Source organism: Trachemys scripta, chromosome 8 (genome assembly GCF_013100865.1).
Source record: "Trachemys scripta elegans isolate TJP31775 chromosome 8, CAS_Tse_1.0, whole genome shotgun sequence".
Classification (NCBI taxonomy): Eukaryota; Metazoa; Chordata; order Testudines; family Emydidae; genus Trachemys; species Trachemys scripta.
In genome coordinates this window covers 3,078,895-3,223,073 of record NC_048305.1, presented here as the reverse complement: position 1 = coordinate 3,223,073, position 144,179 = coordinate 3,078,895, and the positions used below count along the sequence as shown (strand labels likewise).

General features: G+C 44.3%; 3 protein-coding genes across 3 annotated transcripts; all 3 read right to left on the bottom strand.

Annotated features, from left to right (window-relative positions):
• Window positions 1–61,569: 61,569 nt before the first annotated feature.
• Window positions 61,570–85,655, bottom strand: LOC117882134 (T-cell immunoglobulin and mucin domain-containing protein 4-like). Its single transcript, XM_034780129.1, has 10 exons — window positions 85,363–85,655; window positions 80,235–80,579; window positions 76,997–77,224; window positions 75,712–75,792; window positions 72,628–72,708; window positions 72,170–72,289; window positions 67,073–67,128; window positions 64,971–65,061; window positions 63,614–63,653; window positions 61,570–62,115 (listed from the first exon to the last, which is right to left on the bottom strand). The coding sequence occupies exons 1-10, from the start codon at window positions 85,409–85,411 to the stop codon at window positions 61,983–61,985; spliced, it is 1,224 nt and encodes a 407-aa protein (XP_034636020.1). The 5' UTR covers window positions 85,412–85,655; the 3' UTR covers window positions 61,570–61,982.
• An 8,195-nt stretch (window positions 85,656–93,850) lies between these two features.
• Window positions 93,851–122,222, bottom strand: LOC117881509 (hepatitis A virus cellular receptor 1 homolog). Its single transcript, XM_034778859.1, has 12 exons — window positions 122,128–122,222; window positions 116,948–117,292; window positions 111,869–111,948; window positions 111,125–111,248; window positions 110,107–110,115; window positions 103,678–103,734; window positions 100,437–100,781; window positions 97,662–97,712; window positions 96,379–96,467; window positions 95,637–95,763; window positions 94,673–94,712; window positions 93,851–94,179 (listed from the first exon to the last, which is right to left on the bottom strand). The coding sequence occupies exons 1-12, from the start codon at window positions 122,174–122,176 to the stop codon at window positions 94,086–94,088; spliced, it is 1,410 nt and encodes a 469-aa protein (XP_034634750.1). The 5' UTR covers window positions 122,177–122,222; the 3' UTR covers window positions 93,851–94,085.
• A 3,506-nt stretch (window positions 122,223–125,728) lies between these two features.
• On the bottom strand, window positions 125,729–128,843 carry MED7 (mediator complex subunit 7). Its single transcript, XM_034779808.1, has one exon. The coding sequence runs from the start codon at window positions 128,800–128,802 to the stop codon at window positions 128,110–128,112; it is 693 nt and encodes a 230-aa protein (XP_034635699.1). The 5' UTR covers window positions 128,803–128,843; the 3' UTR covers window positions 125,729–128,109.
• Window positions 128,844–144,179: the final 15,336 nt, after the last annotated feature.

Here is a 144,179-nt window from a genome sequence, read left to right as displayed (position 1 = left end):
CAGATTACTAACCAGCTGTATTAAGAGTCCGCAGTGTTCCACAGTGCTGCGGGCGCTAAGTGCGGATAGCGGCAAATCACATCAGTGCAGCCAAGCCTGCATGAGGCAGAGTGGAACAGCAGGTCGCCTGTTCCCCCCTCCCCCACCACACACACTTTGCGCAGAGGTTTGGAGACGTTCCGGCTGAGTGTGTTATTTGCTCATTTAGGAAGCCTCACTGCTGGGAAACCATAAAAATTGTGTAATGAACCGATGAGCAGCCAAGCGCAGCGTGGGTTCCACAAACTTGCTGCCGCTGACACTGTCCTTACTGTTCCTGTTCCAGAGAGCACACTCGCGTCCCGCCAGAGCAGGGAGAGCCCGCTCAAGGTTAAATACGGTGCCTGCGAATGTACTTACGCACATGCCTAACTTCAAGTCCTTGAAGGCTCCGAGGAACCCATGCAATGCAGGCAATGGAGCTATTCATAGTGGGCTTCTCCTAAGGACTTGGCAGAATTGAGGGTGTAAAAGCCCATGCCCAATGAACTTGCATGGAGTGCAAATCACTATGTAAAGTAAAACTGCCCTCGCAGTCTGGACCAATACACAGTTCGTGGGGCAGAAATGCAGGCTGATCAGGAATAATTCTGCAAAACACCCAGAAAAGGCAGCTTTGAGAATCATAAACAATAAATTCAACAGAATGAAACAGCTGTAAAACAAAGCTACACAGTGCACTGGTAGCATGCAGGTTTACTATTGCCATTTGTGGTTAGATGTTTGGCTTAGTGTGTGTGTTCCCCCTGTGTGCTGCCCCAGCTCTGTGCAGACAGCCGGCACAGCAGACCTCAAGCGAACCGCCCAATGATCACAGGATCCGTTAAAGTACGAAGGCACCAGGCCAGGTTTATTGTCGACAAAGCATGGTAATAGCCCCTGGCAGACTCTGCGAGGAAACTAAGGCATGTATGCCCGTGACAATGGATGCAGCTCAGTGAATGGCGGGACTTTCCTTTCCCCCCTTGGCTGGACCAAGATGCGCTCTCAGAGATACCTCTTTATACCCTGATACAAACAAGTTACGTACTGCTCCTCTGATAGAGTTAGTCACTGCCCCCTGACGTGGCTAGTTATTACCCATTTTCTTATACATGTTGGTTCGATCAAAATATCTCTATTCATTACACTGTCATCCTGACCTTATCTTTCAGGAGGGGTCAGTGTGTTCCGGTTATCCTTGGGGAACGTTTTTGTACCATCCTTGATATCGGGATGTTCTGGTACCACTCTTCAGGAGTGAGTGAGTGTGTAGGTGTACGCTCTGTGCCTAGCACTTCTTAGGAATGTGTGCTTCTGCAATATTGGCCCTGGTCTTGTGAACTTGCAAGCAGGCAGAGCCTGAGGTTTGCTCACAGCCCGACTTTTGCTAACTTTGCTTTATATCAGCAAAGCTTGCCCACGGCTTTAGCTCAGGCTCTCTTCCTACTGCACCATTCACTTCCACTGCTTGGTCATTTCACTCCAGCATTGATTCCCCTGTCCTTTGAGCCAGATTGCCCCTCCCCTGCGACACAACGTATAAACTCGCAAGGAGCCCTGAGAAAGATTAATCATCCCTAATAATAACTAATTAAAAGATGCAATCAAAATGATCTATTTGAGGCAAATAAATGCCAATTTCTGCCCTAGGTAGCACCCATTCCAACCTATTGAAGACAGCAACAATTTAACTGAATTTTGCCCTAAAATAGGTATTAAGGAGCTCCCCCAAACTCCTCTAAAAGAAAAATAAGGAGAGTCAATTTGGCCTGAGATTTGGGGGTGGCTCAGAATAGTTCTGGTTTTCTCGAAGCTGGTTTACTTCTCCTTAGTTTTGAGGCCACAATTGAAGTGAGGTGAGCTACAAGCTTATTAATAAGATACCAAACATGCTGAACAGCCCGAGTCATGATGCTTTCAATCCTCTGTCACCTGCACGTGTTTGCTTAGTAAGTATCCGAGGGGAGCCGTGTTAGTCTGGATCTGTAAAAGCAGCAAAGAGTCCTGTGGCACCTTATAGACTAACAGACGTATAGGAGCATGAGCTTTCGTGGGTGAATACCCACTTCGTCAGATGCATGTAGTGGAAATTTCCAGAGGCAAATCACCCGATGCCCTGAGGCATTTGAACAGGTATCCGGGAACAGGCTTCATTTCAGCTGGCAAAGAAACGTGATGGGATACCAGGCTCCAAGTTGTTCACCACTCTTCCCCTCTCCCCCAACTGGCAGCAGGCGAGACATGTCAACGTGGCTTCCCCAGCTATACCTCCATGGTGAATACAGCGGACATCCGGGCAGATTCCTAGTGTACGTGGGCATACCGCTGCAGCAGCCTATTGCATGGTAGAGGCAAGAGGGCGTCATGGATTTCATTCTGGTGACAACTCACTAGTGCTTTCTTTTCTGTCTGTACAGAACACAGCTCCTGCAGTGCAGCGGCGAGGGGACTCCCGCACTCAGCCAGGCTACCCTTCCCTGCGTGGATCGGCAAAGCCCCTGCTAAACTCAAGGACTGATTAATTGTCTGCTTATTCAGTTTCCTTGACAGTGCACTCCGTTTCCATTAATTATCAGTTAATAATGTACAGAAAATTATTATGCCCTTGCTAATGACTCTCTCATTTTCATCTCTGCGCCTGCCAGAGAGGTTCCAATATTCCACACTTAGTAAAAAAAGCTTTTAGACGTCTCCAAATTGTAGACTTGAAAATATTGTTTCAAATAGTTCTTTGTTCAGCAGTACGCAGACACGGATCTTAGTACGTCCCCAATCCAACAAAGACTGAGGCAAATACTTAGCAAATGAGTCGTCCCCTCCGATGGGGCTAGTCGCATGCTTTCAAATGAGCAGGTACATAAGTGTGTTGCTAGACCACAGATCCAGAGAGCTTAAGGCCAGAAGGGATCATTGGATCATCTAGTCTGATGTCTTGTATGCCGCAAGCCATTCAATTTCACCCAGTTGCCTCTGTACTGAGGCCAATCACCTCTGTTTTGGGCCATGCATACCTTCCAGAAAGGCATTCAGTCCTGGCTTGAAGAATGGAAAATGTACTACCCGCCTCAGCAGTTTGTGCTAATTGGTAATCACCTTCCCTGTGAAAAACATGTTCCTTCTAATACGAATTAGTTTGGTTTCAGCCTCCAGCCATTGATTCTTGTTCTGCGTTCGTCCACTGGAGTAAAGAGTCCTTTAACACTCTCATAAATTTTCTCCCCCCAAAAGATACCGTATACACCGTAGGCAAGTCACCTTTGAATCTGCTTTTTGATCATCTAAACAGATTCACCTCTTTAAGGTCTCACTGTAAGGCTTTTTCTCCAGTCCTCCAACCATTTTGTGGGTCCTTTCTGCATCCTTCTCCAATGTTACAACATCTTTTTAAAAATGCAGACACTGGAACTGCCCACAGTATTCCAGTATCTGTCTCAAAGCTGTGCAAAGAGGCAAAAATCACCTCCCTGCTCCTACTCTTTTTTTTTTTTTTTTTTTTTTAATATGGAGATATACCTATCTCATAGAACTGGAAGGTCATTGAGTTGAGTCCAGTCCCCTGCCTTCACAGCAGGACCAAGGACTGTCCCTGACACGTTTTTGTCCTAGATCCCCTCAAGGATTGAGCTCACAACCCTGGGTTTAACAGACCAATGCTCAAACCACTGAGCCATCCCTCCCCTTGTTTATACCGCCAATGATTATATTAGCCTTTTTGGCTAGAGCATCTCACAGGGAGCTCATGTTGAATTGCTCATCCGCTATGCCCCCTAAATCAGAGCCTAAATTTCTAACAGAGTCTAGATTAGAACTGGGTGAAAACAGGTTTCCCAATCTGTGAAAGTTTGAGAGTGCAAAAAAGTTTTCCCATCCCAAATCAGGACACGAAATCAAAAATCACGTTTCATGAGCCAAAAACTGTTTTGTTTGGATCAGTTGCAATATTTCATTTTGAAATGTTCTTTTTAACTATTACAGATTAAATTTTGAAATGTGAAGTTTCAAACTGGAAAAAACTGGAAACTTCTGTTGAAAAGTATCAAAATGAAACATTTAGACAATTTAGAAACTCTTCAAAAAAGTTTTAAGTTAAAAAAATTTCTCAAAACCAAAATATTTTGTAGGAAAGATTGATGTGGGCCAATTTTTCTCCACCCAGCTCTAGTTTGGGACTCATCTACCCAGGGACACCCAGGAAAATTAATCCAAAATTAACTAAAGGGGTGAATTTGAAGTGGATTAGTCAAACCCCTGAGTGAACACCCTCATTCAGAATTAAAATGGCCTTGCCATAGAATCATAGGACTGGAAGGGACACCAAGAGATCATCTAGTCCAGTCCCCTGGAATTCAGTTTAGTTTAATTTACTTCCAAAGTGAAGTGAACCCCACTTTAATTCTGAACAGCATCATCAATGCAGGGATTTAATGCGGTTTACCTAGTCCACTTCAAATTCACACCTTTAGTTCATTTGCATTATCTTTCCTGGATGTCCCCGTATGGACAAGCCTCCAGATACAATCCTTTCTTAGGGGGAAAGGGACTAGCTAAAAAGAATGTAAACAACCCTCTAAGGTTTAGTAAAGCAACTCCACCACTTCAGGAACTGTACTTTCACAAGACTCATGCAGGTGTCTGATACAGCCCTGCTACTCACCACATGCCTATGCAGTATAATCTCTTTACTTCCACAACAGACATTGATCATTTCAGATTTCCAAAGAGTCAAAAAAAGAAGTAAGGAAGAAGAGGAAGTAATAGAGCCCGATAGGGCAGAGACAATTAGTTCTGGCTTCTTTCAAAAGGATAATGTCATCAATTGTAAGTTCTTGATGAAAATCGATATACCCCGAATCAATCCTGAAGTCCCTTCCAAGGATAAAGGCACTGCCCACCATTTACTGCCCCCTTTGAATTGAGATCCTGAATACAATTTCTGATTGGAACCTTAGCCTCCCTTGTTCAATCTGGTAACTGCAACTTGAGGACATAGGTGATTTATAGCCTGTAGAGGAACCAGGTGTGCATGGGAGGAATGATCTAACGACATTAAAATGTCAGCTTCTCTAACTGTGGGAGTGCTAGCAGAACACCCTCTTTTAGCTGCCAAGCGATGACCTTATCCTTTAAAATGGATTGTGGTGTTAATAATCCTTTTATAAGTCTACAATTCTACTTCAAAAAAATATTCATGCATGCCGCTATTGTATCAATAGTCTCATTTTGTTGCCGAACATCACCGTATCTTTGCACTGAAAGGAGCATTGATAGAATATATGGCTAAATGAAATCAAAGCATCTCAGTGCTGGGTCCTCTGGAGGTTTCCAGATTAACGTAGTGGCTTAAGATCATTATAATTCAATGCACTTTCCTGCTTCAATGCAAATGATATGTTAATACTACAGCTGAGACTACAGGCAAGTGTAAACAAATTCATGCTCTCAGGCATCAGTTTTCTAGGCACTGCTTTTAAACTAATCTATGGGAGTTAAATCTGCAAATCCTTGCAAGTGGGTAAGTAGATGCCAGTACATAACGTATATGATATTTAATCAGCAAGACAAGAGATTGTAAGATCCTCAGGACTGTGTCTTTTAGATGTCTGTATAACACCATCCATCCCTGTGGGACTCCAAAACTTATTAACAATGGTCCAGATATTCAAATATGCACTGTGCAATTGCATATGTAAAAATACATGTACGTAACTTGGGTTTGCAGCTGCTGCTGTCATACCTGCAGTCAGGTACCCGGATGTACAAACTACCATGACTGCAGGTACAACTGCAGCTGTTGAACATCCAAATTATGTGATGTACTAAGAAAATACCTTTCTCGCTGTAGCCCGATGAATTTCTTGGGAGATGCACCAAGAGTGTCATCCTTCTTTAGGAAGCATTGAGCTTCTTAATTATTCCTTTTCTTTTGCTTAAGGAAGGCCCAATCCAGTTCCCATTGGTGTAAATGGGAGTTGGATCAGGCTATCAGTACTCTATTCCCCTAGATTTTGGCAGATGCTCTAGGGCAGGGATCGGCAACCTTTGGCACGCGGCTTGCCAGGGTAAGCCCCCTGGCAGGCCGGGCCGGTTTCTTTACCTGCCGCATCCAGAGGTTCGGCCAATTACAGTTCCCACTGGCCAGTAGGGATATGGGCTCCAAGCCAATGGGGACTGCGGGAAGTGGCACGGGGTGAGGGATGTGCTAGCCGCTCTTCCCGCAGTCCCCATTAGCCTGGAGCGGCGAACCACAGCCAGTGGGAGCTGCGATCGGGAGATGCGGCAGGTAAACAAGGGCTTACCCTGGCGAGCTGTGTGCCAAAGGTTGCCAATCCCTGCTCTAGGTGATGCTTTTAATGAGGCATAAATCAGTTCAGTTTTTGTTTGAGAATGCCAGACTACCTAGATCTGAGGCACAGGAACTCACCTGCTGGAGATTGTGTGCGCAGTTCATTTGAATTAACAGAAAAAAAAATCCGTAGCAACTGTGGCCCATTAGAGAACAGTGAATTTAATCAGTCATTTTAAACTCCCAGAAAGCTGCTTCCAAATGGCACTCTGTTATACACAAAGAAGGGGGAGGGGGACACCACAACACAAGCAGAGTTTTGTTAATCCTATTTCAGTTTCAGCTGTTAGCTGGAGAAAAATATAAAAGGTAATTTTGAAGGAGAAGACCGAATATGTTTTTTATAGTGACAGTGTCTGGGGAACAGATCTTCAGCAAACATTCCCGGCAGTGAGCCACATACACACATGCTAGTTAGCTTTACCTACAGAGTTTTTATCCAGGCTTCAAATCCTGGCAACCAGGTGCCATTAATTGAATTTTCAAATTCATTTCCTACCTTACACATCTTAAAGGCATTACATTAAAAAAATATTCTTCAGGTTGATATAGCGGCTATGGTGTTTTCAAATGATGGACTGGATACATTCGAGGTTTTTTGTAATAAGTGAGATAGAATAAATGAGACCACAACTGATAATTGCAAAGCTCCCATTGACTTCAGCGAAAACAGGATTTTTCAGCAAAACTGAAATTCGTCAAACAATAAAAACAGCTAGATAAAGATTATTTGTTTGAGTGTCTAATCTGGAAAAGAGCCACAGGTGATAATCTCCTCAGAAGGTTTAAAATGCACTTATTTGAGCCAATCCCTGTCCTTTGTGTATCTATCCAGGTTCCTATATTGTACCTCATCACCATGGTATCCGAGCTCCTTCTGCCATAAAGGTGCAATTCCAATTAGTTTGGTAGGGTTGCAGACATGTAACCGAGAGCAGACCGCAAGCCACTGAGCTAGAAAATAATGCTCCAATTAGTTGTTCACTCTCTCTCGTCTAACAATGTATAAAGTCACATTGCGAGGGATTATTTTCAGGAATTTGCTGTCCGCAGTTGTCACTCTATCCTCTTCTTTTATTCTCCCCACTAGAATATTGACATCATGACTTGGCAGCCTCTCATCTGCATCATGCATTGGCACTTAAGCCATTTATGATACTCAGTAAAAATCAAGCTCTGCTTATGTGCATTATGCATCACAAAATTGAATTTCTGTGCATCTGTTGTGCTGACCCAAAGTGAGGGAGGGGCACAGGCTGTAATTTTCCTATACATGGCTGTTTAAAACGGAGTATCCATCAGCTCAAACTTCTTGTGGCATGTTCTGCGAGCATAGAGGCCATTGTGAGTTAACAAGTTGCCATGTTGTCGTGAGCTGCAAACAGATGTTTTTCCCCACTTGGTGCATGCAGTATAAACAAACGCAACTAGATTTCTTTACGGCTGACAAGGTGGCTGAGGATCAGAAAGATTGAGGCAACTTTGAAGATAATTCCCATCCTTAGAAAGTCCCTTTATTTTGACAGTCAACAAAAATCGGACGTTCCTGATGAAGAATGCCACACTCAACAGTTCAATTCTTTTTCCATTTGGTCCCTCCTATTCCATTAGCGTCATTATAATTATTGGTTAGGTTTAAGAACCTTCTTCCAAACAATACTCAGTACTTTTACTTCTATCTTGCAGACCCATAAACCAAAAAATGAGAAAGACGGGGCAGGGGAGGGAACTAATGTCTCTAGCAATACCTTAAACAACTACTACTCTACAAATTAATCTGAGAAGATAAATGAATGTTATGGATAGAGGTAAACACCACTCCCTTTCTTAACGTGCTCAAACATAAGCCAAGATTTTTCAGAAGAAACTAGTGATTTTGGATGCCTCAAATTTTGGGATGCGTAACTTGAGATGCCTTAAAAGGTCCCGATTTTCAAAGAGTTCAGCACCTTCTTAAAAAAAAAAAAAAAAAATCAGACCCCTTGAATAGCCCTCAACTTAAGCACTCCAAAACTGAAGGACACAAAATCCTAGTCATTTTTCAAAATCTAGAACACAAGGCATGGAATTTTGTATCTCCTGTTGTCATGTGATGCAATTACAAAGAGGCATTAATGCTAGACTCTTCTGGCATTTTTAGCCATGTACAAATCAGTACTCTAGATCTGTCAAAACACAAGAGTCATTGGGATATTTCCAGCCTCAGGGGAATGGAGTACATGGTCCTCAAAGCAGACAAAAAAATGTTTAAGGAGTTATGGCCCAATTCAGTGACCATTGAAGTCAGGGAGTCTCTTTTCATCTCCCTCAGTGTGGTCTCTACAAAGCATCAAAAAGAGAGCTGGTTTGATACCAGAGAAAATCTAAGGGAATAAGTTCTTCTAAAAATGTTACCATTACTTGTTAGTTGAATATTACAGGAGCAGAAGCATAGACACTTGAGGGAACAGGTTTGAAATCTCATCTATGGTTTACTGATTTCTAGTAATGGTTCAACATACATTCAGTACCTTGATTTGTTGAGGCAAGGATTCATTTCCCACCAAAAAAGTTTCTCAGACAAAGTTATCCCCTTGACCTGATGGCACGCCCATGAAGAACACAGTATGGACTCAGATCCCAAATGAACTCCATAAAATAAAACACACAACCGTACACAGTTTAATTGGTGGGGTCAGTTTCTCTGGCATAAATAATGTGGTCATGATTAATTTTTTAAAAATATTATATGAAAGTAGTGCCTAGAAACACCTAGGTTGTGTCCCCATTGTGCTCAATGCTGTACAAATGGATAGCAATAGGCAGTCTCAGTCTGAAAGAGCTTACAATAGAAATAGACAAGAAAAGGGAGGTCTACAGTCACATTGCAGAACCAAAAATAGAACCCTGGTGTGCCAACTCCCCATCCAGTGCCCTTTCCACTAGGCCACGCTACCTATCTTGTTAGTCTGCTTCAGCATTTCTGAAGTCGACAGTTTCAAGAATGAAATTGAGCTGCCCAATACATTTGTTACATAAAGCCAAATTTGGGACTAAAATGAGGGACGTGTCATCTCAAGCAACCCTGTACATATAAATTTATCAGCGTCCATATAATTATTGATAATTATTCACCATATGCGAAAGAAAGCATAGAATCAAATGAAGTAAAAATCTTAAATGAACCAAACTGTCCCATAGAATCTGCATGGATAGTAATTCTATGCTCGAATAATAAGAATATAACAGTATGGCTATATTACCAACCACCTGACCAGGATAGTGATAGTGACTGTGAAATGCTCAGGGAGATTAGAGAGGCTAGTAAAATTAAAAACTCAGTAATAATGGGGGACCTCAACTATCCCCATGTTGACTGGGTACATGTCACCTCATGACGGGATGCAAAGATAAAGTTAATTGACACCTTAAATGACTGCTTCTTGGAGCAGCTGGTCCTGGAACCCACAAGAGGAGAGGCAATTCCTGATTTAATCCTAACCGGAGCACAGAATCAGGTCCAAAAGGTGAATATAGCTAGACCACTTGGTGATAGTGACCATAATATAATTAAATTTAACATCCCTGTGGCGGGAAAAATACCACAGCGGCCCAACACAGGAGCATTTAATTTCAGAAAGGGGAACTACACAAAAATGAGGTTAGTGAAACAGAAATTAAAAGGTACAGCACCAAAAATCCCTGCAAGCTGCGTGGAAACTTTTTAAAGACATCATAACAGAGGCTCCACTTAAATGTATGCCCCAAATTAAAAAACATAGTAAAAGAACTGAAAAAGAGCCACTGTGGCTAAACAACAAAGTAAGAGAAGCAGTGAGAGGCAAAAAGGCATCCTTTAAAAAGTGGAAGTTAAATCCTAGTGAGGAAAATAGAAAGGAGCATAAACTCTGGCAAATGAAGTGTAAAATACAATTAGGAAGACCAAAAAAGAATTTGAAGAACAGCTAGACTCAAGACTCAAAAAGTAATAGCAAAAAAAAATTTAAGTAAATCAGAAGCAAGAAGCCTGCTAAACAACCGGTGGGGCCACTGGACAATCGAGATGCTAAAGGAGCAGTCAAGGACAATAAGGCCATTGCGGAGAAACTAAATGAATTCTTTGCATCTGTCTTCATGGTTGAGGAGGTGAGGAAGATTCCCAAACCTGAGCCATTCTTTTTAGGCAACAAATCTGAAGAACTGTCCCAGATTGAGGTGTCAGAGGAAGTTTTGGAACACATTGATAAATTAAACAGCAATACGTCATCAGGACCAGATGGGATTCACCCAAGAGTTCTGAAGGAATTCAAATGTGAAATTGCAGGACTACTAACTGTAGTCTGTAACCTATCATTTAAATCAGCTTCTGTATGAGATGACTGGAGGATAGCTAATGTGACACCAATTTTTAAAAAGGGATCCAGAGGTGATCCCGGCAATTACAGGCCGGTAAACCTGACTTCAGTACTGGGCAAACTGGTTGAAACTATAGTAAAGAACAAAATTGTCAGACACGTAGATGAACATAATTTGTGAGGGAAGAGTCCACGTGGTTTTTGTAAAGGGAAATTATGCCTCACCAATCTACTAGAATTCTTTGAGGGGTCAACAAGCATGTGGACAGGGGGTATCCAGTGGATATAGTGTATTTAGATTTTCAGAAAGCCTTTGACAAGGTTCCTCACCGAAAGCTCTTAAGCAAAGTAAGCTGTCATGGGATAAGAGGGAAGGTCCTCTCATGGAGGATAGGAAAACAAAAGATAGGAAACAAAGGGGGTTAGGAATAAATGGTCAGTTTTCAGAATGGAGGGAGGTAAATAGTGGTGTCCCCCCAGGGGTCTGTACTTGGCCCAGTCCTATTCAACATATTCATAAATAATCTGGAAAAAAGGGTAAACAGTGAGGTGGCAAAATTTGCAGATGATACAAAACTGCGCAAGATAGTTAAGTCCCAGGCAGACTGCGAAGAGCTACAAAAGGATCTCTCAAAACTGGGTGACTGAGCAACAAAATGGCAGATGAAAGTCAGTGTTGATAAATGCAAAATAATGCACATTGGAAAACAATCACAACAATATATTATATATATACACATACACACACACACACACACACACTAAAAAAGATGGGGTCTAAATTAGCTGGTACCACTCAAGAAAGATCTTGGAGTCACTGTGGATAGTTCTCTGAAAACATCCACTCAATGCGCAATGGCAGTCAAAAAAGCAAACAGAATGTTGAGAATCATTAAGAAAGGGATAGATAAGAAGATAGAAAATACCATATTGCCTCTAAATAAATCCATGGTACGCCCACATCTTGAATACTGTGTGCAGATGTGGTTGCTCCATCTGAAAAGAGATCTATTGGAATTGGAAAAGGTTCAGAAAAGGGTAAGAAAAATGATTCGTTGTATGGAATGGCTGCCATATGAGAAGAGATTAGTAAGACTGGGACTTTTCAGCTTGGAAAAAAAGATGACTAAGAGGGGATATGATAGAACAAAATCATGACTGGTGTGGAGAAAGAAATAAAGCAGTGTCATTTACTCCTTTTCATAACACAAGAACTAGGGGTCGCCAAATGAAATTAATAGGCAGCAGGTTTAAAACAACCAAAAGTTAATGTTTAAAATTAAATAGACACAAGTTAAGAGGGAAGGTACTGTACCTCTGGGGTCAGGCTTGAGTTATGAGGGATTACAGGTATCAGTTACAAAGATCACGCGGTACATACATATCACAACCAGCATGGACCCAGATTGGGGTGTGGGAGTTTTTAAAGCGTCAGTGGATAAGTGGGCTCAGGTGCGCCACCCATGGATGTATTAAGAGTCCAAGTCAGTATCGGTGCAGCGAATAAGTCCATGGGTGGGGTGCGTCCCTCGGTTCGTCAGGGAAGGAAGTGGGTTATTTCCCTGGTCATGGTCTCGATTACTCAACCTGCACCCTTGCTCTGTTCAAATCCTGCTCCAGACCCACTTTTTAAAATGAGAGAGTCGGATCCTTGAACACAGACGCTGCCTGTGGCAAACTCTGCTGCTGACCGGCGCTCCCCAGATGCACATGGCTCTGAGGAGCACCCCGTAAATCCAAATAACCTTTTACTCTGCTCCGAGAGGTGACCCTTATCCACCAGTGTCAGTGTACAAAAAAAAAAAAAAAATCAACAGGATGCGGAGTTACAAGCAAGATTATAGTGAAGAAGCTGCGTCTCCAAAAAGCACAAAGGACAGCTCAATGGAAAGCCCTTGGATTTCCTGAAAAGAGATTAAGGCAGCGGCTCTCAAACTTTTGTACTGGTGACCCCTTTCACATAGCAAGTCCCTGAGTGCAACCCCCCTGATAAATTAAAAACACTTTAAAATATATTGAACGCTATTATAAATGCTAGAGGCAAAGCAGGGTTTGGGGTAGGGGCTGACAGCTCGCGACCCCCCATGTAATAACCTCGTGACCCCCTGAGGGGTCCCAACCCCCAGTTTGAGAACCCTTGGATTAAGGACCATGGATTTTTAAATTGGTTCAAAAAAGTGAACTAACAAAGGGCCCATATTGTGCAAATCCCTACTCGCATGAACAGCCCACGAAAGCTTATGCCCAAGTAAATTTGTTAGTCTCTAAGGTGCCACAAGGACTCCTCGTTGCTTTTGCGGATACAGACTAACACGGCTACCACTCTGAATCCAACAGCACTGTGAGGGCGAGTCACATGGGAAAGGACTACTCACGTCCAGCACTGGAAAGACACATTCTTCAATTCAATAATTTCATGAAAAACGGCAAAATCAATTGACTAGTGAATCTGATGAATGGTATTTTGCCAGCTCTGTTCCCAAAAACAAAGGCTTCTCGGGTGAGGCCCACACCATCAACATTGATTGTAAATTCTCCCTCATTTAAAATTCAAAAGCCGTTTAGGGTCAGATTTTCAAAGATGCTTTGGGAATTGGACACCCAGCGCCCTCAGGTAGTTCTGAAAGTCTCAGCCTTCATCTCAATCAGAGGGGCAGACATCAACACTGGTATTCTTTAGATTCAGCTATAATTGCCTTCTGTTTCAATGAATGTATCCAAACACTTCACAAATCCAAGGGGGAAACCAACCAGTAGAGGAACGGCCGTGAGCTGAAGACAACACAGCAGAAGGCCACAATCATTTTCCATCTGCAGCAGTGAAGGCCGGTGCTACTTTACTTTGACATTTTCAGAGTTAGGCATCACATGGCTGGAACTCGGCTTATTAGCTGTAATGGCAGTCACATGGCGAACGCTTCACGCAGGGCTTTGGAGCGGTAATGGTTTGACTGAAGTGCTACAAAGTGGGAATGTTTGGTTTGAGAAAGAAATTTATAAACAATCTGAGTGATTGTCAAAATGACATCTCAGTGCTCCGTATTTATTCTCCATCTACCTCCTTCCTTGCTCAGTTCGCCTGGTTTACAATTTCACAGAAAAACTGTGTCTTGCTGCCCACAGCACAGCCAGCGCAGTTTAATACAGTAGCTGAAAATTAAGCTGTATCCTTTCAGCTTTGTGCAGCAAAACCACCAGCAGCAATCAGGATTAGCTGGTAATTGGTTGGTGTGAAGTAGGAGACAGGCTAGAATACAGCTTTTACACGTCAGCAACTAGCCTGCCTCTTTGGGACCAACAATAATACAAATGTTTTTCAACAGACTAAGCAGACACTATTTGGAATGCAGCAGGGCTGAAGTCCGTAGTAAAGCTCCCATTGATTTCAATCAGACCAGGATTTGATGCGCAAGGAACAGATCAGTGAGATGCCGTGATGGTGCTATTTTACTCATCAGTCAATATCACCCCGCTCTTTGTTTCTGGGGGAATCCTAACCCTTTGCTGAGAACAGTAAGAGGAGGGGATATACAATCCCATAACATACAAGACCCCTAGGATATTTAAAAGTTAGATTGCACATAAAGGTCGTAGTTTTCTCTGGGTGCCATTCATAGAGAAAAGGCAAGCTAAACAGTCTGTCAAAATTATTCATAATACTGATCACATGGAAGAATATATTTTCTGTATAGCTGTGAGATGTCTCATTAAACTCTATTGCCCATATTGTATTGCATATAAAGTATCGGAGGGGGCGGGGGGAAGGGAGAGGGAAGAGAGTTTGGACTTCCAGAACCATGTTAGTTTTGATAAAATGTCATTAACCTCTCAAGCCTGTTAAGGAAATTGCATATTTCCTGGGACCATGGGCTGTGGTTATTATATTATACACACACACACACACACACACACACACACGTCAAGACAAATGCTCAGTTTATTGATGGCAGATAGTTCGTCCCTTTAAAAGGAGTCGCTACCTGAATAACTTTTACATGTAGAAGACATATGTGCCAGAGGAAGCCTTTTTTAAAATGACCACATGACATGACGGATCTCCATAATTCCTCAAAAGAATAATGTACATGATAAAATGAGACTAAACGTCTGATTTCCACTGAGAATCCTTAACACAGAAATAAAGAATCCGGAGTGACTCCATTTAAGTCAATGGAATTAGATCAGCGTTATCCAGTGCAACAGAAATGACAATCAGAATTAATGGACAAGCCAGTCATGTTATTAAAAAAGCATCGGGGTCCAGTTTTTGCACTCAGGTTCACTAGTCACGCTTTCGGAAACCTTGGCCCGCAGGCCTGGCATAACACACCTCTTCCTTCTGTACCACAGAAAGAGAATTGCTGATTGGTGAAAGTCAGCTTGGCCACCACACCCTAACGGGTGAGCAAAGCAACAGCATCTAAAGGGGAGGACACCTTGGATGAAATCAGCAAAAGAATGAAGAGGTCAATATTAGAGTCCATCCCTGGCCATGTGCTTCTAAGAAGCACAAGACCTTGGCAGTTGGGCTAAACTAGGGAACGGGGCTAGCAACGGGGTTTGCTACCCTGGATATCTAGCAAATGGACAGGCTCACCACATCTCCCACAAGAACCAGGAATGTCCCAGTTTCCAGAGTCTGTCCCAAGCTCTGTCGATTTTACATAAGCCTGGTGTTTTGTCACCGTTTTTGCTATTACTGCTTCAGGGGCTGGCTAGCTGCAGGGTAGATTGAGCTCAGGCTGTATCTCCATGCAATGGAGCGAGAATCCTCCGTTACAGACTACCCAGACCATAGGTGCAGGTGCACAGGGGTAGGCAGGGCTACTTGTCGGTTTACTTCCTCCTTCAAGCAGGTGGACAGTGGGAAGGGCGGTAATAGCATGGAGACTTGGCTCCCCACTCACTGGCCAGGGTAGATGATGCAGCACAAGGCTGAGAGCCATAATAATTTGCAGCTGGTATAAGCTAGTGGTAAATTACCAACTCCCCACCCCCGCCCACTCTTGAAAGACTCAGAGGGTGTCTCAAATTAGATTGCCCCCTGAGATGGATCCATAACATTCCCTTGCCTAAAGTCACATAGAGAATACACAAATTGAGCAGTAATGTCTATTACTTGCAAAGCTTTTCATGTCACCACTGACATACACAACCCGAAACAGGAAAGAGAACTAGACACACTTCTATTACGAACCGTTCCTTCCCCTTCACTGGGCTCAACCTTGTCCGATTTGGCTGGGCTGAAACGTCCCAATCTTCTTACTCTTTATTAGCCTTTCCCCCAGTCTCATCCTATATGGTAGTACCACAGATAAAAAAGGGTCAAGCCGGTGAGTGGTGAAGGTTATTCACTGTTGACCCCTGGCCTTAACGTTGTACGTGCTTCACCTCTACTCAGGTTTGATCATTACCTGGGAGACGACAAAAATCAGACATTTCAGCCTGAAAAACGTTGAGTGTCGCCAATGAGGGCTCTGAAGTAGGACACTGTCAGACAAAGGGAAAAACGTGTTTAGCACCACAGCGTCTCATTGACGTCCAGGTCACATCGGATTTTCTCTGTCCACTTAGCCGGGGCTTCCCAGCTAGTCTAGTGCCTTATTCCTCCAGGAGGGACAGCGGACACTGATTGTGGCTGATTGACAGCAGCCCTGGGCCTTAGTCAGTTGATAATAGCGCTGACTACAGCAAGGTTTACACTCTAACATCTCAGCCATACCCCTTAGCAACTGGAGCAGTGGCTCTCCACCTTATCAGACTCCTGAAAGGGGCAAGGTCGTCTGGATTGTCTCACACACCCCCAAGTTTCACCTCACTTAACAACTACTTGCTTACAAAATCAGACAACTGCAAAAGTGTCACAGCCTCACTAGTACTGAAAAATGGCTTATGGTCTCATTTCTAGCATGTAATTATAAAATAAATCAGTTGGAATATAAAAATTGTACTTGCATTTCAGTGTATAAGATAGAACAGTATAAACAAGTCATTGTATGAAATTTTAGTTTGTACTGACTTTGCTAGTACTTTTTTTTTTTTTATGTAGACTGTTGTAAAACTAAACAACTCATCTAGATATTTTGATGTATGCCCTGGAAGACCTTTGCTTACCCCCAAGGGCACACGTACCCCTGGTTGAGAACCACTGAACGAAGGGACTTAATTCCTGAATTTTTGCATTCTCTTCTATGGGGCACACTGTGTGACATAAGGCATCCCTAACCACCAATCACATTCACTGATCAACAGAAGTGTTAAACATCATAGTCAGGAGGGAAACAAGGGAGCGAATATGCTGCTAACCCCTGTACCTTGGTTGGGTTATGGCTGTTTTCCTTTAGCTTTCATGCTTGGCATATTTGCAGTGCTTTATGTTGATAAAAATCCAAATATTTTTGCATAATTACATGGTTATTAACACTCCCAGTGCCTCTGGCATCAGGTCTAATTTAATAAAGTGAATTTGTTTTTATTCCTAATAATTCTTCAGCGGGTTGTGCCAAGGCAAATGGCTATGCCATAGTATCCTGGCTGTTCCGATATGTGAACATTAGCAATTCTAATTGTGAAACTCCTTAAAGTGTTACTCTACTGGAAAAAAAACCCACAACGCTCGCTCTCTCTCTTTTTTTTTTAATAATTAGGCAAATGCCCATGTTCTAAATCTCCAGACACAGCCCAGCTGTTCACTTACAAGTTTACAATGGGAAAAAAATAACACTCTCAAGTTATCCAGAAAGTGTCGTGATATCACTTGAAGTGTTTGAAACAAGCATTTCATTTAGAATTAATAAGATGGCAATTGTTGAATAAATGTACTCCATTTATTGTTACAACATGCTGTGGCTGCTGTTTTACTACTTCTGTTTGTATTGGATACTCCATGACAGGTCTTTCTGAATGCAGAATCCTTGGGGAAAATCCAATTTCTCCCTCACACCAAGGGTAATTTGGGAATAGTGACTGAAAGCATGCAACCGGAGTGTTCTGCTTAGGATGTTTCTAAATTAGGGGGAAGGTTCATGGACTGGGCACTGTTTGATCTCAATAAAGCTGCCACCTTTTCCTCCTTCATGTGCCTCCTCAAAACACATGTCTGGTGTTATGCTTACAGAAAACTGCCATAATGGCTAGACAGGTAGTGTGAGTTGTGATCAGGGCTCCCTGGTTGGTTAAACAATGCACACAACCTTTATTTTTGTTACCTTCTCCCCCGCTTCCCGCCCCATTTGTTTGCCTCCTCTATTGAGTAGGAAAGGTTCAATTTATCAAGTGGAACTCCTTGCCTGAGGAGGTTGTGAAGGCTAGGACTAGAACAGGGTTTAAAAGAGAACTGGATAAATTGGTCTGACCCAGTACGACCATTCTTATGTTATCTAGTCGCCATTTTGGATTGATAAAAGGACAACCTGTCCTTCATCTTGGCACTCCTTCTCCTTCAACTCTTTGGCGCTCTTTTTCAAGTTTGGTGCCAAAAGCCAGGAAAAGGCGGGAAAGGTGGTATCTTGTGGCAGTAGAATCTGCCTAGCAACAGAGAACACATATAAGAGAGTGTCACCCTTGGAGGGGCGCTCTGTGTCTCAGGATGCTGTGGTAGTAGATCATCCCATTATTAAGTATTTGTTCTTCATTTTGGATATTTTCAGACTGTCACCCCTTAATCTTTTCTTCGTTAAGGAGCTTAATCTATTTATCCTGAGTCTCTCGCTCTAAGGCATGTTTTCTAATCCTTCTCATGGCTCTTCTCTGAACCCTCCCCAATTTATCAACATGCTTCCTGAATTGTGGGAACCAGAACTGAATACAGGATTCCAGCAGCGGCTGCACCAGGGCCAACTAAAGAGGCAAAATAACCTCTAATCCTACTTGAGATCCCCCTGTTTATGCATCCCAGGATCACATAAGGCAGCTCTTTTGGCCACAGCATCACATTTGGAGCTCAAATTCAGCATAACGGCTCTTGTGTTTCTCCTGTCTTCTGAGCTGGATAATCCACATCTGCTACGCAGAGTTATGTTCTCCCGAACCAGATATTTTAAATGAAATCCCAGCCTTCTGGCAGCTAATCTGAATCATATTTGCTACCTCATGGTGCTAGATACACTTGCACCTTCACTAATACAGTTAAAATTCCCCATCATCATCATGTTTGTCAGTGCTCATTGAAAAAGGCATTTCTTTTGAATGCCACTGTTACGAGGGTACATTGCTGAGAGATCCTTGAATAAAAGCACCGGTGACGTAAGAGTAAATGTACAGCATGTGGAAAGTATTACCAGAATTACATTAAAGTGTTCTGGGCCTGCCTTCTTCATGGAGATTTTTAAAGTAAACGCAGGGGGAAGGGTCTGGTTTTGATCCATTTGATCCCAATGCAGATCCACAGTTGAGGTCCATAATAACGTCTAGAAATATACAGTGAGGCTCAGGGCATCACCAGTTTGTACGTCACAAAATAAAGTTATGTTGCTTATTGAAAAGCTGCTAAATGTTACAAAATACAACTGTCTGAATGTAAACCCCTCTCAGGCCAATGGTGGGATTTGAAGCATGGAACCTACTGAGCTAAAGGCATGAGCTTGTACGGCTTGGGCTAAATCAGGGTTTCCTAGGACCCAAAATTGAGTCACTAAACTATTTCAAAGGGTCGCGTGGCAGCTCCTGTCCCATATGGCTGGCTGGGGTCGCCTCCCTGCTCCAGACACTGCAACCTCTGGGGTCCCAGCACCACTCAGGTGTGGCCCAGCCGTCATGACAGCGGGAGCCCGGCGAGGCCACATTTGAGCGAGTGGCACTGTAACCCCATGAGCCAAGTCACAAATTTGGTCCAGTCAGTGGGGCAGGGCCAAACCTGAGCAGCACTGCAACCCTGGAGGTTGCAATGCCTGGAGCGGAGAACCAAATACAGCCAGCCCCACACCACAAGAGCTGCAGGAGCCACTACTGTGGGGTGGTTGCCAGGCAGGACTCCTTCCCCAGGGGACAAGATCTGACTGAAACCACCCTAGGGTCGCCACCTCAGACTATTTCCTGGGTTGGGCCAGGCCATAAACATAAACAAATCGCTCCTGAGCCCAAAAAGGTTGAGAACCACTGGGCTAACCCACCAACCCATCAGCTGGAAGCAGCAGTAGACTCAAATCAGTTTCGGTGGGTTGCACAGCATGCCAGGAACGCAATAAAAGACCCAATATTTCATTCTTTGCATGACACAGCCACCCACTGGCTTTGATGGGAGAGTTTCTGGAACACAGGATTGGGTCCAAAATATAAGGGCCCTGTCCTGTAATATGCGGAGCACTCGCAACTCCCATTTTGAAGGCACTCAGCACCTTGCGGAGTGGGCCTGTGGTGATGGCAAAGGGCATATTTAGGCCCCATTACAGTCAGTGGGAGTTTTGCCATTGACTTCAAGAAGGCCAGGATCTTTCACCCTAATACGGTATTTGATGGAAACACCCTGTTCCTTACAAAGTGGAGGGAGACCAGCAAACCAGTTTGTTGAGCAACCTCAAGAGGGTGGAAGCATTTACTCATTACCAACTTAGGCTCCACTTGAACCAGCTGCTGAGAGTCTCTGTAGCCCATTGTCTATCCCACTAAGCTGTCTGGTACCTCAACATTTGTGAGCAGGCAAACTGTTTTTACATGGTGCTAGTGGGGGGGATGTGCTCAAGGAAAGAAGACATAAGAGTCATAAGTGTTCAACACATGTACATTTGCCCTAGTTAGATTTCCCCCTACGTACGGCATGTCCTTTGTTGTCTCTTGGTATGACACCTCCAATTTGGAAGCAATCACAGAGGAGTAGGTTGGCATCCTTACAATATTATGACAACCAGTGACTGTAAAAATGCGCAGACACTGATAAAATTCCCTGGAGTCAGAAAGACATGGAAGAAAATAGCCATCTAGTCTGAGTGAATTGCAACTGCAGCAGACCTTGGATAGATGGTATCTGCAAAACATTTGTTAATTTTCTGCTGTAAAACATAAGGAAGTAAAGCAAAGTCCTGAGAAACGGCCATTCGGAGAAGGAGAACCTATAGCTGCTTAAGCAGTATTTGTTGGTGCTTAAATGAAATTCATTCAAGACCCCCTGATGGTTGCTGAGGGAGAAGAGCAAAGACCCACTCATCAGAATTTATCCTTGATGGGAGAGTTGGTCCCATTCTTAATGAGGTTTCATTGTATTATGCAGCTAAACCAATTCTAAATAAATAACACCAGCAGACAAGAGTCCTTAGGAAGCCTGGATGAGCATTAGTTTCCAGAGCTGAGTGCAGCCTGAGCACACGAGATTTACTCTGCATTGCTGCACAACTGACAAAACTAGCAATTAAACAGTGCTGGCAAGTTCCAGGAGGGGCAGAGATTCAGTTCAGTGGCTTTTCTGAACATGGAGCAGGTTCGCCTGTCCTTCCCTCCATCTCATTGCCTTACCCAACCCATCCTCTCACTCCCACCTCCCCCCACGCCTCTTCCCCTCACATTTCCCCAATAGGATTCCCAGGCTTCCTCCGGGCTGCCCTGCTCTGGATGAAGATATTTGCCGGGTTCAGCAAGTTTTCCAACTGCTGCTGCACTGAGGTGCCCTGGTCAGAGATGCACAATAAACTGAGAAATGCTCCTAGCCAGGGAGGCCACAGAGCTCACATTGCCAGGATTGTGGAAGTCTGTGAGAGCCCCAAAAGTTAGGGGAAACTCAGGGGCAGGGTGTTCTGGTGGAGGTGGTGCACCCGGGGAATCATAGTGGTCACCGAAGAAGGCACATTGTGAAGAATATGAGAGAGGAAGGACAGGCTGCCCTGGTGGAGATTCAGACAGCACAGGGGCCCCTTGCTGAGAGGATACCCAGACAGGGCAGTATCAGGGAGCAAGTTCACAGCCGCCTCACCTGGGAAGCTAATTGAGGACCCCATGAGGGAGGAAGACAAGAGTAGCTAGAATGGATAGTCTATTCCATGGAGGACTGGGAAGAAAAACCTCTCCTGGTGTTCAGAAGGGGTCCTTCTTTGGGGGAACCATCCTTCTGGTTGATCTGGGCCCCACTTACTAGCCCTGGAGGTGAAGAACCATTTGGATGCTGAAATGATGGAGTGGGAAGCTGGGAACTCTCTAGAGAAAGAAGAGGGGCCTGCCTGAGGATAGGACCATCATTTCTAAAGGAGCCTTCTAAACAGCACTCACAAACAGTGTCTCTGCCAGCGAACTGTGTGCACAGACAGGACACCACCATCGAGATGGAACACCAATACCAAACCCTCCGCCTTCTGAAGGAACTTCGGATTCATATCTCACCCAGCTCCAGGCCGTCTGACTCAGGCATCATGGGCCAAACCAGACCAGCAAATCCAAGCAACTCCAAAATCCATGGCTCAGATACATCTCTCTTAACCGCATCCCAACCCCTGCTCACAAACTCTGATGACCCCGGTTGTTGCAATTCTTTACCTGCTCCAACAGCAGCTTGAAGCTCTGTCGCAAGCAATTCTAAAATCCAGGGGAAAGAGGCCTAGAAAACAGGTTTTGGCAGATCGGAGTTTACTGCACAGAGCGTATTGACCCCCATGAAGATCTTATTGGCTAAAGAGTACACTGAAAACATCGTGCTAGCAAAGGCAGCTTTATTCATATGCTAGGGAAGTGCTCTCAGGTCATTCCTTTCTGAAGGGAAGGTATAATTCAGACCAACCTAGCCCTGCAGTGAGATTTCTAATATAACTTGAAGTCAGCAATACTTGATGTTATCAGTCAAAAGGAGGGTTTTTTTGTTTTGTTTTGTTTATACATAACCATAAAGAGAAATGGGTTTTTCAGGGCTGTATTGGCAAAAAGAGAAAAGAGCTCAGCATCTCCACTTGGGAAATGCAGCCACCCCATTCTCTGGGCTGGGGGTGGTGGGGTGTGTGTGGGGCCAGCACAGGACCGCAGAGGATGGCCCAGATGCCTTCATATCACCTTTACATTCCTGTGCCTCTGAGGCCACACTGAAACTGGTTGGTGCAACTTAGAGCAGCCCTGAGGCTGCCCCCACAGGCCATTCCAGCAATGGGGAATTGTCAGCTCACACTAGCATCCTGGCCACACTGCCTTTTTTCAGCCCTTGCACCTGATATCCGGGACCGAGGGGAGTGTTGTGTAGAGCCATTACACCAGCTCCTCACCATTGGTGATCCCCCCGACACTAGAGGAATACCTGAGGAACTGGTTAAAACATTTTTACAGTCCCTTTGTAGAGCAACAGGAAAGGGTAAAGATTTTTTCCTTGTATATTTTTTAAGCAAATCTGACAGCGGTCACTGAGAAGTCCGTGTATGGAGCACAGGGGGTGGCGACATTAAGTCATTCAGGATGAAGTAATCCAATGCCCTGTGTTTAAAAAGCATTTATTTTTTACCTACAGTGATGCTGGATACTTACTGTTTCCATGGATACGGTTGGTCACGGCAGCTTTACAGCTTACTTCTCTCCTATACAATATGGATGGTTTCCACCACCCAAGGCTGTGTTGTCTAGTGGATGGAGCACTAGATTAGCACTCAGGAGATCTGGGATCTTTGCCACTGACCTGCTATGTGACCTTAGGCAAGTCACTTCTTTCTGTGCCTCAGTTTCCCCATCATGAAACGAGGATAATCTCTGATCTTTTGTAAAGTGCTTTGAGAGCAACTCATGAAAAATGCGATACAAGATACAGGCACGATTATTTTTATTACTCATACCTGCAGCCCAATGATCTGGGTAGCTCCTATCACAGCCAATGGGAGCTTCTTGTATCCTGCTACTGGATAATTGAGTTACCGTGGTTTTGTTCCTAGGTTTTATGGTAAGTGATGCACATGACTTTGATGTTATGCTTTCTAATGTGATGTCCGGCCCAGCTGTTTGGTCTGAGTATTTAGATACTTGCGATTCATGCGTGGGTATGATAAATAAGCGTTTTAGATACATTAATAGTTGTTTCATATCCAGCTCTTTTATAGTCAAAAAATTAACAAGAATGGGAAGATTTACCATCTTATGATGGGAAGAACAATCCGTCTGCTTTCCATCACTTGCGCTTCAATCTAAACTAAAAACTTCCATCAGCTCAGGCCACATACTGCATGCAACCCCAGTACGCTGCAGGGGGATTGTTCATGGAAAACTGGCCTTGCACACGTGTTACAGGAATACAGTGCTCTGTACACTAGTAGGAGGCATGTCCATTGTATTGACAGCCAGCTGTTAGATCAGCTAGTTATCCAGATACTACTGAGGAGAGTCTTATTTCCTTCCAGTGATATTCTCCAAATAAAAAACAGGAAGCCAGCTCTGGATATATAGGCTACTCTAGATCCTTCGCTATACATCTTTCATTGTTTATATTGCAGTAGTGCCTACGGGCTGCAATCAGGACCCCCTTGTGCAAGGCGCTGTACAGGCATGCCAGAAAGAGACAGCCCAGACCCATAGAAGCTCACGCTGGGTTAGGTAGTGGCCTCAAGGTGCAAAGCAAACTGGGCACAAGGCTGCACGAAGAAAGTCAGAGAGCCAGGGCAGGACGATGAGAAGGTTAAAGAATTCTGGAAGATCCTGCCTTCTGCAATAGGCCACTCACGGTCTCAGAGCTGCACCAACTCCCAGAGGAGGTTATTCAGCAGTGCAATAGCAGGCCAGGAGCGGTGATCTCGCCTCTCCTACTGCACCACATAACACACATTTTCCCCTGCTTAGCCATCCAAAGATAGCATTCATTCCTTCGGCTACCAATTGGGTTTTTCCGGGACCTTTGCTTAAATAAAGGAAAAACTTCAACTAGATATAGTTACATTTTTAAAAATTTGTGTGAACGTCGTCCAACTTGGGTGCCTAAAGTTAGACTGGGGCAATCTGGCCTTAGGAGCTCATCCAGTATACAAGTGATCTTCTAGCAGGCACAGGGGCTCTGATGCCATGCACCTTCCAGCTGCCAGCACAGCAGAGGAGCAGGGGCATAGCTGGAGAAAAGGCAGCAGCGCTGGGATGACCTTCTGCCATACTCATCATCAGCTGCCTTTTCATCAGTCTTGCCCAGCATGAGTTGGCGCAAATCTCAGGCTTCTCAAATGTATTGGGGGGTGGAGAGGGGGCACGCATGACCTTGCAGAGAGCAGGATCAGTGGGCTATAAGGAGGAGCTTCAAACCACCTTTGCAAACACCTGTGTCTTGTGGTCTGTACAACTCAGGTACCCGCCAAGATCTGGCCCCAAATACGGAAGTATGTGCCAACGAGCAGTGTCACAGATGCTAGAGCAGTGTCACATGTCAAATGCACACACAGCATATTTGTACAGATAATCTGGGATTCACTTTCTTTTCCAGACGAGGCTCACAATCTCGGCCTCTGAGACTTTGATTCCCCTCCACATCTACCCCACATCCATTACTTGCCAGTAGGCCACTCACCGCTTGTTCAAAGTCCCTTTTGTGCCCTTCTGTTTAGTTAAATTTGGTCAGACTTTTCTGCTGCCCTTTGGACCACGACAAACCACTCGTGAGATCAGTCTTGGTGTGGTTTAGAGAAAAGGAACTGCAGTGCCATCTCCAGACCAAAAACAATAACGCACATTATCCCCTTCGTCTGTCTTTATATCTGCATGTTGTACCTTGTGTGGATGTCTAGACCTGGCATGCATTCGGGCACAGCTTGCATGAGAAGAGATGGTCCCCGGCAGAGAAGCCCCTGCTTCAGTTTCCCCTCATCCAGGGTATAAATTAATCCTATAAAGGTCTGCTTGGACTTAAGTGTGCCCTCTTCAGAGGGTCTCATTTATTTAACAGAAAAGGACATTATGAAGCAACCTCAGGCTGAATTCCCTGCCTGGAACTCAGACCGCTGCTGGGCATTTAGCCACTCTTCCCATGACTGCGCATCGTTCTCTGCTGAGCCAGTACCTAGTAACCCCCAGGAAGTTTGACCCAGTTTGGTCTCCTGGGCCTCTCTGGTCCCTTGCCTGGGAGGGTTCTCTCTCTGGACCCTTCTCTCCAGGAGACACCCCTGGGAGCGGCTTCCTAACCAGCTCCCCTGTGGAGTCTCTCTCCTCCAGAGTTTCCTCTGCTCTACTGCTTCCTGACTGAGCCCTCATAAGCCTGTATTAGGCCCAGGTGCTCCTTATTTAATTAACTGCTGCTCAGCTCCTTAGGCCATTAACAGGCTGGTTCATCCTCGGAGCCTGTCATAGATAACCTGGTTGCCTGGTCCCTTCAGGGGCCTGCTATCCTGTGTCACCTGGGTAGTCAGCTATTTCAACTCAGCTGATACACATGCTGTTCTTCTGCCCACAACCTGGCTGCACATAAGCACCATATCTACTGTCACCCAAGTCATAGGAAAATTCCTGTCCTTTGAAATATATTGGTTCATTTTCTACAGCACCCACTAGGATATTCAGTGGCTTTGTGTGAGCTAAACACAGATAAGCGATAAGATGGCAGTGACGACATGCTAGCTTCCAGGGTTCACTTGAGCCCCTTTTAGGGCCTGGGCCTGCCAAATCCTGGGCTCCCTCTTGCCCGCGAGCTCAAGGAGTCAAGAGCACAAAGAACCGTATCGGATCCAAGCTCCTGCTTCCTTGTTTCTATATAAAGCCCCCTTACCTTGTATTCACTGCCCAAAACAGGCAGGACACAAGTTCCATCTGAATCCTGCCAGTGCTGATTTGGTGGTTATTTATTTTGAGATATTGCAGCCAATAAGAGCCCCCAGCCACAGCTCCAGCCAGGTACCCTGGATATCCTGTTTCAGACGTACAGTTATACGAGTCAACAGCCTCCTGGATCACTCCCCGACTCACCACAGCTCAGCAATAAACAACGGCATGAAGGGTTACACCCCCTCTGCCCTCTCCCATCCCCAATCACCAGAGAGAAGAGATGGGGTTTGCAGCCTGCCCTGAAGGTTCACCAGATTTAATTGATTTCAGCCTGGGACGGGAAATGAACCTGGTTTTGGCTGGGGGTTCAGCTAGACAGCAGCATGAGATGCTCCATTCCTCCTCCCACGAGGTCTCTGAGCTCCATGCTCTTCCCTGTCCATCTGGAGAGAGACTAAGCTCAAAACACCCAACTCTGATCCTGCCACTACAGCCACATCTTCTCTTGCCTCAAACGCAAGGCACTGTCTCTGTAGCATAAGCTCAGAGGAACAATCAAGGGTTAAATTTAGATTTCATAAAGGCATTTACTGCTGTATGTTAAATACCAATTTACTAATGTAGCCATTATTCATTACAATTTAACAGCTATACAATAGATATATAAATTACATTGTTAAAACATAAGCTCAGGATTAACTATCAACTGGCATTTAATGTACAACAGCCTTAATAAATCTAAAGCAATGGATAACCGCACAATACAGAATGGGCCTGATACAAAGCCCATTGCAGTCAATGGAAAGACTCCCGTTGACTTCAATGGGCTTTGGATGAGGCCTAAGATGGCCATGTGCTACATAGACATACAAATACTATCCAGATGTCTTTGTTCCAGTTTTTCAATGGTGCAGAGCATTTCTAAACTACAGTAGAACCTCACAGTTATGAACTGACTGGTCAAACACACACTTCATTTGGAACCGGAAGTATGTGACCGGGCAGCAACAGACACAAAGAAAAGCAAATACAGGACAGTACTGTGTTAAACGTAAACTGCTAAAGAATAAAGGGAAAGCTTGAAAAAGATTTGACAAGGTCAGGAAACTGTTTCTGTGCTTGTTTCGTTTACATTAAGATGGTTAAAAGCAGCATTTTTCTTCTGCATAGCAAAGTGTGAAAGCTGTATTAAGTCAATGTTCAGTTGTAAACTTTTGAAAGAACAACCATAATGTTTTGTTCATAGTTATGAACATTTCAGGAGTTACGAACAACTTCCATTCCCGAGGTGTTTGTAACTCTGATGTTCTACTGTACCATGTGCTCCAACTATCTCCATGTTTTGGAGCAATGCTTCTGTGGGCTGGGCTGGCTCCAGGAACCAGCCTGGCAAGCAGGTGCTTGGGGCGGCCACTCCGGAGAGGGGCGGCACGTCCAGCTATTCGGCGGCAATTCCGCGGATGGTCCCTCACTCCGGCTCGGAGCGAAGGACCTCCCGCTGAAGTGCTGCCGCAGATCGCGATCGCGGCTTTTTTTTTTTTTTTTTTTTTGGGCTGCTTGGGGCGGCCAAAACCCTGGAGCCGGCCCTGTCTGTGGGCGCTCTTCAGCTAGATCTGGGTAGTGTCACAGAACCCGTCTATACCACTCCATGCATATTCCATAAGAAAATGACTCCTGGAATTCCCCTCCTGGTCCTAACATCTGAACTTGGAACCTGCTCTCGGCCAGGCCTCTGTTAACATTTATGTTCATGTAGGCCCGGATTACACTAGAGATACAAATGCACAGTTGTTATAACTGGGTCCTTTGCAACATAGCTATTTCTGAATCAGTGCGTCTTTGGGAAATTTGGACAGCTACTCCATGGTGCCTCAGCAAAGCACAGAGCGTATGAAGGATGTGCATATAGCAACACTAGAAGCATGTGGGACAGTGCCCTTTGGGAGACCACAGTGGACAGAGAGCTGGGAAGAAGGAACACGGACCAAGCCTCACAGGCTTGGTTAGGAGAGTACCATCTACTGCACAGAAACAGCATGCTGATCTAATGTAAGAAACCATTAGAGCTAGAGGAAAAGTTTGAGATGGAACGTTTTTCCATTGGAGAATGTTTCATATGAATTGACACTTCCCCACTGGAATGTGTCCATTTTGACAATTAAACACCCCCCCCCCCCCAAAGACACAACACAAAGCATTTGACAGCATCAATAGTTTTGGAATGGAAGATTCCATTTGTTTTGGTTTGAAAACTTGGTTTCAAAATTTTATTTTACATTCTAAAAAATAAAAACTATGTGTAAAAAGTCAAAATTGAAATGAAACATTGCAATTGATCCAAAACATTTGTTTAAAGTTGAAATTTCACATTAAATGCTAAAATTCTTTGGTTTCATTCCAATATTCTGAAATTTTTGAATTCCCCACTAAACAAATTCTGATTCCCGCACAGCTCCAGCCACCTATGCTATCTGCAGGGAGAAAGTCCTGTTAACTGCCAGAGTGGTAGCAAAGACCACCATGTATGATTCTTCTAAATGTGCTTTGTGGACACACACAGCACATTCATGATCAACCACACCAGTAACTTGTTACAAATTCAGTTGAAGGTTTAGAGCTCGAACCTCAGCTAATATAAGTTATCATAGATCTATTGACTTTGATGGGCCAATCATGGAATTTACACCAACTGAAAGTCTTGCTGGTTGCATACATGGGTCCTGAGATGACCCTTCAGGTCATTATTCATGCACACCTCTCCCCCAATCTTTCAGGTATGTCCACTTTCTTACAGACACTCAAAAGCAATCCACAAAACAAAGGCGACCACTTAAAAAAAAAAAAAAGAGATTCTCCTTTACAAAACAGCTGCAGTACTTCACTTTAAATGTGGAACTTGCAGAGAAGGATGGAAAACACCCACCTAGATTCCTGCCAAAAAAATAACATGAATGTCCTGATTGTGTGGAAAATCCATAAAAAGTAATAGTATCTTTGCGGCGTTGAATTTCAAAGCTTCAGAAATTCAGAGATGGATGTGTGGGTGTCTTAACACAAGAATGTGGAGCTGTGGTTTCTCTTCTGAGTCTATGTGGTTAAATAGTATCACTGACTTATCTTTGATAGAAGGGGCTTGATACTAGAACAGCAGAGAGGCTAGAATTGTTGTGATTCATAAATTCATGGATATTTTCATATGGTCTTTTCTTGAACCTCCCAGCAGAATTAAGGGTGCACTAGGAACCATGTGTAAACATTATCTCCCTTCTCGTGTAACCAATAATATTGACATAAAGCAAAAGTAAAGGGCAGGAGGATTCAGTTTTTCCTCGACAAATAAGCATGTTTATGAATGCCAAGCACATGGCTGACTACTGGAAAGAAATTATATGATAAGACAGATATATATGAGAGAGAGATTGGTGTGAGCCCAACAATACAGCAGTCTGCCACTCTTACACACATTGAATAGCACCTTACTGCATGAGCAGGGACTCCACACAGAGTAAGAATGGCAGAATCCAGCCTCAGTTCTGAAAAAGTTGAGAGGAACAGAAAAGCCCTTCCCAGCAGAAATTAGATCTATATGCCTCAGCTCTGTCAGGTTTAATTATCTTGAAGGTATTAAGAAGAGAGAAACATTGGGATGGGGTCCGACAGCTTCCCACTGGAGTCTGTGGTTAGTTTATCCCTTGTTCGCTTCTTAGTGAGTGTTAATTGCCGCAAGAACAATAATGTTCTCTCACGTGCTGGACCCCTGACTCCCTGCACCAGGCTCCAAGTGCCACACTTCAGCAGTTTGAAATTGATTAAAGCATTGGACTCTGGCTGCTTTCTGAACTAATTGAAGCGGGTTCCTGGGCCCAAAAGTGCTTGTGCATGATTCAAGAAGATAGGTGGGCTTCAAAGTAAACAAATACAGGAATAAATAAGTGACCTCCAGCAAATGTACTCAGTCAGCAGGGGAGAGGGTCACCGCAGGGCGCAGTGTCCTTTAGACATAGATATTGAAAAGGAATGTATAATGTCTTTCCCTCAAGGCTCTCTCACTACTTATGTTTACAATTTTCTTCCCAGCAAGGTACGATGCAGAAAGATGAGATTTTCCATTTGCTGACTCCAGCAACTAACAAAACCTTAATAAACACTGACAAAGCTAGGACCCCCCTTCCCCTGCGAATGTGTTTCTTAAAACCTAAAATATAGTCTTTAATTAGTGCTAATCTAGTAAATTCCCTGGAACAGAGATGTGAATTTGCTACAAATCTTGTAAATGCTGCAGAAGAATTTAATGCTACTGCCACTTGCATGTAAATCATAATTCTCAATTGTGTGATTACGATGTGGATGTAATCGGAGAAGCTACAGCAGCTCTTTGGTGGAACAGCCGAGCATGTATCATAGTTGTAAGAGAGAAGGTTGAAAACTGGTTGGCGCGTAAGTGGGATAGAGACTGAGCTTCCAGAAGGTACAAACTATTCCCTCTCAAGGTATAAATATAAAAAAGAAGGGTTTTGTCCATACATTTCAGAGCAGAAACCCAAAGCCTTCCCAAGAACACGGGCCAAAAACCAAAACGAGGACACAAAAGCATGAGCAGATGTCTGCTCAGCAACAGCTTATGTGAGAAACCGGACGAGTTATTTACCCACTTTTTGATTCTAAGCCAAATGTCAACTTGGAAACAGCTCACGTGGAGACAGTTTGGTTCTAAATCATAAGAGGGGACGTATGTAGCAATGGCCATCAGAAAATATGGTGAAGAGATTATCATAGGTGGTCCTATTCTGTCTAATAAAGTCTTCACCCGACACTGGCTATGGAACGTCACAATGTGACCATTTTATGGTTAGGGTGATCAGATGTCCCATTTTTAAGCCCTCATGCAGGTTTTTCTTAAAAACGAACAACTTGTCCCATATTTTCTCTGTCTCCTCCTCATCAGTACAGGTGGGTCCTGCTGCTGGCCGGATCCCGGCTCGCCAGCCACCCGCTCACCAACAGTGTGTGTGGGGGGGTGGAGGGCAGTGGGAGAATGTCCAGTGGCTGATGATGGGGGTGGGTGTGCAAGGGGGGGAGGGATAGCTTAGTTGTTTGAGCATTGGCCTGCTAAACCCAGGGTTGTGAGCTCAATCCTTGAGGGGTCCATTTAGGGAACTGGGGTAAAAATCTGTCTGGGGATTGGTCCTGCTTTGAGCAGGGGGTTGGACTAGATGACCTCCTGAGGTCCCTTCCAACCCTGATATTCTATGGTGGCAGGCGAAGATGAGGTGCACGGGGCTGGCCGCTCCCCATGCTGGTCACTTAGTGCAGCCCTTGCTGCATGCCAGCTCTTGGCCAGCAAGGCCCCCCCCCCGTCCCATTTCTGGAGGGCGTGCGCTGTGGTGGTTGGTGAGTGCAGGCAGGCGCCAGGCAGCAGCCAGTTATATGTCAACTCTGCTGCCCACCCATCAGCCCTTTACATGCTTCCCCCTCTCACGATCCTCTCCCTGCTTTGCCCCTTCACTCCCTCTCCCCCACCAGCCCCACTGCTCCTTCATATCCCCACCAGTGGGACATGGTGCGCTCCCAGGGCTGTGTGGACAGCCAGCCCCTGGTCAGAGCACTCAGTTCTGCAGCAGGCTCCTTCCTTCCCCCACTGCCACTGCCTCTGGCTGGGCTGGTGCCCAAGACCCTCTAGCCGGGGGTGCTGGCCAGGAGGAGCCAAGCCCCTGAAGAAGGGACACAAAATACCATTGCAAACAAACTGCTTCTTTCTGGGTCTCGGGGTTTTTTTTGGATTCCATGGTACTCTACAATTTTTTTTTATTCTAACTGTTACCTGGAAAAGTTTCCTGGAGACAATGAGCTATGTACATGTACTGCACTGCTGCTACAGCACCTCATTACTGTGATCAAGTCTTTTTTAGAATGCATCTCTTGGGTGGAACGAAGGGTGCACATCACAGCTTGCACGGCCCATGGTGGTGCCTATTTATTACAGTAGCACCAAACTGGAAACCCCACGTACTAGGCCCTATACACGCACACATAGCAGGAAAGTCCCTGCTGCAAAGAGCTTACAGATTAAATAGACGAGGCAGATGAAAGGCGGGAGGGGAAACAGAGCCACAGAGAAGTGAAGTAACTTGCCCAAGGTCACAGAACAGGTCAGTGGCAGAATAAGGAGTCTGAATAAAAAGGTGTTTTTTGTTTTTTGTTTTTTGGAGTGGTGACAATCTTTAGTTACTCATCCAATTTCCTTGTGCTCTTTGAGTTCAAAAATTTAGCCATCCTTTCAAATTAAACCATAACTTTCTAGAACCAGTGACTGAATTATCGTGGAATACCTGTGTAAAGAGATCAAAACTGATTGGAATAAATTGGCAGTTGTATTATTTTTAATACAAATTATTTGGTTCATGAGGTTTTGAGCAAATTAACCCATGACAGAATTAAGTGGAAGGCTCTTAGTGGTAAATGTCTTGTGAAATCCCAACATACATAAAAACACAAGGAAGCATTTATCCATGGTTTAACTCAAGGTAAACAATGCCATGTATGTCTGGTTAGAAAAATATTTTAGCATAAGTTCTGTAAATGTTTTTCTCCTCAAAGATACGGCGAAAAGATGGAATTCATTTTATTGGCATTATCATCTCTACCCACAAAACCACGCTGCTGTGATGAGAACACTCTTGCACCTCAGAGAAATGAGGAAGTGGTAATGAACAAAATGAAGCAAGACACTGCATCTGCTGTTTGAAATATTGGAAAATAGTGGCACCTAATGGCCAAATGAATACTATATTTCCAAGGAACATCTCTATCTTTCTACTTATTCTTATTAAATTAACACAATGTATTGTAGCTCTGATCAGGGTTAAGGTCCTACTGTGCTAGGCCCTGTACAAACACATACAAGCCACAACCCTTACCTCGAAGACCCCTAACTTTTTCTTTCACTTGATAAAGATGGTGGCAATGGTTTTCTAACCATCTCATGCATCTCATTCCTGAGAAAAATAAGAATGTATACCGTGTAAATACGGTCTACATGTATTCATAGCATGGGGTTTGTTAATCCTGCCACTAGATATTTTGTTGTGTGTGGTTATATGTAGCCTAGTAGTGACATTTCACATAGAACACGGATTCCATCTTCACACCTCCGACACCTTTTTGGAGAGCCCCTTTGTGGTGTGACATGGCATTGTAGCAACCCAACCCCACTCTCCTCCTCGGGACTTCAGCGGTCTGGTACTGTGGTGAGGTGGACCTCTGGCCAGATCACACGATAGTTCGACTCCTTTCGGGGTATCAACATCCCAAACAAAGAACATCCAACAAAATAATGGCAGATACCAGTGTCTTTTTCCCCTCCTCCCCCGTTTCACTCTTCTTCCAAGACAGTGGCTCACAGGGATTCTGCTCAGAGTCCCTCAGCAAAATCCAACCACCTGGCAAAAATACAAGTTAAGCAACTTCCACCCATCCCAGGCCAGAACTTTGAGTCCATCTTAAGTTCTCCTCAGTGCTCCGCCCTTCTGCCAAACGCCAACCCACACGAATACCCACTACAGGAGCTAACTCCACTCCTGTACTTCTCCCATGGTTCCCACCCACCAGGTTCCTGTCAGGCCTGCTCCACAGAGGGGGAACTCAAGATCCCCTCTTTCCTAGGTCTCCTTCTCTAAACTGAACTCCTTTTTAACTCCTCCTTGAGCCCGACACCCCCTCCTATTGGAACAAGGTGGGGCTAAAAGTGCTCTCAAACTGTACTTAACCTCTTCTCAGCCAGTGTAGAGTTTGCATAGCCCATCAAACCACTTTAGAGTGACAAAAACAAAACAAAAACCCAGGCTAGGATTTAGGTGCCAACGGTGTGAAATGTGTTGCTGGTCTCATTCTGATTTTCTAGTGGTCAAGTGTCAATAGCACCAAAAGGTCTAGAGAAAGCTTTCTTGCATTTGTGTGTATAACTACACACACTTTGCATGTGCACCTACAGATGGGCATGTGATTTGTGTGCGTGCACCTCATGTGTCAGATGTGCTTGCACACGGATCGTTAGTCAATGACTGTACATGGGCTTGTGTAACTGAACCCCAAATTGCCATTCTTGATCAGACAGTAATCCAGCAACCTCGCTCGGACAGAAGCCAGTACAAGAAACCCTGCAGTAGGCAGTTTTGGGATAATTTTCCTAGGGGCTGGTTGTCTTCCTAACCTCCACTAGTTAGAGGTAGTTTAAGTCCTGAAGCATGAGATCTGGTCCCTTCATAGAGGAAAACCACTACAGAAAACCCAATTATATTGCACCAAACAACTGTAGTCAAAAGCTAAATGTATCTCCAGAACACTCATTGTAATGCTTATTGCATAATGTAAACTCAGAATAAACTGTTTTTGTTTGCTTTGCATGCCTTAGGCTGAACAATTAAGCCATTCCACAAAAAACCCACCTCTTATTAACATACCCTCAGTATTTAGGGGGAGAGTCTTACTAATGATTATTTTGTCTCGCTCTGTCTCACAAACACACAGGTATGTCTACACTGCAGTGTAAGCCCACGGTTAGTAAAACTCGAGTTAGTAGACCCAGGGTCTGCTAACCTAGGGCTCGAGCATCTACACTCATTTGTAACTGCAGGTTAGGAATTGTTGAACCTTAGGTCCTAACCTGGAGCATCAGTGCTTGCACTGCATTGTGCGGGCCCAAGTCCAAACTACTCATATCCCAGACTTCCTAGCAGTCTCCCAAAATGTGGTTGCTCTAGGCCTTTGTTCATGGTGCAGTGTGGGAAAACATGACTGTCCAGAGGACAAAGAAAGTTAGTCCATAAAATTGTGGGATACTTTCAACAGAGTCCCAGAGCATGAGTCTAGTCGTGCTGTGTCTACATTGCAAAGCAAAAGGATTGAACCCTGAGTGCCAGCTTGACTCCGGTTCAGATCCTCCATCCCTGCTGGATCTGAGTTAGTGCAATTTGTGTGTGGACAGAAGCTTGGGTTAGGCTTGAGCCTGACTTTGAACCCTGGGCTTACATTTCAGCGTAGACATATCCAGACACCTAAATACAGTTAGTTAGTTACCCTTCAGCAGCCCTCCACAAGGAGGGGGGTGGGGGGAAACAGTTCCATAAGGGGCGGAAACATTGATATTTATTGTATAGGTGTTTCATATCAGAAAGACTTGCAGATGTAAATTCTAATCCTCTGGAAAAAGGGTATAAACAATGTTGCTGTAGTGCCCAGAAAAAGTGAATGACTAACTCAAGTGCAGAGCATCTCATTTCCACCGAAAGATCTTGTTTTTTTTTTATATAAAAACAACAACAACCACCACCCACACACCACACAGCAAACGGCATTTTTGTCCTTGCTTAGAGGTTGCTTAAAATCATGGGACCCTCTCAGCCACACCAGCAAAACCCAGACTCCTACAAGTTAAGGGCTAGGTTGCACTACCTTTACTCATTCACATAAAGCCCTGTTGAGTAAGAGCTTGCTCACATGAATGAGAGTTCGTACAAATGAGTCCAAATATCTGCCATTTCAGAGAAGCAGATTTACTTAGGTTTTAAGCTTTTGGGCGTAAAGGACCATCTTTTTTGTTACACCTGGTACAACAAGGTCCTGATTGTGGCCCTTTGGTCCTAGTGCAATATAAACATCCAAGCTTGCTGGGAGCTGTGAGAGCGGGGAAGTGAAAGAGACCTGGGAGTGGGTTAAAAAATTCAGATATCATTTTGGGTGCAAACCTAATGAGTTGCTGTAATTTCCACGAAAGTCCTTCCTGGTAGGTTATTCACAATGTCGCTCTGTTCTCATCCCCAGGACTGTTTAGCGCTATGTCTCAAAAAAACTCTTTAATCAGTTACTTTGGTCCCATTTTCCAGCACAATTATTTCATGAATGATGAACTGCATTGTAAAGCCGTATATGAAAGGAACTCATTTGCACAGATTAGGGCTGCCACGTTGTGGGAAAGTTACGGTTCTTTTCCTCTACTCCCCAACTCTTCAGAGTCCATGGTCAGTCAAGCTTCCCATATAAATTGAAGTGATATGCTCTTCTAAAACTTTAATTAAGTGTATTTCTATGGAATCTCAATTTGATCATAAAAAATTAATGTTTAAACTAGTTTAATGTTCAGCTGCCTTTCTGTGAAGGAGATGGATGAAATAGTTTTGATTAATTTTTCCATTAGTTGCCTGTTAATTTGAATCATGAAGACAGGTGAGAAGGAAACTTACTTAACGTACCCATCCTGAGAAGATGAAGGCTAGATTCTAGTTCCCTTGCTGGTCCTCTCCCTTCCTCCAGCAAATCAATTTTCTGTTATCAGAAAGTGGGCCAACAATGTAAAAACTTGCTTGTTAGTGCTCAGACTACGGATACTCATGAAGTGCAACTGGGCATAAACCATCAACATCCTTCTTCCAGAAAACCTGCCTTACAGAGACACTAAAGCAGCAAAATCTGTTTAGTTTAACCTTCTCTTGGCTAAGAGGTGGCTCAAGTATCCACAAGGGCAAAAGACTTCTATTAGTTGAGGGCTCTTTAAAATTTAGCAGGGAAAAACAAAAAACAAAGATGACCCAATGGCTGGAAGATGAAGCTAAACAAATTCAGACTAGAGATAAGGTGTGATTTTTTTTTTTTTTTATAAAGAGGACAATTAACCATTGAAACAACTTCCTTAGGAAAGGAGTTTCTCTTCATCACTTGAAATCTTTAAATCAAAGAGATGCTCAAGCAGAGCAAGAAGTTATGAGTTTGATTCAAGAGTCGCTGATTAAAATTCTATGGTACGCAGTAGGTCAGATTAGACCACCAGAACAGTTCCTTCTGGTTTTACCACTAACTGTATCACACTGACAATTTATGTCTCCAATACAGCTGCTTTATTCCAGAATTTATTAAAATTTCACACCACATCATCTGGAAATAACATTTAAAATTTGCTATGGACAACCGTCATCAGAAATTCAGGAAGCCTATGAATTCCTTGCACTTAAGTTCAGAGGTGCCGGAGTATTCTGGATCCATTTAGTCCAGTTTCAGATTCAGATATGCTGCTGGTAATGATGAACTGGGAGGTGTATTGTGATTCTACTTGAACATATTTGCATAGAAAGTGTCACATGGGAAAATTAGTAGTTGGAAAGCTTTATTTTTAAGCAGTCATAAAAGCAATAATTACTAATTACAAGGCAAGGTAGGGAACCACAGTGAAAGCATAACAGCGGAAATGATTGGAAGTCCAGAGTAAGAACAGAGATACCGCAGATGAAAACTGAAATGCAAGAAATTAGTGTGTTAACTTCCAGGACCTTAGACCAGGTGCACAAAACACCCACAGGAAATAAGCATGCCATCTGAAATGGTGCTATCTTTACACCTAGAGTGGAGGCGGCAGAATTCTGAATGGCAAAGTCAGAGGATACTGTTTCAGGACATCATGACCTCATTTCCAGCCCAAATAAGGATAATAAAGACCTGACCAGTATGTTTGATGAGCTGGAAAACAAAAGAATTAAAAACTGGAGGGTTCTTGGTGCTCCTAAAAAGGATAAAGAGGATTATCTGCGAGGCTTTTGTGCTCACTCATTACCAGACTTACGAAGCCCATCAAGGGGTCTAGGGAAAAGTTGTATTTACAGCTGCCAGAAGACTCTTTGCTGAACCAAACCAAGATGTCCTTCCACTATTTCACTCTTTTCTGTCCTGTGGCAGAATTCAGGAAGCTGCTGGAGTGGTTGCATTATTAGGATCCTGGGTTTTGATAGAAATATTCCCACAAACTAAACCTGATCCCGCAGTAGTGAAGGCTGTTTTGCCACAGTGTAGAAGGTGCTGTGTAACAGCTCCTTTACTTTTATTATTAGGTGTACAGAGAAAGGGAGAGGAGCAGGGGGGGAGGAAGAAGGGTTCATTTGGCCCCATCTATGGTTTAAGGAGAGCCAAAACAAGAGAGGTGGCTACTGTTGCCCAGCGAATCCAGCCATGGAAGGTTTTGATTCAGTGAGTATGCTTGGTAGATGTCTGAAAGTGTAATGAGAAATGCCAGTGTAGGACAGTCGTTCTGCAGTTTCCTTGCATATCTAGTCCAGGAAGATGAAATAGGAGGAAAGTCATCCTGAAAGGAGATGCACCTGAGACCAGGGAGACAGGCTGGCAAAATGGGTCAGTGCTACTTTGACTTCAAAAAGAGCATGTACCCCAGCTGTTCTCTGATGGGAAACCATGCAAAAATAATCCAAGTGCTAATGCAACACCATTTTCATGGACCTGAAGTAAGCATTGGCCAGGAAAGGTTTTTTCACACTCTGATATGAAAGACACCCCGTGTGGAAGGTTCCATTGTCAATAGGAACTCATCCCCAATTAAGGCTAGAAAAAGGAGGAGTGTACCATTATTTATTGGCATTAAAATAATGCCTAAAGACCCCAACCAAGATAAATATGCCCAATGGCCTGTGATAGAACACTACGTAGGGTGGAATCTGAGTTACTACAGAGAATTCTTTCCTGGGTGTCTGGCTGGTGAGTCTTGCCCACATGCTCAGGGTTTAGCTGATCGCCATATTTGGGGTCGGGAAGGAATTTTCCTCCAGGGAAGATTAGCAGAGGCCCTGGGGGTTTTTCACCTTCCTCTGCAGCATGGGGCATGGGTCACTTGCTGGAGGATTCTCTGCATCTTGAAGTCTTTAAACCACAAGTTGAGGACTTCAATAGCTCAGACATAAGTCAGGGGTTTGTCACAGGAGTGGGTGGGTGAGATTCTGTGGCCTGCGTTGTGCAGGAGGTCAGACTAGAAATTCATAATGGTCCCTTCTGACCTTAAAGTCTCTGAGTCTATGAAGGCCCTATTGTGCAAGGCACTGTACCAGGTAAGAGATAATCTCTGCCCTGAAGAGCTTACAATCAAATGGAGAGCAGTTCATAATGTAGGCCAAGTACTGTACACCTGGAAGTGACTCAGTGTGGTGCCTCCTCTTGAAAATTCCTTAGATGTCACTGAAGTTTGGCTGAGGGTCAGGAAAGGTAGCATAATAAAAGAGGAGCAAAGAGCATTTGTCCTCAACTTTCCCAGATCCAGCCATCTGGGACAGCACTTTTTAGCCTGCAAATGTGTTTCTTGTGAATGGGAGTCTAGAGGAGATAATGGCGTTTGCATTTGATGAGAACAAGACCGAGGGAACGCACAGAAAAAAAAGTCTATTTCAGGTTCGGACAGAATGTGACTGCTTAATGGATCAGTGGGATGCAAGACCTATTAAGGGAAAGTAGAGCTATCACTGCTACGTCAGCAGACAAAGGGTAGACGACTGTGCTAATGGACACAATGGAATACCAAAATGTGGTACGAGATAAATGGTTAATGCAGGGGTAGGCAATCTATGGCACGCGTGCCGAAGGCGACACGTGAGCTGATTTTCAGTGGCACTCACACTGCCCGGGTCCTGGCCACCGGTCCGGGGGGCTCTGCATTTTAATTTAATTTTAAATGAAGCTTCTTAAACATTTTAAAAACCTTATTGACTTTACATACAACAATAGTTTAGTTCTATATTATAGACTTCTAGAAAGAGACCTTCTAAAAACGTTACAATGTATGACTGGCACACAAAACCTTAAATCAGAGTGAATAAATGAAGATTCGGCACAGCACTTCTGAAAGGTTGCCGACCCCTGGAGTAATGTATTGTTTTATCAGAAATGCACAGGTGACCCAACATTGCAGTATAAAATGGAAATGAAACAATATGATAATGGGAATTTATAATTTGCATTGGTTAGGACAAAGGCATGTTTCATACACAGGAGTAGTCTCTTCCCTCCACCTCCTTCCCCACAAAAAAGGCTACCGTGCTCCATAAGAAGTATAAATCTTTAATCAGCTCACCAGAGCTAGCCCTGTCATTCCTGGTATAGATTCACTAGCACAGCCTGCTTCTTGTTTTATGAACTATTTCACTCGTTAAGAGATTTACATCCTATTTCCAGGATACAGACTTATTGAAAGAGCAGATCTTATCAGATCAATGCAATATTTCTAATCTAGTTCCACATCGATAGTCCCTAGAGTGAAGTAGAAGAGCCAGTTACAAATATTTTAATTAGGTCTGTCAAGCAATTAAAAAAAAATTAATCACGATTAATTGCATTGTTAAACAATAGAATATCATTTATTTAAATATTTTTGTATGTCTTCTACATTTTCAAATATATTGATTTCAATTTACAACACAAAATACAAAGTGTACAATGCTCACTTTATATTTTTGACGACAAGTATTTGCTCTGTAAAAAACAGAAAAAAATTGTATTTTTCAGTTCACCTAATACAAGTACTGTAGTGCAATTTCTATCATGAAAGTTTAACTTACAAATGTAGAATTATGTACAAAAAACTGCATTAAAAATAAACCAATGTACAATTTTAGAGCCTGCAAGTCCACTCAGTCCTACTTCTTGTTCAGCCAATTGCTCAGACAAGCAAGTTTCTTTACATTTGCAGGAGATAATGCTGCCTGCTTCTTGTTTACATCTCAATTTCAGGAGACAAGAGGTATTGTCATGGGACTATTGGAGCCAGTGTCACAAGATATTTACGTGCCAAATTTGCTAAAGATTCATATGTCCCTTCATGCTTCAACCACCATTCCAGGGGACATGCGTCCATGCTGATGATAGGTTCTGTTCGATAACAGTCTAAAGCAGTGTGGACCCATGCATGCTCATGTTCATTTTCTGAGTCAGATGCCACCAGCAGAAGGTTAATTTTCTTTTTTGGTGGGTTGGGTTCTGTAGTTTCCACATCAGAGTGTTGATCTTTTAAGACATCTGAAAGCATGTTCCACACCTCATCCCTCTCAGATTTTGGAAGGCACTTCAGATTCTTAAACCTTGGGTCTAGTTCTGTAGCTATCTATAGAAATCTCACATTGGTACCTTCTTTGCATTTTGTCCAAATTGCAGTGAAAGTGTTCTTAAAATGAACAAGATGTGCTGGATCATCATCCGAGACTGCTATAACATGAAACGTATCGCAGAATGCAGGTAAAACAGAGCAGGGGACATACAATTATCCCCCCAGGGAGTTCAGTCACAAATTTAATTAACGCATTTTTTTTTAAATGAGCGTCATCAGCATGGAAGCATGTCCTCTGGAATGGTGGCTGAAGCATGAAAGGGCACACGAATGTTTAGCATATCTGGCACATAAATACCTTGTAATGCTGGCTACAAAAGTGTCATGCAAATGCCTGTTTTCACTTTCTGTTGACATTGTATATAAAAAGAGGGCAGCATTATCTCCTGTAAATGCAAACAAACTTGTTTCTTTTAGCGATTGGCTGAACAAGAAGTAGGACTGAGTGGATTTGTAGGCTCTGAAGTTTTATATTGTTTTGTTTGAGTGAAGTTATGTAACAAAACAATTCTACATTTGTAAGTTGCACTTTCACAACAAAGATTGCACTACAGTACTTGTATGAGATGAACTGAAAAATACTATTTTTATCATTTTTACAGTGCAAATATTTGTAATAAAAATATACACTTTTGTAACTGAAATTACAGAATACAAGATATGTGAAAATGTAGATAAATATCCAAAATATTTAATAGAATACCAATTGGTATTCTATTGTTTAACAGTGTGATTAAAATCATGATTAATTTGAGTTAATCGCATGAGTTAACTGCAATTACTCGACAGCCCTAATTTTAATCACTCTGATAAATTTTCAAAAGGAGCTCCAATACCACCCAATGTGATCCCAAACTTTCCTTGTGGTGGTGAAAAGAATAGGACCACAGTAATAACTGTCTCTTTATGCACAAAGTCTGTGAAGAAAGGGTGGATTCACACCATACTTTACTATCACAGAGGCTATGATTAATGAGAATTAACAGCTAATTATACAACACTTGGATGTTACAGTTTGTAAGAGAAATTAACAGATGTACTGAGTACGTTTCATAAATATTTGTCCAATAACCATTTGAGGAATGTTGCTACTTACGGAATATATTATTCCGTAAGTATAATTATGTATAATTACATACATATTTTATATCTGTCTATCACGGGATGTGAAAGCACTTATAAACCTAAATAGATATCAACTATATAATGAGATCACTAAATCCATCACCAAAAATGCAGACACCTTTGGAGGAGAAAGACAGCAGCTGTTTAACAGCACTGAGCAACATTGCATAACCGTTAATTCTGTTGTAACCACAAAGAGAATTGAAGTAGAAGAAAGTAGCTCCTGAAGGTAGAAAGTGGTGAGGACCGGAATTAATACCTCTCCTTTCCTCTCCTCTCCTCATATGAAGAGTGTCAGAGCATCCTTAACGACCACAGGTGGTCAGAACTCCACTTTTACAGGTGACCCCGAAAGAGATTACTATGAATGTAACACTACTGAAAAGAGGACTGAGGAAGTTATGTGTGAGGTTCTCTGGTCTGTGTTATGCAGGAGGTCAGATTAGATGGATCATAATGTTCCTTTCTGGCCTTAAAAATCTATGGAGTTATACAAGAATCTATTGTAGTGTTGACTTTCTAGAATGAATAGCAAATACAGGGCAAAAAGGAGCATTTAAGTATGCTAGTGCATATTTGGGAAAGATGAAAAATTAGTAATACATTTAAAGAGCCGCCTCTAATTTCACAGACAACAGGAGAAAAATTATTTTGAGTTGTGTTTGGTAGAGAAGTCCTAGTATGTCCTCTAAAAGTCACTTGTTTTCCACCACTCCACCAACCTTCGTATTTTATAAGCTGCTCCATTTATTAACAGGTAACCAGAATCCAACAAACACAACGGAACAATCCTAAATTTCATGATTTGAATCTACATGTAGCCCCTGAGCATGCAAAAGGCAGCATTGATTGCAATGGGAGTTAGGCACCTAAGTACAGTTGAGGATCTGGACCTTTAAACTGTTCCCTTCCAGGCTAACTGACTGCAGGGAGCTTTGAAGTAAGTTTCCATATGGGGGAAAAGCAGCAAATCAGTTGGTGCAATCAGCAATAGCGGTCCCAGCCCATTTGGTTGATGGGGAAGATAGTCCCATCCCGGTGGGCTTTTTGTCAGGCAGCGAGAACTTTTGCTTAATATTGGTGTTTGGGTGAATGTGGCTTTCTTCAGGCTAAATTAACTTGGTGGCCAGGGTGGACCTACCACCCTTCTCTCTGTTCTGTTGTAAGCAAGATGATAAAGGAGAGTTTATGTTCAAATGTAGATACCAATGAACAATTTCTCATCTATTATGAGCAGAAGAAAGCTGAACTTCTCTGGGGTATGTAAAGGTGAACTGAAATGCATTAAAAAAAATATGGATTAAAAAATTGAACAGAATTCAAACGTAGCTTGACTATGGTGTGTTTTAAATGAGAGAGTTGAAAGTTAGTCTCTCCTAACCTATCAAGATCTGGCCTCGAAGAGCAGTGCCAATAATGAGGTACACCTCTACCCCGATATAATGCTGTCCTTGGGAGCCAAAAAAAAAAAAAAATCTTACCGCGTTATAGGTGAAACCACTTTATATCGAACTTGCTTTGATCTGCCGGAGTGTACAGCCCCCCCCCCCCTCCCCCAGAGCACAGCTTTACCGCGTTATATCCAAATTCATGTTATCTTGTGTCATGTTATAATGGGGTAGAGGTGTAGTAGATTGTACGCATCCAAGGCTAACTTTTAAGGGTGACCACTATATTTACAGTTTTTAAATTCTGCTCATGTATTCTGCTAGTGATTGAGGGGAGAAGTGTCAGATAGCTGGTTTTTATTTTACATTTCTTAAAAAGCATTTTATTTCACCTTCATCGGTCTTAAATGGTCTTTCAGAGTGTACCCATGTGATGGAAGTAAAAATTAAACAGCGATCAACGATAGCTACAGAATCACTTAGCCAGATGAGTTAGTGGGTCACAGAGAGAGAATAAAGTTAACCAAATAAACCAGCAGTAGGTGTAGCCTCCAAAATTTGCCAAATGAAGCTACCCATTGGGATGACAATCCCATCTGAAAATAACCAAAAGGAAACAGAGTGGATTGAGTCTTTCATCCTGATCTTTGCTTTTTCATTTATTTTATCTCAGGCAGACTATTTATGCAATTGGTTGGTTCTACTGGAAGTGTTGAAGGCAAAGATTAGTGAGGGGAGGTGGAGGAATAGGGAACAGGTTGCCTGAGATGGATCACTCTGCAAAGCTGTCTATGAAAAGTACTGTTCATATCAATAAAGGCGGGGTTTTTCAAAGGGAACCAAAGGGAGTTAGGTGCTTAAGTCTAATTGAAAATCAATGGGAGTTGGTTGCGTCGCTTCCAGTTATACTTTTGAAAAAATCTCCCGCATTAATATTTTCCTCATTCCCCCCCTTAAAAAAACCACATGGCAATTACAGTCTCTCAGTTGGCCTGGAATCAGCGAAATGTGCAAGTCTGAAGGCCGGAAGTGAGGAGTTTGTGGTTTTAAAGGCTTGTTTTGTAGTCTCAACTACTTCCCTTCCAGAAGAAGGAAAACGACTAGGACATCACCTCGAGAGGGAACAAGCCTCTGTCCAACGTTCCTCAACGCCAAATGGCAACTGCCCCAGGAATAAATGCCCCTCCCCCAGGCAGGCTGACTCCCCTGCATTTAAAGGTGAAAACAGTCTGGAGACTAATCCTTTCCATTACAAAGCTTCATCCGCCGAGCACTCCTCTTTAAACCAGTCATTACATATCGAGCTGCAAAAGGAGACAGAACAAGACAGAACTCCTCTCTGCCCATCATATACAGCTCAGGCCATGGGAGGGTGCAGCAGATAGGTTATTTACTTCACCCCTCTGCTTGGCTTTCACCGAGGGCATGCTTTCCCTTAAAACCCCCCAAACATTCTCCCATGTGCTTCATTCACTCCTGACAGGGTCAGTTTGTGGCATTTTATATAAAACTTTACTGTTCTGACTTTCCAACCGGTTAACAGCCCTTACCAGCAAATAAAAGCCTCTGGTGGCAGGTGAGTAAAGCGATTGAGAAAGCCATTAATAAAAAACACCCTGAAAAGGAGGAAGCCGCCAGTCGTTTAAAATGAGTCTGATCCTCTGTTCCCCCAAACAAACTCTCTGAGTAAATATGGAGAGCTAACGGGTTTATTATCCTCTCTTTGGTTGTATGTCATTATTACGGCATTGTTTTCACACATACCAATTCCATCTTCACTCATACCTGCCATAAAACAATGTGTGTGGGTGTCTTTTTAAAGAGAACTAGATACAGCTGCCCTTGGATTGGAGACTTGTAAGGTGGCTGAATATTGCTCTGCCAATTTCAAGTATGTGGGCACGGAATTGGTCTACGATAGCAGGACGGAGCTTTTCTGGGCTGTGAAGCACAACGGGGCAGGGCTTTCATCAATGAGAGGGAGTGGACACAGCCACACCTCCCAGGGGTTAGGGATGATGTTGAATAAGGCAACTGTGGCCAGCTACAGAAATATTAAGTGTTAAACTATTGCATGAATGATAGTATTTCTCAAAATTCATGTGTTGAGGTTCAGCAACTTTGATCCATTGGTAAGGATTGAAGTGACCCTACCTCCAAAGGCTATGGGGCTAAATCAGCATCCCTCCACTGACCACAACGGGGTGATGCTATTTCACACCAGCTAGGGGGGTGCCCCTTGATTTAGGGACACCACCAGTTTAATTTAAACACCTGCCCCCTCCCTCCATCCCTGTTAATACGGTGCTGCTAGCCCTGTAACGGACAGTAAGGCTCACTCTACGCCACTCTGGCAGCCCACAGGGGCTTTAACGTGGGTGGAAACGGCTCTCTAAGTCCCAGAGGAGGGGACCTCCCCCCCCCAGCCAGTGCAGAATTGGCTCCAGGGTTCTCCACTGGCCGTGCTCCCAGTCCCAAGCTTACGGGCAAGCTGAGGACTCATCCACGTGTGCCCAGCGTGTACATTACAGCTTTTCTCTGTAGCCCGGGGCCCCTGGAAACAGAGCATAAATTAGAGCAACCTCAGCGCTGTTCTAACGTGGGTCTAGGCACAGACCCAGAATACAGAGAGCTCAAAAGAGGCTTTGCCCGGTCATTGCCCCATGTGCAAAGATGGGATAGCTGAGCACCAGGCCCACTGACTGTCCCTAGGAAACCACCACAGACATTCTCTTACGAGCATTACTTTTCTTTTCAGCATGTCTGTTGGCTGCCATAAATGGAGCAGTCACTATTTCTTGCCAGCACCATTTTTGGTAGGTTTATCCCAGCATGCATTTCACCAAGTCCCATGGGGACTTTCAGGCTGACAAGGAAGAACCAACCCCATTGGGTGAACAGCAGTAGCCATCGGGGGCTTGTTTGGCAGTTCCCCCCCCCCCGACCTGGAGAGCTCTTCATGTTAGCTGTAGTTATTAGGTTTGCATTTAGTATTCATTGCAATCTTCGTGAATTTCTGCACTGTTCATGGGGCTCTCGCATCCTTTTCTATCAGTATCCTATCGCTGTAATTTATTATTAGTTAAGAATTAATAGACACTTGGAAGTATGTTACTTTTTCCTCTTATCTTCTGGTGCTCAAAGGCATATCCTGCAGCAGATCAGGCATTAAATCTGTCATGTAAACACATTATTTTGTCATGTAATGCATTATGATCATACGCTACCAGGAAAATGAACAGCTTTTAACAGCTTGTGTTTGATGTGTACTGCCACCAAAACCCAGGAAGAATTTATAAGGTGTTGCAGTTTAATGTGTACCTGTTTAATAGGGTTCTGCGTATAATTCAAAATGTGGTTCTTACAAGAGGTATGAGATACAATGAATTTCAATGTGAATTATAAAGCTTAATCTAAATCTCCATGTTTTCTCATGCTGCTGATAATAAGATACAGGGAGTTGTTTATATGCAAATAAATCATGACTCTCATTTTTGTCTCGGAACGTTCCTCTCTTCATCAAGATTTGTGAAAGTATAGACATCACACTGAAAAGTGCCACACATCATTACTGCATGAAAGTTCAATTGTACTGGAGAAATTGATGAAAAACTGGAGTGGGGAAGTTAATTGGAGAATGCTGCCCCTATGGAATAATATTCAGCCAGTCAAGCTTGGCAAAGTGCAGAAGAAAGGAGTTAATTAAGGGCTTGGAGAAGTTGTGGTGAGTGGGTTTTGTGGGGGCGGAATCTCCATGCATTGTATTCACATGTGCTTCCTACAGGATTTATCATACAGCAAGTGATATGAAAAAAAATCTAACAGGGCTTCCTCGGCTGAGTCCAAGAATATCAAATGGTATCTGGGCATCTAACTCCTATTGAAGTCAATGGGAATTAGGAACCCAAATACCTTTGAAGGTCTGGGCCTGACAGCCAATATGAAATACTAATATGGTCATCATTAGCACCTGAGAGACGCAAAGAAGTAGTGTTTTCTTCCTTTAATATTATATAGACACATCCACAGGAGACATCCAAAGGTGAGCCAGGGATTTTTGCCCTTCATGAGTCTGGAGTCACTGTCACAACCACAACCTTTGCAAGGTCTTATTCGCTAGTCCTTATCCACCTGCAACCCTCACTTGGTAGAAGGTAGAGCAAGATCAAATTTTCTGTTTGCCTTCTCCAGCTAATGGGCCACATGGTTTTATTGACTTAATGAATTCACAGATTTGACACCAATCATAGATGAAAGTATATCCCGCACAGACTCCGAAAGTGGTCTAGTCCTCTCCAGGTTCTACATTCATCACTATATCCCGCCTTGGGCATCTCTCTCATGAGAGCTACTCAACAAACCTTACAAACCAGTTCCATTGATATCACTGGCACCGGAGAGTCCAGTCTCCAAAGCGATGGAAGGGTCAATTCCAAGGATCAGAAGTTGCTGCAGTAGGCACTGTTGTGAGTCTATAAAACTAATGGCCCAGCACGGTGCAAGATGGGCAGTAGGAATTGGTTGGTTGGCGGTGCTCTCTCTCTCTCTCAAATTCCTGACTACATTAAGCTCCCATATCCTTTTTTGTAACAGGATTGAACTGAAGTAATGTCCCAGTCTCTCCTAGCATGCAATAGCCGTGGGCCCTGCACAAGACCACGAGTAGGGAGTGTTCTCTTCCACCCATGGAGAGAGGGGCAGCTGGAGCTATAAGTTGCCTGGGAAAATAGAAATGAAAACATTGTATCCTGCCAAGGTATATTCCCTTGTCACCTACAAACAAAGAGAGTGGGACAACACATGTGATCACTCACAATTCATAAGGGAGGAAAACACCTAAATATAAGAGCAAGAGCCTCTGATAAATACATGCTGTTAAGAGCTGCTTTAAAGATTTGCACACGAGGAACAATTTGCAGTGCACAGAACAAAATGTTTTATTGGTCCTACAAAACCCAGGAACAATGCTGCATGTGTTTGAGCACCATATCAAGATACACAAATCTCCCTATACATCACGCCTCTGAGAAGGGCCAGGCTTCAAACACTCAGTCAGCACCAATTTGCACCCCCCCTCCCCAATGAACACATCTCGGGCCTTCACATTCTCCATTGCCAGAGAGATGGAGAAGTTTAGCAGTACCCGGCTCAATAAATCTCAAACACTGGAGAGCAGACTCCTCATAATCCTCCCCCACTTTGGGCTTTAAATTAGATACTGGCTGACCTGGAGAAAGGAGAGGAGACATGAAGTAGTGGTCAGGCTGGATTCCTGGGTTCTCCTGCCGGTTTTACCATTTGTTATTCAGTGATGAACAGGTTGCCCAAAGTCAGAGAAGCTAGGGTTCTGAGAGATCTGTAAAATACTGAAAGTGCTTTACAATAATTCATTAGTCTCTCAACACTCTTGAGAAACTTTAATGGACGATTGTTAAGCACTTTAAGATACTCAGATGAAAGATACTACCAAGAATACTTGGGAATTCTTCAGCACCTTGGAATAAAGTGTGAATGACCTTAACATGAACATTTGGAGGCCAAGAGAGTGATGTGGATTTACATCAGCTGGGCATCTGGCCCCTGACTGGCAGACTAACCTTTTACGAAAGATAAAGAAACAGTTAAAAAAAGCACAGTGCTATATGATGTACAGTGGAGTCTTACACATATTATTAAAGAGGTTTTATTTTTAAATAGGGTTGCCAGTTTTGGTTGGATGTGTTCCTGGAGGTTTCATCAAATGGCATTAATCTTTAATGAAAGATTAATCTTTAATTCCTATTTTTAAAGCTAGGATGCCATAACTGATGGAGGACATCTAGTCCAACAGCTAAACCAGGGAGTCCGAGCCCCAAAGAGAACTGCAGAATTACCAACAACGTCAGTGTTAGCAGGATCGGATCTGAGGAGGTAGCTGGAGCACATTGTGTTTCTAACAATGGTTTTAGAAGCTTTATCAGTGGGAACAAGAACCCCAGCAATCAGGGGTGCTGAAAGCCATTGAACTCAACTGAAAGCCCGGTATATGATGGAAACCCCTTCAAGCCAGGAGGTGCGGCTGCACCCCCAGTTCCAGCAAGGGTATGTTATTTTCAAACCAGTTGATAAATGAAAGGCCTCATACTATTAGCCCTGATTCATATGCAACTCCCCTTTGACCTTTTGGGTTTGTAGAATGGGGTCCTAAAACCCTCTTCCAAGCCCTTGGGTTAGAATTCAGCCCAGTTTGAGGCAATTCTAAGATGTATAACAAAGTTGTTCACATTTAACTGCTCCCCACATTTCAAATTAATTGTGCTTACGTATTCTGAGAACATGGATCACCACGAATCTCTTTGGTATTCAGGAGAGTGGGATTTGTGCATTTCCCTAATTACCTCCTCAGCTTCTACATTAGATAGATAATGGACCAAGGACAAACACTGAGTGGATGCTGCTTGTATTCCACTCCCAGCTCAGCTGAGAGAGAGATTCCCCATTTCCTGGGAGTGGATTTAACAGGGCGAGGGGGCACTAGCTTAGCTTTCATCTCTGGGCCGATGAGTTCAATGTCAAAAGGGCAAATGGTTGAGAACCTGCCAGTGAGAGTTTTGTACATTTAAGAAGTGGATCCAGTGACCAAGTCCTCATCTGGTGTAAACTGGTACAGTAGTGGAGCTCTATCAATTCATGTACATTGACAATCTGGCCCAGCAGTCTTTACCCTTCAGATTCTAACAGTTTTAGAAGTAGGTTTAAACACACACACCGAGGTGTAGGTGATTCACAAGTGCTCCTTTAGCACTCGAGCGCTAAGCAAGGTGGATTGCCAGGTCTACCATGCAATAATGTCAGGCACATGGGTTTTGTTTCACTAAACGAAAACTTGACATGATGCAAGGCTAGGTCAGCCTGAACTCCATGAATAATTCAATGGCAGATTAAAAAAAAAAAGATTTTGTGTACATGAAATCATCTCTATGTATTTAGGAATGAATCTGAACAGATTTAAAATTAAACAGCTTAATTCACTGCCAGGCGAGTGATCCAAAAGTCCAATAAATAATTCATCCTGGCAACAGCCACTGTTATTCAACCAGGTCTATGACGCAGATCATGTCAGGGGGGGCTTGTTTTGTCTAAGAAAGACAACTTAATTCAGTGCAAAGTGAATAATCCAAAATCCCATAAATGATTCATCACTGGATTAAAAGCTATAGATTTCTCCATAGAAATTCTCTGCCTTGCATTAAATATGCATGTGTGTGTGTGATGGGTATTATCTACTGTACAGCTTGGCTAAGATTGATACCAGCTCCAGAGTTCTTGGGAGTAATTTTGAAGCCATTAATCCTGATTTGATGTATATCAAGGTATGAAAAGGGGTTACCTTCAGGGAGCGGTGCTCCAGTGTTAGCAGCAAATGAGGGGGAAGGGGGACGTGAAGAGAAACACTTGGCTAATTTCAAAGCATACCACGAAAGTTACTCAGTGAAAGAGAGAGCGCTTGATTCCCCTTGCCTTCCAACTCTACACTGGTGTAACGCCGTTGATTTCAATGGAATTACTTCTGGTTTGCACCAGCATGTGCAAGAGGAGAATCAGGCCCCCTGAGTTTTAATTTCATAGAACTGACGATACATGATTTTTAACTGGTTCTGCTGTATACTGCTCTGACTGTGCAGAGTGCTTCAAGTGGCTGGAAGATACGGTTATGTACCTGCCACAAGGGCCTGATCCAAATTCAAAATCCAGCAGCCTGCTTGTTAAGTAGCATATCTTGCCATGAGTACATTAAAGCGGTGCTCCATGATCTCCTCTGGCTGCCTCTTGCTTTCCAAGCTGACTTTAACGTGTGGTGGGTTGTTGTTTTTTTGGGGTGAGGGGGAGGAAGAGGGGGTGCAGAGAGAAGGGGTTGTTACTGATCATGACCTAACACAGGGCTGGGCAAAGTTTTTGGCCTGAGGGCCACATTGGGGTGGCAAAACTGGATGGAGGGTCAGGTAGGGAAGGCTGTGCCTCCCCAAACAGCCTGGTCCCCCACCACCTATCCGCCCCCTCCTACTTCCCAGCCTCTGACTGCCCCCTCAGAATCCCTCACCCATCCAACCCCCCCCACTCCCTGTCTCCTGCCCCTAACCGCCCCCTGGGACCCTACTCCCATCCAACCCGCCCTGCTCCCTGTCCCCTGACTGCCCTGACCCCATCCACACCCCCGCCCCATGACAGGCCCCCTGGGACCCCACGCCTATCCAATCCCCCATCCCCTGACTGCCCCCCCAGAACCTCCACCCCATTCAACTGCCCCCCAGGACCTCCCAACCCTTATACAACCCCCCCGGCCCACTTTCCACGCTGATCGTAGCATGCAGAGCAGCATGTCTGGCAGCCGTGCTGGCTTGCCGCTCTGCTCGGCAGGACCATGCAGCTCCACTGCCCAGAGCACTGCCCGCACGGCGAGGAGGCGGGGGGGGGGGGGGAAAGGAGGGACAGCAGGGGAGGGGACGGGGGCTAGCATCCCCGGCTGGGAGCTCAGGGGCCGGGCAGGACGATCCCACGGGCCAGATGCGGCCCGCGGGCTGTAGTTTGCCCCACCTCTGACCTAACAGGTCCTGAACTAGAGTTGGCCTGCCAATGGGAATATTCCCTTTCAGAAATAAAATTAAAAATACCACAGTAAAACTAGTAAGAAAGAAGAAGGAAACCCAAAAGCTTCCACACCCCCACCCCTTTTGACGGTTTTCCAACTGGAGAGAAAGAGAGATGCTCTTCCTGGGACTAATCTTCCCAAGAGACGTCATCTCTCTGTGGGCCATGCTGATGTAGCTATAATCAGCAAGGACCCTTCAGCTGGAGTGAGAACACTCCTGCCAAGGCACTCCCTGGGGGCAGAACTGAGTGAAAACTCTTAGACGAAGAGTTTATTTGCAAAAGCATTTTCAGGTTGATCAAAACTATTGTGAATTTGGGTCAAACTGGGAAAGTAGTTTTGACCTATAAAAGGGGAAATAGGTCAAAAGTCCAGGTGGTGGAGGTACTCTTTTATTGGACCAACATCTTCATTTAGAAATATCAGAAATTACCTCCCCTGCCTTGTCTCTCTAATATCCTGGGACCAACATGGCTACAACACTGCATATGAAAGAGTCAAAATGTTTTGTTTTGACATTTTCTAAACGAAGCAATTTTACTTTAGTTTCAGTCACGATGTTTAGAAATGTAGCTAGATTCCATTTTATTTATTTAAAACAAACACGTTAAAACTAAACAAAATGAAAGACATTTTGGGTGGAACACAATTGTTTTTTGGTTCAGCCACCCAACCGAAAAAAAAAGAAATTATTTTGCTCAGCTCTCGTTTAAAGGCCTCTCATCTCTGTAACTCCCCTCCCCTCCCCCCAAACACTCAGCCCTCTGGCCGGATCATTTTAACATCTCTCCCTAATGGGGTATCTGTGTCCCATACCAACAGAGTCCCATGCAACACTGATCATTGCTAGGATGTTCCACCCCAGCAGGGCTCTCTTCCATCCCAATCTGACAGACTAGCCATTCAACAGAACTCAAAAGCACAACAAAAGCAATTTCTGCCCCTTCCTCACATTTAAGATTTTAATCCCTCCTGGGTCCTCTCCTAGCAGTTTTCCCTGCAGAACTCTGACTCTCCAGAGTTACCTCCCTGCAATCTTCCCTCTACTCTGGATCGTCCACTGCTGTCTACCACCAAGGACTCCTCTATGGATTCTACTTCACCCCTCCTATACACCCCGGTGCAGGTCCCGCTGGGAGAGGAAACTCCCTCTTGAAGCTCCTCCTCAGTTGAGCACCCTCCCTGGGTTTCTTCTCTGGAGGTCCAGCCCATTGTCAGGGCTCACCGCTGGAGCGTGCTCCACCAGGTAGCTTCTCTGTATCTCTCTGGGCTCTGCAGTACTTAGAGAGACTGCAGCCTTCCTCCCTCTTTCCCTGCAGCACCTTCTATCCTGGGCTTCCTCCCTTTATGGGAGCCACCCAGGTCCTCCCTCAGTTGGGATTCATCTTTGACTTGGGCAAGACCCACCCTCCAGGTATGTTAACTGGCTGTCAGCTCCCATTAATCTTTTCACCTCCTGCGTAGGGAGTAGACACCCTGTCACAATAAGAGGCTGAATCAGACTCTTTAATTGGGCCAGGGCAGCCCGAGCCATGGATAGCGCTGCTCTTCAAGGAGGTTAGAAATCAGGAGAAATAAAATGAGGAATAAATCATGCAATGCATCGCTCAGACCACGGACATAGGCAGGAGCTCCAGGAAGAAGTTGCATCACTGAGATGTGCAGGTGCAGGAACATATTTCATTGTAGTATTAGTAGAACTAAGACACCCAAAGGAGCAGGCCCCTGAACCAAAGTTAGTTGAAAGATTCCCAATTAATTCAACGGGCTTTGAATCAGGCTGTGCTTTCTACGACCCACTGAAGGCACCTCATCGACCCTAAGCAGCGTCCCAATCTAACTGGGGCAAGTCTGCATGTCTTGTGCTCAGTCACAGTGAATTCCTAATGCAAGAGCAGCCTCGTCCACCCGTGTCATCCTTGCTGCTCCGCAGTGAAGTTTATATGGCTCATTTGTGCCACCTGCTGTCACTTGTGAAAACATCCTCCAGCTACTCATTTCAACAAGGGTTGAAATATTCCACTTTCTTGGATGCATTGCTGGTTCCTTCCCCACCGCCTGGGATGGTGTTTATTTTTACTCCTCATTCCCTATGCCCTCACCCTCAGCAACATTCTTGTGTTATTTCTTAACCTGCAATTATAGACCACGCTTTGAAACTAAGATTTATTTAAGCATCTAGAAGAGAACATTAAGGTCAGGAACCAAGGACAGGGAAGTAATGAAATACACCACTAAGATGGAAAGGGACCATAAGCCTATGACGAGAGGTCTCTTATTAATCTTAAAATAATCTTTTCATTTGTTCCTCTGGTTTCTTCTTGGGGGATTCTTAGTTCTATCTTAAAAATGCAGACAAGCCAGACAGTGGTTTTTTCCTGTTTTCTGATTACCCAGTCCTATTGCTAAATATACCTCCATTTTTAATTCCTTTTCTATACCTCCTCCATACTAATTGGTATAGTTCAGACATTATCTTCTCACTTCAGACTTCCTTTAGCCAACTTAAAAATTGGTCATTTTGATACAGCCAATCATCCACAAGTGCTGAGTCCATGTAAGATTACTATGGTAAATCCTGGATTAATTAACCACATCACTTCATGGAGCAGCGCCATCCTCCCTTTAGACCTCCCAGATATAAATACTATTTAGTCCAGACATTGAATCTAAACAAATCAAAACCCTCTTAGGTCCAACTGCAGCATCCCACTGTAATGCCATCATTATTGCAATAAATTCAGCAATGCAGAGTGGTTGGGGAGCATTAAAGCTGGAGGAGATTTTGCTAATTTAAAAAGGTGGTGATGCGGAAAGTCTTGTGGGCTCTGTGGTAGACACATGCCAATGTTGCAGCAAACCGCTTGGCTTGCTGGCAAGCTGAGATGAAGGAGTCTTTTAAAATGCCTAGGCTTCTACCTTTCCTTCCGCTAGGCTCACCCCGGCGTAGGCAGAAAACACAATAAGGACTGTGCATAATGATGCCTGGAGAGGTGCAGTGATGGAAGGTGACCTGCTCAGAAGACCAAACCACAGTGGCGGACATCACCGCAGGACTGTTCTTTGTTAAAGCAGGAAGTGGGTGTGTTGGTTGGTTGACTTTTGGGAAGCTGGAGGGGGAGGAAGGGGCGTAGATTGCATAAGCATCATTGCCACCCCCACTGTCCCTCCAGGAGCTGCTGCACCAGCAGCAGAGTTGAGTGGTCAAATATTTTTGATAGACCAGTTTACTCTAAAGTGAAGCCTCCTGCAGGAGTGGGTTGTTTTTGATGAAAAGAAGCCCAAAAAGTTCTCTCAACAGGGTTATGTTCCATTTTGTTCTAATATTTAATAGAATAGTTGTTTTTAATATGAAATTATATACAGACCACCACCACATGGGCTGCGTGTTCCAGGTTGGAACAAGGCGTTGCAAGTGTCCGAGTTCCCATGGAACAGAAATTCCAGTTCCTGAACAGCTCTACTGTCGAGGATCGACTGGCTGCCCCTCCTCACTGTCTGCCTAGTCAAGGGTGGGAGTTGGGGAGAAGCACTGATCACCAGAGACCCAGCGTTTGAGGAGAGAAAGCTGCCAAGTCTCCTTCACTGCAAGGGTTTTCCCACTGCTGTCAAAGTAGGAAAATGCACTTGGCTGTTCCTTTGAATCTGACAACTCATCTGCATGTTTTTGGCCCCCAGTTCCTGTGACAGTCCATGGAACAGTTATAGAAGGAAGGTGTTTGGCCAGGCTGGCATATGCATGCCCATAGGAGAAGCAGGGAGCCCCATTTTTGTCAGGCACCAGCAGAAGTAGCAAGTGGGCAGAGACCCTCGAGAGTTGGGTGTGGAAAGGCTGAGACACACCTTAGAAGGAGCAGGAGATTGAAAGGGAGTGACACTATGGACTAGTGGGATCTCTCCAGCAGACTAGCACAGGAAGACCCTTATTCAATGAAAAGACATTAGATTTAACACCCCACCAATCACTTTACAGTGTTTCTGGCCTCCTCGGAAATCTGCCTTTTCCAAGTTAACTCCTTAATGGCAATCTCAAATATTGGACAGAGAAAATAGTGTTTCCTACTGCATCACATAGGATTTTAAAGCACCACCTTAAGTTAATTCTGCCAGCAATGCTTTGTATTACCTTCACGCCTAATCCTCCTTCCCTTGATCCGGATTCTTCTCCAAGGCTTTCTAAAAAAAAGTTTCCAGATGCTTATGGCTCATTTTTTAAACACTTTTTCCTTTCTGAAAGCTGCTGCTTTGATCTGATTTTTCCCCCCTATTCTGCTCTGGGATTGAATTCCTCAGGTTTCTGTTTTCTTTAGAGAAAGGCACTGCTTCCCTCGTCATCTCTCAGAAGACTCCCTTTAACTTTTCATTAAATGCACAGACAGCTGGTATCAGCTCCTCATGAATTAGTTCAGCACATTTCCATTTCAATATGTCCCACCTGACTTCATTAAAATTCCAGCCAGGTTCCTTTCTGTCTTGTCATTTCCTTTGTGCATTCAAATCTGAGTAAACAATGAGGGGTGGGAGGGAGAATTGTTCGAAACCCAAGTTATTTATAGCTTCTCAGTTGCATTTTTGGGCTTTGCTTCCACATGGGCAGATTAGATCAAACCGACTTCGTTGGCTAAGTCCCTCAAGTCTAGTGCTGTGCCCCAAAGTGTTATAAATACAACCGTCATCACACAGAGAGTGCGAGATCCTCAGCTGGTATACACTGGTCTCACTCCACAGAAGACCGTGCTCCACCGAAATGAGAGATTCGGATTTAAACCAGCTGAGGACCTGATCAAACCCTTAATTGGTAGACCCCGGTTGAAATGAAAAATTGACTGACTTCATCATCAGAGGCTCCTTGTTGTTTAAGGAATTGCTTCAAAACCAGGAGCCCCCTCCTTATCCTTTAAGCATGAGAGCGCGTCTTACTCACACCACTTTCTGGAGCCAGGCATAACATCTGCAAACTCCCCATGAACAGCTCAGCCACAATACCCCAGCTATTCTAGTCCAGGGCACAAAAATGGTTTCCATGAGGACGGACTCCAAATTGAGGCTTTTGATCCCGGAGTCAGGACCTAAATAGCTTTGAGACTCATTCCCCACTCCGTTACTACTTCGCTGTCCTGCCCCTGAAGGTGGAACAGCAGAGTAATGAAACTGGCATAAACAACTGGGGAGGGAAATCAGGCCCTGTCAATTCAAGTAAGATGTTTCTTCCACTCAAATGCCATTTCCAGAAAGTCACTTTCCATTAAAACAGCTGCCACCTGAAGCTTAAAACAAAACAAAAACACACACACACACAAAAACCCATGTCCCCCCCCCCCCCCCACACACACACTTAACTTTTCACACAACCAAGAACTTCTCACTGTACCAGCCTCAATTCATGATTCTTTCCTTTGAGGCCCAAATGTTTCATTGGGTAATCTATTGTCCTGCACCTGAATTTCCACAGAACCATGCTACTTACATCAATCTACCGCAGGCCTGCTTTTGCTTCCAAGCTGAGAGTATAAAATGGATCCCAATTTATCAGCCACCCAGCCAAGTTGATTATGAGAGCACGTACAAACTTAGCTGAAGACGAATGCTAGTTGAAAGACAGACAGGCAAAAGCACCATGTGAACAGAGGTTCTCTCCCTGCTGATTAGTGTCGAAAAATGACGCACTTCATTCTATAGCAATGTATCAGTCAGGTGACCCTGGAGCTATACAAGGGCTACACTTGCAATAAGTTGACTGGAAGAGAGGTTTAACAGTGCACCGGTTAGTCCAGAGAGAGACCGCATTTTCAGGGATTTACACAAAGGAGAATTTAACCTTATCCCAATACTGACCATGTCATGATACCTTGCAGTGTTGTCCTAGTCCTATAATGCAATACCACAGTGAGCTGATAAAATAAGTGTTTGTTTCATTCTGTAGCACTGTAGGGGTCTAGTACTTGTGTTAGTGGCAAACAGTCACCCCCTGGCTTTTCAGACACAGGAGACTAAGTCTGCAAATTAGCCCCCCAGCCTCAATCCTTCAGTAGTGAAGAACTTCAGAGAGCAGATCTGAGTTTGAGAGGCATTGAAAGGGCCCAATCGGCATACCTGTCCCCTGGGAACACCTACAGAAGGCAACAGGGGGATATGCATGGGGGACTTGCAAACAAAGTCTTACTAGTTGTTTCACCCTGTGGAAGGGTTGACTCACCATGAGTGTGGCCCCTCATGGCAGGGCACGGTGTAGCAGCCTTTTCTGCCCTCATTCCCGCTGCCAACAGTCACTCTGGTGGTCTCTCTTCTTGCCACTCAGCCCTCCAGCCAGGTCGGGTTTTAATCCCACTCTTTCCAGGGTAACGGAGCATTCAACTAGTAATCCTGTGTCAGGTCTGTGGCCCCTGACTCTGGGCCCAGTGGTCCTTACACCTTTCTCTCCAGGCTCTGAGTTGTCCTTATCCCCTTACATCAGGGGCTCCATATTGCCTTCCCCCAGTGGCTGGTGGGGAAACCCAGGCCCCCCCTTTCTGCTGGGTTCTAGACCAGGGACTCTAGGACAAGCAGCCATGGTCTGCTCGGTCAGACACCTTGCCCCTTCCTCCCTAGGCGCCTTCTTACCATTAGTCTTTCCCGAGGATTTTCCCCCAGCCCCTTCCTGGGCTTTGTGTAACAAGCAATACCTCCTAGGGTCTCTCTCTCCATAGGGCCAGTTCCTGCTCCTTCAATCAGGGTCAGCCACAGGTACAGCTCCCATCCTGTGTCTTCTGGATATCTCCACTTATCCAGTGCCTAGAGAGTCACTGCAGAGCTCTTCCCGCTCTTCCTACAGCCCCAAACTCCAGTCCAAATGCCCCTGAGGCTTTCCCCTCACTGCCTCTGGCTTCCCCCTTGCTCAGAGCTCTCCAGCTCTGGCGTGTCTCTCTCTGCCTTTAGTCCAGGAGAGGAAACTCCCAGCTAGTTGTCTCCTCCCTGCCTTCTTTCACTGCCCCATGCTGCTTTCTTTATGGAGAGCCAGCTGGGTTCGATCCCCCGTTAAGCCTGGCCCACCCTCCAGGTGCAGCCAGGTTGCATAACGGGCCTCTCAGGCCCAGATTAACCCTTCCATTCCCTCTGTGGACTACGCACTCATTAAAATGAACCAATAAATAGGGCTTCACTTAGTGACTATTCACTGCCCAACCTTCCCAGAATCAGGGCTGAATGTGTCATTTCTAAAGGGCCCAGGGACTCCCATCAGTACTTTGGAGGCGATGCTCTGCTCTGCTCCACTTACACCACTTGGGCTGTGCAATGGGGAATGGAAACCATCCCCAAGCCCTTGCTTGGGTCCCGCAGTGGGTTGGTGGGGAATGTAGAACCCCAGTGGGTGTAACTCAGTGGTTCCCAAACTATTCAGGGTCATGCCCCCCTTACCCCTCTCTATGCCCCTCCCCCCTGGAACTGGGGCCAGGAGCAGGGCTGAGGCTTGGGGGAGGAACATGGATGGGGTAAGGGGGCTGCAACTGGGGGTGGGGCTGGGAGTAGGGACGGAGCCAGGGGCCAAGGCTGGGGGCAGGGCCGGCCCCAGTCACCAGCAGAGGAAGCTCATGCCTGGGGTGGCACATGCTAAGGGGCAGCGTTCCGGCCATTCTGCCATTCTTGGAGCGGCACAGTCACAGTCCGGGCAGACTGGTAGAGCCGGCCCTGGCGGGGGGTGGGACCAGCAGCAGGTGTGGAGCAGCGGCCAGGACACAGTCATCAGGGGCTCAGGCTGGGGACGGGGCTGGGGGGCTAAGCCACAGCCAGGATGTGGTCAGGAGTGGAGCTGGGGGCGGGGCCACAGCCAGGATGTGGTCAGGGGCGGGGCTGGGGGCGGGGCCACAGCCAGGATGTGGTCAGGGGCGGGGGACACAGTGAGAGGTTGGGGGCGGGGCGAGGCATACTGCTGGGAGCTAGGGCAGCAGCTGGAGGTGGGGTTGGTGCAGAACTGGCCTCCCTCCTGACCTGCCGTGGGGGCTAGTCCAGGCCCTGTTGTGCCCCCCCCAAATGTTCCTCACTGCTCCCCTCAGGGGGTGCGCCCCACAGTTTGGAGACCTCTGGTGTAACTGATTCACACACTTCAGTTTTAAAGTCTCACGGTGCAGCCCAGGGAACCCAGTTTCAATTTGTAATGAAATACAAATTGTTATTAACCTAGGCACATTTAAGGCCATGATGTCCAGCCCAAGGGACACAAGTAGCCCCGATCCACAATTTGGTCACATCTGATTTAGACCGTCAGCAACCTCATCTCTTAATTTTTCTTTGATTCTGCAAAAGGAATAAGAGTTAATGTTTTGGGTTTTTGACATTGCAAAACTATTAATCATCCAGGTTAGTTCTTCTCTTTATTATTGCTCACGCCACAGCATGTATTCAGGCAGTCAGGTTAGGAGAATATAGAGAACGGTAAACTCTATTTCAGCAGTAATACAGCACCCCCTGACTTCAAGTGGTTTCCATCACATACAAGGTTTAGAGTTTAGTTCAATGGCTCTCAGCACCCCCACTACATAAATTGTTCCAGCGCCCCTGCTGTTATTAGTAAATAAGGCTCAGATCCTAAGCATATGTGTAGTCCAGTTGACTTCAGCAAGATTACTCATGTGCTTTGAAGTTACTCATAAGCAAGCAGTTCCAGGGTTGGGGTCAGGGCCGGCTCTCCCGCCCCCCCCCCCCCAGCACGGCAGGGGAGGGCGCCGAGCCCGGCTGCGGGCCCGCAATCCCTGACCAGCCGGAGCGCCGGGGGCAGGGGGGCGAGCCCGCCGCGGCTCTGCTCTCCCCGGCGGCCAGAGCGCCGGGAGCAGGGCGGAGAGCTCAGCTGGGGCTCTCCGCCCTCCTCCCGGCAGCCAAAACGCCAGGGGGAGGGTGGAGAGCTCCCGGCGGCCAGAACGCCAGGGGGAGGGCGGAGAGCCCCCGGCGGCCAGAGTGCCGGGAGGAGGGCGGAGAGCCCCTGACGTCCAGAGCGCCGGGAGGAGGGCGGCGAACCCGGCCAGGGCTCTCCACTCTCCCCGGCGGCCAGAGTGCCGGGAGGAGGGCGGAGAGCCCCTGACGGCCAGAGCGCCGGGAGAAAGGCGGCGAGCCCGGCCGGGGCTCTCCGCTCTCCCCGGCGGCCAGAGTGCTGGGAGGAGGGCGGAGAGCCCCTGGCAGCCAGAGCGCCAGGGGGAGGGCGGCGAGTCCGCCGCGGCTCTCTGCTCTCCCCGGCGCGGCCCCGCTCTTGGGCCGGAGCGCTCCGCTGCGCTGCCCCCCTCCAGGCGCCGCCCCACGCACATGCTTGGTGGGCTGGTGCCTGGAGCCGGCCCTGGTTGGGGTTTAAGAGACTAAGAATTCTGAGATGCAAGCAATGAGTAAAATATCTTCTAATAGAGGCCACTTTATCCAGCAGTTTTAAAGATGTCTCAAGAGGAAAAGGCCCAGATCCTCAGGGCATCCCCTGGAACTTAGGTGCCTAAAAACCTTTGAGTAAAATCTGCTTCTAGGTTTTACAGTCCCCACAGTTCAGGTGTTTGGATCTGGGTTTTGGTTTGAACCCATCAGTATTTCCAGGATTAGCCAGGAATTAATCCTTATTTTCCAGCCTAGCATGAAAGAGCCTTTTTTAGATGCTGGATTCCACAGGATCGTGACATGTTCCCTGTGATACTGAATGGCCGTCAGGTATCTGCTGCATTGTCAAAAGGGTATTCTCTTCTTCTACTCCGTTGGGAATTTGTTCTCCAGATAAGTCTGAGCTGTAACAAGAAGTGCAGATTATTATTGGGGTAGCAAACAAATACATGGGCCCATCATGGTGGGCCAGATCCTGAGATCCTAACTTAATCTTTGCCTGGGCAAATTCCTATTGAAGTTTGGGGAAAAGGAAACCATTGGGCCAGATCTTCAGCTAATGTAAATTGGCATCTCTGCATTGTCGTTAATGGAGTAATGCCGATCTACACCTGCTGGACCATTTCCATTAAAAAAAAAATTAATGGAGATATCCTATCTCCTAGAACTGGAAGGGACCTTGAAAAGTCATCGAGTCCAGCCCCCTGCCTTCACTAGCAGGACCAAGTACTGATTTTGCCCCAGATCCCTAAGTGGCCCCCTGAAGAATTAAACTCACAACGCCGAGTTTAGCAGACCAATGCTCAAACCACTGAGCTATCCCTCCCCCCACATTAAAGTACAGGTTAAGAGAGGGCTTCAAGTCTCAGGCTTGTAGGTGTAAACTGATCTCCATAGGGGATCAGAAAAGAATTTCCCCTTCTCCCCTGTTCAGCACAGTAGAATTGGTTATGTGCATGATAAGGCGGATGGCTGGGGGCCGTCTTCCACTGAAAATTCAGCTACTGACTACTGGTAAACATCTGCACTTGATGTGCCAATGGTCAAATTGTTTACAGACCATCCTCTATTCTGACTAAGCAACAAAACATTTCAGAGTATGGTGAAACGATCAGAAATCTCAACTCCTAAAATGCATAGAAAGGAATTTGTGTCAATGGGATCCAAAGAGGATGCTACACTGCACAGTAGCTGTGAGATAAACCCCTGTTACGAAGAAAGAATTAGAGTTGCCTCACTCCACTATTGAGACCTTCATCACGCATAGTATCTTCTTTTGCCTCTTTGGCATGAACACCTCTTCACTGTGGACTGAACATGAAACTCTTATGTTGTCATGTGTCAGCAGAAGAAACTGTTTTCCTGGTTGGGCACAATAATGGGCCAGATTCTGCCTTCGCTTGCTCTGGTGTAAATCATAACTCACCCCATTGAAGTAGCTGGAGTTATACTAGTGTAAAAGTTGTGCAAGTCAGAGGAGAACCAGGCCGGTTGTGCACACCAGATTCTCTTCTCTCTCGTTTACCCCAGTGTAATACCAAAGGGATTATTCCTGATTTACACCCATGTAGCAGATCAGTCAGGTCCTTATGTGCCATTTCCTCAAGGTGTTCGATCAAATCCTGAAGTGGGTTATTTAGTTCACTGAACTGAAGTCACTACATGACATCAAGCACCACCATTAGCAGTTCTTCAGTGTTCTGGCTGTCTATTTGTTACTCCATTAGGTGCAATTTATAAGCAGCAATGCTGGATTGTCTGGAGTAAAGTGGTCTGGAGGTCAGTGTTCTAACACAGCATGTGCAATCTGTCCTGCTCCCATTGCAATCAATGGCAAATCCCATATTGCCTTCAGTAGGATCAAGCTTGGACCCTTTCTTGGGAAATGACAAAACAGATTACCTTTTTATCATATGCAGTTGATACTTCCTCCAGCGTTTATCTAGAAACAAAGCAGTGCTAATTAGAATCGGACAAGGAAAAAAGCCTGGATCCAGCCCCAGCCTACACATCTACACTGCTGTTTTTAGTCCCACAGCGTGAGCCTAAGTCAGTTTACCCCAAGCTCTGAGACTCGGTGCTGCTGGATTTTTTGCTGTGTAGACGTACCCGCAGTTATACCGGCCTGTGTCGGGAGTAACTCCAGTAAACTCAATGTATTTTCACACGTGCTAAACCTGTGTCAGTCAGATCAGAATCAAGCCAGTTACATGCATGTGTGATGAATGGACTTTGGCTTCTTAAGAGGTTTCTTCCTACCACATCACGGCGGGCAGTGAATTCCTCCTAAACTCTTCCCGTCCTGCCTGTCAGGAAAGCAAACCTCCACCAAACGAACAGGGGGACATGATCTCCAGGGGAATAAAGTACACTGAAGTGTTTAAAAGTCAACGCACATGGATACGTGTGTAAGCAGTAATGTTCTGGAGTGAAATAGGTTCATTGCACTTGTACAGAAAAACGTCACCAGTGCTGGTTTTACTGGCTGCCAATTCATCAGGATTCTCCTCACTCGTGGAATCAAGGTAACACCGTGATAAGGTTAATTCCCCTAGCCTCTTGCACGAGAGATCATCCTTTTGATAAGCAATAAGTACTGTGAGCCTCATTCTCTTTTCACATTGCTTTTCCATTACATGGGTGTTACTCCATTAACACCACTGGGAGAAACAGGCTCTGTATAGCCACCAAACTCTGCTTCAATTGAGTCACTCCAGATTTAAATCACTGTAACGGAGAGCACAATTTGCTCATTGTACATATCTATATCTCGAACTGCTTCCAAGAACAAATTCTGTAGTTTTCTAGTGCTGTTACTTATGTATTAAGCTTAAGTTTTTAAGCATCCATTTCCCTGTGTCTGGATTTGCAATTCAACATCAGCCTTCCGTTATGCATCTCCAAAATACCTTCAACCTGATTCTCCTCTTTAACGTCAGTGGTGTTACATCCGTGTAAAACTAGCATGAGGTTAGAATCGAGTTCCTTCTCCATAGTGGGTTGCTTATGACCAGACCCCACTTTTTGCCCAGTTTTCACTAAATAAGAACAAATTGTTTTCACATATTTGCAGGCAGCAAGAATCAAAAGCACTCAGGCAATGAACAGCAAGATATAATGTATAGTTCACATCTGCCTTGTGTCAGCAATTCAATATTTCAATTCAATATTTGGAGGACAGAAAGATGCAAAAGAGATCCACATCAGACCAGCAGCCAATGCGGAGCATTAAGATGGACACCTACCCTCAAATACTTACATGTCAATAACACTACCAACAAGAATGTGAAGAGAAGAATGACCGTCACTACCACACTGATGATTACTGTTGGAATTTCATTCTGTAGGTGCTAATGGGGGGGAAGAAAGCAGAAAAGACTTTTAAACTATGATTTTTCTCTGGTAAGTTTAATTGAGGTCTGGTTGGTCTAACCAATAAGTACTCTGAAATGTCTGCAATCAGCAGGAGTTTGCAACGTAAATTTCAGGATGGATTTTCTGAGCCTTCCTCATGAATACTGAAGAAAAATCAGGAATTCTACATGCAACTTTGTGGTATGTTTTGAAAGGTAGTTGGAGTGTGTATTGTGGTAATTCCAAGCTTATTTTTGTTTTGCATAAGTTGGAGATTTGGCAAAACCACAGGTTGCTTTTGCAAAATCTCCTTGGGTGGGTTTTGGTTAAGCAGACCCCAAACCCAAACTAGGCCTCAGTTTATCTGAACCCACAGGGCCAGATCCTGGCCCCCATTATGAAATGGTTGTCTCTCCCAACCAACAATATGCAGTGTTGCTTTAGCCATGTCGGTACCAGGATATTAGCTAGACAAGGTGGGTGAGGTAATATCTTTTATGGAACCAACTTCTGTTGGTGAGAGACACAAGCTTTCGAGCTACATAGAGCGCTTCTTCAAGTCTGGGAAAGGTATAGATCTGTGTAGCTCGAAAGCTTGTCTCTCTCATCAACAGAAGTTGGTCCCATAAAAGATATTACCTTAACCAACTATAGATTTTTAGACTTCACTAGCCAAGAAGGGAAAAAGTCCGATTCACAGGTTGTAGCACAAAGCCATCAGTGAACACCACTGGCTGAACCTCAAAGATGGGTTACCTGGTATTTGTCCCTTTCAAACACTGCCCTGTTCCCATGGAAGCAGACAGAATGGTTTGAATCTGAGGAATTTTATCTGCAAAGTACATGAATATTTTATACAGTGAGAAAAATTTAATTCTGGAACAGAGGGGAGGCAGCAAAGAATCATGGTGCCCAGCACATCTGGAACCAGGGCCGGGTCCAGCTTTTTTGCCGCCCCAAGCAGCGGCAAAAAAAAAAAAAAATAAAGCCGCGATCGGCAATTCGGCAGCCAGTCCTTCCCTCCGAGAGGGACTGAGGGACCCGCTGCCGAATTGCCACCAAAGACCCGGACGTGCCGCCCCTTTCCATTGGCCGCCCCAAGCACCTGCTTCCTGCGCTGGTGCCTGGAGCCGGCCCTGTCTGGAACAGTTCTGGGGTGCGAGACCGGAGAGGCATAGGAACTTTTCCTTGCCACTCACACAGCCATTGGAATCTGATCTTATAAAAATCTGTGTGTTGCAGTTGGTCAGACTCAACATGACACACACTCTAGCCCTCTCCCCTTTCATGTCAGGTCAGCTGGTACAGGTCATCCACACACAACTGATCTGTAAGGACAAACTAGCCGAAAGGCTGCTGTGTGGAACAGTAGAGGACAACAGGTAGGTGACATGAAAAATGGCACAACACATCAGCCAATGTTTCTTGCACCTTCCTTTGAACCATTTGGTTCTGATCACTGTCAAAGACAGCATACTGGACGAGATGGACCATAGGTCTGAGCCAGTCTGGGAATTCCTATGTTCCCATGTAACAATTTTAAACCACCTACCATGCTACTTTGCAGGCAGTGTGAACTTAACATAAAACACTATTTAAAAGACTGACAGGTCAGGCAGGCTGTTAGCTAATCAGACATTTCTGAGCAGGGCTGGGCTAATAGCAGATTTTTGAGTTCTGTGGTTGAGCTGAAAAATAACAATCAAAGCAATAATTTTGTTCAACTCAAAATACATTTTGGAAGGTTTTGTTTTGTTTTCCAGGGTTTTAAAACTTTCAGTTTTTTACATTCTGGCACAATATGTCTTTCTGAAACTAAAGGCAAAATGTTTTTGACATTTCCAAAAAATAGATTTTAAACTTTTTTTTCAGCTCAAACGCTTCATCGAATATGACCTAAATTCACAAATGGTTTCAGTCAAACCAAATTTGCATTTTTTGGTGGAAAAACTGTTTGCATGAAAATTTTTGCCCAGCTCTGCTTCTCAGACTTAGAATAGTTTTTACCTGTGCTGGATTATCTACACTTTCCTCCGACTGGAGTTTTGAATCTTTTGAAGTCTCTGACAACAGAAAAAGCAGAGAATAAAATGAGTCTGATACCCTTGTCGAACAGAACCTAACTATATGAAGTCAAATTTGTGAAGGTCTTATTCACTGTGAGTAAGCATGTCAGAATCTGGCCCCAAATAAAAAAGAAGCTTTAAATTGTAGGATGAATCTCATTCGTAGCTTAGGAATGGCAGATATTTATCAGGAAATGTGTCAATATTCATCAGGAAAGGGTGAAGTCACAAGAACTAACAGTGAAAAACAGCAGAAAGAAACTTACCTTCCTGTGTCGAAATTTTCACTCCGGTGAGCATGCCAGTAAATCAGATGTGGTGAATAAGGGCTAAGACCATTCATTTTAATTTCTGTTAGAATTATGTGTTACCACGGTAACTTGAAGATGCTGATACGATTTAAAATATCACAGGAAAAATCTGTAGTGTCAGGTGTTTTCCCACAAATGCCCCTGCAATTATATTGCAGCTTGATCCGTCTATCTGAGTGTCTATATGGTTTTCATTACTAGGGTATCAGAGCATCTCACAATCTTTAATGCATTTATGCTTACAAAAGCCCTGTGACATAGGGATGAGGTATTATCCCCATCAGTAAAACTGAGGCACGTGCAGACTAAGTGACTTGCCCAAGATCCCACAGAAGTTTTTGGTGGAGTAGGGAATTGAACCCTGAATTCCTGAGTCATAAGTTAGTACCCTAAGCACTGGGCGGGCTTTCCTCCCTTGCTCTTAAGCAACATATAACCAAACAACGTTAAGCAATGTTAAGAGAGCCTAACATGAAAGTGCAAACTGCTGTAATATGTAAAAAGCGAACAATGTTAAGAACCATTAAGAAAGGGATAGATAATAAGAGAGAAAATATCATAATGCCTCTATATAAATCCATGGTACCCCCACACCTTGAATACTGGGTGCAGTTCTGGTCACCCCATCTCAAAAAAGACATACTAGAAATGGAAAAGGTACAGAAAAGGGCAATACAAATGATTAAGGGCATGGAATAGCTTTCATATGAGCAGAGATTAAATAAAGTCTGGGACTGTTCAGCTTAAAAAAGAGACAAATGAGGGGGAATATGACAGAGGTCTATAAATCATGACTGGTGTGGAGAAAGTGAATAAGGAAGTATTATTTACCCTGCACATAACACAAGAACCAGGGGTCACCCCATGAAGTTAATAGGCAACAGGTTTAAAAGAAAACAAAAGGAAGTACTTCTTCACACAACACACAATCAGCCTGTGAAACGCATTGCCAGGGGACGTTGTGAAGGCCAAACCTATAACTGGGTGGAAAAAATTAGATAAGTTCCACCAATGGCTATTAGCCAACATGGTCAGGGACGCAACCTCATGCTCTGAGTGTCCCTAAACCTCTGACTGCCAGAAGCCGGGACTGGACAACAGGGGATGGATCACTTGATAATTACCCTGTTCTATTTATTCCCCAGGAAGCGTCTGGCACTGGCCACTGTCAGAAAACAGGATTCTGGTTTAGATGGACCATTTGTCTGACCCAATATGGCTGTTCTTATGTAGTTTCTTTAGCTTGTAAAATAAGGAAACTGTGGTCCCAACACAGTGAATTTCTATTGCATCACAAAGTGCAATGCTCTGCAAAGCTTTGTTTGCTCATTTCTTATTTAAACCATGTTCACAGTGAACTTTAAATCACGCCCTGGTGATATAGTGCTAGCAATGGACTGGCCTTTGTTTATAATGGACCCAGTTCTGAAAGGTGCTGACGTCTTAGAGTTGAGAGCAGTAAGCTCCTCACTTAAAAAGAAGAACAGGAGTACTTGTGGCACCTTAGAATGTTTATGCTCTCTGTATGTGTGTATATATATCTCCTCATTATATGTTCCATTCTATATGCATCCGAAGAAGTGGGCTGTAGTCCACGAAAGCTTATGCTCTAATAAATTTGTTAGTCTCTAAGGTGCCACAAGTACTCCTGTTCTTCTTTTTGCGGATACAGACTAACACGGCTGTTACTCTGAAACTCCTCACTTAAATGCCTCACAGGATCGGGACCCTTGTGATTAAAGGGCAGCCCACTGAACTCAATGCGTTACTGGGTTGGGCGTGTTAATATTCTAACAGACTGCTGCCGTGACATTACAGATCATGCTCGGAAGGCAAATGTGTGATATAAAAAGTAACCACATGATCTATACTGGCAAAAACATGCTGATGCCTGAATGAGTCACATGCACATTCACCCGTACATAGAAAAAGGCTTCCTAAGACCACATGTGTGGTAAGTGAGCGTGGGACTTCACTAAATGGTAACTTAACTGACTACCATTCTAGACTCAAGCCAATCAATGTGGTGAACAAGATATCATCCGTATTTCAATTTATAATGACGATTTAGATGGATGTGAGGGAACGTTTGTTCTTTAGAATTTAATTACTGTGCTGAATATAATTAAATTTGTTATATTAAAAAATGAAGCTGTGTTTTTATGTATATTAAATCCCCCATTGTGGACAACAGTTTTCCTTGTACTTCTGATATAATATTCTGTCCTCTTTGCTCCCCCTCGAACTGTTTCCCTTTGTATTTATCTTGAATGAAACAAAAATAAAATTTTTTAAAAGACTGGTGAGTGGAGCAGTGGAAAGGTAGCTATTAAAAAGGGACCCGATTCTGACTTGACTTACAACTCCACTGCTTCCGGACTGGGCCCCTCCTAATACAGAAGGTTTTATCAGTTGGGGCCTGCGTCTAGCATTCTTCTGATCCAACTTCAGGCTACTGCGTTCCACCATCTTGGAGTTCATTAATTCCAGAAGCACATTCCTCCAGGTGCTGCTTTTGCAGGAATATACAACAATGAATGAAATGATGTGTGATGCTTGTCATTAAAACAGTAGGGAGCAGTTTGCAAAACTGGCCTCCTAAATTACACATGCAAATGTAGAGTTCGCCAGTTTACGCGGGAATTTAGGTGCTCAGTTAGGTGGGGATATTGGATTTGTGCACGCAGGTCAGCTGGCTAGGTTTGAGCATTTAGCCCACAGAATTTGAAATTTTTGTTTAGACAGAGAGATCAATTTCAATCCTCGCTTTCACTCCAAGATTTCACTACCAATGTACTAACCTTAACTTATACCATGCTTAAAGGGCAGTTTGCTTTTAACCAATGTATTGCGTTGAACACATCTGTTCACAAAGGACCTAATGCAATGGCATGATAAATGGAATTAAAGCCAGCGGCAAAAATTGGCCTCTCGTTTTGTATTCGATATCATTCAGCTGCTCTTCCGTGTTTTGTCACTTACCTCTACTTCACTCTGTTCTTGGGAGAAGTAAGTCATAATTCCTTTGAATGGGTGTGTGAGAGTGTGACTCATTTAAACAGTGGTGTGTTGTTTGCTGGTTCAGGCTCTGTGGTTGCTCTTGATACCACACTGTTCCATTTAGAGTTCCAGCTAGAACATCAGCAGGGCAGCCCTTTTGTAAAATAATGTACTCAACACACTAACACATTGACTGCATTTCCTCCTGCGTTGGGTCAGGGCCATCTGTGCTGGATTCCCATCCCGATCAAAAAGCAATAGTCATCTGATTTCTGGCATACATTCCTCCTTAGCTATACTAAAGAGGCTGCTCTAACAAAACATGCCTTCAGCAAAGGACCAGTTATCCAAGGACCTGCTAAAGTAAATGAGAACCATCAGGAGACATAGTACCCCAGTAGGCAGAATACTGCAGGTCTCAATCCAGCAGTCCTGCTACGTGATAAATACCAGTAGTGGTCATGAGAATGGCTTGGATCATTGTATTTAATGTCAATAATGTTCTCCCTACCCACAGAGCAATCTTTTTTTAGGTATATAAGAAATAGATGCACTTTTATTCAATCCTTGTGACTAGCAGGTGGAAAAAATGTGGTCACTGAAACAAAATGGATGTTTAAAAAAAATACAAAATGTACCACCAAAACCTAGAATTAATTCAAATATTCCATTCTCATAACACCAACAAGACAATTCAAAGAGCGGGCATTATGGGTGTTCACTAAAACAGAGAGATCCAAATTAGCTATCAGATTGAGTCTCTAAATATTGGACAGGCACTAATTAAGGCCCCATAGTTAAGTTAGGAATAGCCTCGTGGTATGAAATAAGAGATTCCTGTACTGGCCGAGCGAAGAGGGGAGTGGGGGCACACGGAGCCCCTGGCATGGGAGGGAGGATGGGGATTATGGTATGGGGGGAGGGGGAAATGGAGGGTACATATAGCCCTTGGCATGAGGGGCAGGGGGTGCAGAGAGTCCCTGAAATAGAGAGGGATGGGAGTGTGGCACACAGGTAACTTGTGGAGGTGGGCATGGGGGGGTGCAAGAGGCCCCTTGTGTGTGGGCAATGCACAGCCTACAGAAGCAACAATCCCACTTCTCCTTTCTACAGGTTGTAGCAATACACTCAGGGACAAACAATGCTTCGCTGGAGTCGTGGCGGGGAGGGGCTTGCCATCGACTTCAGTGCAATCAGGCCTTTGCCCTAAATGAATGGCTTGTGAATTTAAAACTGCAACAATAACATAGACAGAATAAATGTGCCTCTGAACTGCTCAGCAACCACCTGCAGAACCGTGCTGTGCTCCACAGATTAGGCTGTGGAGTGCAGAGATGAACTATTTAACCAGAAGATGGTACAGGCCATGCATCTATATTGGATTTCCTGCCCCAACCACAGGCTGTCCTTATGAGGAATAAAGCAGTGTATTTTTCCTAAGGGCAGTAGAAAGATTTGAATTCCATGGGTCATATTCGGCTCTCAGTCAGATAGCTTTCAGTGGAGTTACCCTGCACGTACACCTGAGAGGAGGGGCCTCTCCTTATGTCCCTGTTCTCTATTGTTTGTGCAGGATAATATAAAAAAATGGAACTTCTCAGCTTTCTTCCTAAACTGCCTGTCCATCCCACTTAATTAATCTCCACTGACAACTCCACTGTCCTCCGCAAACCCATAGACACCTACAAGGCTACGGCAAATATAAAAATTAATTATACTCTCCAGACCTTCACTGAGTTCCTCTTTCACCGAGTCTCCCGCAGGTGTCAAGGGAAATGTAGCATCAGAAATAGCATTCACTTCACTCGCCTCAGAGACTGTCTGGACCATAACTGGGGGAACTGTCCCTGGAATTAAAATAAACAGAAACTTCTAACAGAGTCCCAGGACTCCTGGGGTTCACCCCAGATTTCAGAGTTTTCACAATACAGTAGGCCTGTCCTGTTATTTTGCTGAAATAAGCTGTGCTACATTTAATCAGTATGCATGAGTAGCATGCTGAAGTCAGAGCCACTGTAACAAAGAGGTCCAAATACTGTCAAGTCACTTTCCACAATGTATTATTTCCAGCCACTGATTCCCCCTAGAGCAGACCACACCCAGATCAAATCTAGCCACCTTACAGGATAATTTGGCTCATTCCCTGGAAGGCACTAGCATGTAAACATGGCGACATTCTCTCTACCTGTAGCAAATGGATTGTCTGTGGATGTGTGAACATGATCAGGCCTCACAGTAGATGTTTGGACAGTGGCAACTGCAGTCACTGAAACAAAGCAGAAGAAGACAACAAGCTAAAATCAGTTCCTCGAGTAAACATTGCTTGGGAATGCAGAAGCTCAGAAGAGGAAGGACGGCAACACGTGATTTCATCAGTCCTGTGGCTGCCTTTCTCAGACATGGAATGCAGAAGGAAACAGACAGAGGGTAGGTCTACACTGCGTGAAAAGATCCATAGCATTGCATCTCAGAGCCAAGGTCAACTGACTTGGGCTGGCAGGACTCAGGCTGAGGGGCTAAAAATAGCCGTGTAGACTGACCTGGGCTCTGAAACTTGGCGCCACCGTTTTTTATTGCAGTGCAGACATTCACCGAGTGATCTGATTATGGAGTTTAAGCTGCAATGTTTTACTATGTTTTTCTACTCCAGCAAGGTGCTTTGCAGACCATTCAGAACACGGGTTACCACTTACAGAGTAAGCATTTTCACATGTTCTTTGCACTGGATCAAATAAATCACTTTAGGCTACAGCATGGGAGAAGATATCATTCAGTGGTTCCCCCAAGTAACCTAATAAATGTTTCATCGATCAGCTTAAAAATGATGTTTTGTACTCCAGTAACATCCCTGCAGAGCAATGCCCAGCTGATGGCGCATAAGGAAGGAACGTGGAAGGTACAGGATGTAGGCCTGGGCCCAAAGTGCGAAAGGTAGAGCTGAATATGGAGCCAGCCCTGGATTTCAGTCTAGCCACAAAATTCAGATCAGAGTTAGATTCAAACATCTCATCCCCTCACCCTGCTACCTCTGAACCTTGATGGTCCTACTAGCAAAGGCTATGCAGAACGCACCTCTGGTGCTTTGCCTCCATTTCGGATGCTGAAAGAACGAGGGGCTAAAAGCTCAGTGTGATGCTAGGAACTGTGTGGGCTGACTTTGTGGGTAAGCTGCTCCCACACAGCTCTACCCATCGCTACTCAGTCCCGATTTGCAACACCTCCTGCTGCTCAAGTTCTTAGCCTTTCCCAAACAAAGCCTGCCAATGGGGGCTAACGGGCTATGAGACTTAAATGAATATCCACAAGGGCCAGCAAACTCCTGTTCACTTGTGTCTTAATCAGGGAGGGAGCTACAAGGCCGGAACAAATGTTTCCCTCAAAAAGTGAGACAGCGTTTTTAGAAAGCCCATGTTCTCCTCAGGCATCAGCTGTGTCTGAAAAAAACAGGAAAGCAAAATGTGCCTACAAGAAGTGAATGAACCAAGAGAATTTCTCAGATCTGTTGTTCTTGGGGCCCTTGGGAGACAGTATGGCGCTAGCAATGGCTTTCCCAAGGTCAGATTTCCTCTTTTTTAAGCCCTTATTTGCTGACATTTCCACAAGTGGGCTATTGACATTGGGGAAAAAAAACACAGGTCACTTTTCTAAGTGTCACTCTTCTAATTTGACCTTTCTGGCAGCTTGTGAATTTTAACTGTTCTGTGAAAAAAAAATCCAGTGTTTGAATTTCTTTCATCATTTGTTTCAAATCAGTTTAACTGCGAAACTATGGTTTTGTAGGACTGAAATCACAGCCTCTATATTATTATCTGCAGTAGAGGAAAGAGTTGATGGTGCCTCATGAGAAAGTAATGAGCTCATATGCAAATAAACGTAGCAGTGAGAGTGTTGAAGTATGATTGGCCGGGTGAAGGAAGCATCCAGCGTGGTCAAACCTAACATGGCCTCGTTTGTTTAATTATGAGACAAAGGATCTATTTTGCATCCCAATTATTTCTACCTTGAAGGAGGACTGGAGGTGACATTATTCGAGGGTTGTTGTAATTCCCTGCTGCTTTCCGTAATCACAAGGAGTTAAATAATTTAGATAGGAGGGGACTGGTGTTGCCTACCTACTGTGTGCCACTGAATGTTCTGTGCTAGATCCAGTGTCAATGGGTGTTTTTCTTTGACTTCAATGGGCTCTGGGTAAGATGCTTCATGAGCCTGCATAACCCGCTGGTGAGTGTGTGGTACAGGTTGCCCCTGGGGCCGATCCACGCAAGCTGTGGCAGCTCCAACTTACAGAGGCTTGGCTCTTTAACTCAGGCTGTAGCAACTCATGCCTTTAGTTCTGGAGGTCCCTGGTTCAGTCCCTGGTGTGCTGGCCAAGAGGGCGGCTGCCACATTTGAACTGATGTCAGATCAAATCTCAGAAAGCAGTACCTTGGACCAGGACAGGACTCAGGAACAAACAAGGCCCGTTCCAGTTAGTGAAGTGGGGAACTGTTACAGCCTGACAGAGATTGACATGCATTAGAGACTCTACGGTAGTGAACTACTGGCCTCCAATTTCCATTGGGATACTAGAAACTGTGTGTAATGGTGCGTCGTCACCTCAAGAGTGCCCCTTGTGTCAGGATGCGGTGTTGCAGAGGTTTGCATCTCCAGCACCCCCTGCAGGCCTTCTGTCTTTGTGTGTCACTCAGCCCGCTGGCTGAGAAGCGGCTAGTTCAAACCCTTCCAGACTAACAAAATGTGCAAGTGTAGTCCAAAGTCCCAGAGAATCAACCTATCCTCTGGGCCACCTGTTCAACCCTTCCCATGGGTTTCCCCACCTTCCCTGGCTCAGGTATCAAGCACTGGCCCACCCAGCCCAAGTTTTCACAGGAACCAGCCAACCTTCAGGTTCTCCCTCCTATCTATAAGGCCCAGGTATCTGTTGAGTTCATCAGCTGATTGTCCTTTAGTCCCATGCTCTCTGGCTGACAAGTAATGATCTAATTACTGCCTCAGTGGCGTGAATGTGCCTAACTGGCCTTTAACCCTTTCTCGCCCATGATGTGGATTCACTCATCATACTGTGATTTCCTTATCAGCTGTAGCAATTTGATCTGAGTCAGCATCCACAGGGACACGTGATACAGATTGTTTCCAGATGATTAAATAACTATAAATGAAGCTTTGATACACATTCAAGAACAGCCAACACTTCTGGTTATGACGACTTGTCAGAGCTCTGAACCCAGTGATCAAATGTCTTCTGCACCTGTATTATTATCACACACACCTGTACTGAGAACACCTTCTGTAGTGAAAGCAGGATCGACATTTTCAGTCCTCTCGGAGATCAGTTCTGTAGTTGGTGATTCTGTAGTCATGGAGACAAAATAAGATGCTTAAAAAGACTATTTTTTTAAAAACATGGTGTTCCAAATTGCTGGTGCAATTTTGAGCTGCTAGCTAAATGTGGGTGAAAATTTGTAGACACCATTTATGTCTGCAGTTCAGGTGCCTAACTATGTTAACTTACTTCACTGGCAATTCTGGTGCATAGTCATCTAAATGCATTCAGCTGTGAGCATACTGAATTGTGCCTGCCTTTAACTGTGGGTACAAAGTTATGGATGCAGTATTGGAGGCCATTTGTGAAAATCTGTCCCAAAATGTTCATGTTACAATGAGTATCAAACAAGATAAAAACTGGAAAGAGTTGCAAGCAGCATTGTGTGCAGACTTCAGTCTGGGGAAATGAAGTCACTGACAGATAAAATTGGAGATAAACAAGACCAACATAAGCATTAAGAAAATGAATGAAAGAGCAAGTACTTTATCAGTGCTGCCAACTAATTAATAATAAGGCCCTGATGCAGGAATGCCCTGAAGAATGTGCTTCATTTTAAGTATGTTTGTGAGTCCCATTGACTTCATCAACCACTGCAGGTGCTTAAGCAACCTTCCTCAACAGGGGTGTTTTCCTGAATTGGGGCCCAAGTTAGTACAAAGACTAGAGTGGATCTGTTGTCCCACCATCACTCACTACCAGCCTCAGAGGCCCTCTAAACAAGAGGATCTAGTCTCCGGAAAGTCTCTAAGTAGCATGGGTGTTCACACTGCAAAGGTGCTTGAGGAAAACAAGAAAGAGCAGAAGGGAAGGGAAGTGGAACTGGACTTTGTCTTGTGGAGCAGGGAAGACAGCACCGAGAGAGATGTATGAATGCAACAGGGATAAGTGTATATGACACAGAAGAGTCAGCACTACTTCTGGGCACAGTGAAACCTACAACATTCATTCCTAAAGTGCCTTCCAGGAGAGAATTGAAGATGATGGAGTTACTGTAAATTTATACCAGTATCAGTGAAAAGACATCAAAACGAAACAAAGTTACATAAAAGTTACACACCAAAGTAGACTGAAAGCATCCCTCACTTAATAGATAAAAGAACAGGTAATTCATCAGCGTGTGCTGGGGTAACAGGAATGCTCCATATTAAGGTATGTTTTTCTGCCCTTTTTGTGCCAACCTCGCCATGGCATAGTGAGAGAGGTGCTCAGAGCCATCTGTTTTTCATACCTGCAGTAGGGAGAACGTGTTCTGTTGTGAAAAAAATGAAATCATCATCTTCAGTGCACGCAGAAGCTGTCTGAAAAATGGTTGTCGGGGAAGGAAAGGTTGTTGGGAGGGCAGTTGTGGTTGTCGTTGGGGGAGCAGTGGGTGTTGGGAGTGCACTACTGGTTATCAGGGGCGGAGTAGTGGATGTTGGGACGGCAGTTGTGGTTGTCTTTGCGGGAGGAGTGCGTGCTGAAATGAAATAAAGAGAAGACGGATCAGAACATCTTCAATAGAACTTAAGTAAAACAAAGCCAAACCATAACTGAATTTAAACAATCTATTTGCCAAAACTCTGAGAAGAGGCTGATGAACAGGTGCTTTAAAAGGCCAGTTAACTAGGTAAGAAATGAGTCCCAAATAGAGCTGGTTGGACAACTTTTTTTTTTTGCATGGCCAACGTTGACTTTTTGGGGTCCAAAAATGGACGATCCAAAAACTGAAAATTTACAGCCAAAATCCCTAAAGCCGAACATTTCTGGGTTTGGAATTTTCAGTTTTTTGATGAAAAATCAATTTTTTTCAAGGAAAGCAGACACTTTCTGTGAATATTTTTGTTAAGTTAAAAAAAAACCCCTCAATTTTCTGTCAAAAAAGAAAAAAAATGGTGAGAGATAACATTTGACCAGCCATTATCCCAAGTTGTGCTGTGACTTCACTAGTTCCTCCCCATGATTAGAGGCAGCTGTGAATTTTGTAATAGTTTTTTTGTCGAAAAATGCTGATTCATGAAAATCAAGACTGTTCACAAAACAGGATTGGGTTTGATGAATTTCCTGACTCAAAAAAATAAATACCTCCCCCCCCCTCAAAAAAAAAAGTGTTAAGAAAAGAACATTTCAAAAGAGTCAAAAGGAAACATTTTGATTTTTTTTCAAAATGAAAAATTCCAATCTTCCAGTTCAGAATGACTCTTCATTTTGAAATTTAGACTAATTAGATTGAAAAAAACAACAAGGAGTCTGGTGGCACCTTAAAGACTAACAGATTTATTTGGGCATAAGCTTTCGTGAGTTAAAACCTCACTTCTTCGGATGCAGATTGAAAAAGGTTTTAAAAGGTCAAAGTCAAAAAGAAACATTTCAAAATTTGCATAGCAAAATGTTTTGATTGACCTGAAATGGAAAAAAAAGAACAGTTCTTTGGTTTGTGAATATTTTCAAGATTTTGACTTTTTGTCCTGATTCAAGACAAGAAAAAATTTCATTCTTGAAAATATTCATGGGATGAGAATCCGTTTCCCACCCAGCTCTTGCATGATGAGGTAAGATTGTTCGCTCATGTATGCCTATACGTGTCCGCTCATAGTTTAGAGCACAGCACAGATCACTGGCCTTGAATGTTCAGTAGTCACCAAGCACACCCCTGTTTCTCTATAAAGAGAGACAAAGAGGGTGAAGTAATATATTTTATTGGACCATGAGTTACACAGAGCTCTTTGTCAGGTCTGGGAAAGGCACTCAGAGTGTCACAGTTAGATACAAGGTGGAACAGATTAACATAAGTAGTTAGAACATACTCTAAGGGACCATTCAAGATGAAGTGCCCCATTAACACTTCTGAAGTCATAGGACAAAAAGGGGGGGTCAGTGGGTTACAGATTGTTGTAATAAGCCATAAATCCAGTGTCTTTAGGAAGACCATGATTTTTAGTGTCTAGCAAAGTTATGAATTTATTCTCCCAGACTTGTCTTTTGGAAGTGTTGTGCAGGTTCCTTTGAGGATGAGGACTGAGAGGTCAGATATGGAGTGATCTCTTCGTGAAAAGTTTCAGAGTAGCAGCCGTGTTAGTCTGTATCAGCAAAAACAACAAGGAGTCCTTGTGGCACCTTAGAGACTAACAAATTTATCTGGGCATAAGCTTTCGTGGGCAAGAACTTACTTCATCAGATGCATGGAGTGGAAAATACAGGCGCAGGTATAAATACATGAAAAGATGGGAGTTGCCTTACCAAGTGTGAGGTGAATTTAACGAGACAATTCAACTGACAGCAGGATACCAAGGGAGGAAAAATAACTTTTGAAGTGGTAATGAGAGTAGCCCATTTCAGACAGTTGACAAGAAGCCATCACCTACAGCCTCCAACTAAAACCTCTTCAGCGCATCATCAAGGATCCACAACCTATCCTGAAGGACGATCCCTCACTCTCACAGACCCTGGGGGACAGGCCAGTCCTCGCTTACAGACAGCCCCCCAACAAGAAGCAAATACTCACTACCAACTACACACCACACAACAAAAACACCAACCCAAGAACCAAACCCTGCAACAAACCCCAGTGCCAACTCTGTCCACATATCTATTCAAGGGACACCATCATAGGACCTAACCACATCAGCCACACCATCAGGGGCTCATTCACCTGCACATCTACCAAGGTGATATATGCCATCATGTGCCAGCAATGCCCCTCTGCCATGTACATTGGCCAAACCGGACAGTTTCTACACAAAAGAATAAATGGACACAAATCTGACATCAGGAATCATAACATTCAAAAACCAGTAGAGAACACTTCAACCTCCCTGGTCACTCAATAACAGACCTAGAAGTGGCAATTCTTCTAGAAAAAAACTTCAAAAACAGACTCCAACGTGAAACTGCAGAACTGGAATTAATTTGCAAACTGGACACCATCGCATTAGGCCTGAATAAAGATTGGGAGTGGTTGGGTCATTATAAAACCTAAACCTAATTTCCCCAATACTAATTTCCCCCTACTGTTACTCACACCTTCTTGTCAACTGTCTGAAATGAGCCATTCTCATTACCACTACAAAAGTTATTTTTCCTCCCTTGGTATCCTGCTGTCAGTTGACTTGTCTCGTCACACTTGGTAAGGCAATTCACATCTTTTCATGTATTTATACCTGCTCTTGTATTTTCCACTCCATGCATCTGATGAAGTGGGTTCTAGCCCATGAAAGCTTATCCCCAAATAAATTTGTTTGTGGAAAGTGGTCACCCACAGGTGATACGGTGTTTTTGTCTTTTATCATTTTTCTGTGTGAGTTCCTTTGAGAGCATAGTGATCGGCTGGTGTCACCCACATAGCTGTTATTGGGGCATTTCTACATAGGTTTTTTTCTAGGCTTTGGAACTCTTTTCACTTTGCTACCACTCTCTAAGGTACATAGTCTAAGCCTCAATGGCAGAAGAATGGATTTCTCTCTACAGAGAGAGAAGAGAGTTTTGCTCACCTCTGTAAATCTGCAAATTCAGGTTTCGTTTGATATCATTGAACCATCCAGGGATCTCTATGCGACAGCAGTATGTCCCTCTGTCTTCGTGGTCCACATTCCTTATAGTCAGAGACACATCCCCTTTGGTGATAGAACCCTGGAGTTGGTATCTGCCAGACTGTTTAGATATCACCTTCTGCCCATCGGTGCGAACAATTTCACTGCTGCATTTAGATGACGGACAGATCCCCCGGCCCCAGCACATGACATGGAGGTCATGCGTTTCTCTAACGCTGTAGGTGCAGGGGAGCCTGACAGACTGCCCCACCTTCACTCTCACTGTCGTGTCAGACACACCGTGTGCTGGGGAGGAAGAGCAGGAAAAGCAAAGTCAAGACTTTTTACTCCATGGATACACAGCCCTGCTCCTCAATCTCACGCAGTACCGTATCCCGAGAACAGGACAGTCAGGTAAATATTTAAGTAAGAAGGGGAGAACACTCCTCTTGCCTTTCTGCCACGCACCTTGCATTCGTTATTTTGTTTTAATAGTGGAATAGTGACCCCTTTGGGTCATCCCAGTCTGAGCCCTGCCTGAGAGACCTTCTAAGATACCCTGGGAAAGGACATAAGCAAGTGTTATTAGCAAAGAAGATGGCAGCCTTCCCAGTCTTGACCAGAGGCCTGCATCTTGAAGTATATTAGTCTTTGCTCTCATTGTCCTGCAGTTGTGCAGTGGGATGAGCAGACTTATGACCACCAGAATGCTCCCTACTCAACCAACAAGGTGAGGAACACAGAGCCAATGGCTCCAGTGTGGGAGGAGAAGGAGTTACAAGGTGATGGGAGGTCAATATTCACTTACCCTGAGGGAAGGGCGGGGGACAAAGACAAGGAATGCTCCCATCTCTCCTGAACTGTGGAGAGTACTATTATTAATTATTATTATTTATTTTTTTCCAGGCATCCTGGCAAAGGAGACGCCCGAGGAGGGAGTACACAGCAACCATCTTTTAAAACCCGTGGGGTGCCAACTGGCGGGTCTATTGGAATGGAGATGATTTTACTTGCACTTGAGCACCGCAGATTCCACAGGGAAGCTGAGAAAATGGGACCCAGGTTACTCAGGAAAAAGTCTTTCACCTTTCAATCCCAGCCCCAATTGGTCTGAAAGTGGTTGTCATCTATTTGGTGACCAGGCGTGAAATGAATTTGGTAGTCTTACTCCATCCCCATCTCTGCCCGCCCCCCCCCAATGTTGTTATAATTGGATCTAAATGCCTGTCTCAGCAGTAAGCCCCAAAATCACCCCGGTGTGTCTAGAGGTGGTCTCTCCACTCAGGGTTGAGGTACATTGGCAGGCCAGTGCTAGAAACTTGCTCTGCCGTTGCTTATGCTGTGCCTGTTCTGAGAATAAATAAAAGTAGGTCTTCATTCTGTAGAGCTGGCTCCACACATATCCCCTCCCCCCCCTCTCCCCCCCCAAGTTATCAAATGGGCCAGCACCTTTCCTGGACACTGCATTCACCTGAATACCAAGCACACTGAACCGGATGCTCCTCACGTAGCCCACTGTAAACCTGGAGTAACTCCACTGGAGCGACACGGCAAGAGCCGGCTCAGGCTATCAGTGTGTTCAGCTTCACTTTGCGTTTATAGACAAACCCGTCTCATTTAGCCCTGGGTTTGTCTCCCTGCCACACAGCACCCCTGGCTGGAGGGCTGTGGGTGTGATTCTGAAATCAGAGCTAACCGGGATGGTTCTTTTAGCTAAGGGCACTATAATAAAAAAGAAGAGTTCACATATTGGGGCAATTCTCTACTGGCCTAACTCCATTGACTTGAGGGGACATTAGCCATTGGAGGATTTGGCCCCTCCTGTCTGTTCCAGGCTGTATGATCTGCCCCATGTCCCCTGAAGTTTTAATTATGATTTCTACCTTCCTGGTATTCTGTCCCTGGTCATTTCTAGCATCGTGTTGAACAAGGGCCATAAGGAGGAGCATGTCTCTCTGGGTTTGCCTTGCTCCAGCCCAGACCCTGCCCTGCATCTGGCCTTGTTCCTAGCCTGAGTACTAACCCGCCTGAACCCCGAGTATGCATTCAGGAGGGTAGCCTGAGCAACCGCCCATGCTACCCCCAGCTTCACGCCTATTTTGAGCAGACTACTGGAGCTGGGAAGTACCTCCCAGCGGCAGTGTAGATGTACCTTTAGTTCAGTTAAATAAAATCACACTATTGGCTGTATCTAGGGCCCTACCAAATTCACAGCCATGAAAAACGCGTCACAGACCGTGAAATCTGGTCTCCCTCCATGAAATCTGGTCTTTTGTGTGCTTTTACCCTGCACTATACCGATCTCTTGGGGGAGACCAGGGTTTCTCCAAGGAGTTGCGGGGGGGGTGGATCACAAGGTTATTTTAGGAGGTCACAGTACTGCCACCCTTACTTCTGTGCTGACTTCAGAACTGGGCGGCCGGAAAGCGGTGGCTGTAGGCCAGGCACCCAGCTCTGAAGGCAGTGCCCTGCAGGCAGCAGTGCAGAAGATGGCCATATCATGCCATCCTTACTTCTGCGCTGCTGCTGGTGGGGGCTCTGCCTTCAGAACAGGGTTCTCAGCCAGCAGCCACTGCTCTCCAGCTGCCCAGCTCTGAAGGCAGCGCTGTCGCCAGCAGCAGCACAGAAATAAGGGCAGCAGTACCACAACTCCCCCTACAAAAACCTTGTGACCCCCCCCCAACTCCTTTTTGGGTCAGGACCCCTACAATTACAACACTGTCCCATTTCAGATTTAAATAGCTGAAATCATTACATTTATTATTTTTAAAATCCTATGACCGTGAAATTGACCAAAATGGACTGTGAATTTGGTAGGCCCCTAGCTATATCTATACACAAATACTTCCATTAGGGGCTGATTCTTGGCCCAATACTCACATTAAGTAGCAACTACTCATATGAGTCCCACGGAGGTCAGTGTGCCTACCCAGTAAGTCTACTCCGTGCAATTGTTGATGAATTGCCCCCCTATGTTTAAAGTCATATAAAGGTCAAAACACAACTGAGCTCATAATTGGCTGCTCACACCATATTTATCAATGTCTCTTTTGGGTCATCGGCAGTGTTAGAACCTGTGGCCTCCAGTGCTAAAAGCATACACCTCTGCTACTTGATATAAGGGAGTAACTCCATTAGGGGGTAACTGTAATAGACTCTTTTCCTCTTATGTAGACTAGCTAGTAAAGGGGATGCAAAAATGCATATGTTTCTAGTGTGGGTTGTACGTTAGAGCTGGTTGAAAAAGGAATAATTTTTGCAAAAAAATCTTTACTTTTTTTGTTGAAAAAATATTGATTTTTTCCCTTCCAGCTCTATTGTTCATATTTGCTTAGAGCAAGTTAGATATAGCATGAGTAACAGGTTCTCCAGGGGCTGAGTTGATAAAAGGATAAATATTGTTTGACTTCTCACTCTGTTGTGTCGAAACCTGGCAGTTCCAAGATTTAACAATGCTGAGCTAGGTTAGATGGGTGAGAAGTGACTAATGGTCATTTTGACCCCTATGTTTCCATATAAAGATACTACTGACGCAACTACAAATGAAGGCCTAAAAACTGACTTTCTTTCAGGCTGAAGGAGTAGTGGGTAAAGGGGCCTCCTAGTTAGGTCAATAATGGACATGGTAATGGGTTAGAAATATTTTGGATTCCCTGTGGCTGTAGCAATCCCAGTGTGATTCTGGCTCAACAGAAAGCATCAGATACCCTGGAGCTAGGTTAGCTTGCCTGCTGAATCTCAATGGGACTGGTGAAGGGGCAAAATCAATTCTTGTCTCTCACTTGCATAATGACAGGTTTCAGAGTAGCAGCCGTGTTAGTCTGTATCCGCAAAAAGAACAGGAGTACTTGTGGCACCTTAGAGACTAACAAATTTATTAGAGCATAAGCTTTCGTGGACTACAGCCCACTTCTTCGGATGCCCACAAAAGCTTATGCTCTAATAAATTTGTTAGTCTCTAAGGTGCCACAAGTACTCCTGTTCTTTTTGTCTCTCACTGTTTTCTACCAATATCCCAATCTTTCCCTGGTTTTCAGATAGTGGTTTAAGAATATTGCAGTTACTGTAAGTATTAGAATGGCTACTTCATCCTGTTTGGCATTTTAACAGCTCTATACACCCTGGACAAAATTTCCAAACCTGGGTGACTAAGGTTAGGCTACTCAGTCCATATTTAGGCACCTAGGACAGAATTTTCAGAAGTGACTAAGTGATTTAGGAGCACAAGGCCGACTGAAAGTTAGACTTGTGCTCTTAAGGCACATAGGCTCTTCTGAAAATTCCCCCTAGATGCCTAAATATGGATTTAGGAGCCTAACTCAAGGCACCCAGGTTTGGAAATTGTGGCCAGTATACTACCCAGTCTCTCGAGTTTTTCTAATTCTCCTTGTAACATGCATCTCTTGTAGTCCTTCTGCACCAGATTTTACATGGAAGATAATTAAACATTTTGGGTGGGATTTCTGAAAGTGCTCCATGTTGCTATAACTCTCCTCCCACTTTACTTCCATTGGGAGTTTTACCGTTGACATTAATCTGAACAGAATGCAGCCACGGCAGAGAGCTTTATCAAATCCCACGCTTTGTCTCATTTTATAAAAGCATTACTCCATTAATATTTAAACCTGGGGCTGACAGCTCAGCTCAGGGCAGGCAGGAAAAGTTAGATTTACAAAAAAAAAAATCACTTCTGTGTTGTTGTTATAGTTATCCAAAGCTATCTTAATAACCAACAGAACCTACACACAACTTTTGCATGTAAAGGGAAACCAAACAGAACATCTGAATAATTAATAAACTGTTTAACTAATACATTCTTCTGCATTGGCACTAATTCAAATAATTTTTACAATCTTCTAAGAGGTCACGTATATATTTACAATCTTATATGTGTATAGGGATATACTGTATATACACATACAGAAACAATGAATGTGAGTCACGTACATGTTTACAACCTTATACGTGGCTAGGGGTGTATATACAAATAGAAACAATGAATACCATTTGCTCTGTAACTTCCCAAAAATAAAATGAATCTCACTTTGTCTTCGGAAGACATACACTGGTAAAGCAAGCAAACACTCACCTATACACAGCTGTAGCACGATCCAGCGAAGCAACAGGGAATGGGCCATTCAGGCTGATTAGAAACTCCAGGAATGTACCAGAACTGACAGAAGACCAGCCCGTACACTTTTCAGAAATGCTGAGTGAGCCTGGCTGTAGGATAATTTCTCTTTTTTTAGGCTTTACATACTGCAACCGCCTCTTCTCCAGTAGGAAGTAATCCTCCTCTTCAAGTCCTTCCACTAGCTCCTCTTTGCACAGGGTATGAAGAACAAAGTTCCCTGTCCTTGCATTCACAACTCCTCAACCCAGTCTATGCCTCTGACCTGATCTCTTTCTGAGTTTCCTGGTCCCCTACATTGTGCCAATGCTGCCTTCTGCTTGATGACCCCTGCATTTCCTCCTTCGGTCTCCATACTTTCTTCCGTGGCATTCTCCATGCCTGGAGGGCCTCTCAAAACCTGTTCAGCAAGGCACATCCTCACCTGATTCAAATCCCTCCTCAAAACTCTTGCCAGGTCACATATGAAAAGAAACATTTTTGCTCTTTTTTTGACTAGGTGACAGAGCTCTGGTTTTTGGGCCTTGTTCTCAGAGATTCACTTACCTCAGAACTTGTCTCACAAGAGAATGTACGGCGTGGCCTTCCAGTTTAATACTACAGGCTTGGATTTTCAAAGCCTCCAAAGTTCCATAGCCCCCCCAACTCCCATTAACTTTCAATGGGATGGGGGTGCCTAAATCCCTTAAGCTCGTTTGCAAATCTGAACCGCAGACTATTAAAAGCATAGCAGGCGTATTTCTGTCAACACTGGTGTGGTGGAAATTATTGCTCTGCCACGGCTTGGGTGAAACCTCGTTGTGACTAGTGGGCATAGTAGCCGCTCCTCATTCAGGATAAATGTAAAAAAAGCAATTACGCTCCTTTCTGGAATACAGAGCTGCCACAATAGGACCCACCACCCAAAATACTGGCGACAGGAAAGACCTGTCAGGAATCTTAGCTATGTGGGTGGAGGGCTGAATGCAAATGCAGGGGACGGGGTGTCGTTTAAGGGTGTTGTGTGAGACAGCGCAGCAGATAGGTGACAGAAGCAGACAGAGAAGACAGCAAGGAAGCCCCAGACACAGCCAGAGAAGCACTTGTAGGATGACCCTGAGAAACCAGCTGAGGCCATGTTTACACTATGAGGGAGGCATGTGATGCCTTGCTTGGGGACACACAGTCATGCTAGCCCTCACTGGCAGTGTAGCTATGGTAGCACATGTAGCAGCTGCAAGTACAAACCTGCCTCAAACAAGCGGGTCTGTATCCAGCACAGTCCCACCATGTCTCTGCTGCCACAACCCATTCTACCGTGGCTACCCAATGAGAGTCAGCGTGTGTACACAACCAGGGGAATCACACACCTAGCTCGTAATGTAGATGTAGCCAAAGAGAGAGCTTCTGGGTAGAGTGCTGGCTGAAGAGAGACTTGGAACTGTGAGCAAACTGCCTCCTGCTGTTTGATTCATGCTGTAGCGGAAAGAGAGAACATGAGACATCAGGCCTTGTATAAGAGGCCTGGTATGAGGCCTAAGGCAGTGGTCAAGTCCGGCTAATATAAAGCAAAGTAGTGGTCAAGCCCTGCTAATATAAAGCAAAGTTAGCAAAAGTCAGGCTGTAGGCAGAAGTCAGAGCGCAAACTCACAGAAACTGGCAAGAACAGGGCTGATATTGCAAAATAACAAACATTCCTGAGAAGAGCTAAGCACAGGACACTCATGCAAGCACATTCCGGAAGGGTGGTACCAGAACACCCTGCTACTAAGTATGATACAAACACACTCTCCGAAGCTGATACAAGGGCACACTGACACCCACCCCCCCTTAAAGATAAGGTCAGATGACAGCGTGATGGATAGAGATGTTTTGATTAGGGTGACTAGACAGCAAATGTGAAAAATCAGGACGGGGGTGGGGGGTAATAGGAGCCTATATAAGAAAAAGACCCATAAATCGGGACTGTCCCTATAAAATCGGGACATCTGGTCACCCTAGTTTTGATCAAACCAACATGTACAAGGAAAGGGTGGTAACTAACCACATCAGAGGGGCAATACGTAACTTGTTTGTATCGGTGTATAAAATGGAGCCTCAGAGGGGGTGTCTTTGGCCAGCCGAGGTGGGAATGAAAAGTCCTGCCATTCACTGAGCTGTGTCCATTGCAATGGACGTATACGTGCTAGTGTAACTGTAGACATTGATCCGGAGAGCTAGGACTGTGCTTCGTCAACAATAAAGCTGGCCAGGTGGCTTTGCTACTAAATCATGTCTTGTCGTCTTGTTGGGCAATTTGATCAAGCCTGCTGTACGGGCTACCTGGCCAGAACCAGTGCAGCACCCAGAGACGACACCCCCGGAGCCAACGACTAACTGCACATGCTGTGTTCAGGGAAACAGGACCTTTATGTACGTTCTTTGCAAACAAACCAGATTGCATCAAAGAATACCTGACTCCATCATCAATTTCTCCCCCTAAGAGAAAGAACCCACAAGACCCTGAATACTGGTTAACGGCTTGGGTCAAAGGGGGGTAACATTATTTTACTAATTTGTAGTCAAATCCCTAGGGAAATAACTGGCTTCATCATTCTCTCATCTCGCTTTCCTTGTACAGTGGGATACTTAGTAAATTGTTCTCTTTTGGTCCTAAGGTAAGAGCTCTTTGTCCAGCTGAAATGAGAATTGTGTCTAGCCAAGTATGTGGTTTGAGATCAAAAAAGGCCTCTGAAAAAAAAGCATTTAATCAGTCTGTCCGTTCCTGATCTGCTCATTCACATTTCATTTCAAGTGAGTTGCTTTGTAGCTGGTCATTACAGACAGACCCAGGGTGGGGGAAGGGGGAAGACACCGAAGCAGAACGAACAATATGAGCACAGCACACGTCACGTTAGTCCCGGGGTTGTTTTGGCAGGTGGCTTGAGTTGGGGGGGCAGCTAGATGGAAAGAAAAGGGGGATGAAAGGGACAGGGCAGGGGAGAAAAGGAAAAAAAGGGCAGGAGTGTAGTGAAACATAGGTGACGGGACTGTGAAGGAGGAGAGGAGGGTTGGAGCAAACAGCCAGTCAGCAGAAGTCCAGTCAAAACCGTTGGATCCTTCTCCAAGTATTCAAAGGATCCTGCTTTAGCTACCAGCTGGAGTCTCAGATCTTTAATGCACTGCAGGACAGAGTCAATAGGAATGTGCAGACGGCACGCAGTTACTGTCTGCCTTATAGCGAACGGCATACAGTCAGTCACTCATCAATAACTGTATCTAGTGGGATCAGGCAAAACAAATACAGGACACAGTTCAGCACAGTGTTTTGTTCCAGCCCTGAGAAACTGTGGGAATGAGGGAGAACAGCTGGGCAGACTGGAAACTGAGACTCTGATCAGAGCACTCTGAAGAGCTAACCCTACACTGCTGCATTGTGGGGGCTTCTCACCGCTGGACAAGGAAATGCCAGCTTCCCTGAGGATCAGTTCCCAGTGTCTCTTGCTCACTGCCACCGTGCTAACTAACGTGTCCGTTTTTTAGAGCACGCATTAAATGAAGAGGAAGACAGCTTCCTACTGAGATTTGGACATCTGTGTTGTTGATCACTCAGGGTACATCTACACCACAAAAAAACCTGCTTGGCAGAGAGCCTCGGAGCCTACGCTCGGAGACCCATCCCCCTCACCCAAACATATACTGCTATCTTTAGTCCTGCTGTTTCAGCCCCCCAATCCTGAGTCAGCTGACTGGGGCTCCGAGACTCAGCACTGTGAGGTTTGGGGTGTTTTTGCTGTGATGGAGACATACCCTAAGGGCCAGATCCAGAGGCCACTGAAATCAGTTGAAAGACTCGCAATGACTACAGGGGGATTGGAATCCGGGCCTTCCTTTATGTATATTTATAATGTTTTATTATTCCAAATACAAATATATCCAAATACCAGATGCATCATAATACCCAGAGTAAGCAAAGAGGGGTAGGATAAAAGGAGGGGAGGGGAACGCCAGTCTTTTGTTAGCTGTGAGTTCCGGCTGTATCACAGAGCCACACATCAATGTTTGATGGGGAGCGATTTAAGTTTTTGCAGCATTAATTGTTTACTGACCAATGTTGGAATCACCCTGTCTTGTTACAGGGGAACTTCCAGGTATCGGGGGGTTCAGAGACTTCCTGCAGTTGGCATGCAAAGGCAGAAGGAACTGTGAACTCTTTGAACATTTTTATAAGCATACTATACAATCTCAGACTGTTTCCTCACGTTAACAGAGATCCATTTTAGAGATAAAGGTGTGGAGTAGACAAACAGGAAGGATGCTGTAACCATAACTTTTATCTTCATATAACCTAGACATAATTTTGTACCAAGATCCTCGAAGGTGCTTCTCAGAGAAAGTTTTGTAATTTTGATTTAAAACAAACACACACAAAGATTTTCAGGTAGTCAGGATGATTTCTGGTAAGAGATGAGCAGACTCGATTGTTAAACTATTGGAAGAGTGACGGATTAGGACTCGGTCTGGTGCAACACACAGCTGATCCAAAGAACAGTCTGTGCTGCAATGGACATTCACATGGGTTTTAAAAATCCTTCATTGGCCTAACTGCTCCTATTGAAGTCAACAGCAAGAGCTGCTGTAAGTCCTGCCGTAGGACTACAGATAGGATCTCATTGTTTTGACTTTTGAAGACAGATTCTGACTTCACTCGCAGGATGTAATGCAGGAGTAATGCAGGTGTGAGACCAGAAGCTCATTCTAATGTATCAGTAAAATACAGACTGGTTTTCTGACAATCCCAGTGATATAGCAAAATAATTAGGCTATTACAATTCTAATGACCAGGAAGGTGAAGTTTCTCTAAATCTCAATCTCATCCTGTGTTTCGTTTCTCATTGACAGATACCGCTGCTTTCTTAACCCAGAGTTTAGGGAGAGGGACTCCAGACCCAATTTCCTTTTTATTCTGAACACTTTCTCTGAGCCAGCGAATCTCACATACAGGATGTGATTAAAATCAACACTGTCACCATAATATTTATTGCTCAGCATTATTGTCTCTCTACAGCTTGGTGGACAATAAGAGTGAATAAAGGTCATGCCTAGTGTAACTCCACTGAAAGCAATGACTGACGATGGACAGTTTGCTTACTTTAATTTTCCTAATCATTCCTTTGAAAGTAACCCCCACATTGGCTTTCCTGCATCACCAGCTGGATTAATTCTAATAAGTTTACCTTGACTGGTATCAGGAGATATTTGGCTCTGTCTTGTACATACTAGGTCTTTACCTTAAATCTGCTCTAGTTTCCTAGATATAGCTTGTTAGGATATAGCTATTCAGGCCTGTCTGTAAAGGCCAAGACTTTAAGAATGTAGGTGTATTCTTATCACTTAGCTAGTTATAGGGGTAGAAAAGAAAGAATCAAAATCACTGTCTGTCTGTGAAAGGGCCTTGTCGTACTGTGACCGTCTGAGGCTCTGTTCTTAGGCTAAGTAAGGCCTTTGGCTAAGCAGGAGAGGCAGCCCTAAGCTGAGAAGTGAACGGTCACATCCTCACCTTCCAAACTAGTCACATTAAAACAAGGTGCTATTGGGCTGTAAGGAACACAATCCGTCCTGATATTCCTGTCACCTCCAGAGAAAGGGAAGAGCCTAGAAGATGTAAAAGGAAACTTAGTGTGATAGCATCCTGTCTGGCAAGAACTCACTTATCAACAGCTGGGATGTGAAATCCTCGCTTCTGTATTGTTTTGTATGTTTATTTGCATGGCCTCTGTCTGGTTCTGTGATTGTTTCTGTCTGCTGTATAATTAATTTTGTTAGGTGTAAACCAATTAAGGTGGTGGGATATAATTGGTTAAATAACCATGTTACAGTATGTTAGAATTGGTTAGTTAAATTTCAGTAAAATGCTTGGTTAAGATATAGCTAAGCAGAACTCAAGTTTTACTATATAATCTGCAGTCAATCAGGAAGTGGGGGGGGAATGGGAACAGGGACTGGGGGTGGGGGAATTGGGATCATGTTTTGTTAAGGGGAGGGAATGGGAACAGGGAGTGGGAACAGGAACAGGGACATAAGCAAGGCTCTGTGGTGTCAGAGCTGGGAAGGGGGACACTAAGGAAGGAAACTGGAATCATGCTTGCTGGAAGTTCACCCCAATAAACATCAAATTGTTTGCGCTTTGGACTTCGGGTATTGTTGCTCTCTGTTCATGCGAGAAGGACCAGGGAAGTGAGAGGGTGAAGGATAAGCCCCCTAATATAGCTGGTGAAAAAGTGGGTTTTAAAAAACAACTGAGCAAAACTGTTCTTCCCACCAGAATGGCCTGAACTTGTATCAGTTAGGTTGTGTTCTATTGCATGACTGTACAAATTGAAATATGCTGGCTCATCCCAATCCAGTTCATTATGGGACATCCTCATTCTTTGTTTTGCAGTGTCCCTCAACCAAAAAGCATGGGGGCCACATGTCCAAAACCGGGTCCATTAACTGGGGTGCCCGTTACACCCATGTCTGCGGGAAGCAGAATTTATCTCAGCCTGCAGTCCCCTTACACGGCTTAAATCCAATTCAAATTTCAGTACGGTTAGTGGACTTATTTTGGATTTATACTGATGTAAGTGGAGAGCAGAATTTAACCCAACATTTGTTGCGTTACCAAGATCTCTGACATACCCTTCCAACATGACTTGGTTTCCCCTTGGTAACAGCAGTGAGAGGAATTTATTATTCATTCTTCAGGGTAGCTAGTGTTTTTTTCTAGTTTCCTAGAGTTCTGGAAATGGGAGAGCCTGTCACTAATGTGGTTAATGGTATGAATCATATCAGTTTTTTTAAAAAAGCACAGAGGAAGAACCGGATGTATTGTTTCCAAAGTAAAATGTGCTTAGTCATAATTAACTGAGACAACAAAATGGACGTATTCTATGTATTAAGAGCCTGACCTGCCAAGGTGCTGAGTGCCTTCTGGGAAGTGCTGAGTACTCTCCATTCGAATTGACTTCTTAGAAGTTGAGGAGTTTCAGCATCTTCCTGGAAGCCCTTAGGACCCAGCAGGATTGAACCCTCCTTGGTAACCAAGAATGAATAGATTTTGCCTCAGCAAAAACGCAGTTAAACTTTTGTTGCTTGAAACATTCACGTAAACAAATCCCTCTTTACATCTACATCATCACAACTGCCGCAGCCTGCTCATCCCTGCAGATGTCTTCAACACTGGGTCACATGACCAGCCTTATGTAGGAGACATCAAGTTTAGTCCATATTTACTCTGCAGAAAAATTCAGTAACTATTATGCACGAATTGCTTGTCAAAGCCCCATCCACTATCTGTTATTCTCTTATTCACCTTAGTTACCTGTAAATAGGACCATTACGGTCCATTCCAAGATGAAATAAGGAGCCATGGTGATAACTGAAGAGAAGGCAGAGAACGGTCTTCTTTAAACTTCTCAAGGGCTTGAGGGGGGAAAAAATGTACTTTTCCAACACAATCTTTTATTTTCACTTCCCTAATGTCACAAATGTCGTCACACTTAACACACTGAATATTGCTCATAGGCCTAATCAGGGTTGCCTTTTCCTGTGGTTAGCCTTTTGCTCTCTTTCTCCGTGTCCACACGAGCAATTAGCTGTTGCTGCCAGTGGGTGCACATGGTTTAACTGCAAGAGCAACCCGCTCAGAAGCATTTCCGAAGCCCCGGTTACAACCTGCTTGACCACGGTTTCTGAATTACCATTGAGCTCAGATTGTCCTTATTGCCACTTGCAGTTAAACTCTGTTCAGCTGCACCTGTTTCTTACACCCAAATTGTGGTGACATATAGAATATTTTTGATGTTTCTTCCTGCCCCCCATTGTCCCAGTTTGTTTAGCCACATTGCATAGATATCGCAAAAGACTTCACATGAATGTGTAGTGCAGAGAGACGGATGAAAAGGAGACACAGAGGAGGGAGCTCCTAGGAGAAACACTGGTATTAATGAATTCCCAAGTGTTTATAATTCATACTACCCTAACACTTAGGCATTGTGGCGTTGCTCTCTTTCACTATCAGAAGTGGCAATTTGCATCTGATAACAAATGTAATATACTCATATCGCTCCCATTCGGTGAATGGATTCTGAGAATGGCACTAAACAGTGGGAGCCTTGTGTTTGCAATAGACTGGCAAAGTCTTAGCCTCGAATTTGTAGACCAGGGGTAGGCAACCTATGGCACGCGTGCCGAAGGTGGCACGCAAGCTGATTTTCAGTGGCACTCATACTGCCCGGGTCCTGGCCACCGGTCCGGGGGGCTCTGCATTTTAATTTAATTTTAAATGAAGCTTCTTAAACATTTTAAAAACCTTATTTACTTTACATACAACAATAGTTTAGTTCTATATTATAGACTTATAGAAAGAGACCTTCTAAAAACGCTAAAATGTATGACTGGCACGCACAACCTTAAATTAGAGTGAATAAATGGAGACTCGGCACACCACTTCTGAAAGGTTGCCGACCCCTGTTGTAGACACTTCTTGCTTAACTGGAGTGATGCAAGTAACAGTTTGTCAGTCCATGTGCCCTCCACCAGGAGCACCCATCTTCAGTATTCTCAGTTGTATCAAACAAGGTCAATAGAACATATAGTTTAGAGTGCTGTATAAACTGTGCTCGTTTTGTAGTAACTGGCTAAAGCCACAGTGTTGATATGGGCAAGCATCCAATCATTCCTTAGTCCATCGTATAAATGTTCTCTTCTGCATGGACCCCAGCTTCCAACGTGCTCTGGAAGCCTCCTTGTTCTGCGTTGGAAAATGAGACCGAGCTGCAGAGAGAGGAACAGACCCTGACCAGTAAAACATAAATAACAAAACAGAAACACAAGAAACCCGATCTCCAAAGCAGCCGGTGTATTGGAAAATATGAACCATAGTAGCATTTACTATTAGACGCCGGTAATAATTAATCATTATGTATTTATAAGGCACCGCAGGCCTGAAGATCTCCTGCTGCTTAATATAATATCAAGATATCAAGATATCCAACCCACGAGCCAGATCAACCGACTCATTTTCGTTTACTAAGCAATGAGGAATAGCAATGATAATGAATTTCTCATTTTGCATCGTTGTGTCTGATTATCTGTCCTGATATGATAAAGCCAATCAAAGGAAAAGCGTGGAGCTCTGGAAATGTCAGCATGTGTCCAGGAGTGTCTAACTGGCACATTTCTTTCTGTCCTACCAAAGGTGCAGACATTTGGGGACCTAGTTTTTGATTATGGCTACGGCAGAAATAGCATAGTGAATAGCATTTACCTTGCCAAAGTCTTCAGCTTCTGTCTGTTGGGGAAATACCCTGAGGATCGTCCAAAATAGGAAAGCGGGGGAGGGAGGGGGGAGAGGAGGAGAAGAAATGAGTTTGAAAATCATTTTTTTAAAAAAGCAGCAGGTTTAATGAGAAAAAGTCAAGTGCAAAAACTGAAATAAGGGAGCTTTAAAGTGGGTCCTTTAAATATGTGAAACACCCATTATTTATATGAGGCCAAACTCATGTGTATACACCCACGTGTATACCCTGACCGAGAGCCTCCATGGGAGAAAGTCTGCAAAAGGGAACATCATGGCTGTAGTCGCACAAAGCAGCTGCAGCTTCCCTTGGGATCAGGTAAGGCCAGGAGAGCACAGTGTACAAACTGGGCAGCACGGACTGGGGTATTGGCAGGGCCAGTGCAGCATGGAGATGGGTCGATATTAGGGCAGGGGGAGCCAAACGTACTGACCCTCTGATACGATCATCTTCACAAGTTCGAGAGCCGGGCACGACTGCTGGGGCTCGGGGCTTCAGCCTGTGGGACACGCCTGCCAGCGCTCCTGCCCTGCAGCGGGGTGGTTGGCTGGGAAATCCTGCCCCAGGGAAGGCACCTGCCGTGGCTTGGGGCTGAAGCCTCAACAGGCACCTCCAGTGGGGCAGAAGTCCTGAGACCCCCATCCTTGTTGGACAGAAGCCCCCAGCCCCTCCACCCGACCACAGGGCAGAAGCCCCAAGTTCCCACTCCAGTCTAGTAGGCGCAGAATGGGGGGCTCTGAGAGCCACATTTTAACTGTAAAAGAGCTGCATGCAGCTCATAGACTCATAGACTTCAAGGTCAGAAAGGAGCTGCAGTTTGGCCACCCCGATGTAGGGCATCCTCTGAGTAGCCATCATCGTCTGAGGTCCTAGGGAAGCAGAGAAATAAAACTATCCATGTCCTTGGATTATCGTCTCTCTAAAATCACTTACTTTTGGATAGAATTAGGGCCAAAACCAGGATGACTAGAAGTACCACAAAAATGCTGATTCCAATATGCATCCCTGACCGCGTGGATTCTGGCTCCATTAGCTGACGGATTGATGTCAACACAGTCTGCTGAAACACAAAACACGAGGGCATGAGGGGCAGGAATAGAAATCATATGCAGGACTTGAAAAAATCATTTGGCTGCAAGATAAATGGTAAACACACCCTTGAGATAATGCACTCAACTTGAGACCGTGTGTGATTTCCACAGACACGCTGCCAAGATTCCATACAGCTGGACGCTGATTACGGTTGGGATTTTCAAAGGTGCCTAAAGGGAGCGAGGTGTCCAAACCCCATTCATTTACGTAGAATGGGTGTACATTATATTTTATTTATAGTTTAAAGCAGCAGCTCTTCATTGCAAGAGCCTGCGTTTAGGGCCAAAAACTGCAGTCCTTATTCAAGCCTTGATCCTGAGAAGTGATACGTGCCTTCAATTCTTATTGACTTCAGTCTTTAATTAGACAAAACTCCCTTTCAGCTCAGTAAGGAGTGAGTAAGGGCTCCAGGATTAGCCCTTTCTACACGTCACTGGAGTTTGTTTGCATTTTGGTAACAAACGCATCAGCTCTATTTCCCGCCACCGAACGGACAGACTCAATTTCTCTTTTCCAACCAAAAGAGAGAATGGAAAGTGATCTGCAGAGACAATACAGTCACCGTTCCGGTCTGACCACTTACTATTGAAACATCCTCAGGGGCTTCCGAACTGAAAACCAATGGCCATTGTGGGGCGATGGTGGAAGATGTGTCACTGGCATTCGCAGCAGCTGAGCAACGATAAGATAAACCAACATATCACTTAGCACAGCTAATAATTCTTTCCTTCTTCATAGCTACACAACGCCCACTTCTCTATCTAAAGTAAACGGATCTCGCCTGAGAATCGATGGGCTTTCGATGGCTCTGTAAAGGGCAAGTGGAGTTGCATACAAGACTTCACAACGCCGAGAACACATTTATGTAGCACTGAGGCTGGCCACAGCGTGACAAACTTGCAAAAGCCACAGCTAGAGCATCTTGTTGTGGTGCCTATTTCCTGGCTTACGGCACCGTACAGTGTTTAAAACACAGGGTTACAAATTGCAATATCTTTACTACAATGGTTCAATGCATTTGTCATTTGATTACTGAATAACCCCACGAGCAATAAAACCAAGACTGAAAATGTGCTAGCTGAAGATCTACAATTAGTGAAAATGGAGTCCCCTCCTGTTTAAATTAAGGGGATCCCAGAGTCAAGTGCCTCCACGGTTGCAATTGAAATCCATTCCCGCATGCTCTGATTCTAAATGGGATGGTCTGCTTCAGCTGCTGTCTCTGCTTGGGAAAGGGTGGCATTACCGGGCATCAAAGTAATACAACGGTATGTCTCTCTGCAGCTAGAGACACATCACATGCTGAGAAAGGTTTCCACTTCCTCTTCTGAGAGGGCAACAGAACTGTCTGGAAACATGTTAAAGTTGCTGAACTCACAAAATCCAGATGAATGAAGCTGGCATTTCTGGTTTGAAGTTCAAGCTGAGCTCAGAAGGCTCAAAAGCAAAATATAAAGAATAAATATTAAAAAACAAAACAGTTTTAGTGGGCTGCAAATTGTTTAAAAGACCCCTGCAGATCTTCCCATCTTTGCTTGGGGCTTATTGTTAGATCACAGGGGATCAGATATTATAATATACAAGTCCAAGGGAAAATATTTTCAACCCCAATGAGAATAGATCTGAAATATTAAAACAAAGTTTTGCAACTTGTGAGCAAGGTGATATGTGTGTGTGTGTGTGTGTGTGTGTTTGCAGGATGGGACATTATTTCATAATTTCCAGTTAGTATTTACAGCCCCAGCTCTGATCTCAGCATATCAGTAGCATATCAGTTCAGCTATTTTTTCTTATTTAATTCCCTTCTGGGATCCCCTTACAAAGGGACTCACACACAGAGAGGTTGAATCCTTGGCTAACCATTACCTGAGGTGTGTTCAGGTGTGTAAGCGTGAGGGCCTGCAGTGGAGGTCCTAGCTGGTGTTAAAAAGAAAACAAAAAACACACATATTACAACAGTCAGCAAGATGCGTCCAACAAACTGAAAGAAATAAAATGTTTTAACAACATATCACCAGCAATAAAACCATATCCCATTATCCATCTGGTCTATTACAAGAAGAAAATTACTTTGTAACTTTTATTTGCAGGACAATACAGTGCAGCAAAAGGAGAGAGAATGAAAATCACAGTTACACTATCGATGTATCTGTCTGGGGGTTTATCCTGCCATCTGTCACCATAGCCTGCCAGCTCCTTCCATGTAAAATCAACAACGAACATCCTAGTGGACTTCCTGGAGCGTCTGGACTTCTGCCTTTTGCACGTAAAATAAATCAGCTTGGGGTAAGATTTGAGGTTTTGATTTTACTTGTTGCCACAACTGGAGTTGTACATTTTAAAATTTGTTATTTGCCAGATAAATTACTTAAGGCTGAGTTGTACAAACTTGACTTATGTCGATGATCGCTGGCTCCAAAAAAAGTACTTTCATGAGTGCTCCCCAAGGGCTGAAATTCACCTATATGTGGAGAGCCAGCACCAGGCCCTGGCATCATTTAACTCCTCCTCAGCCAAGAGAGACGGCTAGATTCATACCTGGTGCAAGAGCACAACTCTGAGTTCAACAGAGCTGCACCTGCTGATGCCAGGTCTGAATTTGGCCCCACAAGTTTGAAAGGAAACATGGCTGGGTAGGGGAAGATATAGAAGTTCTGTGGTATGGCGAAGAGATTAGTCTAGGTTTCTAGGGGCAGGAACAGAAGTCAGGCAGGGTCTGCACCAGGCAGGTTTCCCAGTACCAGGGTGAGGCATTATAACATTGGAATCCCAGGAATCAGAGAGAGGGCCAGGCTTTCCGAGGAGAACATGTCACCAAGGGCTCGGGAGCCCTGCAGAACTGTGTGATGTCTGTCACCACAGGCACAATAGTATCCTTTTTATTTTCATGAGTTAGGGTGTGACCCAGAGCCCATTAAGGTTGATGGGAACCTTTCATTCATTTTCATGTGCACCGGATCTGCCCGAGAAGGAGGAACATGAACACATCTACCCACAAGAGTGGATTATTGTGCCTAACTAATGAGAGAAGCACTCTCCTGGATGTTACATGCCATATTGCTAAGACTGTTAGTAAGAGCGTTATGCCAAGGCACAAGGGAACAAAACCATCATTCCAGTACAATTTTCACTTCCTCTTCTGAGTAAAGTTACTCATGTGTATGTGTTTGCAATGTTTATGCTAGGCATGAATTTGACCCAGAAGGTTTGAAAGGAAAATGTGCTTTAGGGCGCAACATGCGGAGATTCTGTGACACAGATCAGAGACTAGTCTAGGTTTCTATGTGCAGGCAAGAAAGTCAGGTAGGGGTTGGATGAGGCAAGTTTCCAGATAACAGGGAGAAGATTTTGTAAAAAACGTGTTTGGTAAAGCTTAGCTACTGCATTTGTCCAATATGTAATTTTGTTCCCTGTCTGGGGGCCTGTTACAAAGAGAGACACACAAACCAGAGATATTGAATACTTGGATAAACATTACCTGAGGTAATGTTCAAATATTGACGTGTGAGGGAGACCCTAGCTGGTGTTAAAAACAAAACAAAAACCACATATCCTACAACAGTCTGCAAGATACGTCCCACAAACTGAAGGAAATAAAATGTTTTATTAATAATAGAAAGGTATAAAATAATAAAATAATAGAAATATATAAAAAACAACAAAAGAAATGTCTTGTTAACAACCTGGAATATTTTAAAGTTAAAACCTTCCCTTTACTATTCTCCAGCACTCTCACCAGAATGCCTTTACCCAAAGTCTCTGCTTTAGTCTCAAGCACATACAAACATAACAGATTATAGATCACCCCCAAACAATAGTTACCCACGGTCTGGAAGGGTCTCGAGTGGTCAAACGACAACGTTCAATTGGCCAGCTATCCGCCTGTCCATGGGGATTTCAAGAGATGTCCAGAAGGTCAAATCCAAATTCCTCAGACCTGTCTACCCCTTTTATGTTAGTAACTGCTACAATTGCCTCAACAACATGTCAATCATAGAAAAACCATTAAGGAAGCACTTTTTAATCCATTAGGTAGACAGATGTGTTTTTGCAGAGTCTGCAGTCTCATGGGCCCCAACACACGCACTCCAAAAGTCAGATATAGAGACTTCCAGTTTTTCCACAGACACTTACCCCAGCATATCAGAGAGGAGACAGAGTCAGGTTTACTCCATGGGATTGCTGCTTACCCCAGCCCGGCTTGCCTTAGTTAAGTGCTTGCAAAGGCCGACTACATAGCTACTCTTGGCAATAAGCAAAATCATCAATATTCTAGGACTGGCAGTTGGCAGTGGTTTGGGCACCTGGCTGGTTGCTAAAAATGCCCCTCGTCAGTGGGAGAATTACTGTGCATGAGCCAGGATAGAAACGTGCTCCATGGCCCACTCTCTTGCATGCTACACGTGGAGCAGCTAAGAATGCTGATGAGTCATGTGCCACGGCTCAAAGGCCCGAAGTCTCCATTCCCGGGCACTGGCTCTGCTGGGGTTACCCCGATGGCAGTGGTAACGATACAGCTTCAATGCCATAATGGGTAACACCACAGGACATCATTACATTGTTTCTCTCACAAGCTGTGCAAGTCAGCCAGATGGCAGGAGTTTTACCCTTCAAGGACACTCATACAAAAGCTCTGCTCACCTGTCTCAATCACAACTTCCAGATTGTTCTTCTGATCATTGAACCAACCAGAGATCTCCACACGGCAGCAGTACACCCCTCCGTCTGCTTCTGCTGCATTCACTATGGTGAGGGACACATCCCCCTGAGCGAGATTCCCTTCTAACCGGTACCTGCTGGACTGACGCTCGGTTACCTTCCATCCATCTGTCCGGAGAATTGTCTGAGAACATTGGGAAGAAGGACAGCTGCCCTGGCCCCAGCACATTTTTGTGATGTCCTTTTGGTGATTAACTCGGTATTTACAGGGCAAAGTGACGTTCTGACCCACCACTCCTCTCACTGGAGAGCCTGACACTGTGAGACCTGCAGACAAAGATACAACAGTAATTGAAACAGGGCTAGGATACAATGCACAGGCTAATGGGACCTGCCTGGCATCTCCGTCACAACACAACACCGACTCTGTAAGCTCTCCACGTACCTCCACTGCAAGTGGGTCCACTGAGGTGTGTGTTTCCCCCTCTTCCCCCAACAGGGGAGGATGACAGCAGGACACACAGTGCGGCCATGGTGCGTTTGCCCACAGGGTGATTCTGTCCAAGCCCAGGAAGCACTGATGTGCCCAGTTGCTGTCTCACCCTCCTGACCATGGCTAGGAAGATGCAAGGAGAACAGCTCTTGGATTAGCCCCACCTACATATGGGCAATTCTCTCAGCAGCTGTGTGTGCGACTCCCTGACCTAACAGGAGTTCAGTTGTCAGGACCCAGGACAGTTTGGGAACCATGCAAAGGCACACAAATCCATCTTCATGTGGGTGTCGCTTGTTTGTGAGGGAAGCTATCCTGGCTAATCCTCCTGACAGTGGCTCACGACCCCTATTGTGTCCCTGGATGGTTCCCACAGGCAACTGTTACAGATCCCCTGACAGCGGTGACTATAACCACCTCAGCTATAATGCGGCTTTGTGCATATCCAGTTCTCCAGACCCCCTCTTGACTCCTCACTCACAGGGGTTCAGGAGAGTATGAGCCTCACCAGGACCTGTGCAAGACTTGTTCCTGCAGTACCTGGAACTGATAACTCAGACCCGGTAGTTCTTAATGGGAGGATCTGGTTGGGTTTTACTCAGTCCATGATCCTCTCCTTGTCCTTTCTGAGCCAGAACCCAGACAGTGTGAGGTGAAGCATGTTGCTGCTGCAGGCTCACAAGCCAGATTACTGCCTGTCTCTGGCTGCAGGGGTAAGGAGTTTGGTCTAATAAGCTAGCACAGGGCAGCTGGCATGGGCTGGTCTCCTGGTGGAGGCAATACTAGGAGAAACTGGTGAGACAGACTTCAACGGCTGAATTCCACTTGCATGAAGACGCTGTGGTTTCAAAATTCCCTAGTGGGCACATATTCTGGGCTAGACTCTCAAGATAGCCCTCAGGGCATGCAAAATTCACCCCAATGCAGAGATCCAGCACAAAGTATATGCACCCCTTACATCCTGCTCACTTTGAATCGCATCTCTCATGGAAGAGCAGACTTGTGCTGGTCCTCTGCACAGGGCCAATCTTCACCCTGGATCTGCAGCTCCATCTTCCTTGAAAAATGCTGGGCCGGTGAACTTGCACGTGCACCTGATATTGTGTTTGCAAGTAGCCAGTTAAGTGGCAGAAACCCTTGGAAAATATCCTTTTAGTGAGCTAGCTTTCGCTCTTTTTCCTCATGCACACGCTCAATAGAACAAGGAATAAAAGACAGAGCTAACTTTAAAACCCCCCATGCACCTTATAACCTGTCTTCCTCTTTGGACACATGGCATCAGGCTGCATTTCCTTTTAGAATTACCATAAATCTAACATCCTCCACTCCCACCAGATTACAAACTTCCCCATTCATCTGAATAGGGGTTTCAAAACTTTTCTGCCCTGCTTTTCAACTTCTATATTTAATTCACATACTCTGTGTATGCGAAGTTTTGTCTAGTCACCTAATTCAGTCGTAAAAATCCCTTTGGTTTCCCTGTAAATCGAATGGCCTCAAAACCAGCACACGAGAGCTGTAGGAAGCAGCAGTATTTCTGTGCCAGCTGTACTGTTTCTCTCTGTATCAGTTCCAGGATACTGTGTATTTACTCCTCCTCCAATGCATTAAATCTTCTGTGCTAAGGGTGTTAATCAAAGTCATTCCTGGTCGGTTGATCCAGATATCAATCAAAACCAGCCCTTAACTGAGCACACAGAAGGAGAACTCTGAATACTTATTCTAACTCCTCATATTTCAAAGGAAGCTCTGCTGTTGTTAGAACAGGTATTATAAACGTCCTATCAAATGGAACAGTAAGGTATCAATAGCCTTAATTCCTCAATCAAGTAACTCCTAATGCTACCGGGGCAGGATGCTCTGCAGTGGGTGTTAATACTTTCCAATGCAAATGGGTCCAGTATAAATGGGTTTGTATGTTAAATGAGATCAATATTAGGAAGGGGTTAGTAAAGCTAATCCTGACCTGTTCTCAGTGAAAACACAGTCGAACACCTTTAACCTTGATTTAGGTGGGCAAGGTTGATAACATTAGCTAATCAACCTCTTCTCTTTTTTTCAGGAAAAGACCTTTTCAGTAATAAATCTGTTTCCTACTACAACTTTGCCACAGTAACCTGTGAGAAACTCAGCTCTGACAAGAGACTGTATTAGTACTTAATAAAAAAACATTTTTGAATCCCACCTCTTATTTAAAAAAATAAAATAAAATAAAAAACAGGAGGAGACAAAACGTGTAATCCCACTTTACAGCATATGGACCATATCCTGCCATTTTTCATTTTTTAATTTAAAGCAGATCTCCCTGGACTGACGGCATTATGTGGCCCATTATCTTCACAACTGTTTCCATCACAGTATAGAAAGACAAATAAGTTTTATGCAACTGTAGTTTGCCAGTAGATATTTCAGCCCCCGCTGCTCATGGTTCACATTTGGATGATTATTTTTGCAACCGTAATGCCCAGAAATTTCCTTTTTATAACACAAAATGAAAGCTGGAGGAGCTCCACAGAAGGCTATTGAGCAGCTCCGGCTTATTATTTACATTGCAGAAATTGCAGAGTCTGTGCAAACTACAACACTGGGACACATGACCAGCCTTATTTCGGAGACATCAAATTTAGTCCACATTTACTCTCTCTCCAGGAAAATTCAGTAACTATTATACACGAATTACTTGTCAAAGCCCCATCCACTATCTGTTAATCTCTTATTCACCTTAGTTACCTGTAAATAGGACCATTAGGATCCACTGCAAGATGAAGTAAGGAGCCATGGGGATAACTGAAGAGAAGGCAGAGAACGGTCTTCTTTAAACTTCTCCAGCGCTTGGGGGAAAAAAAGTTCTTTTCCGACACAATCTTTTATTTTCACTTCCCTAATGTCACAAATGTCATCACACTTAACACACTGAATATTGCTCATAGGCCTAATCAGGGTTGCCTTTTCCTGTGGTTAGCCTTTTGCTCTCTTTCTCCGTGTCCACATGAGCAATTAGCTGTTGCTGCCAGTGGGTGCACATGGTTTAACTGCAAGAGCAAACCACTCAGAAGCATTTCAGAAGCCCCAGTTACAACCTGCTTGACCACAGTTTCTGAAATAGCATTGAGCTCAGATTGTCCTTATTACCACTTGCAGTTAAACTCTGTTCAGCTGCACCTGTTTCTTACACCCAAACTGTGGTGACATATAGAATATTTTTGATGTTTCTTCCTGCCCCCTATTATCCCCGTATGTTTAGCCACATTGCATAAATATAGCAAAAGACTTCACATGAATGTGTAGTGCAGAGAGACAGATGAAAAAGAGACACAGAGGCGGGAGCTCCTAGGAGAAACATTGGTATTAATGAATTCCCAAGTGTTTATAATTCATACTACCCTAACACTTGTTCATTCTTTGGAATAATGTATTTCTGACTATTTCCATCTGGCTGGCTGGTGTTGCAAAAATCCTCTTGACCATCCAGATTATTAATCACCCAGATAAGACCGTGGGACCCACCACCAAAAAATATTGGAAGACCCACACTGTTCCACTGCTGTAGCCTACAGGGAATTGCAGCATGCTGTCATTAAAAACATTCAAGTGATGGGAAAGATGACTGGCCTATTGGACGACTTCTCAGGACCACTGCTTGCCTACTTCCCCCTTCAACAGGATACAGGGAGTGCACGATTCCCAGAAAACATCTTTAAAAATGTCTTAGAGGCCAAGTCTTTAACAGATTTCCTTTTCTCATTCTTCGGGTGGGATCTTGGAGGAAGATGCTTTGCTTTTTTCTAATCTCTCTCCTCACAGGGTCAGTTATGGCATATAGAGTTGCTGTTACCGGATGATCAATAGAGAAAAATACCTACATCTAGCACCTATTAGCCCCCCTCCCCCAATTTTCCAGTAATCGGTTAGATGACTCTGCAACAAATTGCTTATAATTAAATTAAACCCTGACCATGGATTTAAATTAACAAAACATATTTCTGAACCATCCCCCTCAACATTTCCGTAGTTGAGGTGTGAGAGCAGTGCAAAATTCTGCTATTTACAACTCACCAGAAACCACTATGCAGAGAGGGGCTGTGAATCCCATCACTGATATCAAGCAGTGTGATAAATGAGCCAGTGTGATTAGACACGCGCCATTTGGTTTTGAAGCTTAAATGTCAAAGATGAGACTCTAGTTATTCTTGTTAGCTGTGACCACAAACGGTTCAAGATCTCAGTAATGAGGGTTAAAAACAGGGATGAACGTAATTTAAATGACTTACTGGTACGCAGGGTGACTGGGGTCCTGAGCAAGGTGGGGGGGGGCACGGGTTTGGGCCCCTGGAAGGGGTGTGGCCTGAGGGAAAAGGGGTGGGCTGGGGCCAGACTCCCCTAGCCAGCCCTTCAGTGCTGCCTGGCCCGCGCCGCCCGGGACTCCGGTGGTGATTTAAAGGGCCTGGGATTCAGGCCGCTGCCGGGAGCCCCAGGCCCTTTTAAATCGCCAGGCCCAGGGCAGCTGCCTTTCCACCTCCCCTACCCACCACTCCCAACAGCAGCCCTGCCAGTACCGTCAGCTGTGTACCGGCAGCCACTTCCCTACCAGTACACTGGATCGGACCAGCTTACTTTCACCTCTGGTTAAAAAACAAATAAAAGGCTTATCCAGACACTCATTTTATACCAACAGCACAAGTTAATAGATTCCCCAGTTAAGAGACCTTTATTGAATTCTGTTTGCTACCAGAAATTGGCAACACACCAATTAAAACCTTTGTTTCACTTCAGCAGCTATTCACCACATAAAGATCACTATGGCGACTGACCACTCTACCGGCAGTGGCAGCAGAGGTGGGCACCGGCCTAGAAAGACTTAATTCTACAGCAGTCTGTCAACCCGGAAGTTTTCTGCACCCACTAGAATTCACTTTCATATTTTAAATTATATACAATGTCATTGAAATGATCCAAGTCCTTCATTCAGCCCAAGATACAGTGGGTGACATTTTTAAAAATTAAACATTGTTAGATTTTTCACAAGAATTAAGTATTTAATCAGAGACAGGTCTCAAGGAGTCTTGAAGTCTGACATGTCTTTTTATCTGCTTGCAAATGTAAATTGTTGGATTTTGGAACCTTCCTGCTTCTTTTGGGTGCCTGGTAACGGAGGATAAATCGTTATGAGGCGGGTGGAGCACAGAGCAGAACCACTGATGCTGGATGCTTCTCTAGTCTCAGCTGGGTAATAGCACCCAGGGCGGTTTCATTGAGGAGGGTGTCAAGGCTGCTTCCCCACTCTGAACTTTAGGGTACAAATGTGGGGGCCTGCATGAAAACTTCTAAGCTTAACTACCAGCTTAGATCTGGTCCGCTGCCACCATCCCAAGGCTAGTTCCCTTCCTGGGTAGCCTTGAGAGACTCTCCACCAATTCCCTGGTGAATACAGATCCAAACCCCTTGGATCTTAAAACAAGGAGAAATTAACCATCCCCCCTCCTTCCTCCCACCAACTCCTGGTGGATCAAGATCCAACCCCCTTGGATCTAAAAACAAGGAAAAATCAATCAGGTTCTTAAGAAGAAGGCTTTTAATTAAAGAAAAAGGTAAAAATCCTCTCTGTAAAATCAGGATGGAAAAATAACTTTACAGGGTAATCAAACTTAAAGAGCTCAGAGGACCCCCCTCTAGCCTTAGGTTCAAAGTACAGCAAAAAGAGATAAACACTCTAGCAAAAGGTACATTTACAAGTTGAGAAAACAAAGATAAACTAACACACCTTGCCTGGCTGTTTACTTACAAGTTTGAAATATGAGAGACTTGTTCAGAAAGATTTGGAGAACCTGGATTGATGTCTGGTCCCTCTCAGTCCCAAGAGCGAACAACTTCCCAAAACAAAGAGCACAAACAAAAGCCTCCCCCCCCCCCACCAAGATTTGAAAGTATCTTGTCCCCTTATTGGTCCTTTGGGTCAGGTGTCAGCCAGGTTACCTGAGCTTCTTAACCCTTTACAGGTAAAAGGATTTTGGAGTCTCTGGCCAGGAGGGATTTTATAGTACTGTACACAGGAGAGCGGTTACCCTTCCCTTTATAGTTATGACAGAGGGCCATAGGGATAATGAACTGACGTTAATCCCTGAAAAATCTATGATGCCTCATAGGGACACATACAGGTGCACAGGCAGAGTCTAGTGGGTGAGAGGGAGAAAGTGACCCTCGGACATTCTGGGAAATAGCTGCAAAAGGGTCTGTATGTTTTGCTCAACAATTGTCACTGTCTGACAGGGTCTGATCCAACTCCCATTTACTTTGACAGGAATTAGATCAGACCTTTAGTCAAGAGAGCATAAAAATCTTTTTGCACAAGTGTATTTGTTTTTTGTTGGCGTTGGGACTAATTAGTTAAAGTTCGCATGATGAAAATGTGCCGTGTAAATACTAGGTATTATTGCATTAAATGCTGCTGTCCTTGCACACAGCTTGATTCTGTATATAGGGGAAGAGCCATGTTACCATCTGGAGGGATGCTGGAAACCCAGAGTCACTATGGAGATTCAGAGCTTCTGTGCAGATTGTCTTGACTTCTACCGGGATCCCCATGGTTCTCTGTGGGGACACATGAGCATTGTGGCTTCCTCTTCTCAGCTGCTCAGTCACTGTGGCACTTGCTCTCAGTCAAAGAAAAGAAGGAACAGTTTGCATCTGATAATAAATATACTCTTGTGTTCCATGATTGAATGAACGAATTCTGAGAAAGGTGGTTTGGTTTCTTGCACTCAGAGACTGGAGCCCGGGCTAGACTGGTGACGTTTTAGTCTAGAAATCATAGAAGTTTGTAGCTTGACTGGAGGGGATACCTGTAACTATTTGCAAAAAGAAGAACAGGAGTACTTGTGGCACCTTAGAGACTAACAAATTTATTAGAGCATAAGCTTCTTCGGAAGTGGGCTGTAGTCCACGAAAGCTTATGCTCTAATAAATTTGTTAGTCTCTAAGGTGCCACAAGTACTCCTGTTCTTCTTTTTGCGGATACAGACTAACACGGCTGCTACTCTGAAACCTATAACTCTTTGACAGTCAGTCACTTTCCCCAACACAGGGAGTATTCCTCTTAATTTTGCTGCTTGATAGAACTAAGAATATGTATAAACAATGATTAACAGTGGTCAGTGGAACATACAGTTCAGGGAGCAGCATAAAATGTGCTCTCTTTGTTTTTAGTGGCTAATAATACAGTTTTTCAGCTAGGACAGCTCTCTGCCCTCACACCCTCTCTATGCACTGGTTTCAGCCTGCTGTGTTGGCCTCAACTTTTGGATCTGATTCCTGCATGCTTCAATGCCCACTGGGTCTGAGCAGTGTCAAGGCACAGTCTCTGGGTTTGGCCTGTCAGGCACCCCCATCTGGGGATGTTGGATGCAGCTGTCATAGGCCCCATGAACTCTGCTGAAGCCCCCAAGTGTCCCTGGTAATTTATGCACACTACCGCAAATTCCAGCCTGTGGCACTCCAGTTTATGTTCTAACCCTTCAGAGACCATGTGACAGTTGAATCAAGGAACAATTTGCAAAGGAATTTCACACACGCGCATCTTAGACTGCACAAGAGATTTACAGAGCTACAGAAAAAACAAACACCTGAATGCAATGGCCCCACCCCGCAGATGATCTTCTCCTTCCGTTTGGGTCTGAGGTCTGCCTGGTCAGATGAGGTGGAGACTCCCTTGTCCCTCTTGCTGCTGGCAATGGGTGGCTCCCTCTATACAGAAGCCCCCCAGTTTATATACACGAACTTGGTCCTGAACCCCAGTGTGACACCTCATGTCCCAGCCATGGTTCGGAGGGGCTGAGGCTGGTAAGAGTCATAAGCAAGTCAATAATCATTTGCAGGCATCTGGTTACCCATCCTGTGTTAGTTCTGCGTAAGGTGAGAAACACCATCTCCTCGCTGATCACCATCTCAGGCTATGCACACCCCAGTCCAAACCTGCTCTCCGTCCAGGACACACTGTAGGATGATTCACAAAATAGAGGTTATAACTCAGAATGCAGGTTTACAACCACAAACGATAGTCACGAAACAAAATGAGGAGCATAAACTGACACATTCCCAGAACAGTCACACGCAGTATCTATCTATCCATCCTATAATTATTTTCCTCTGCATTGATCCCAGCTTCCAGTGTGCTTCAGATCCCGCCATGTTTGGTGCCAGAAAAGGAGACTGGGCTGGAGCGAGAGTAATAAACCCAGACCTTTAAATAACAATGTCTTGAGAGTAACACAACAGGCTGGGTAGCGGAATCAACCAACTCACTAGGAAAATGGGAATCAGAGCCGAACTTATTAAACAATACTTATAATTAATACGCGGGTATTTGTAAAGAACTTCAAGCCTAAAGCTCTGCTTCTTAATACAATACAAGCAAAAAGAGTTCTGCTCATATTTTGTTTACTGGTTAACAATACATAGCAATGATCATGCCTCATTGAATGAAATTGCAGATAACAATGCAAGAAATCTTATCTATCCTGATATGAAAAAGCCACTCAAATTAAAAGAATGCACGCGTGAGACGCCATTGTTTTATTTTTCAATGCAGTTATTTTTCGTACATAATTCTACAATTGTAAATTCAACTTTCATGATAAAAAGTTTGTACTACAGTACTTGTCTGAGGTGAATAGAAAAATACTATTTCTTTTGTTTTTTACAGTGCAAATATTTGTAATCAAAAATAAATATGAAGTGAGCACTACACTTTGTATTCTGTGTTGTAATTGAAATCAATATATTTGAAAATGTAGAAAAACATCCACAAATATTTAAAAAATGCTGTTCCATGACTGTTTAGCAACGCAATTAATCGTGTAATTAATTTTTTATTCACGCAATTAATCACAATTAATTTTTAAATCACTTGACAGCTCTATTAACAACAAATAGCAGTGATTATGCCTCATTGAATGAAATTGCAAGAAAGCTTATCTATCCTGTTATGAAAAAGCCACTCAAATTCAAAGAATGCACGTGTGAGAAGCCAGCGTGCGTGTGGGACTATCTGTTCTGAACAACCGCGTCCTAACAAAGGTATAGCAATACTGACTTCTTATAGCTACAGAAGAGACAAAGTGAATAGCACTTACCTGGCCAAATTCTCCAGCTTCTATGTATTGTGCAAATACCCTGAAGATTATCCAAAATAAGGGGGAAATGCACATGGTTATTAGAACAAAAGTTTTAAAAAAGCAGAAGGGACAAGGAAAAGAGCCAAGTGAGAGAAATTCAATAAGGGAGATTTAAACCCAGGTCCTCAAAGCATAAGGGGACAAATTCACCCAAGAGTGACTCCACTGTACACCCTGATGAGGAGCATCCCAGGGAAGGTAGTGTCCGTAACTGCAGAAAGCAGCTGCAGCTCCCCTTATGATAGGATACGGCCACGCAGCACGGTGTGAAAAGTGGGCAGCAATGATGGGGGAAGGGCCATTTCCAGGGCACCATGGGGAAGAGTTGATTCAATGCATCCCCCGACCAGTCACTGTTGGTTGAGTTCAGGGCCGGCGCTAGAATTTTTGCCGCCCCAAGCGAAAACAGTTTTGGCCGCCCCCCCCCATTTTTTTCTTACCCCCGGCCCCACCTCAAATCCGCCCCTTCCCCAAATCCCCAGCCCTGCCTCCTCCCCCCAGGCTCTCATGCCTAGGAGGGAGGAAGGGAGAGGGAGAAGCGGCGCCCGCGCTGTGGCCACTCGGGGTCTCCCCCTCCCTCCCAGGCTCTCAAACCCGGGGGGGGGGGAAAGATTGCCCGCGGCGCGCGAAACAGCTGATTCGTGCACCACTGCTTCCCCTCCCTCCCAGGCTCTCTAACCTGGGAGGGAAGGGGAGATCCCAAGCAGCCGCGGCGAGCGAATCAGCTGTTTCGCGCACCGCAGCTGCTCGGGACCTCCCCCTCCCTCCCGGGTTTGAGAGCCTGGGAGGGAGGGCGAGCAGCGGCGCGTGAGCGGCAGCAGCGGAGGTGAGTTAGGGCAGCCGGGGCACATTTTTAGGGGCGGCATGGCCCGCGCCAGAATGCCGCCCCTAAAAATGTGCCGCCCCAAGCACCAGTTTGTTTTGCTGGTGCCTAGAGCCGGCCCTGGTTGAGTTAGAGAAATAAAATGATTAATGCCCTTGAGTTGTTCTTTCTCTGATTTACTTACACGTGAAGATTAACAGGGACAAAATTAGGAGGACTAGAAGTGACAGAACGACGCCAATTTTAATATACATCCCCGTCCCCCTGGATTCAGCCTCCAGTAGATGGGCAGATGTAGACACATTCAACTGAAACACAGACATGAGGGTATTAGTGGGTATTAATTATATACATGATTCAAAAGCCATTTGGGCATCTTGGAAAAATCTGGTAGAGACACACTTGAGGTGACGCACCCCACTGGAGATAATGCTCTATTTCCATTGAGTTGCTCTATTAGGTTACTTGAACCATGAATCAAAGTTAAATATTTATTTTAATTTTAGACTTGAAATCTGAGATTTTTGCCTTTCTAAGGATGGAATAAGAACTGCAGGATTAGTCCCTTAGATTTGTTATTGGAGTTGGTTTGTCTTCTGACAATTAAACCATCAGGACTATTTCCCAGGCAGCAAATGGACAGACTAAATATGTGGTTTGCAGCGTGTTGTGCCTGTGCGGGTCCCAGGATATTAGAGAGTCACGGTGGGTGAGGTGATATTGTTCTTTGGACCAAGAGACAAGCTTTCAAGGTCTGGTGACTTGAAGAATAGCTCTGTGTAGCTTGAAAGCCTGTTTCTTTCCCCAACAGAAGTTGATCCAATGAACTACTTATGAACATTTCTCTGTTCCAATCAAAATAGAGCATGCAGATAGTGGCCCGTAGGGAAGATATATGCACTATTTAATTGACAACAGAGATACTTACAGCCCAAGGGGCTTCTGAACTGGAAATCGATAGCCATCTTGGTGTGACAGAAGAGGATACCTGGGTGGCTCTTGCAGCAACTACACAAATAAAAAATAAACATCACTCAATACAGATGACAGTTCTTCCTTTGTTTGCAGCTAGTCATCTTCTACTTCCCTGAGCATCTAAAGCAAATGAACATCTCCTGATGATAAACAAAGAGATGGACAACACAATTTAAATAGATTTGAGCCTTATCCAACAGCCATCTAAGTGAAAGGGGAGTCTGCCCAATGCCTTCAATGTGTTTTGGGTCAGACCCTTAAAAGAGTAAGCGGTGCGGTACTGTCCAGGGCAAGTGAGCTGCACAATTTATGCAAGCAGGACGTCATACAGCCCAGAGCACATTTATGTAACATTTAGGCAGGGCTCAGTGTGAAAAAACTTGCCAAAGTCACAGCTGCAGCATCTTGATCCAGTGCGTATCCCTGGCTCAAGGCACCTCACAACATTTAATCTCTGGGGCTACAAAATGCAGCATCTTTAGTACAATGGTTCCATGGCTCTGCTATTTGATAATTGAATAACCCACAAGAAATGAAACTAACCCACTCATCTCAAGACTCTAAATGTGCTGCCCAAAGATCTACAGCTAATGAAAACGGAGCCTCCTCCTGTATAAATTAAGGGGATTCCAGGATCAGGTGCCTCCTCTGTTGCAACTGCGCCAATTTTCACTTCCTCTTCTGAAAGGGAAAGGTGTAAGTTGTGTGGTTACACTTTGAAGTTACTGAGCTGATGAAATTGAGAGCAATTACAAACTGTAAATGGCATTTCTGGTATTAAGATAAAACCGACAAAGCATCACAAATCTCCAAAGCTAAATATCAAGAATTAGATTTTATTAAAACATAATCATGTAATTTTTTTTGAGTGTTGGAAATGGTTTGCAGAGAGGCCTGGGAGAACCCTACAGATCTCCCCCCTGTTGCCAGGAGCTTATTCTCAGGTCAGCGGAGATAATTTTCTACACCATTTAAAATAAGTTGCCTTGACTTGAACACCAATAAAATAGATTTTAATCCTGCAATTTGTGAGTGAAGTTACTCATGTGTATGTGTTTGCAATGTTTATGCTAGGCACGAATTTGACCCAGAAGGTTTAAAAGGAAAATCTGCTTTAGTGCGCAAGAGGCGGAGATTCTGTGACACAGATCAGAGACTAGTCTAGGTTTCTGTGTGCAGACAAGAAAGTCAGGTAGGGGTTGGATGAGGCAGGTTTCCAGATAGCAGGGAGAGGATTTTGTAAAAACCATGTTTGGGAAAGTTTAGCTTCTGCATTTGTCCCATATGTAATTTTGTTCCCTTTCCGTTACGAAGAGGCTCACACACACCAGAGAAGTTGGATAAACATTACCTGAGGTTATGTTCAAATGTAGAAGTGTGAGGGGCTGTGGTGGAGATCCTAGCTGGTGTTAAAAACAAAACAAAAATCACATATCCTACAACAGTCTGCAAGATACGCCCCACAAACTAAAGGAAATAAAATGTTTTATTAACAATAGAAATGTATAAAAAACAGCAAAAAAAGTGTCCTGTTAACCACCTGGCATATTTTCAAGTAAAACAAAAATTATAACATCTGTATTTTCAGGAAAATACAATGCAAAGGAACAGAATGAAAATCGCAGCTACAATATCTATCCACCCATCCAGATTGGGGTTTTATCCTGCCATAGCATCTGAGCATCTTCCACAGAAAATCAGGAGTGATACAAAGTCCCAACTGGGCTTCCTGGAGTCTCTGGATTGCTGCCTCTTTGGGATAAAGAACCCGGGTGGGGTAGGGTTTTACTTTTAGATTTTACTGATTTCCATACCTGGGGTTGTGCCTTTTAGATCTGCAGCTTGTCAAAGAGAATTTTAAGGGATCCCCGGCTGAGATTAAACTTCCAGCATGAAAATGTGTCATTACTTAAGGCCAGGTTGTGCAAATGTAGCTCATATCGATGAGCCATGGCTCCAGCGGGACTATTTGCACAAGTAAGCAGTCACCGTGGGGTGGAATTCACCCCTGTGAAGAACCAGCTCCAGGCCCGTGCACCACTTAAGTGCTCAGCCAAGACAGGGCTAAATTCATACGAGGTGAAAGTGAGTGACACCCATCTGAGTTCAATGGGGCTGCACCTATTTATGCTAGGTCTGAATTTGGCACAGGGAGTTTGAAAGGAAATGCTGCTCGATAGGAGACGATACAGAGGTTCAGTGGAATGGAGTAGAGACCAAGCGAGGTTGCTAAGTGCCAGCAGGTAAGTCAAGCAGGTTTCCCAGGACCAGGGTGAGGATTTATATTATCCTTGATCCCTGGGATTCCAAGATGTGCAGATTTTGCAAGGAGGATCTTTCTCTCTCAAACGGCTTAGGGGGCCAGGAGTCCTGCAGAACTTGGTCACGTCTTGTGACACCAGGCAGCATCTTTTTTATTTGTATGAATGAACCATCCTTCCATTGACTTTAATGGAGACTGGATCAGCCCTAGTGGTGTTACCTGGGATTCCCTAAACCTGAAGCTCTTGCTAACTTTACTCTCTGCGAGGCGGTATCGGGAAATAAACCCAGGAGATGCAGCACCTCCATCTGCTACATGGTTGGCACAAACTAATCAAGATCGAGTGCTTTTTCTTAAAACCTTCACTTTACTATTCTCCAGCACTCTCACCAGAATGCCTCTTCCCAGAGTCTCTGCTTTAGTTAGTCACAAGCACATACAAACACAACAGATTATAGATCACCCCCAAACAATAGTTACACACGGTCTGGAAGGGTCTCGAGTGGTCAAACGACAAAGTTCAATTGGCCAGCTATCCGCCTGTCCATGGGGATTCCAAGAGATGTCCAGAAGGTCAAATCCAAATTCCTCAGACCTGTCTACCCCTTTTATGTTAGTAACTGCTACAATTGCCTCAACAACATGTCAATCATAGAAAAACCATTAAGGAAGCACTTTTTAATCCATTAGGTAGACTGATGTGTTTTTGCAGAGTGTGCAGTCTCATGGGCCCCAACACACGCACACCAAAAGTCAAATATAGACAGACTTCCAGTTTTTCCACAGACACTTACCCCAGCATATCAGAGAGGAGACAGAGTCAGGTTTACTCCATGGGATTGCTGCTTACCCCCGCCCGGCTTGCCTTAGTTAAGTTCTTGCAAAGGCCGACTACATAGCTACTCTTGGCAATAAGCAAAATAATCGATATTCCAGAACTGGCAGTTGGCAGTGGTTTGGACACTTGGCTGGTTGCTAAAAATGCCCCTCATCAGTGGGAGAATTACTGTGCATAAGCCATGAAAGAAACATACTCCATGGCCCACTCTCTTGGATGCTACATGTGGAGCAGCTAAGGGTATGTCTACACTACGAAATTAGGTCAATTTTATAGAAGTCGATTTTTAGACATCGATTTTTACAGTCGATTACATATGTCCACACTAAGTGCATTAAGTCGGAGGAGTGTGTCCTCACTACCGTGGGTAGCATTGACTTATGGAGCGGTGCACTGTGGGTAGCTATCCCACAGTTCGCACAGTCTCCACCGCCCATTGGAATTCTGGATTAAGCTCCCAATGCCTGATGGGGCAAAAACATTGTTGCGGGTGGTTTTGGGTACATGTCGTCAGTAGCCCCTCCCTCTGTGAAAGCAATGGCAGACAATCATTTCGCACCAGACACCAGGGCAATTAGAAGAGCACAGCAAGGCGTGCTGTGCCTCAGAGAGGCTTTGAAAAACAGTTTCATGACTGTCCAGGCTTCAGTGTGACAGTTGTGTGTGTTTCTCCTTGATGCAAACCTGCCCCCTTTGTTGATTTTAATTCCCTGTAAGCCAACCACCCTTCCCCCTTCAAAATAAAGTAACTATTGTTTTGAAACCATGCATTCTTTCTTTATTAATTAAAAAAAAAAAAGAGATAACGGACAAGGTAGCCCGGGTGGGTTGGGGGAGGAGGGAAGGACAAGGCCACATTGCTTATTGTAGTCACACTAAAAATCAAACTGTTTGAATGACAGTCTTCTGTTGCTTGGACCAACTTCTGGAGTGGAGGGGCTAGGTGCCCGGAGCCTCCCCCACCCCTGTGTTCTTGGGCGTCTGGGTGAGGAGGCTATGGAACATGGGGAGGCAGTTATACAGTGGATCCAGGCGGGATCTGTGCTCTTTTTGGCTTTCCTGCAACTCCAACAGATGCTTCATCACGTCCGTTTGCTCCCCCATTAGCCTCAGCATCACGTCCTGCCTCCACTCTTCGCGCTTACTTAATTCTTTCCTGGCCTCTGCCACTGAATGCCTCCATGCATTGAGCTGTGCCCTATCAGTGCAGGAGGACTGCATGAGCTTGGAGAACGTCATTGTGAGTGCGTTTTTTTTGCCTTATAATCTGCGATAACCTCAGGGACGGAGCTGATAGGGGGAGCGTAGAAACATTCTACGCGCTGCGATTCTGGGGGGACGGCATGGTCACCTGTGCTGCTGAGTTCGCCATGCTGACCAAACGGGAAATGGAATTCAAAAGTTCCTGGGGCTTTTCCTGTGTACCTGGCTAGTGCATTGGAGTTCAAAGTGCTGTCCAGAGCGGTCACAATGGAGCACTCTGGGATAGCTCTTGGAGGCCAATACCGTAAATTTGCACCTGCCCTACCCCAAATATGACCCAGGAAAGTCGATTTTAGCGCTACTCCCCGCACCGGGGAGGAGTACAGAAGTTGATTTTAAGAGCCCTTTAGGTCGAGGGAACGGGGTTGGTTGTGTGGACGCAGTCATTTTTAAATCAACGTAACGAGGCTAAATTCAACCTAACTCCGTAGCGTAGACCAGGCTAAGAATGCTGATGAGTCGTGCCAAGGCTCAAAGTCCCGAAGTCTCCATTCCCGGGCACTGGCTCTGCTGGGGTTACCCCGATGGCAGAGGTAATGATACAGCTTCAATGCCATAATGGGTAACACCACAAGACATGATTACATTGTTTCTCTCACAAGCTGTGCAAGTCAGCCAGATGGCAGGAGTTTTACCCTTCAAAGACACTATACAAAAGCTCTGCTCACCTGTCTCAATCACAACTTCCAGATTGTGCCGCTCATCATTGAACCAACCAGAGATCTCCACACGGCAGCAGTACACCCCTCCGTCTGCTTCTGCTGCATTCACTATGGTGAGGGACACGTCCCCCTGAGTGAGATTCCCTTCTAACCGGTACCTGCTGGACTGATGCTCGGTTACCCTCCATCCATCTGTCCAGAGAATTGTCTGAGAACATTGGAAAGAAGGACAGCTGCCCCGGCCCCAGCACATTGTGGTGATGTCATTTTGGTGATTAACTCGGTATTTACAGGGCAAAGTGACGTTCTGACCCACCACTCCTCTCACTGGAGAGCCTGACACTGTGAGACCTGCAGACAAAGATACAACAGTAATTGAAACAGGGCTAGGATACAATGCACAGGCTAATAGGACCTGCCTGGCATCTCCATCACAACACAACACCAACTCTGTAAGCTCGCCACATATCTCCATTGCAGGTGCGTCCACTGAGATGTGTGTTTCCCCTCCTCCCCTATCTCCTCTCTACAGGGGAGGATGACAGCAGGACACACAGCGCAGCCATGGTGCTTTTGCCCATGACGTGGTTCTGTCCAAGCACAGGAAGCACTCACGTATGCTGCAGTTTCGCAGCCTCACCCTCCTGACCCTAACCAGGACGATGCAGGGAGAACAGTTCTTTGATCTTCCCAGCTTACAGGTGGGTGATTCTCTCAGCAGCTTTGTGTGCGGCTGCCTGACCTAACGGGAGTCCCATTGTCAGGACCCAGGACAGTTTGGGTACCACACAGGTCTGTGTTGATGTTGGTGTCGCTTGTTTGTGAGGGAAGCTATACTGACTAATCTTCCTGACTAATCTTCTCAAACTGTGCCATGCTAATGGAAGAGATGAGGCACAGTGGCTTATGATACCTGTGGTGTCCCTGGATGGTTCCCACAGGCAACTGTTACAGATCCCCTGACAGCTGTGACTATAACCACCACAGCTATGATATGGCTTTTGTGCATATGCAGTTCTCCAGACCCCCTTGTCTCTCCTCACTCACGGGGGTTCAGTGTAGTAACATGGGCCTCACCGGTACCTTTGGAAGACTTGTCCCTGCAGTACCTGGAACTGCAAACTCATACCTTGTTCTTGCCGAGTGGATCTGGTTGGCTTTTACTCAGTCCATGATCCTCCCCTCCCTTTCCCTGTCCTTTCTGAGTCAGAGTCTGGACCCAGTGTGAGGTGGGAGCATGTTACTGCTGCAGGGTCACAAACCAGATTACTGCCTGTCTGTCTCTGGCTGCAGAAGGAAACACGGCTGGTCTAATGAGCCAGCATAGGGCAGCTGGCATGGGCTGGTCTCCTGGTGAAGGCAATACTAGGAGAAACTGGAGAGATAGACTTCTACTGAGTGATTCCACTTGCATGAAGATGCTGTGGTTTGAAAATTCCCTAGTGGGCACATATTCTGGGCTAGACTCTCAAGATAGCCCTCAGGGCATATGAAATTCACTCCTATGCAGAGATCCAGCACAAAGTATATGCACCACTTACATCCTGCTCAGTTGGAATCTCATCTCTCATTTAAGAGCCGACTTGTGCTGGATCTAAGAAGCACTGAAGGAAGCAGAGAACTAAATGAATTCTTTGCATTGGTGTTCACTAAAGAGGATGTGCCACCGAATCCCACACCTGAGCCATTCTTTTTAGGTGGCAAATCTGAGGAACTGTCCCAGGTTGAGTTGTAAATAGAGGTGGTTTTGGAACAAATTGGTAAAACTAAACTGTAATAAGTCACCAGGATCAGATGGTATTCACCCAAGAGTTCTGAAGGAACAAACATGAAATTGCAGAACTACTAACTGTGGTATGCAACCGATCATTTAAATCAGCTTCTCTGCCAGATGACTGGAGGGTAGATAATGTAACACCAATTTTTACACAAAGGCTCCAGAGGCAATTCTGGCCATTACAGGCTGGTAAGAAGAGAGAAAATAAATATAAAGCCACTAGCTGAATCCATGGTACTCCCACACCTTGAATACTGTGTGCAGTTCTGGTCCCACCATCTCAAAAAGGTATATTAGAATTGGAAAAGGTACAGAGAAGGGCAACAAAAGTGATTAGGGGGATGGAACAGCTTCCGTATGAGGAGAGATTAAAAAGACTGGGACTGTTCCGCTTGGAAAAAAGACGACTAAGAGGGGATATGATAGGGGTCTATAAAACCATGACTGATGTGGAGAAAGCGACTAAGGAAGTGTTATTTACTCCTTCACCCAAAGAAATTAATAGGCAGCAGGTTTAAAAGGAAGTACTTCTTCACACAATGCACAGCCAACCTGTGGAACTTGTTGCCAGGGGATGTTATGCAGGCCAAAACTATAACTGGGTTCAAAAAAGAATGAGATACGTTCATGGAGGACAGGTCTATCAATGGCTGTTAACCAACATGGTCAGGGATGCAACTCCATGCTCCGGGTGTCCCTAACCTCTGCCAGAAGCTGGAATTGGGAGACAGGGGATGGATCACTTGATGATTACGTGTTCCGTTCATTTCTTCTGAAGCACCTGGCATTGGCCACTGTTGGAAGACAGGATACTGAGCTAGATGGACCATTGGTCTGACCAGGCATGGTCATTCTTATGTTCTGTGTACAGGCAACAGATTCATCCTAGATGTTCAGTTCCAGTTCCACCTTCCTTGAAAAATGCTGGGCAGGTAAACTTGCATGTTAGACTGGATATTGTGTTTGCAAGTGGCCAGTTAAGTGGCCTAAACCCTTTGAAAACGAAACAGACCTTTTAGTGAACTAGCTCTCTCTTGCTTTCTTGATTGAGCATGTGCATGAGCATACCCACCATGAGACAATAGAACAGTGGATAAAATACAGAACTCACTTTAAAAATGCTGTGGAAATCCCCAATGCTCCTTATAACCCTGCCTTCCTCTTTGGACACATGGCATCAGGCTGCATTTCCTTTTAGAATTGCCATGAATATCATTCTGCACTCCCACCAGTTTACACAACTTCCCCATTCACTTCTATATTTAATTCACATTCTGTGTATAAGAAGTTTTGTCTAATCACCTAATTCAGTAGTAAACATCCCTTCGGTTTCCCTGCAAGTCTGGTGTACTCACAGATAAAACCAGCACACAAGAGCTGGAGGAAGCAGAAGTATTTCTGTGCCAGCTAGACTGTTTCTCTCTGTAACAGTTACAGGATATTGTGTATTTACTGCACCTCCAATGCATTAAATCTTTTGTGCTAAGGGTGTTAATCAAAGTCATTCCTGGTCACATGATCTAGATGTCAATCAAAGCCAGCCCTTAACTGGGCACATAAAAGGGGAGCTTTGAATGCTCGTTCTAACTCCTCACATTTCAAAGGAAGCTTCCTATCAAATAAAATAGAAGGCTATTGATAATGCTACCAGGGTAGAATGCTCTGCACTAGGTGTTAATACTTTCCAATGCAATGTTTCCAAACTGGTCCAATATAAATCAGGGTTTGTATGTTAAAGGAGATCAATATTAGGTAGGGGTTAGTTAAGCTAATCCTGACCTTTTCTCAGTGAAAACACAGTTGAACACCTTTAACCTTGATTTAGCTGGGCAGGACTGATGTGTTAGCTAATCAACCTCTTCTCTTTTTTTCAGGAAAAGACGTTTTCAGTAATAAATCTGTTTCCTACTACAACTTTGCCACAGTAACCTGTGAGAAACTCAGCTCTGACAACATACTGTGTTAGTAGTTAATAAAGAAACATTTTTGAATCCAATCTCTTATTTAGCAAAAAAAAAAAAAATGTTTTGAAACAAAATCTCACTTTACAGCATATGGACCACATCTTGCCATTTTTAATTTTTAAATTTAAAGCAGATCTCCCTGGACTGATGGCATTATGTGGCTTATTATCTTCACAACTGATGTCATCACTGTTTCCCTACGACTAAGACAAGATGGCTGAAGCAGCATCTTTTATTGGACCAACTTCTGTTGGTGAGAAAGACAAGCTTTTCATCTACAGAGCGCTCGTCCGCCATGACTCCACCACCACTTATGTTGGCGAAACGTATATCGCTCAGGGGTGTGAAAAAACCAGCCCGCTGAGCAACATAAGTGTCACCGACGTAAGTGCTCGTGTGCACAGCGCTATGTTGGCAGGAGAGCTTCTCCCGTTGCTCGTTGAGGTGGCTTTACTATGTCAATAGGAGAGCTCTCTCCCATTGGCACAGAGTGGCTACACGAGCCATTTTATAGTGGTGGAATTGCTTTGCTACAGCCGTGCTGCTTAAGTTCGCTAGCGTAGACCTGGCCAGGCGACATTTTTGTCCGCTGACTATTCGGGTGTTAACAGGACACTTCACCTTGAATAGTCCCCTAGAATATGTGCGAACTGCTTATGCTAAATTGTAAGCATCTTTCCCAGATCTGAGGAAGAGCACAAAAAACTCAAAAACTTCTCTCTCACATGAACAGAAACTGGTCTAATAAAAGATATTTCCTCAGCCACCTTGTCTCTCTAATATCCTGGGACCAACACCAGCATCCCCCTGAGTAAGGCTCACTGTTTACGGTAGTGTAGAATTGCAGAAATCAAGGCTTTGTCATGACAGACACAGAAAAAGTCACTATTTTGCAGTGCACATTTTTCCCCTAACATATTAACTGTACATTTTTAAAAGGCACTCAAACATTAAAGTCATTCAAATAGGAATAATGCATAATGCGGACAGACTATTGATGAAACCTCTACAAAAGTGAAATTAGGTCTTTAAATACATTTCTAAATGCCATGGCTATATAGATCTCAGAACCCAGTCTAAACAGTATATAAAGAAAGAAGTTCTGTGCAGATGCAGTTTGTCAGTAGGACTTTCAGACCCTGCTGCTCATGGTTCACATTTGGATGATTATTTCTGCAACCATAATGCCCAGAAATTTATCTTTTATAAAATAAAATGAAAGCTGGAGGAGCTCCACAGAAGGCTATCGAACAGCTCCGGCTTATTATTATGATTGCAGACACTATGGCAAACTACAACACTGTGACACATGACCAGCCTTCTTTAGAAGACATCAAGTTTAGTCCAGATTTAGTTCTCTACAGGAAAATTCAGTAACTATTATGCAGTAGTTACCTATCGAAGCCCCATCCACTATCAGTTATTCTCTTATTCACCTTAGTTACCTGTAAATAGGACCATTAGGATCCTCTTCAGGATGAAGCAAGGAGCCATGGTGATAGCTGAAAAGGTGGCAGAGAACTTTTCAAGGGCTTGAAGAAAAAAATGTTCATTTCCAAAAAAAAAAAATCTCATGATTTTCACTTCCCAAATGTTGTCACTTACACTTACCATACTGAATACTTTCGCATAGTCCTAATGAGGGTTGGCTTTTCCTGTAGTTAGCCCTTTGCTCATTTCTCCTTGTCCACATTAGCAATGGCTGCAGCTGAAATGGGTTAGCTTCAAAAGCAAACTGTTCAGCAGTATTTCAGAAACCTTAGTTAAAACCTGCTTGACCGCAGGAGATTTTAATCCAGGTCCTCAAAGCCTCAGGGGACAAATTCACCCAAGAGTTACTAAAGCATATACCTTGATGGGGAACTTTCAACCGAAAGTAGCATCTGCAACTGCAGAAGGCAACTGTAGCTTCCCTTATGATTGGGTAAGTACATTGTTGTGATGTTATTTTTGTTATCAACGTAGTATTTACAGGGCAAAGTGACGTTCTGACCCACCACTCCTCTCAGTGGAGAGCCTGATACTGCAGGACCTGCAGGCAAAGATACAACAGTAATTGAAACGAGGATAGGCTGCAATTCAGTATAATGGGGCCTGCCTTACCTCTCAGTCACAACACCATTCCAATAAGTTTGCCACATATTTCCATTTCAGGTGGGTCTATTGATGTGTGCTCCCCCCGAACCCCCAAATCAGGGTGAAGGTGACAGCCATGGTGCGTTTGCCCATGATGTGCTTCTGTCCAAGCACAGGAAGCACTCATGTGCCCAGCCTCACCCTCCTGACCATGGCCAGGACAATGCAGGGAGAGAGAAAACAGTTATTTGATCTGTCCAGCTTACAGATGGTTGATTCTCTCAGCAGCTGTGTGCAGCTCCCTGACCTAACCAGAGTTCAGTGGTCAGGGCCCAGAACAGTTTGGGAACCGTGCAAAGACACACATGTCTGCATTGATGTTGGTGTCGCTTGTTTCTGGGGGAAGCTATCCTGACCAATCCTCCTGACAGTGGCTCTCAAACTTCTCCATGCTAATGGAAGAGGCACAGTGTGTTATGACCCTGAAGGGTCCATTGATGGTTCTCACAGGCACTTTCTGCAGGACATCCTAAGACAGTGATGACAATCACCACCACAGCTATTATATGATTTTTGTCTGTATGCAGCTCTCCAGACCAGACCCCTTCATAACTGATTACTCACAGTATGAGCCTCACCTGTATCTTTGCAAGACTTGTTCCTGCAGTACCTGGAACTGTTAATTCATGCCCTGTAGTTCTTGTTGTGTGGATCTGGCTAGGTTCTAGTCAATCCATGACCGTCATCCATTTTTCTGTCCTTGCTGGGCATTATAGATGCTGTGAAATCCCCCACTGACCCAGTAGCCCGGTCGTATTCTTTGGAAAAAATGCCCTTAGGCAGCAATTCTTTTAGAATGACTACTATTCTAGCACTCCACCTCCTCGTAGATCTCACAGCTGCCCTATTCATAACAATGCAGGCTTAGAAAACTTTATTTTGTATTATTATGCTGGAGGATGGTGTTCGCTGCCAGCAAGCATCTCTGATCTATGCACAACCACAGACCTCAATGCAGAGGATGGGCCTGCTAGCCACCTTTCATTCAGCCTAACTTGGGGAGCAATTGAATGCCGCTTAGTTTAGTGACAGCTAAAACCATAGAAGTCAACATGCAACGCATGGAGCAGCGTGGGAAGGCTGGCGTATAAGCTGCACCATGCTAGTGCAGAGGTTTCCCTGAGACTGACAGCAAAATTCAGGGGGCAGGACATGGATTTGATTGCACCTGTGGCTACGTCTACACTATGGGGGGGGGGAGATCAATTTCAGATACGCAAATTCAGCTACGGAAATAGCATAGCTGAATTTGACGTATCTGATCCGATTTACCCCGCTGTGAGGACGGCGGCAAATCGACCGCCGCGGCTCCCCCATCGACAGCACTTACTCCTACCTGGGCTGGTGGAGTACGCGCGTCGATTCAGGTATTGATTATCGCGTCCCAACGAGACGCGATAAATGGATCCCCGAGAGATCGATTTTCTACCGCCGATCCGGAGGGGTAGTGAAGACCAGCCCTGTGTGTCTGCATATGAAAGGTACAACAAAGCAGGGAGAAACCCAGAGCAGCATTGTAATAGTGTAGTGGGGCTCTAGGAAGAAGCCAAGAGAACTTCTTTTGGGAACAGGAATAGCAAGAGGCAGACTTGGATTTCTGAACAAGGACATTGCCTCCTGTTTATTCATACTGTGTTCGGGTTAACAGGACTTTGTACATTTTTCATTAACAGGGATTCACCATAGAAATACCTATCATTTCTCCTCCTAACAACCAATCCCAGTAAGGCCCTGAATATTGACAAATAAAAAGGAAACTGAATTCACAGGAAAACATAACTACACTACATCAAATCATATGAAGGAGACCGGCACTGGCTCCAAAACAATGGCAGAATATTTTTGATAGTTCTCTGCCCATTTCCCCCTTTTGCTTAGCTGCATTGCATAGATATCAAAAAAGTGATTATCCTAATATGTACTGCAGAATGGAAGAGGAAAAGGAGACAAGGCTAGAGAGTTCTAAGGAGAAAAATCAGTATTTATTAATCGATTCCCTAGTTTTTATCATTTAAATTACCCCAAAACATACCTCAAATTATTAATTTTTTGATCAAATATAATTTTGGCTACTTCCGTGTGGTGGAACATAGATTAATAATCTGCTGCAAAAATACTGTGACCAATCATCCAGGTAGGTCTATAGGTCACCAAAAAATATTGGAAAATTCCACCTGCTAAACTGCTGTAGCCTAAAGGGAGATGCAGTATGTTATTAAACAAACACTCAGGTAATGGGTAAGGTGACTGGCCTACTGGACAACTTCACAGGACCAGTGCATCTTTCCCTTCAACAGGGTACAAGGAGTGCAGTATTTCCAGAATGCATTTTTAAATGTGTTTGAGCCCAAGACTTTAAAAGGTATTTATCAAGAATGGGCAGGGGGCAGTAAACAATGCAAACCATCCCATAAATCTGTTGACCCTAACCATCAATACTGTTTGATGCCCATATAAAGATCTGACAGCGTATTAGGTGATCCTAGGAGTGGTGTTATATTTTTAGAAACATTAGGACTCAGGTAGAGTAACTGCAAATGTTTCCAATTAGCACTTTAGAAGGCACATCATTAAAAAGGTTAAATTACACAGCATAAGCTGAAAGCCATCTTGACCTCAGATAAGAACAGTAGTTTTCAGTTATTGCTCAATTGTTTCATTTTGTACAGCCAAATGTGGCTAGGTGGCCAGATTTTGAAAGATTTTTCGATAGGACTTAAACACGTATCCTGCTTAGGAGGTGCTTTTGAAATTCCTACTAGCTGCCTGTCTGGATCTTTATGCACCTGAATACCTTTGTAAAGCTGGCCCAAGGTTTACTTTTTTCATTCTTCTGGTGGAATCTGGATGGGAAATGCTGCTTTCTTCTAATCTCTCCTCAAAGGGTCAGTAGTGACTATATAAAGTGTCTGTTACTAGATGAGACACTTTATTGTATGATCTTAAAATTACACACATCACTTTTTATCCCTCAAAAATTTCAGTAATCATGTCACATGACTGTGTACTAGATTTCTTAGAATTAAATTAAATCTTGACCACAGATTTAAATTAACAAAACATATTTCTGAACCACCCATCTTAACGTTTTCTTAGCTAAGGAGTTAGAGTAGTGCAAAATTGTTATTTACAGCTTCCTTGAAACCACTAAGCACAGACAACCTTTGAAACCCAAAAGAGGTATTGGGCACTTTAATAAATGAGCAAGTATGATGAGACCTACGCCATTTGGTTTTGAACCTTAAATGTCAAAGTTCAGGATCTAGTCATTCTTGGTAGCTATGACCAAACACTTCCAGACCTCTCTAATCAGGGTTAAGAACTAAATAAAGAGCTTACCCAGATATTCATTTTATACAGAAAGCACAGGTTAATAGACTCGTCAGTTGAATGACCTTTATTTCAACACTACCTGCTACAAACTTATTAAAAGCATTGTTTACTTTCAGCAACTGTCCACAAGATAAAGATCGCCATGGTGACTGGGGACTCTACTGGCAGAGGCAGCAGAGGTGGGCATGGGCCTCAACTCACTACAGCAATTGAGGCACTTCATCACTGCTAGCAGTGTACTTTTGTGATTGAAGTGTGTGATCCTTCTCCTACTGAACTTAGTGTCAACATTTCTCATTGACTCCAATGGGAGGAGGATCATGGTTGAAGGTCTTCATTTTACAACAGTGTCAACCTAGGAAGTTTTTGCATCCACTAGAATTTGCACCAAAAAATATATTATGTACAACACCATTGAAATGACTTGAATCCGTCATTAAGCCCACGATACAGTGGGTGAAATTTTTAAAAACAAAGCATTTAATCAGAGACAAGTCTCAAGGGGTTTTGAAGTCTGAAAAGTCTTTTCATCTGTTTGCAAAGGTAAGTTTTGATTTTAAAACCTTCCTGTTTTTCCTGCCTGCATGTTATTAGAGGATAAGTGGGTAGGAGTAACATGTATGCTTCTCTAGTTTCAGTTGGGAAATAGTACTCAATGATGTTTCATTTCAAAGGGCATGGATATTGCACTGACATTACTCCCTGAAAGTCTATGATGTTTCTAAAAGGAACAAGGGGAAAAAAAAAAAAGTCATGGATATATACTAGTGCACACACGGAATCTAGCATGTGAGAAGGATAAGGGGAGGCTGCAACATTCTGAAAAATAGGTGCACAAAAAGTTTTTTTTTGTTGTTGAACAATTGTACTGTACCAGGGCCTGACTCACCTCTCAGTCACTGAAAGGAATTAGATTGGGTTTCATTCAAAACTGGCTGTAAAGTCTTTGTACAAAATGGAATTTTTGCTGGGATAATTTGTTAGTGCTCTCAAGATGAAAATAATGAATACTAAAAAAATATTGGTTAAATCCTCCTGTCTTTACACAGGGCTTGATTCTGTGTCTTGATCCGGGCTAAGAGGGAAGTGGCGAGTGCTCTCACTTCAGGTATTTTCAGTGAATGTACACATTTAATAAAGAGTTAGCATTTAAAGAATATTCCTTGTTATGTTTAAAGGAGTGAGTATCTAGGTATCTCCTGTTTTAAAAGAATTACTGCTCATTAGTCCTTGGAAAATTTAAATCTATTTTGTTACCAGGACTGTCTCCTGCACAGAGTTTATTGTAGAGTTACTTATGAGTGTCAGGCTACCAACACTAAATTTTTAAGCCACTAAAGTGAGCATTCTTTTAGAAGATTATATTGACTTTACAAAACTAAAAAGGAGAGAATTAAATTTTGACCTACCAACATTGTCAGTAATAATAATAAACCCATCTTTTACACCAGAATATAGTTTTATAGTTATTTACCATAACATTTTTACAAGGTACCTTTAACTTATTTGAAATTGTCAACTCCAGATTCCCTGCAGAGACTGATCTTTTCTCAATCCCATATTTCATGGAATAAGTGCATCTATAAAACCAGCAAATGAGTGATTGAAAATATAATAAAGCCACAGAATAAAGCTTACTTCAACTGACGTGATGCACTTGTTTCAACAAAATAGTCTAAGACTTATTCTTTTCTGTTCTGAACAGCACACCATACAAATTGCATCTACAAAATATCAAGCAATGCTTCTGTTTGTTTGGTCACCTGCAAAATCCTTACCTAGGACTACAAAAATAAGACTTCTGGGTTATTTTATATACACTAAATTCCGTGATTGTTTATTTACATAGACACCAAAAGCAGAAGAAAAATAAATCGAAAAACCCCACACCATATGACCTCTAGCATCAAGTCCACTTCTTTCCTCCAAGAACTTTATACAATTACAAAAGTGTCTTTTCATGTCATCTCATCAATAATGCTACACATAGCAGCATCTTTGTCTAAAACCTGATCTTTCTTGCAGCCAGCGCTCTCTCTCTGCTGTTCATTCTGTCCAATACAACTGTTGCGGTCATCAATTTCCATGGGCTCAGTTTTTAACCTCATCCCTCCCTCTGAATGAGGCAAATCGTCAGGTAAGGAGGCCAGGCAGTTCTGGATCATTTCTACAACTCGCTCTAAATGCTTCTGAAACCTCTCAGCAGTCTCCAAACGCTGGCGTTTCTGCACCTCCATCATAACCCTTAGCGTCTCCCTGGCTTGGTGGGGTCGATATTCATTTATAAGATGATGGACATGGACAAAAAGCAGTTTTAAGTCTTCCAGTTTCTCCTCCCGTTTTATGCTGCCTGGGCTCCTTATCAAGATATCCAAGAGGTCCAGAAAGTTTATCAGGATAGACATATTGAGTTTCCTTAGTTCCTTCTTGTGGTCAAACTGCATGGGATGCAATCGTTCAATGCCTTGGCTTTCCAAGGGTCGAATAATGAGATCATCACACTGGAATTGATTACCAAACATCATGTAGCTGTCTTTCACAGGTGGTGGAGGCTTAGGGGCTAGACCTTTCCGAATATTTTCATCTGTATATTCCTTTATATACTGCATTGGAGGTGGAGGGAGAGCACTCACTTGCTGAGGTTCCCCCATTGTGGTGGATGAAAGTACCTGTGGAATAACCCATAAAAATGTAGGATTAGGCTAGTTATAAATTAGTTTTACAGCATATCTAAATATAGTGCAGCTACCCCTTTCAGCAAATGTGATGTGAGGTCACTGCTAGAAAGATACCACCTGTCCCATCAAGATCTCTTGGCTTTCAATATTAACAGTGATTTCTTTAATAACTTCTTATGCTGGCAACTACAGGAAAATGGACTACTATAAATGCTACAAGATATATTTTTACAACCAGGATTGTTCTTTAGATCCAAATTTAGTATTTACCAACCATGGTAGGGACTGGTCTATCAAAATTACAATCTGAAGTTCTCTGTTTATCCACAGAACAGGTATAGCAACATTAGAAACAGAGCACGCTTTTCTTCCACTAGTTAATGTACCCTGGTCTCAAAGGGCTTCTTGAGGTGAAAGTAGGGTTCAGGCTTGACACTCATTCAGCGCTTGGGATCTCTGCTCGGCCTGTAGATGAGGGTGCTATGTTTGGTGTTTTTTTGAGAGTCAGACACTTGTCCACTACAAACGAGGCAGAAACCTTCCTAAATTTCACACAGGCCAGTAAGCAGCCATTAGATGTAGGCACTTTCCATCCCTGCCACCTTAAGCCACATCAAAGATAAAAGGCTCCATCATGTCCATTACCAGCCCCCTGACCACACAGCCCCCAGCTTTGAAGGAGTCACTCCAAGGATCAATTTAAAAAACAGACACAGCATAACTCCCCTTAAAAAGACAAACTTTAAACCCTCCCCTTTATAAGGGATCCCAAATAAGGGAGTATCCCCAACTCTCATCCTTGCAAGTGAGGCTGGGGCACTGAGTCGACAACACGCCACCCTGAAATAGTCTCCCCTGGGCAGTGACAGGCCACTCCCATCCCCAGAGAGCATCCCCAAGCCCTTGTCAGCAGGGAGCAAAGCCCCAGCCCAGGGAAGGGTGGTGCAGGGTTAGGGCATTCGCCCGGCACCAAGGACACCCGGGTGTAATCACCCACCTCTCCACTCATTTCCTGCCTGACCTGAGGCAAGTCACTGCACCCCTCTCTGTGCCCCCGGCTGCATGCGGGGGAGTGAGGAGGAACCACTAGAGGTCGCGAGCTGCACAGTGCTTCAGGCGCCAGGCCCTGTACATCTTAGGCGCGTCCCAGACACAGCTGTCAGGTACCTGCCTGGGGCCATGGGTGCGTGTGTGGGGAGGGCGGCTCGGCTCGGCTCTGTGGTGCAGAGGGGAGGGGGCAGGCTTTAGGGTGCCTGGAGGAAGCCATGGGGCAGGGGGGTGGGGAGAGAGAAAGGTGGCTGGGTTCTGTGGTGCAAGGGGAAGGGAGGGGCGGGTTCTGTGGTGGTCCGACGGATGGGGGGGAGGGGGTGGGATCTAGGGTGTCCAGGGAGAACGGGGGGGCCGAACTCTGGGGGGGCCCCAGGGGGAGCCGGGGGGGGGGGGGCGGGCCGGGGGGGCTNAAGATCTGGCTTAGGAATTCTATGGGGGCAGTTCTCACCAAATGATCTGGTCGCTGCTTAGGGTGACCAGATGTCCCGATTTTATAGGGACAATCCCGATTTTGGGATCTTTTTCTTATATAGGCTCCCATTACCCCCCCACCCCCTGTCTGGTCACCCTCTCCCTGCTGGCCCTGGCCTCTGGGACTCCGGGCAAGCCGCAGTCTGGAGCAGGGGGAGTCGCAGCTGCTCCTCCAACGCACTCTGGAGCAGAGATGAAAACAAGTGGGGGGACCTGCTTTGGCCTGAGGTGGGAGCTCCCGGCCCCCCGGCTCAGGCGCCCCTCGCGGGCCACACGCATTCACCCCCCACCGGCCAGGGGCAGGAGGGTGCCCAGCTGTAGGAAGCTGCCAGGGCTCCTGAGGTGGGGGGTGAATGCGTGTGGCCCGCGAGGGGCGCCTGAGCCGGGGGGCCGGGAGCTCCCACCTCAGGCCAAAGCAGGTCCCCCCACTTGTTTTCATCTCTGCTCCAGAGTGCGTTGGAGGAGCAGCTGCGACTCCCCCTGCTCCAGACTGCGGCTTGCCCGGAGTCCCAGAGGCCAGGGCCAGCAGGGAGAGGGTGACCAGACAGGGGGTGGGGGGGTAATGGGAGCCTATATAAGAAAAAGATCCCAAAATCGGGATTGTCCCTATAAAATCGGGACATCTGGTCACCCTAAGCAGCGACCAGATCATTTGGTGAGAACTGCCCCCATAGAATTCCTAAGCCAGATCTTGTAGGAAAAACATCCAGTTTTGATTGTAAAATGGTCAGTGATGGACCCCCAGCAAATTGTTCCACTGGTTCATTATTTTCACCTAGGGTTGCCAATTTGGGTTGGATGAAACCTGGAGGTTTCATCACACGACATAATCTTTAATTAAAGGTTAATCTTTAGTTCCTGGAGAGCCCAGGACAATCCTGCAGGCTTGGCGACCCTACTCTCGCCGTTAAAAATGTACACCTTATTTCCAGTCTGAATTTGGCTAGCTTCAACTCCCAGCCATTGGATTGTGTTAGACCTTTCTCTGCCAGATGGAAGAGCCCATTATTAAATATTTGTTCCCCATGCAGATATTTATAGACTGTAATCGAGCCACCCCTAAACTTTCATGGATTCCATTCCATTGTGGTAGAATCTGTTCTGCAGGACCGCTATGGGTATGTCTACACTACAATGAAATATCCTGGCTGGCTCGTCTTGGGCTCACGGCTCAGGCCACAGGGCGATAAAATTGTAATATAGACATTTGGGCCCACCCTCCCACCTCATGGTGTTCCAAAGCCCAGGCTCCAGCCCAAGCCTGAACATCTACTGTGCAGTTTTATTGCCCCACAGCCCAAGCCCCAGGAACCTGAATCCGCTGACGTGGCCAGCCATGGGTCAGCTGTTTTATTGTGGTGTAGACATACCCTATGAAATGATTTTTGGTGCACTGATATTCATGCTATGTTCTCTTCGTGGCAGCAGAGGGCAGCAGTGTTACGGGAATGACCGAAGTGAACCCGTCCTATGTTTGTGGCTTGCAGTTTTGTAGCCGTGATATTAGAGAGACAAGGTGGGTGAGGTAATAGCTTTTACTGGACCAACTTTGGCTGGTGAAAGAGAAGTTGGTCCTATAAAATATATTACCTCATCCGCCTCTAATACATTTGTGGCATCATTTAGTGACAGTCCCTTTTCAAGATTAGTCATATCGAAAAAAATTCAGTAAGAAGACAAATTTATTTTGTTAATGTAGCAGCGCCACCATCTCCAGAGCACCCCTTCATAGCATGGGGTTACCCTACAGCACCCCCTTCAATTCCCTCCTGCGTGTTCCACTCAATTTCCACTATCCGAAGTATTTAGAACAAGATTCCCTTTCTGGGGTATAATTTATTCGGTCTTTACCGTTTCTAGTGGCCTTCCAGGCTCAGACCCTTCCCCCTTTGCTAAGGGGATTTCATACCCTTCCTTACAGGCTTGTGCTGTGCTTCTCCCTCACCCCTTTAAATTACCCTCCATCCGTTCCACCCCTCCCCACTTGGTAACAAAGGGTAGGTATACGCTCCAATAAAAGACCTGCGGCATGGCGGTGGCTGGCCTGGGTCAGCTAAGTCAGGTTCTCAGGAATGATGCTGAGGGGCTAAAAATTGCCGTATAGATGTTCAGCTCAGGTGGAGCCCAAGCTCTGAAACCCCGTGAGGCGATGGGTCTCAGAGCCCAGGCTCCAGCCTGGGCGACTACAGTGCTGTTTTTAGCTCTGCCGCCTGAGTCAACTGACCCTGGGCTCTGAGGTTTGGTGACATGTATTTTTTATTGCACTGTAGACGTACCCAAAGATCTAACAATAGTCCTTCCTCTGAGGTATCTGTGGTGAGGGGCAGTCTGCCAGCATTTTTATTATGGCTTGGAGACCAGGTCCCACCAACAAGCAAACAGACTTCCCTGCTAGAGTCTCCCCTGCCATCTCAGGGGCTTCTGCAGACCCCATTCCTCTGACTCAGGGCTTGTCTACACTTACAAAGCTGTAATGCTTCAATGAAGACAATACCTACACAGTTCTCCCGTTGGCACAGGTAATCCACCTCCACAAGAGGCAGCAACTAGGTCAATGGGAGAATTTTCCTGTCAACCTAGCGCTGTTTACACCCGGGGTTTAGTTGGTTTAACTGCGTCACTCAGGGGTGTGGATTTTTCACACCTCTGAGCCATGTAGTTATACTGACCTAATTTCCTACTGTAGATCAGGCCTTAGGTTTCTGATTAATCCCCCTCCCTCCCATGCATCTCCCTTATCTACCCCAGAAGCATGACTTGGTCACATGAGCCACCTGTCAAACAACCTTAATTTTCCCCACCTAGGGAGGAGAGTTGGCTGTGTCACAGGTGGGGCTGAGACCCATCTTCCCTTAAAGGGCCAGCCACCCTGCGGCAGTTAATTATTTCAATTATATTGTTATTGCCCAGAAATAATGCAGTATTTGTGACATCAGTCTCAATGGCTAGACAAATTCATTTGAATGGAAACCTGCAGAAAATTTGTTTTACGCATGAAATTGCAGCTTGTTTAATGCTTATATATGCCAGATCGAACAATTTATATTTGAGACAAGGTCAGTGGTGACTGTGACTCTGTGGCAGCACCATAAACTTTGACCTTTTTCCATTCGTATGGTGGGAACATTTAAAAATCTTATTTTGATGCCCTCCATGACTTCAGGTGCTCAGTTAATACAACAGGCACAATGAAATAACCAATGTAGCTCCCCAGTAAGAGGCTTAGAGCCCTTAACTTTAGGAAAGTTGCCAAGGAGTTGATTCATCATGCATTTTAAAGAAGCACGGTCACACATCAAACAATGTCACCGACGGCTTAATATACAACTGTAATGGGAATAATTTTCTGTAGTTCCTGTCCCGTCAATGCTTGTTTCAAGACTTTTTATTGTCAAAACAGAGGCTTGTGCTGCCAGCGCTACCATTTCGTGCTGCTTGATTTGGTCAATTATAAGCTCTTTTTGTTCTGTGTTTGTACCGCACCTAGCACAATGGGGCCTGATCCATGACTCGGGATTCTATGAACTGCAATAATACAAATAAAATAAAATAATAATAATAAATAATAATAGATGCTATTGTAACCCACACACCTCCTGGGTGTGGTGTTCTGTCCCATCTAGTGGCACCGAGACCGCTTCGAGAGAGAGTTAAATGAGTCTGCTCTACAACCTTAGCTAAGACGCAGTTGGCTTTTCGCTCATGCGGTAGAGGCTCATGCACTAAGCTCCAGATGTCCCCCGTTCGATCCCGCCCGCTGACGACCAGGGTCTGTCGGCATTACACTATCAAATGTAGACTACAGGGTTTCCTTTTCTGGTACGATACCAAGCACCAGTTTGCACGTTATTTTCTCTCAAAGCAGGTTTCTTTGCCATTTGGTAGTGATTGGTTACTTCGGATTCAAGGGCTGCTGGTGGGCAGTTTACTTCAGCACAGTCTTTCAATGGTCATTTTCACATTTTCTTCTTCTGGTGCCAATACCTCTACGGACAAAACTGGACAAAGGACCTGACATTCTGGATCTGGTCAGTCCAGAAGTATGAATTAATCCAGTGTTTCTGACATCAGAAACACTTCCATGGCAATATTGATGTCACAAACACGGGATTGTATAATTACTGAATGGATTATTCAGGCAAATGAGGGTGGGTGTAGAAAGTTCCTATTCTTTGCACACAGATAGCTTGATGAGCAGCCAAGGTGGGCAAGGCAGTGCAGAAAAAGCACATGACAGGATAATGGTGGTTTGGTGATGGTTTTGTAAGCATTTCCCCACCCCCACCTTCCCTTGGTTGCGTGTATGAATGTTGTTAACTATTTACCATGGCTTGGGGCAAATAGTCACACTGTGTTGATGTGGAGGAGTAAGTTTTAACTGTAAGAAGTCTGAGACATTAAAAATAGTTTTCAGATGTGTTAATTTTGATACGATTAGAAGACACAAGAAGTAAGTGAACTCCTTTAACTTGCCTAACAATCAAAATGTTTTTAAAAATTGAAAGAAATAACAACAGCATTTAAAAGTTTCTGACGTTTCCCCCATCCTACATTTGTATACCAAAAGCTTTGGGACTTCAGTTCATTTGAGGATGATCTTGGAGTTGTAGCTCTGGGCTAGACACAGGACATCTGGGTTCAATGTCCAGCTCTTCCACAGACTCATTGTCTGACCTTGTGCAAATAATTTAATCTCTCTGGATTCAATTCAAGGACCAATGGGGTCAGTGAAGAGATTCCCATGGCTTTTGTGTCTCAGTTCTCCATCTGTAAAATGGGCATAATAATACTTCCTTTCTTCAACCAGAGTTGGATTGTAAACTTTTGTGACAGGAATAGCTGTTTGCTATGTTCATATAATGATGGTGTCCCAGGGGGCCTATCACAAAGGTTCCCTGATTGCTGCAGGGGGTGTGGGCAGTCTCTACACTACAAATAAACACCCACAGCTGGCCAGGGTTAGGTGACTGAGGGTCATGGGGCTCAGGCTGTGGGGCTAAAAATTGCAGTTTAGACATTCAGGCTTGGTCTAGCGCCTGAGCTCTGGAACCCCGCAAGTGGGGAGGGTCCAAGAGCCCAGACTCCAGCCCGAGCATAAACATCAATACAGCTTTTTTTAGCCCAGCCCAAGCCCCTGAGCCTGTGTCAGCTGATCCAGGCCAGCCACGGCCATCCTGTGGGTCTCTTTTCCCAGTGTAGAGGTCTCCTAAATGCTACTGTAATACAAATAAATAATAATTTCAGAAAGGAAATAATTGGTCTACTGTAACATACTCCTCCATAGAAGAACACATCCCATCAGCACATACAGGAATAAGAAGACAATTTGTAAGTCACAAATTGAAAGAAAGATGGAAAATGGAATTAAAAATACCCCTTGGCATGATGAATGGGAAAACATCTGTCAGGAAATGCTAACTGTATCAGGCAACCTATTTGGATTTAGTGGGTTTATATTCCTGTAACAAAAACTGGGCTTAATTATCACTGCCTTGTATTCTGTGTTGTCATTTGCAAAGAGGAAGCAAACTGCAAAATGTAAAAGTTGGTGGAAAATCAAGCCCTTTTCTCCTTTTGAATGCTCACCGTGGTCTTCTTGAGTCACTCCCCCAGTTTGTGTGTATTGGTCAAGATAGATGAGATAAAGTTGTCAAGTAATGAGTTAAAAAGTGTTTCAGTCTCATTCCTGGAAGCAAGATGGTGATTTTCGTAAGGTAGGAAGGGGAATCCACTCAGCATATACTGAATGGCCAATGATGGTTCCAAAGGAGAAACTAACATCAGCTAAAAGCAATGGGGTAAACGAGGGCTGTCAAGCGATCAAAAAAATTAATCACGATTAATCACACTGTTAAACGATAATAGAATACCATTTATTTAAATATTTTTGGATGTTTTCTACATTTTCAAATATATTGATTTCAAATACAGCACAGAGTACAAAGTGTACAGTGCTCACTTTCTATTTATTTTTGAATACAAACATTTGCACTGTAAAAACCAAAAGAAATAGTATACTTCAATTCACCTCATACAAATACTGTAGTGCAATCTCTTTAACATGAAAGTTGAACTTACAAATGTTGAATTATATACAAAAAAAAACTGCATTCAAAAATAAAACATTGTAAAACTTTAGAGCCTTCATGGCCACTCTGTCCTACTTCAGCCAATTGCTCAGACAAAAAAGTTTGGTTACATTTGCAGGAGATAATGGTGCCCGCTTCTTGTTTACAATGTCACCAGAAAGTGAGAATGGGCATTCGCATGGCACTGTTGTAGCCACCATTGCAAGATATTTACGTGCCAGATAAGATACCCCTTGGCATTTACGTGCCAGATAAGATAAACATTCATATGTCCTCTCATGCTTCAACCACCATTCCAGAGGACATGCGTCCATGCTGATGACGGGTTCTGCTTAATAACAATCCAAAGCAGTGCAGACGGACGCATGTTCATTTTCATCATCTGAGTCAGATGCCACCAGCAGAGGTTGATTTTTTTTTTTTTTTTTTTTTGGTGGTTCGGGTTCTGTAGTTTCCACATCTGAGTGTTGCTCTTTTAAGACTTCTGAAAGCATGCTCCGCACCTCGTCCCTCTCAGATTTTGGACGACACTTCAGATTCTTAAACCTTGGGTCGTGTGCTGTAGCTATCTTTAGCAATCTCGCATTGGTATTTGCATTTTGTCAAATCTGCAGTGACAGTGTTTGTAAATCAAACAACATGTGCTGGATCATCATCTGAGACTGCTATAACATGAAATATATGGCAGAATGTGAGTAAAACAGAGCAGGGGACATACAGTTCTCCCCCAAGGAGTTCACTCACAAATTTAATTAACACACTTTTTTTAACGAACATCATCAGCATGGAGGCATGTCCTCTGGAATGGTGGCTGAAGCATGAAGGGTCATACAAATATTTAGCATATCTGGCACGTAAATACTTTGCAACGCTGGCTACAAAAGTGCCTTGCGAATGCCCTGTTCTCACTTTCAGGTGACATTTTAAATAAGAAGCAGTCTGCAGTATGTCTCGTAAATGTAAACAAACTTGTTTGTCTTAGGGTATGTCTATACTACCCGCCGGATTGGCGGGCAGCGATTGATCCAACGGGGATCGATTTAGCGCGTCTAGTCTAGATGCAATAAATCGACCTCTGAGTGCTCTCCTGTCGACTCCAGGCAGAGTCGACGGGGGAGCGGCAACAGTCAACTCACCGCAGTAAAGACACCGCGGTGAGTAGATCTAAGTACATCGACTTCAGCTACGTTATTCACATAGCTGAAGTTGCGTTACTTAGATTGAACCACCACCCCCTCCCAGTGTAGACCAGGCCTTAGTGATTGGCTGAACAAGAAGTAGGACTGAGTAGACTTGTAGGCTCTAAAGTTTTACATTGTTTTGGTTTTGAGTGCAGTTATGTAACAAACAAAAATCTACATTTGTAAGTTACACTTTCACGATAGAGATCGCACTATAGTACTTGTATGAGGTGAATTGAAAAATACTATTTCTTTTGTTTATCATTTTTACAGTGCAAATATTTGTGATCAAAAATAATATAAAGTGAGCACTGTACACTTTGAATTCTGTGTTGTAATAGAAATCAATATATTTGAAAATGTAGAAAAACCTCCAAAAATATTTAATAAATTTCAATTGGTATTCTGTTGTTTAACAGTGTGATTAATCACGATTAATTTTTTAAATGGCTGTTAATTTTTTTGAGTTAATTGCGTGAGTTAACTGCAATTAATCGACAGCCCTAGGGTAAACATAATATTTGAGGCCAGATGAAGAAACTTCACTCTCCCCTACATTCTAGCCCCCTTGTTTTCCAGAGTCTCTGAGTTCCCCTCAGAAATATGCAGTGTGTGGGTTGCTTGCAAGAGGTCCCTTGAAGCCAGGTCCTTAATTTACCTCTTTGGTTACACTTGTTCAGTTATTCTCCATCACTGAATGCCTGGACAGTTGTGTATATTTCACTGTCTTGCCCTTGAACAGGATCAGGCTGTCTATTTTTATTAATCCCATATATACTGTACACTTATTATATCTATTGCAGTAGTCCATAGGGACCCCAATTCAGGGATCGGGTCCCCATTGTGCTAGTCACAGTACAAACACATGTGCGTATCCCATTTTTTTCCAGCTAGGGCGATAACTGTGCCATCCTCCGTTCTGGAACATACTTCTCACATTTTGAGTGCCGCCACAATCTAAATAATAAAGACTAGTAAGAAGCTTCTACTCAAGCTGTCTGAAGAACAACAAAAATACGAAGCCCAAGCCAAGTCTCTTGGATGAGTTTGCCCAAAGTGGAATGTATCTGCAGCTTAAAGCGATGGACTCAGGGAGTTTTGGTGATCACTAAAGCCTAGATTCTCAGAAGGTGTTATGCTGCCTTTACATACATTTTTGAGGATCTGGGTTTGTGCCATAAGTTTTTCCATAAGGCCCATAAGCACTTCCAACTCACAACATGCACTTTTAACATTATTGTGCCACAAAGGTGGTCTGTTTTTCCCCCCATTTGGTTGTGCGCTGACACTGCTTGGATTCACAGGCAATTATTGGTAGAATTCTTCAGCTTCGTTTCCCCATGCTGATGGTTTTAAGGCTGCTTCTGGACCCAACAACCCTTCTTTAGCAGCAAGCAGGAGGTCAATGTTGATATTTACATGATAATGACTGGAAGGTAAATTACCCACTCTAACTTTCCAATAAAAAAATGATTTGGAAAAGAATGATAAAGATAAACCTTAAGCACTCGCATTTTTTCCACGGCACTGAAGTCTTAACGGAATTACATTAAGGAGGAATGCTAATCCGCTTTACCTCTTTACCTCGGATTTGTCTGCACTATGGGTTTGCTTTAAATTCAGCCACTGATAGCCAGCAACCAGTCAGAGCTGCACAGGCATAAACCCCTCCTGTAGTCAGGGTAAACTACCATAAGCTGTGGTTTGCAGCAGTTCAGTGTACCTAGGTTGCTCCACCAGTGCAAATAGTGGCTTTGCCTGTCTACATTAAGGGTTTGTACTGGTGCAGCTATACCGGTGACTGGGATTGAGGCAAATCCCCAGTTTAGATAGGACCTCAAAAAGCTGCGTTTTCCTTTCAATATTTTTGTTGAAGAGGAAATCATCATAAACTGAATAGGTGCTCTTGCAAGCTATTGAGGAAGGTCCTGTTTGTTCCTACGGCACTGAAGAATCTGTACGGTTCAAGTGCAGTTAATCATGTGAAAATCTGTCCTCTGTAATGCTGCCAAGGTCAGTGAGCCCTGGCATGATCTGCTCCAGGCTTACAATCATGGATAATTTACTGTACCTAGCCGACGCCTTGATCCATGCATCCAATTTTTCCAAGATTCCCAAAATATTCAGGGTCAAATCCTGCCTTTAGATCCATGAGATCAACTTCCACTGACAGCAAGAGGAGCTGGGCAAGTGCATTGACTTGGGAGTTGTGGGCCCTAGAGAGAAGAGGAGGTGTAACCAGTTCATTTGGACCAGCCTAATTGCTTACTGTTTTTACTTTTTTAAATGGTCCTTTGGTCTCTTTCCCTGTCTCTTCCTCTTTCCATGAGTGTCCAGCAGGAGGAACGTTGTCTGAGGTGACCATAAATTGCAGAAGAAGGAAGAAACTGAGTGACTTAAAGAGAGCCTTTGCCATGCCCTTTAAGAAAAATGGCATGAAAATGCTTGACTGAGATGGGAACGCAAGAAGATAAGGCACTGACGTTAAGTGGATACCAAATGACAAGTGAGTACTAAAAGAGCTGTCTGTACTGTAACACTACAGATGTTTTAAACCACTATCAATATTAGCTTTCTGTAAATTGTCCAGTGACATTAAAATTGAGGGTCTTTCATTCATTTCAGGGAATCAATCCCAATGACATACACAAGTTACTAAGATGACTGTAAGTGATACAGTAATAGAGAGATAACACATTGCCTTCTAAGTACAAGATTCTTCTGATACCCTTCCTCCAGCTTAGTAGCACCTCACTCCATGAGTAGTCTCACTGGTCACAATCCTAGAAGAAGGTACTAGTCCATGTATGTAAGGACAGCAAAATTTGGATCCAAGATTATATAAGGTGAAAGCCTGCACGTATTTTATCGAGATCGTAAAGATATTTGCTGCCTTGTTGTCTGTTTTTTTAAAACCTCCAAACTAGCTATATTTAACTTTTAAATTTCTCTGCCGCCTTCAGGACACCAGCACGGGTACCTGAGCAGGATGTGCGGGTGGGGAGTTTTCCACTGAGCCTACAGTAATAACGTGTGAACTGCCGACCCTGGGAAAATCCCCTGACAAAAATCCAATTTGCAAAATGCCACTTTTCAAAGCAAAAATGGGGCAGTCTACAAAAGGGAGAAAGGAAGGGATGAAAGTGAAAAAAGAATCAGTGTGATTGGGGCTGTAAGTAGTAAAATAAACTGATCTGAGACCGGGGCTTGCCTACCAGAAATGAATGTCCTGTGCATACACAGCCCAATCCCTTCCCTGTGAGAGTTATTCTTTCCTTTTTCAAAGATATTTTAATTTGCATTCAAGTTTATATGAAAATGTACAACAGTGTTAAAGAGACACAGAGTACAATTTTCAAAAGCACTGGAGAGTTAGATAAGATATTAGGAAAAACTTTCTAACTCTAAGGGTAGTTAAGCCCTGGAACAGGCTTCCAAGGGGGGTTGTGGAATTCCTGTCATTGGTGGTTTTCAAGACCAGGTTGGACAAACACCTGCCAGGGATAGTCTAGGTTTGCTTGGTCCTGCCTTGACACAAGGGGATGAACTTGATGACTCTCCAGCCTCTCCTTTCAGTGATTCTATAAATTACTTACACCCAGGTCTTCAGAGGTATCAGGCACCTAATTCCCACTGAAAAGAATGTTAGACACCTAGATACCTTTAAGAATCTGGCCCTTTGGAGTCTAAGTCCCATTGACTTTCAGTGACACTTGCGCTCCTAAGTGCCTTAGCCATTTTTCAACACAGGACTTTGGCTCTCAGTCACTTAGGTGTTTAGCTGGGGCCATATAAAGTATGGCCAAAGTTTAGATTTGGTTTACAAAGATGAATATTTAATAGAGATATTCATGATCCCTGTAGGTTCTTTCCCAGCCGTTTAGGAAGCCAAGACAACTAGAGCATGGAAACCAGAAACGGAAATTCTGAAAGTGACCAGCCTAATTTTACTACATGGACTAAATGAAGTGAAAACAACAAATAAAGTGCAACCAACAAATTAGATTTTTTTATATTCAGTTTTAAATCAAAGGTGTCGTTACTCCACATGTAAGAATAGGGTTGAATACATATATGTGGGTCAAGATGGTCAAAAATAGGTGCCTAAATTTAGGCTCCAAATTCCAGATTAAAGCCCCTAAACAAGTGACCTAATTTTCAAAGATGACAAACAGCCATCAGCTCCCACTGAAATCCACTACCATCTCTATTGGGAATACTCATGAATCAAGCTGCCCACCCCAACTTGTCTCCCTTCTTCCACCGCATCCAGTGTTTCGGCCTGTCTCATTATCTGCTTAAACGGAAATGGACAAAGCCGAATGACTCATCTTTCCTCCCAAACCCTCTCCATTTTGCTCCTTCTCCGCTAGTCTTGACAAAACTACCATTTTCCGTCAGTCCGGCCCACATTATTGGGGTTGTTTTGGACTCCTTTTTCTCCCTTGCCCCTCACATCCAGGCCTTATTGAAATTTGGCATGTCTTCACCCGCAGCATCTCCAAGTACCATCTTTTTCCTTCCATCCCCCTAGCCCCATCACTAATTCACGCCCCACCTTGACTATTGCAACATCTCCCTCTTTGGCCTCCCAAACACAGACATCGCACCCTATGTACACTGTGAAAATAGCAGCTGCTACACTCCCTGCCTGTCGATCTGATCAAATCGCTCCTTTCTTCGAATCGCTCTGCTGACTCCCCATCTCTTATCGCATGAAAATCACGCTTCATATCACCACTTTCTAAGCTCAAAATAATTCTGCCCTCCCTATCTAGTACCCTTGTCAAGCTTCTCTTCTCCCCCCACATCCTCTCTGCTCCACCGGTGTTACTACCCTCAGCTGCGTTTTTTCCAGCTTCTCACTTCTTTGCCTCATCTTATGCATGACCTTATCTGCCAGGCCTCTACTCTGTCCACATTTAAGTCCCTCTTGAAGACCCATTTCGGCCATGCTGTCAACAGTGAATCTAGCTGTCCCATATAGTCATTCTTAAAAGAATATATGATTTCTGCTTCCCGCTAATCTCTCTCTGCTGTTAGATTATGGAGTTCCTCATGGCATAGGCTGTTCCGACTTGCCTTTTCGGACAACATCTAGCACATAGTGGGCATGAGCATAAACAAATTAGAAACAACACTAATAAGTAAGTAATCATAGCTAGCCATGTTATGTCATATGACGAGATGAGGCCTGATTCTGATCTCGTTTAGACCAGTGTCAATCAGGAGAGATTCCAGTGAGGTTATTGGAGCTAAAACTCACGAGAGCTCAGAACCAGGCTCAAAGTCGGTAACGGTTAACAAGTGGTCATATCCTCCAATCCGAATTCTTTTAATTGTCCTTTTTTTTATTCCCTAGCAACAGACTTCTATAGAGCTTATTATAGTACCCTAATGTCTACATTTTCCCCTCCTGCCTGCATGACCAATAATCCTTGGGGGTACATTTCAGACTCTACACTTCATATGTATGTATGATAAATTATGTGCACCCATATATTTGCCTATACTCTGCAGGCACAAACACCAAAATAAGTAAATAGTTTGAACCCTTGCCTTTGCACAAGTGTTACAACTCTGTAACACTCATGCAGGTATTTGCGCCTATAAAGCATGTGTGCATGTATGTGAGATGCACTACTTTGCAGATCAAACTGAAAATTTGGCTCTTGATTTCTGTTTTCGTCTCCTGACATGGAATTCCCCTTTACATCAACGATGATTCTGTGCATACATTAAATAGCATTGCCTCTGGTGTTTGCGGACAGCCTAAAAGAATAGATCAAAGAGAGCTATGAACTGTCCCCATTCAGCTCAATTTGGCGTTAACTCTGGAATCTAGTGGTGCCATTTAAAAAGTCAGCATTGCTAAAATGATCAACAATGGAATATTGATCACAAACACCCAGCAAAGTGCTTATCCCACAGTCTTAGTTCAGAGACAGAGTAAAATTCAGGGGCAGAGTAAAATTAATTGCAATTAATATCAAATAAAACAATGAATGCTATGCTGATTGTATTAGTCACTTTCAGATTAATGTAATAAAACCCTTCATTTTTTTTTAAAATTCACCTGAAATTGCCACAGATTTTCCAGTCCAGCCCCAGTGGAGTGTAGCAGTAAGGAGCAGCTCTTGGTACAGTATTTAGGTTTACCTTGCCACAGATTCCATGGGCCTTGATTGCACCTAGAGCATGCAGCGTGTATATTCTGCCTAAACTTTCTTGGAACATTCAGCAGCAGATTAACTACCTCCCACCAGGCCACATCTGGAACATTCAGCAATCGGTAAGCGGTTAAGTCATTTCAACTCCCTGTGCCTCAGTTTCCCCCAAAGCGCTTTGAGTTCTACGGATGAAAAGCGCTCGGTGTTATTGTTATCAGTAATCATCCATGACAATATTTAAAAGGTACAAACACATTTCCTTTTTACAGCAGCCCAACATATAGAATGAGTGGAACTTCATTTATACAGCATGGTTTAATTGCTGGGATCGGCAAGTCCCTTCTGCTCACATGCCGAGGCTTTGTAGTTACATACAGAACGTCTTTAAA

Excerpts from the sequence above, each read along its gene's own strand:
- LOC117882134 (XM_034780129.1), bottom strand. The coding sequence starts at position 85,411 with ATGGCCCATTCCCTGTTGCTTCGCTGGATCGTGCTACAGCTGTGTATA. Across the intron at positions 67,129-72,169 it reads GAAAGAGGAACTCAGTGAAG|AGACTTCAAAAGATTCAAAA; the intron begins GTCTGGAGAGTA and ends TTCTGTTGTCAG. Across the intron at positions 63,654-64,970 it reads GTTGGTAGTGTTATTGACAT|ATAAACGCTGGAGGAAGTAT; the intron begins GTAAGTATTTGA and ends CTTTGTTTCTAG.
- LOC117881509 (XM_034778859.1), bottom strand. The coding sequence starts at position 122,176 with ATGGCTCCTTGCTTCATCCTGAAGAGGATCCTAATGGTCCTATTTACA. Across the intron at positions 117,293-122,127 it reads CCTAATGGTCCTATTTACAG|GTCTCACAGTGTCAGGCTCT; the intron begins GTAACTAAGGTG and ends CTTTGTCTGCAG. Across the intron at positions 94,180-94,672 it reads AAGCTGAAGACTTTGGCAAG|CTCGGTCTCATTTTCCAACG; the intron begins GTAAATGCTATT and ends CTCTCTCTGCAG.
- MED7 (XM_034779808.1), bottom strand. The coding sequence starts at position 128,802 with ATGGGGGAACCTCAGCAAGTGAGTGCTCTCCCTCCACCTCCAATGCAG.